Source organism: Mauremys reevesii, linkage group 2 (assembly GCF_016161935.1).
Source record: "Mauremys reevesii isolate NIE-2019 linkage group 2, ASM1616193v1, whole genome shotgun sequence".
Taxonomy (NCBI): Eukaryota; Metazoa; Chordata; order Testudines; family Geoemydidae; genus Mauremys; species Mauremys reevesii.
In genome coordinates this window covers 236,327,301-236,471,479 of record NC_052624.1, presented here as the reverse complement: position 1 = coordinate 236,471,479, position 144,179 = coordinate 236,327,301, and the positions used below count along the sequence as shown (strand labels likewise).

The 144,179-nt window shown below is 43.5% G+C and overlaps 2 protein-coding genes and 1 long non-coding RNA gene across 4 annotated transcripts; 2 read left to right on the top strand and 1 right to left on the bottom strand.

Annotated features, from left to right (window-relative positions):
• The first annotated feature begins 21,112 nt into the window (after positions 1-21,112).
• On the top strand, positions 21,113-25,491 carry HEY1 (hes related family bHLH transcription factor with YRPW motif 1). 2 transcript variants are annotated; one of them, XM_039528060.1, is made up of 5 exons: positions 21,113-21,425; positions 21,709-21,784; positions 21,890-21,973; positions 22,162-22,243; positions 23,126-25,491. In XM_039528060.1, the coding sequence occupies exons 1-5, from the start codon at positions 21,334-21,336 to the stop codon at positions 23,707-23,709; spliced, it is 918 nt and encodes a 305-aa protein (XP_039383994.1). In that variant the 5' UTR covers positions 21,113-21,333; the 3' UTR covers positions 23,710-25,491. The 2 variants fall into 2 exon arrangements, with proteins under 2 accessions (XP_039383994.1, XP_039383995.1); XM_039528061.1 differs by having other exon boundaries at positions 21,115-21,188.
• A 2,341-nt stretch (positions 25,492-27,832) lies between these two features.
• LOC120396569 lies at positions 27,833-75,086 on the top strand. The gene is made up of 3 exons (XR_005593232.1): positions 27,833-27,934; positions 73,899-74,021; positions 74,952-75,086. It is a non-coding gene; the product is annotated as an uncharacterized LOC120396569 (long non-coding RNA).
• On the bottom strand, positions 68,263-130,398 carry STMN2 (stathmin 2). The gene is made up of 5 exons (XM_039521539.1): positions 130,187-130,398; positions 93,902-93,997; positions 92,215-92,387; positions 74,787-74,978; positions 68,263-69,606 (listed from the first exon to the last, which is right to left on the bottom strand). Exons 1-5 carry the CDS (start codon positions 130,203-130,205, stop codon positions 69,547-69,549), a joined length of 540 nt encoding a protein of 179 aa, XP_039377473.1. The 5' UTR covers positions 130,206-130,398; the 3' UTR covers positions 68,263-69,546.
• Between the last annotated feature and the right edge of the window lie 13,781 nt (positions 130,399-144,179).

The window sequence follows — 144,179 nt, the reverse complement described above, 5'->3', positions numbered from 1 at the left end:
TCAGTACTTTGCAAACATGGTCCATGCCCTAGAAAGTTTACAATGTAATTCTAAACCGGACGCACCAAGTGGGTGTAACAAACAATAGGAGAGTGTTTTCCATCAGACAGCCAGAAGTCCTGTAATACAGCTTCATAGGATTCTAGTTGCCCTGACCTGGGGCAGGTACCTTTTTTCTTGCTGGGTGAGTAAAATATCATTTGTGTTTTCATCATCATCCTGCTTGTAGAGCACACAGTTAGATTTTGTGCTGGGGCTGTTATGTTTTTTATTACAACTTGGTCAGGCTGCTGTGATATACATGTGGGTTCAGCTAGTCTGAGACTGAATCCTTTAAAAATCACCCTCTCATACTATCACCCTCCCCTTTCCTATTTGCAAGAAAACCTTTGTATGAAACACATTGATTCATTCACCCTTAGCATGACTTAACTTTTTTTGTCTGAATTCTTGCAGGCCTTCAATGCAAATTGCTCATGTCACAGTTCACAGCTGAATGGGAGCAACTTCCACTGAAAAGTACTCGATTTAAATCCAGCTAAAGTGCTCAAGAAACACACAGCTCATAGCCAAACAGGACGAAATAGCACTTACAGGAAAGTATGACTAACCTAATTTCCACATTTACTTAGCAAACAGAACACTCCAGTACGTATAGCACTTCAGAGGTCACAGGGATGGGATAGCAGGGGGGAGGGTTCAGTTAATTTATGGCTGAGTGGTGCAAATCAGACGTGGAATTCAGCTCTTTGATGTGAGCAATGTTATTAGCACTGATTCTGTGTGTGTGTGTGTGTGTGTGAGAAAGAGAGAGAGAGAGATTATCTGCCATGTATTATAATGTTGCAAAGTAAGTCGCTTGTTTCCTTCGCAAGCAGAATAAGATACTCCTGAAATGGAGCCGTGTGTTTTGAGTTTAGTCAGTACGGCATGCAGAAGCTTGTGCGCTCTGTCCATCAGAGCTGGCAGGCTGATGACATCAGGAAGCTATGAGTGTCCCGCAGCTGCTTGGTCTGCTCCAGATCATATATCTGCATTAGAAAACCAGGCCCGGGGGTAGGGAGTTGAGGGGGAGGGGTGCAGGAGGAGGTTACACATGAAGCGACTTATCGGAATGGCAATCTTCTACAAATACAAGCTACATTAAACTGTTTGGCCTGTCTTGGTCTCACAAGTCCTTCTATAAACAGAAAGGCTGCAAATGTTGGGCGGGTTTTTTGCAGCTAAATATACTCTTGTCTGCATTCTGCATTACTAGCCACCTGTTCACTGCACTAGAGTGCTGTCCATTGCTTCGTTAGGCCAAACCACTCGAAGAGATGCCACGTGTGTTGGCCGTCTCTCTTGTCACAAACATGTATGTCTGCTGAACAAGAAAGTAGCAACAGCCAGGCTGTCTTGTTACTAACCGCAGATACAGATCACAGAGGAGGCAGTGATAGCTGGGTGATAAATTCAATTTATCAGGCACCTTTGACTGCCACACCTGCATGCTGCCCACTAATCCAGCTCTGCTGGGACTATTTCTGACATTCCAAACCTCTGAGCAACTTCAAACAACTGTTGCCTCTTTAAAAAAAAAAAAAACAACCTGAGAGAGAAATGTTTAATTCTTTCCCCCCCAAAGGCAAAGTTTTCCCTCTGAAATGACATAGACCTAAGGCACAGGATATGCAATATTCCTTCCTGCACGAGTGACAACTTAAATGCCCAGTATCTTGTGACACAAAGAGGGGCTTTATCACACTGGAAATTGGAGATTTCCCCTTTCCATTGGGACTTACAGCATTTATTTCTACATTTTGGAAGGATCTGAGCCTGTGGACCTTAAAATCATTACATTACTATGTACAGAAAACCTTCTTTAGATCACTTGGAGCAGTTTCTAAAATGTATTAGTTATAACTTTTCTCTCCCTCTGTGAGACCTAAATAGCAGGATTCTGGCTGTAAGGTCTATGGATCTCATCAGTCAACAGGAGTCTTTCTTCAATGGGCTTGGATCAGGGCTTGATCCTGCAAATTCTTATTCATATGAATAGTTCAGCCTCAAGTAAGCAGTCCCACTGAAATCAACACAAAGTGATTGTAGTAAGAATGAAGTTTAGCAGGAATTGGTGCAAGAGGATGGTTGTATAGGTGGATGGGTATGGAAAATATGAACAAATAAAATGCCTTAAATGCTCAAATATTTCCAAAGTAGTTTTCTGTAAAATATATGGTATGTACATTATATATGATGGCATGGGGTGGTATCTTTTTTCTAATTACCTTAATTTGTTGTGCCTGCAAAGTTCATTAGAGGCTTCCCTATCAGGGCTGCCTGGTGGGGGGAGGGGCAAGTGGGGCAATTTGCCCCAGGCCCCGGGCCCCACAGGGGCCCCCACGAGAATATAGTATTCTATAGTATTGCAACTTTTTTTTATGGAAGGAGCCCTCGAAATTGCTTTGCCCCAGGCCCCCTGAATCCTCTGGGCGGCCCTGTTCCCCATTCGTGAGTCATGCCACTTCCTCTACCTCATACCGAGTGCATCAAGTGCATATATCATCTCTCACGCTCTCTGATATATGTTATATATTGTGTAATGTCTGTGCTCATGTATAATGTTTCTTGTAAACTTGCTTCTATAGTTTTAAAAACTCTTTAAAAAGTGATTTACAGGGAAAACTTTAAACATTTTGAAATTTGCAGCAAGGAAACCTGATGAGAAAACAAAAATAAATGGAACTTTTTCAAACTTCCATAAAGGCAGAGTCAGGCAGGCTCTTTTTCAATCGGACTGTCTTCATGGATACCTAAAAGAAACAGGGTCAACCTTGTTAATTAGAATATGTGAAACCAAATAAAGCGGGAGAATGGCCCATTTCATACACAGCCGTGACATGGCATTTTGGCTAGTGGTTGAAGCATAGGAAGTATGGCGGAGTGGCGAAGGTATAAGACTGGCAGGAGATTTTTTGGGAAGGAGTTTTCGTCCTGGCTCTCCCTCAGACTTCCTGTGTGATTGTGACTGTGGGCAAGGCCTAGCAGTACAAACACTTGTTCGTGAATACAATGAGCAATACTGCGGTTAGTCCCAATGACTCCAGTGGGACTGTGCCCAGTAATGTTTGCGAAATCAGGCCCTTAATCTCTCACTGTTTAACCAGAGCCTTCTATGTCCAAGCCAGGGAGTAAGGTAGCACAAGGCTACCCCCATCACAGCGGGTGGGCGAGGCAATGGGAGAGCAGCCATGCCAGGGCCAGTACTCCCTGTCCTGCTCGGCTAGACAGAGAGTGAGCAGAGCATTGGCTCTCCCTCCCTCCCCCGAGACATGCTGGCCAGTGGAGCTGAGCTGGCATGAAGAGGGATGCACACTGAGTCAGCTAAAGGGCAGGTGCAGCTTAATTCCCCGAACAAGGGGTAAGCAGGGACCAAAATCCAGTCCCTAGTCTGCTCCTGCTGGCAGCGCAACAGCATGCTTCCTCTTACTCCGAGCTCCTGGTAACTCCACGTTTGTTAGTTTTTCCATCTGTACAATGGAGAGAATACCTGCCACAGAGGTGTCATGAGGCTGACTTCCTTGGAGTTTGTAAAGCTCTTGTGCTCCTCAGATGGACAGGAGCTATAGAAACACAACGTATCATTCTTTAATCAAAGGGGCTTCACTTTCCTGCTCTCCCCAGTTATAATGACTCTGTTCATTGTTTCTGTTTGACTGACATGATAATCAAGGAGGGCCTGGGAGGGAGGGAGGGATGGGTTTTAGCTACTGTATTAAAAACCCTGGCCCTACTATTTATACTCTTAGCACTTTAAAGGTGACCTCACTGGTCCCTCCCCCCAGTTCAGAAGGCTTCCATAACAAACAAAGCTCTGACTGCAGAGCAGATCTGCAGTGTGGATTATCTGCTTGTTTGAAGTGAAATTTAGCTGGTCTTAATCAGAAGTCTAACCGCATCAGGTTCACATTAGCCTGTACAGAGGTAGTAGTTTCACACAATGACATGGTAGCAATTAAGCCAGTTGCTACTGGTTCTTACCCTAGGGTACTACTTTGTTTTGTTCCTTATAGATTAGTAGAACTGCCCTAGTTTCCACATAGTTTTCCTTCCTGTAGACCCTGGTTATTTCATGATGAACCCTCGGGGACCACTTATTAGACCACACAAATTGTAATTATTTCCCAAACAGGCAGGACAAGTTCTGAATCTGCAGCATTGTCAGTAAGAAGAAGATTATGAATCTGAAACAGGGAAGGGATTTCACTAAAACCAAAAGAGGCTAAAAACTCCACAACCACGGGGAATAAAATAATTTCAAACATCCGGAATATGAGATAAGAACTCATTCCAAGAAACACTATCATTCTTTATCTGGGGTTGGGTGAAAGGAGGTTCCTTTGGGGTCCCTCTTCATGTCTTCCTTTACATTCCCCAGCAACTGCAAAATCACAGATTCCCCCCTATACTCCAACTGCAAGGGGACCCAATTATATCATAGTTGTCACTTGACGCAGTTCTGTTTTGCATTTTGGACAGGGTCTACACACTGTAGGCAGGGCTTTAAGACTTGTGATAAAGCCTTGACGTGTGGGAAAGGATTGGATCTACCCTACTTTAGAAAATAATACCAAATTGTATAAAATGAAGAAACTAAAAAAGTTATGCAAATTACAGCTGATCATGGGTAACATCAATTATCCAAGCTGAAACCAAGGTTGGTGGCATCTCAAAAGCAAACTTTTATTTATAGGAGGAACTACTTTTGATTGAGTTTTCTTTACATGACATTTTTCCAGTTTCAGGCACAGCTGTATTTGTGTGCCAACTATCTTTTCTTAAACCTATGCATTCTAGACACCGTAATGAAAAGGCTGCTGTCCATTACTTTCTAGAGTTCCCTCCTACAATATTCCGAGGCAGTCATGCAGTAGGGGATCTTATTCCAACCCCATTAAGTTTCTTTTGGTATTCGCATGAGCAGTAGTAAATTATTTTAATGGGAGTTGAGTGACTAAATCCCTGTCCACTTTGAAAATGGAGGAGGACAGGTCATTCTAGCAAAGTTCCATAGCAAAATTTTCCACCAAGTTAAACCGCGTAATGCAGAAAACTGTGACTCTCAAGTATAAAATAAAAGTTTACCCTTTGGATCAAAGTCCTTGTGTGGCAGTATCATGACATACTGATGTTACCTTGTCACATCATGACAACTCCCCATGTCACTCAGCAGACACCACCACGGTGGGATATAATATCATTATGTCATGACAGAGCTTCAAAATGTGGTGCTGTTGCATTGGTCCCCAAAATATTTTGAGTCACTTTCATGGCAAGGGACAAAAGCCCAGATCACCAAAGGTATTTAGGTGCCTGCCTCTCATTGATTTCATTGGGAATTAGGCACCTAAATACCTTTGAGGATCTGGGCCAAAGCATCAAGCTCAGGACTTCCTCTTGATGATCTCGACTGATGGCAACCCTAGCTCAGGCCTCAAGTTCTTTGAAAGCTATGCCAAAGACCTTGACTAACCATAGGCTAAATGATTCCAGCTAAGGGTTCTGGACCTAGAAAACACACCTGCTCAATGTGCAGTGAGCTGTGGAAAAGTTGAAAGAGTGGAAGGGGGTGGAAAGGACCCTATTATCCTTCCCTGCTCTCGGTGCCTAAATTCAGGATGGGAAGAACCACAAATAACAATACGTGACATGAAGACATCTGCGTTTCCAGTAAGGACAAGTTGACTAGTTCAGAGAAATTGCCACCACCAGCTGCGGAGCACATAGTGCTTTTTCAAAGTTAACAATATAAGGTGGAGAATGTGCTGATAATTATAAAATGCCAGATGCTCAAGCCCAGTTAAGATGCCTTTGTGCCACTCTGGTGGCACAAAGGGGCCATAATACAGATGCAAATTGCCAGCAGAGAATTCCCCTGGTGTAGGGAACTCTCTGGTGTACGGAACTCCCTGCTTGTGCATCTGGGCCTCCATTGAGTCTGGCACCTCTGCTACTCATCCCCTCCCAGTGTAGAGGGCATGCTGGGAACTGGGAGGAGGGTGGAACTCCATTCAGCTATCAAAATCCTGCACTGGGATAGGTTCCATTAAAGACTCTTCATCAATGGCATAACCTGCAGCTGCCTCACAGCAGATGTAAGCTGTGGCAGGGCCAAGGCTGGCCTTCAGATCTGATTGCCCCCTCCCAACCCTCTCCCATGTAGAGTTGCCAATTATGGTTGGACATATTCCTGGAGGCTTCATCACATGACATAATCTTTATTTAAAGATTAATGTTTAATTCCTGGAGACTCCAGGACAATCCTGGAGGGTTGGCACCTCTACCCTATGGTGAGCAGCGCTCTGGCGAGAATCTGCTCTACTAGCCACAGTGATGTGGAACACTTCCTTTCCCTTTTGCCCTCTGCAGGATCCTGCAGGCTACATGTCTGTTTCTTTTTGTAATTAACAGGAGTGGTTATTGTATGGTTGTCTTCTTAATTATAGTAGCCTGATTATGAAAGTGTTGTGCATTGCCCCAAAGAGGAGTGAGTATGTGTGTGTGTTGGGGTTTTTTTGTAACTAACATTGTGATTATGATTTTAATGCCCTCTTCCAGAGGTCCCCAACTAGGGTAACCAGAAGTCCCAATTTTATAGGAACAGTCCCAATATTCAGGACTTTTTCTTATATAGGCACCTATTACATCCCATCCCTGTCCTGATTTTTCATGCTGGCTATCTGGTCACCCTATCCCTAACAGAATGAAAAACAAGTAAGTAGATAGCAGTTTATAACTGTGCCTACCCCAGTTAGCTCCTTGAAATCCACATAGGCAATTCTTTTTCCTCCTGGGTCAAATTCAGACATTGGATTTTTTTTGCAGAGAAACAAATGACAAAAAAGGAACCAATCAAACAGAAAATAACTCTCTAAATTCCCATAACAAAGGAGGAACAATGTGCTCTGCAGAATTTACTCAGGTATTAAGACAATGTCCTCTAACCTGCTGATAATTAAAAGGAAAGAGGCACTGTAATGGTTAGGAACAGGAATTGTTGTTACATGCATTAAAACCATTCCTGATGGCTGATATATACAGGTTTCTGTTATTTGCCTTCCCAAAGGTCAATGACTGAAGTCTGCAAAGGTAGTTAACCTGAGGGAAGGCTGCAATATGCCAACTGTATTGTTCCTTTTAGAGGTTTCTGTCTCCTGACTGGTCGAGAATGATACCTTCTTCTATACTTAAGGGTGTTTTTTAAAGGTCCTCAGAAATACTCTATTTTAAATTATATACACGTCTATATTTCCCTTTAGAAAAGACTTTCTTTATAAAAGGTAATAATGATGAAGATATCAAATTCTGGTTTTGGTGAGCCACAAGAGTAATATTCCTCCAAGGGAAATATTGATGTTAGCTTTGCAAGAGTCAATATTTTCCTCTTGGGTAAATAAATCTTGCTGTCAACCAAACCCCCAATCTAATATCTGCTTACTGTAATACAGAAGGTACAAAATATTGATCAGGCACCAGACTTCACTTGCTAATGCATGAACGTTTCACTCAAAATAGTTTCAAATTAAAGATATGGTTTTCATCCCTATATTTGAAAATGAGAAATCAAAAAATCCTAACAATTTCCACAAAATTCCCACCTTACACCTAAAACACCATAAACCCCAAAACTTTTGCTTCCTATAGTGTAAAAGTCCCCTTACTCTCAGAAACAATCTGCAAGTCTCTCTGATTAACTCACTAATCTGTGAGTGACGGGTTCCCCCTGGGTTCCCAGGCTATAGATAGACCACTTCTGGTCCTATGCTCCCACCAGCATTCGCACAGGCAGGGACACACCCAGCTGCAGTTACATGCAGGCTGACCACCCACTGCATGAACCAACAATAGAGATGCTACAGCTAAGATATCACTAGATTCTCAGTCTAAGACCCCAGAGCTGTACTGCCCTTCCCTGGCCAAAACCCCAACCAGTATGAATATTACCCCCTTCATCCCTCCCTCAGTGTGGAGAGGAATATGCAACAAGCCTGTGTTAAACCAGGCTGAGATTTTTCCCCAAACTCTTCACTTAAAGACACACCATTTTAGATTAAAACAAGTTTATTAACTACAACAAGATAGATATTAAGTGATTATAAGTGATAGCAAACAGATCAAAGCAGATTACCTAGTAAATAAACAAAACTGCAAACTAAGCCTAAGATACTAGAAAGGTTGGCTATGAATTATCAATGTCTCACCCTGACTGATGAGACAAGCAGGCTTACAGATTCTCAAAGCACAAGCTGCACTTGGTTTGCAGCTTAGGCTCCCCACCCGCATTCAAAGTCCTTTTCTTTTGGAGCTTTTCTCAGGTATTGAGTTGTGGGGGAGTGAAGAACCACTGATGAGGTCACTCCCTGCCTTATATAGCTTTTCCATAGGGCGGGAACCCTTTGTTTCAAACTTGGTTCCCAGACCACATAGACTGAGAAGGATAATGGAGAGAGAGAGAGAGATTGTTATTATTTCTGCTCCTAAAGTCTTGGAAGGTGCTCAGACACTGCAGTGATGAGCCCCCAAGGCCATGTATATACTACAAAATTATGTCAACCTAACTTAAGTCAGCATACAGCCACTGCAGTTATTAAATCGCTTGTGTGTGCGCACACTGCACTCCATTTTTGTTTATGGACATTTGTGTGTGAGTGGATGGACTGCATTATGTATACGTGAATAAAGAACTTATTGAGGGAAAGGCAAAATGAATAAATTAGCTTTGCATTTAATTCTCAAATTGGTTGGGTCTGTTGTTGTTCTGATGTGCTGTGGGAATCAGAGTCATCGTCACAGTCTAGGTCCAGCTCCTGTGAAAGTACTGTTTCTTGAACTCACCAGCCTCCCCCTGTTGGTTGACAGTTGCACTGTTCTAGTAGAACACAGTTGTGGGAAATCATAGTCATGGAGGGACTGGAGTTCTCTCAGGTAGCTCATGGAGGGCTTTGAAAGAGGCCGTGACCTGGACTCTGTATTCATTGAGGAACCAGTGCAAAGAGCAGAGCAACAAAATGATGTGTTCACAGAGACCCACATTACTAAGCAGGTGGCTTCAGCTTTTTGTCCAAGCTGGAGCTTTTTCAAGGCATGTGGCTTCATTCTGAGTCCTATAAATAATGAGCTGCAATAATCAACAGCTATAAATTCATACCATTAGAGAAAGTCTTGATTAAATCTTGTGATTGTTATGGGCTTGGTAGCACAGTGAGTTGGTTTCCTAGCTTTATTTTCCCCTTCTGGTCTAGTTTACTTGTGCAAATATGTTGGTGGTCTCAATGAGTCCTTAATGGACATTGGAATGCATCACAACCACTGTTCCCTCTGGTACAACCTTGCCTGATAAGCACTGTCTCTGAGCAGCCAATGGCTGGAATAGTGGGGAGATCACAAATCATGACTGATGTCACTGGAAAACCAGCAGGGCAAAAAGTTGCAGATTATAGACTATTATTATTACTATTATTAAATTATAACTTTTGTATTTGGCTTCTTTTTTAGACATAGAGAAAACAGGTTTTCATTTCAATAACCTTTCTAGCCCTTTGTATTGAAGAGAAAAACCTTCCACTGAACTATTGCCCTGTAAGGGGAGCTTTGTTGCAAACTACTCTGGGAGTATTTTACCAATCAAGGCTGCCAAAGAAACAAACACTTAGCTGAGTCAAGGATCATTTAACAGTATTATTGATGTTGAACCCTCCTGTGCCAACACCCTCTGTATTTTTTCAGGATGACTTCTCCTTTTGTCCACCTGTTCCCCAAGCAGGACTTTCTGCTGCAGATCATGGGTTGGAAATAAAGTGACATTTTTCTTGCCCTTTCCCTTGTTGGTACTGTTCCACATTAGCAACGTGTCATCCTGCCTCTAAGCCAGAAGTTATCAAACTGTGGCCTATGGACTGCTGGAGGTCTGCAGAGAGCTGGCTGATCACATGGTGCTTGATTTTCTTCCTCGTTTCTAGCACCTAATTCCATTAAAAGGTAGCTTAATACATATTTACCTAGTATTACTTTCCCGTGTATGCAATTGTCATTGCTACAGGAATACAATGTGTTTTCAAATGGGAGGAGAGGTGGTCTGTGGGATCAAGAATGGGAAGAATATATGAAATAATATGAGTTTGAGAACCCCTCCTCTAGAGGGTTTTAACAGTTCTTATGGCCAGAACTCTGGGCTTCTTGGCCAGACTACATCTCCTAGTATGCCATGTGATCCCCTTTCTAACTGAACTACATGGTGCACCAGGGGAGAGGTAGTCTGGCCAGCAAGCCTGCCCACAGGAGAGAAGAGGGGCATGAAACAACACAGCTATAACTTCCATGAGTTTATGCAATTCCCATGAGTCAATGTGGCACCGTAAGAGATGCAGTTTAATGTTGAGCGGACTCAAAATGAAAAGTTTCACCATTTCCAAATTGAAATGTTTTGGAACTTTTGTTCCATAAAATTTTTTAATATTTCAACTTTTTGTCCCAATTCAGGACAAAAAAAAATTGAAATATTGGAATTTCCCATAGGATACAGATTCTGATTTTCACCTAGCTCTAATCCCTCAAATAATGGGAAAGATCCATATAGTCATTACTCCAGTTTTCCACTGACTTTCACTATGACTGATATGCATTAGAAGAGCGGCATAGGTAACCATATGCAGTGCCTACCGGCTCTGTGCCTGAATCTAACAGTTCTATGATTTCATTGGTTTTAAATGTTTAATGCAGGAGGAGGGGAATGGAACAACTTGCTTCTCCAAATAAATTACCTGCTGCAAGTAGTGTGAACCCTTTGCCATGGTAAAAAGTTTACAGGACAGTTTTGGTGTAAATGTATCAGATGTTAATACTGAATCTAAATAACTCCAGGACTGCTACATCACCTGCACAGTCACAGAACACTCCAGAACACTCATGGTTAAGAAAGCATGCTGTGTAGTCTGTAGAACTGTTTATTGCTATGGAACCAAGGCTCCTATCATATAAATTTAATTTGGTCTTAATACTCAGGATACTGCTATCACTTGGGATTAATTCTTGCTAGACTTTGCCCAAAAACATTCTACAATCTTTACTTCTCAGCCAAGGGCTCTCAACCTGCGGGTCATGAGCACCTGGCCTTTGCCATATTGCTAAATGGGAAGGGGGTCCTGGCTACATGGAAAGGGACACAGGATGGAAAATCTTAAAAACTAGTCCTATGCCATTTCAGGGCTGGTGAACTGCCTGCCCTAAATGGTGAAATAATTGATGGAAACTACAAGCAAACTATGGACTATGTTCTTTCCTCTGTCTTTGCACCAAACTGATGTCAAGAGGTGTACTTGCTGAAGGAAGGTAAAAGATGGCCCTACATCTTCTACCGTATTTGAGTAGATACTCAGTCTTCCCTATGATAGGCTTGGGGCCTGCCCAGCTCAGAAAATGCCTCTCTCCCCATGTGATTCCGACAAAGCTGTGATCAGAAGAGGCACTCAAGCTATTTTGCCCTCAGTTTAAGTGAGAGGGAACCTCTGATAAGTTGTTTTCCAGATGAGGTCATCAATGCTGGAATTCACTTCCCTCTTGGCTTGCCAGAACTCAGACCTTTATCTTTCAGAGCACACTGCAAAGCCCATCTTTTGTCCTGGACAGTGGAAGTAGGGTTGCCACTCGTCTGGGTTTTGCCGGTCAAAAAGAGGATCTTGCAACTCTAAATGGCACCCCAACCAAAAGTCTGGTTACTGCGGTGTCGGGGGAAGCTCCAGGTCATTAACCTGCCTCCTACCTCCAGGCAGGCTCCTTGAGACAATCCAGTGAGTGACAGAGGAGGGGGCAGAGGGGCGTGCAATGGGCACAGGGACTGGAGAAAGAGGTGGAGCAGGGGCAGGACCTTGGGAGGAAGAGGCTGAGCAGGGGTAGTGCCTTGGGGGTCCGGCCACCAGCAATTAGAAAGGTGGAAATCCTAATCGGAAGTGAGATAACAAAAGCAGTCATTATAGACCTATTCCTTTGGGCACAGACTGTTACATGCTGCATGGGCAGAGCCTCAGGTGCTATAAACTGGCAGAGCGCTACTGAGGGCACTGGAGCTACATTGCTGGTGTCAGTCTGGGAATCAATTCCCTGTCATGGCAGGGGCCTCAGGCATTGGTGGCACCTTAGTGTCTTGTTCTCTGCTTGTGGCACACAACAGCTTGGTTTCCTGAGGACTAAAATGCTGTAGTTTCACTGATGTAATTGGGCTCAGCTTAAGAGTGTTTGGTGAAATGTAATGGCAGGAAGTCAAGACTATATGATCTGTTGGTCCCTTCAGGCCTTAAACTGTATGAAACTATTAAATCAGTGGAGCTGTTCTGAGGTCAGTGGAGCTATTCTGAGGTCAGTGGAGCTATGTCAATTTACACTAGCTGAGGCTCTGGCCCCATGTTTTGGGCCGTCTGTGATATAGCATCTAACGACTATGATTTGACTCCATGCATCTGAAGAAGTGGGTTTTTTACCCACAAAAGCTTATGCCCAAATAAATCTGTTAGTCACCGGACTCCTTGTTGTTTTTGTGGATACAGACTAACCCAGCTACCCCTCTGATATATGATTTGTTGATCGTCTAATGTATATTTTAAATTTCCAAACGCGCCTACTTCTGTGGACGGGGGCTTCAATTCGAAATCCAAGAAAATAAATAAATAATAAACTTCTATTAAAAACATACGCCTAGACACAACGAGGTCATGTGAATAGGACTGGCTATCCAGTGCTAGGAGGAATAAGAGAAAGCCCTGACTCACATAATTTCCTTCTCTTTTCTGATTGCATGCTGGGGCATGAGCTTGCTTTCTCCTAGCTAAGAGAACAGAGTTATTTTCCTATGAACAGACTAAAAAACCCCATGTCCTTTTAAAAATATTCCTTTTAACCTATTTGGTCCACCAAAAGAGAATATTTTGAAAATTCAGTTTGCTAAACTAATCCCAGTATTTTTTAATATGTTGTTTTGTTTTATCTAGCAATAAAGTCTATGCTTCTTCTGTGCACTAGTGTTTGCTTGACAATCAACACTTCTTCTCTTTCCTGGGAGGGCAAAGCGGGGAGGGGGAGAAGGGAAGGGCTGAAAGTACAGCAAAGAATTGTTCAGATTGCCTAGATCCCTCCAGGAAGTGATCTTTCTGCTTTTACTCCAGACACACGCCTCCCAGCTAGCCAGCAGCTCTAACTAATTAGCACACGTGATGGGAATAGGAAACAAAGCCCCAAACAATAGTAGCGTGGGAACGCAGAGTAAACTGCAATTACATCCCCCCCCCCCCCAAATTAAATAAATATATAAAAGCCGGCGACAATAAAACCAATAGCATGGGAAGCAACACAAACCGCGCTGGGCAGAGGTGAAGATCAGTGTTTGCTGGCCGAGGAACAGCAGCTATTATTTTCATTCCATACTTCAAGTATATTGAGGCTGCTTCTTTCCCTTTTGTTCAGGGTTGGGGCACAACAGAAAAATGTGTTTGGGGAATTTCAGCACTTGCCAGGTCATGGGGGAGGTCAGGCCACTTTTGTTGGGAGAGAGGTGGAAGAAGAAAGAGGGCAATCAAATATCCTCCTGGAGACAGCTTACAAGCACATGTCCCATGCTGTCAGGATGATAGGCTCCAGTGTGACACTTGCAGCTTGTTGTCTTGGTGCCAAGCTGAATACATTTGGTATATGTTAAATATGTGAGAAGTGGCCACCACTTCCCCAGCAGATCACAGCTTTTAGACATATTATAAGGGAGCTATTGTGTGGGATTAAACACATTTGCTGTGGTTAAGCACTCCTAGTTTGTGCTTCCCCCCCTCCCCCGCTTCCTTTACAGCAATATTATTAATCATGACTATCTAGGTATTTATGCAGAGCCCATCACTGTGGCATCTGAGCACTTAGAATGTAATAGATCAATAGTCACATAATAATGACTTTGGTTTTGTAACAAGTAAACACACACGGACTGATTCTTGTTTTAGCTACACCACTGTAAATCAGGAGTCAGGCCTTGTCTACAGGAAGGAAACTGACTGGCATAGCTAGTCCAGAATAAACTCCTGCATATGGACACTCTTTTGGAATACAAGGAAATTTATTCCAGAATAATTACTCTGCTTCCAAAGCAGAGAACTTATTCAGGAATTAATTCACTTTTATTTCAGACCACAGTGTCCACATGTTATTCCAGAATAACGATGCTGGTCGATTTCCTCATATAGACAAGCCCTAATTTCACTGAAGTCAAAGTTACACTGGTTTAAAAATGGTATAAGAAAGGTTGGAATCAGGCCTTTTGGCAGGCCACATGCCTTAAATCTCAACATGCATAATTTTCAGTGTGCTGACTTCATTTTTGTGGTACCTTTAAAATAAAACTGCTTTTACACCCGCAAAATTGGACAAAAGAATTTTGTGCTGCCAATCTCAACACAGCTGCTTATACATCCTTAGATCATTCTAACAAACAAAAAGCTCCTTAAAAACACAGCAGTCATCAGGGATGAGGATCTGGCCCAGTTTTGGCAAAATCTGGCTGACATTTTGATTGCATTGTTTGTATTTATCATAGTGTTGTCCCATCTTAAAGATATAAGGGAAGGGCAAGAGATATTTGTTGATCGTAGGATTTGATTTTTGATGTTCTCACTGCAGAAGATGGCTTAGGTCTAGGTCCTGACTTTGAAATATTCAGACTCTGTGGAAACATTCATTCAAAGAGTCAAACCCAGCCATTAATTTTTCAAAAGTAGACAGAGATACTTTGCCAGTTCTCTAAGATAAACTCTTAACCAAGGTCCTGGCTGCTGTGTAAATTCCCATGGCAAGAGAAGGGATTAGCTCTGGTTTCATAGGCTGAGATTTCCCTCAGTACCCCATGTGCAGTGTGCTGTACATTTTCCTGGCTACTGCCATCCACCTCAGAGGTGGCTGTACTTCCGTGGGACTGAATGTATGTAGTTAATTAAATGTTTAAAGTTCTTTCAGCATGAAGGATGATGCAACATAAATGTGAGTTAACTTAAGGACAAACCTAAATACAAGTTACCCCACATGTGCGTGCATCTTACACCTGATCTGCAAAATGCCTAGTTCTTCCTGTACAGGGCCTCTCTGTGCAACAGTGATCACAGATTAGTATCTTCAAAATGGTAATAAAATATTACTATGATTTGCTTTGTCCCAAACTTTGTTTCCCAACAGCTAGAGTGTATGCTCGAGTTTCACTTTTATTCTTACCAAATGAATTTTTGTTGTAGGGAAGTTGCTCATAAAACCAGATATACTATTTCTGTTTATACGTTTGAACAAAGGTTGCCAAAAAGGCAGGTTTTCCCTATTAAATATCATAAATTTAAACAGTGGTTTGCATTAATGGCAGTAGGTGTGGGAGCTGCTTTCCATCCTAACCACTTAGTCAGAAATGACTAATACTTATTTTTGTCAACGCTGCATCTTAATAGCAAAGAAAACTCAAAAAAGATTTTATACTGTAAACTCTTTGGAGCAGGCACTGTCATCTTACATGCCTGTACACCACCTAACAAATTTTGGGCACTACTGTTACAAGTAATCATGCTGAAGAGCGCTGTAAAGATGATTAGATAAAACTTTCCTTGGTGAAGGAATCATAGGGGGCCTAACTTGAAGTCACAAGAACAAGAACGTTCCTGGTGAATAATTCTGCTCTGTCCCACTGTGTCAAAATATTGCAGGAGTCTGAAAAAGATCTCATCAAATAGACTTTTCAGGAAACAGACATCAAAGAAAAACTGCATAAATCTGTGAGAAATTATATAAAGAGCACAGATAGACTGCATCATGTTACATAGCAATCTGCCATACAATCAGCCTTGGACAATAATGCCAAATGAACAAAGGGATTAAAAAATATCTCTGAACATGGTGAAGCTGTATCCTGGGCAGATTGTACCTACCCTCTGACACATACCTCAGGGCGTGGTCTCCTTACATAGTTTGGCAACACTTCATTGAGCTGTCTTGCCAATGAAGTATTATTGAACTGAACTGAAATCATTATGGGATCTTGTAATATCAAGGTATATTTACAGACAAATAAATGATTTAAAAGTGTGTTACAGTTGCAAATCAAACACTGAAAAGTTAGGAAATTCCAGAATTAAGGTTGCAAATGCAACCTTAGTTCAGATCCCTGGTGCGTATATATGCGTTATGATACAGTCTTGAGACACATGATCACATACTGTATTTCCACAAAACCTCCACCTCATTCAGTGTGGATGTTTGTCTGGGGATGAATCAGGATTGTGTAATAAAAGAGGCTGTTGTCTGTAGGCCCCTGCCTCATTAGTGGTAGAAGTGGGAAGTTGTATGGTGGATATGAAAGGGAATTGCAGGAAGTGGAAGGATGGTCTGGTGGTTGAAGGTGTGAGTATGTGTAATTATGTAGCACAAACACCATGTTAAACTGTGCAGCTGCTATAATCATTTAAAGCAGAGCTTTTATGAAAGCAGTTATTGTACATCTGTACCGCTTTGCACCTCTTCCTCCTTCCTACCATTTAAAAATAGCCATATAAACAAAGATATTTCTCATTGTGATCTGTTCACATTCACAGTAAGCATATCTCTGAAAACTTGTGTAACGTTGAAATCAAAGTTTAAAAAAAAAAGAGAAAAAAATGCAGAAAAATGTCAGTCACGCCATCCCTTTAAAAACAGTTGAAACATTAGTGGCTAATCTGTAAACCCCTTCATTAATCACACTGGTGAACAAGTATTGAAATGAAATGGGACAATCTATTTGAGTAAGAATCTCATCTGTCTTAAGAATATACAGCTCTCATTCCCATTGTATCTGAAAACATATTTATCCTCAACACTCCCAGGAGGGAGCAAAGTATTCATACTAGTTCTACAGATGCATTGCACTGATGTAGTCCTGTTTGAAACAGGATTATGTTAACAGGCACTAGGCACTTTTAGTTCTTACCAGCAGGCTCTACACAGGGTGGTTAGAGAGCTACACAAATCACAGCCCTGTAGGCTGGACTCTGTAGTGTCATGTAGATAAGCCCTTCATCACACATGAAGTTTGTCACAGAGCAGGGAATTTCACCTTGGTCTTCCAGCTTTAAAGGCTAGTGGCTTAAATCAGAGAACCAGCTTTCCTTTGCAGCCTAGCTGCTCACCAATGTGAGTTCACAGTCTAGCCCAGATATGTTTTTGCAAATGAGTTGAATGTTTGGAGCATAGCATAAGACAAATCCAAAGACTCTGACATTTTTTAAATCCTCTAGAAAAAAAATAGTCTGGACTGCTGTCATAAGATGCCGATAACACTGTTCTTGCCTAACCGTGTTAAACAATCTTACCAACACAAGATTTAAAATCCAGTTAGTGGCACAGGCTTTATTTCACAGGATTTGTGCTTACAATGAGGACTTTAATGTGAAAGTTTATCCCAATCCTTGGCCAATTTGGAGATAATGTTGAATTTAAAAATGTCTTGGTGAATTGGACATTACTAAATACATTTTAATTTAGCACTTATACCTTAGTCTAGTATCAACTGTTCCAACCAATACATGGCCTGGCCCTAGACAGAAGGTACATGACAGACCTTGGGGTTCATCAAAATTAGCACATCCAAATTGAAATGCTAGATCCAAACTCTTGAACTTGGGACAAGTGTTGGTCACTGCTCAAGCTCATCTCTGTTAAAAATGACAAATTCACAGCACCGCTTAAAGTGCATGATAAATTCTGCCAACTCCTTTGTTAATGCTTCTCTTGATTTTCAACCAGTTATCTTGATTCCAGGAAAGCATATTTTAAACAGTGAGACTTGTACTGAAAATGAACATATTCAGGAATGAAATATGTAAAGAAACATGCAAGATTCAGAGCAGTAAACTCTGGAAAAGCTGGTGCTGTGGTTCAGTAATTTCTTGGTGGGAGGGTTAAGGTTTTCAACTCGCTGCAGCATGAGTGCCAGAACCACTAGTTGAATTGGGAAAAGTAACCATAGTAACAGTGAATTTCCGGGACTCGGTATGACAGGTTGATGGGATTACTCTTCAAAGCAGTTGCTCCCTTGGGAGAGAAGACTTAAAGGGAGGGGTTTGGAGTTAATTTAGTGCACACACTAGAACAAGGGTCAGCAGTGGCAGGTCTCTGCTGAAGGGAAGCCTACAGCAGCAATAAACAACTCCCTTTCAGTGTTATTTTGACTAGTATCGAAATAGCCTAAGGAAGCATAAAACAGAGAAGAATGATGGAAAAGTACACAGAAAATCACACAGACTCACTCAGAATGATAATTATGATGAAGAATTCTTAGACATGTCAGGCCAGATCTTTGGGCTTGCCATGGCAGCTTTGCAAGCACTCCTGCTTTACTGCCTCTAGTGTAATGGGTGATTCCAGAGAGAAACGGGGGGTGGATGGACCCCTTCTGTGCTCCAGTAGTCCCTGGCTCTCGGAACTGCCCCTTGGGGACAAGGGCAAATGTTAGGCCAAACCTGAGAACCAGTGTGACGGCAGCATCAGAGGGGCATAAAAGTGATTTTTGAAAGCTATTTTGCTCTGTGTTTCTCCTGAACCTGCGCTCAGTTGGACTGGATGATCTTTCTAGACCACCACATCTTTTAACATTTCTTATCTTATGATAGCAGCTGATAGTAATCTGCAATTACTCAGACACAGGCCCACCTACGTGCTGACTGTCTATTTCTGTACATCATTTTTGGGAAATCAGTAACTGGAAAAAATCTGAAGCCTCTTTGGAAGTTGTCTGGCCTCCTTAGTCAATGAGAGGAAGTACACATGAAGAGTAAGACTGTATGCTGAAAATCCTTATGGAAATCTCTGTAAGTGAAATAGATTACTTAACATAAATTCATTTCTAACACTCCTTTAAAAAGTGCAAAGGACACCATCTTTGTTAAGAAATAATCACCTGCAAATCTGTCTGAAAATCCTCATTCCCTAGCACAAGGCAGACGTGTAACCCTTGAGCCAAAACAGAGTGTATTATGTGCCTTATATTGCAGTTGCACTTTTAAAGCTTAAATGGCCAAACAAATTTCTCTCTTTGTTTAAAGCCCAATCTGCTTCTAAGCTCGTAAACGCCAAATGCATGGACAGAGAATGTTTATGATTTATAAATGCTTGAAAATTGATTTAATGGAAAAGCTGACCCAAACTTAACTCTAGCTTTGCAAAAGGGGCAGATTAATTTAAAAAACATTTCTTTGGAATAGATGGTTCCTGTCTTATTCAAACTGCAGGACCTTTCTATCGGCTAAACTGCAACTGTTGGCTGTGCCATCACTGGCTTTTATCTCTTTGGCTCCATTTCCTTTCACTCTGCCAGAAGCCCCTTCCAAAAATGTTATTGTTGCATTTACCAATAATATGGGCAACTCAATGAAATGTACACTGTGAACCTGTGGGAATAGCTAAGTTAAAACAAATGGGATGCTTAAAGCAACTAGGTTAGTAGATGGAGCACAGGAGCAGCCCTGGGAAAAGCTAGGTTTCCTGATGCTGCCTTACTGTGTGGTGGTGGGCATCCCTTAAGTTTTTTTTATGACTAAGTTCCCCATTTGTGAACCCAAAACTATCCACCTAGTAAAGGACCCTTATTTGAAAGGCCTTGTGTAAATTATTATTTGTATTACTGTAGCATTTAGGAGCCCCACTCATGGACCAAGACCCCATTGTGATTGGCCCATCAATGGTTATTAGCCAGGATGGGCAGGGATGGTGTCCCTAGCCTGTTTGCCAGAAGCTGGGAATGAGCAACAGGGGATGGACCCCTGGATAATTACCTGTTCTGTTCATTCCTTCTGGGGCACCTGTCACTGGCCAGAGTCAGAAGACAGGATACTGGGCTAGATGGACCTTTGGTCTGACTCAGTATGGCTGTGCTTATGTGTTGTACAAACAGAGCACATGGCTGATCTCTGCCCCCAGGAGCTTACAGTGGAAGGCAAGAGAGAATAGCTGGCGCTGGAGAGATAACAGGAGGACACAAGGAACCAGCGAGCCAGTACCCTTCAGCCTCAGAGGCTGTGGGCTTGGCACCCCAGCAGCCAGTCATCAAGATTTTTGTTTTAGGCACTAGGCCAAGGGCAGCTCGGCAGCGAGACAGGCAGGAGGCTAATGCGGTGCCTCGGCAGGTGTTTACCGGCAGGCCCTCAACATGTGAGGGCCAGCGCGGGCGCACGCATGGAGGCCCTTGTTGCCACTGCACCACAGCTACCAATGGAGGCTGGCCTGGCGGGCTCATGGCAGGGCGAGGGGGCATTTCCATAGCGAGCCAGAGCCCATCGCCGTGACGGGCCCAGGACACGAAAGGCGCCTTAGCTCACGGTATGAAACTACCTCACGGAGAAAGCAGCAAAGAGTCCTGTGGCACCTTATAGACTAACAGACATCTTGGAGCATGAGCTTTCGTGGGTGAATACCCACTTTGCATGCATCTGACGAAGTGGGTATTCATTCACCCACGAAAGCTCATGCTCCAATACGTCTGTTAGTCTATAAGGTGCCACAGGACTCTGCTGCTTTTACAGATCCAGATTAACACGCTACCCCTCAGATACCTCCCGGAGCGGCGCCGCCGGCGGGCGGGCGGGCGGGGGCGGCACAGAGGCAACCGAGACGCGGGCGGGCGGAGGCTGCCCCGCGGGGGTTGGCAGGGCCAGCCGGGCTCCCCACGCGGGGGGCGGCTCAGCCCTTAGCCCGAGCGCAGCCGCCGCGGGCCCTGTCTATGCCACGCCCGGCGGCCGGGGGAGGCTCACACGCGGCGGCCGCCGCTGCCGCACGCACCGCCCAGCGCCGCAGCCGGCCCCGATTGGCCACCAGCCGGCACCGAGCAACTTTCCCACGGCCGCTAGGCCACGCGTGCGGCTCCGCCAGCGCCCGACTGGCTTCCGGCCCAGCCAATGGCGGACCGACGGGGGCGGGCTCCGAACGCTCCGAGCAGCCCCACCCCCAAGCAGCGCCGGGGCAGGGGGAGGAGGCGTGTCGCTGGCCGGCCTCCCCGCCGGCGGCTATTGGCTGCGACCGGCGGCGCGTCCGCCAATCAGGAGAGCGGGGCCAGCGAGTGGCTACAATGTGATGTCTGTGGCCGGCGGCGCCTGGCGTCCCCCCTCCCGCGGGTAAGAGGCGAGGCGTGGGAACGGGATGGGGGAGACGGAGCTGGCGGAGCCAGAGGTCGAGCGGCAGCGGGGCGCGCGCTGAGCCAGCCAGCCAGGCAGCCCGGGCCCGGTCCTGCAGCCTCCCCTGCCCGGCGGCGGCGGCAGCATGAAGCGGGCGCACCCCGAGTACAGCTCCTCTGACAGCGAGGAGCTGGACGAGCCCGTCGAGGTGGAGAAGGAGAGCGCGGACGAGAATGGGTGAGGAGGGGAGCGGGGCGCTGTGCCCCAGGGGGCCGGGGGCCGGGGCAGGCGCCCGTTTGCGGCCATCCTCGGGGGAGCGGCGCCCGGGCAGTGCTCCGTGTCCGCCGCGGGCAGGTAGGGTCCCTGCCCTGGCGGCTCGCACCTTTGCCTCCCGGAGTCCCCGCGCGGAACCGCCTCAGCCCACGCGTTGTTATTATGGGAGCGGCTGGGTTGATCCTTCCTTACAGCCCCGTTTCTCTCGCTCCCGGCACCTGCGCTAACTGTTTGTGGTTCATTTCAGAAACTTGAGTTCAGCTCCAGGTTCAATGTCTCCATCCACCACCTCCCAGATCCTGGCCAGGAAAAGGCGCAGAGGGGTGAGTCCCCTTGCACGAACTACTGATACCCTCCCAGAGTCGAGCTGCTTTGCCCCAGCCTGCCTTTTGCAATACACGCTGAAAGCCTGTCTGTTTTACTCCTAGATCATCGAGAAACGTCGCCGGGATCGAATCAATAACAGCTTGTCGGAGCTGAGGAGACTGGTGCCAAGTGCTTTTGAAAAGCAGGTAATTCACATTGGGCTCTGAGTATAATTACCATAGGTGACTCAGTCACAAGGACTGCAGACTAGAAGTGGTGTTGCATTTTACCCCTTTATAGTTCACTTTGCACTATTTCTGCCAAACTCTTTTAGATCTTCTAAAAATTGACCTATTCTACACCCTCTCCTCTCCTGCTCTCTCTCTTTTTCAAGGGATCAGCCAAACTGGAAAAAGCTGAAATTCTGCAGATGACTGTGGATCATCTGAAAATGTTGCATACAGCAGGAGGCAAAGGTAATCTTTTATCTGAGAACAGATTCAATAGTCCTGAATAAACTGTGATTACAGCAACGAAGTTGTAGTAAGACCAAGCAGCATGCTGAGCTGTAACTGAATGTCCCACAGATTTGTCATCTGACATGCTGGAGAAATCAAATGGAAGTATGTATATACACTACTGGGTAATTCAGTATTTCCTCTTACATGGAACATTGTATAGTCTATTTACTGTTCTATGTTAAGTGCAGATTGCGCTGTTGTAGACTATAGATAGACGCTTTGTTGGGAAAAGTATTTGTCATCCAAGTTTCTGTAAGGTTATGGCAGCAGTGTGAAGTGAAGTAACTTTCAGCCACTGAAGAGAAACAGGAGCTTCCCTCCCCCACCGCCCACCTAAAACAAGTGGTCTATTTGGGATCTTTTTTGGCTGTTTAATGTTATAGGTTGAAATGGGTAGTGGAGGAGCTAACACAAATGACAATGTATAAATTGATTGAGAACCAACAGCTAGTCTGTGAAAGTGGCCTATGATAAGTTACATGTGTGGGACTAATGAATTTCACTGTTCAGTGGCTTCGTGTCCATTGATGTAGCTAGCATTGAAAAATACATCTCTTCTCCTCGTGCGTTCTTTGCTGGTACTGTGCAGTTTCAGCTTACACATGCCAATCTGCGACTGGTCCTGGGACTCGCAGCATGACAACACTGATACTATAAAAGAAAAATGTGTTAGACCATAGAAGAGTTTTTGGAAGCCATTCTGTGGTTCGGGAAAACTGCAACTATATAACCGTCACACTCAAATGAAATGTGCTTGCAGGGAGTATGGAGGATGCAGTGTAGCCAATGACTAAAAATGGTATTTTAAGACTCCACTCTTTTGTTCCTTTTTCTTAGGCTATTTTGATGCCCACGCTCTTGCTATGGACTATCGGAGTTTAGGATTTCGAGAGTGCCTGGCTGAAGTAGTCCGGTACCTTAGTATTATTGAGGGTCTGGACACTTCTGATCCTCTTCGAGTTCGACTGGTGTCTCACCTCAATAATTATGCCTCTCAACGGGAAGCAGCAAGTAGTGCCCACACGGGCATTGGACATATTCCTTGGGGCAGTGCCTTTGGACATCATCCTCACATCACTCACCCGTTGTTATTGCCTCAGAATGGCCACAGTAATACCAGTACCACAACGTCTTCCACAGAACCACATCACCAGAGCAGAATTGCTGCTCCACATGCTGAAACTTCTTCACTGAGACTGCCCCCTAATGGCAGCATTGGACCAGTGCTCCCTGTGGTCACCTCTACTTCCAAACTATCTCCTCCTCTGCTGTCCTCCATGGCATCTTTGTCTGCATTCCCCTTTTCATTTGGTTCGTTCCATTTGCTGTCTCCTAATGTACTCAGTCCATCTGCACCAGCACAGTCGGCAAACCTTGGCAAGCCCTATAGACCGTGGGGGACTGAGATTGGAGCCTTTTAAGAACTAATGGTTTAGCACAGAGTGAGAGAAGCTTAAAAACTCAGCTGAGCTGGTTTTATTGCCAACTTCAATTTTAAGTTCTTAAGTAACTGAGGCAAAGGTACAGTTCAAGCTTAACAAAGTTTGTCTAAAAGCTGAAGTGTTTTGAGTTTTTTACATTTTTGTATTAGCAGATTTAAAAAAAAACAAAATGAGTTGCTGAAGTTTGTCCAAAAATAAAATCACACTAGTGGATATTACCACTTGTGATAGGTTTATGCTGAATGTTTAACTCATTTTATAAACAATTTGTCTCAAATGATTCCATTTTGCCTGAAAATATTGGACCCTTTTTTAACATTTAGTGTATTTTTGTCTATTTACTGTTAGTGACAGCTTATTTTTAGTTTTAATTTTTCAGAACTGCTATTCTCAGCATTAACATAACTTGTGTTTTTGTTAATATTTTGACATTAAGATGTTCTATAAGGAAATATTCTTTTGTAAACTATATTCTGAGTTTTATATTTCTGAACAAAGCGTTGACAAATCAGATTGACCAGGTTTATGCCAGAAAAGGAATTCTGTGTCACAGGGGCTGGGTGGGTTTGGTGATCTTATCCTAGTGGACATTTATCACAACCAGAACCACTGCATTATTTCTTTTGGCATAAGGAGGGGCAGTTTTTTTGCTCAAGAGCAAACTACTACTAGAATAGCAAAGGTGCTACTGATCAAGTGTGAATTGCTTTGGTGTTGATTTAGGTGGGGTTATGGGGGAGGGAAACCAACACCGTACACCACTTTACTGGCCAGAGCCAATACTAAACATCCTTTCAATTGTGTGGGGTCAGAACCTGATCTTGGTTACAATGGAGTACCCTAAATTTATACTTGGGTAACTGATTTCACCCCAGGAGCTTCAAATTTGCACCTAAAATAAATTGTGGTGGTATTTAAATAGCCAAAGGAATGGTACAGTGGAAACCCGTTCCAGGCATAAGCTTGTTTGGTAACAAATGTATTCTCTTAACTGGTTAATTTTCTATTGTATTTTACTTTGAGATGCACCCAGAGGTGATTCCTCATATTTTACAAGGGCTCTGCTGCATTCTTGTATATATTCTGGTTGGGTTTCATGAAACTCTCATTTTGAACAGGTTTATTCTGTCAAGAGGTATTCTTTAGTGGGCTCCACTGAATTGGGTTTGGTCGCTTTTTGTATTTGTGGCAAAATAAAGGAGAGAGAACAAACTATTTGAATGACATTTTTGTCTGATGTGTCAATGGGGAATCCTGTAGCCACGAGTACCATCTGAGAGGTTGCAGAACTACTACTTGTTCTTTCTGTGACATATAGTTGCACAGTGATGTTAAGTATGTCTTTAAATGTTACTGTGTACTTTTCTACTACGATTCAGTACACAGAGTAGTGCTGTCTCAGGATAAAGCCACCTTTCAGAATCAGGCTTAAAAAATGAGTATTAAGATTATTTTTTTGCTTTTCCCATGCTTGCCAGTCCAAGGAGGTTAAGGTGAAAGACACCAACATCGGTCTAGAGAGGAGGGTGAAGTTGCACTGCACATGCTGGTAAAAGCCATTGAAATTACTTGAGATTTTTTTTTAAGTTAGCATTAGGAACTTGTTGATGCTGCCTCGCACATGAGAGTTTTGTTTTGCCCAAACGTCTATGTGAGTTCTGCAGATAAAATTCAAGTTCATTTTACATCCTATGTGGTTGTACAGCATTTAGCATGATGGGGCTCTGACACTGATTGGAGCCTGTGTGTGTTACTACAATATCAATAATACGGTGCAGCTGGCTCACACATACTGAACTTAACAGTATGATGTCATGTGTGTAAAATACTTCCCTAAAGCAGTATGAACAGAGACATGTCCTGGGGCACCTGGTTTTCTGTAGCATTCTGGAAGTCGGCACCTGTAGAACTTAAGGATTCCTCCTCCAGGTACCTTAATTCTTCTCTGTACATTTGATTTTATAGAGTAATTCTGTCTTTAAATGGCTTATCTTTGTTCTGACTTAACTCTGCCAGAATAGAGCCAGAGTGCCTGGCCCCTTGGGAGCAGCATACTTTGTTGTTTTTTAAAAGAATTCTCTGCCTAATATAGGAGTGGCATTGACTGGAGCCTGAGGGATGTCTCGGCTCCCATAGTTGAAAGAAGCATTGCCTTGAGGTTGGGAATACTTAATATGGGAGGGAAATCAGGTATATAACCTCGTTCTGTTCTCCTAGGCTGGAGAAAACTGTTGCCAGTCATGAAGGTAGGAAAAGCAAAACTGAACATTAGTGCTAGAAGTATGTCAACGTATCACAGTGAAGAAGTTATAGAATATAGTGTCTATAAACATATGAAATAAAAGGCTATAAAAGTCAGATTCCAGTTTCTCTTTCAGATGTATATTGTCACATATAATTATGTTCCTGTTCGTTTGGTACTAAACTAACACATCTCTACCTAAGGGATTGCCAGAGTGCACACATCTGCTCTTTCGTAAAGTTTAAAAGCTTTCTAAACCACAAAGCTGCTAAGCCTCAGTGATTATTTCCTTCACATCCAAATGTTTTTGCCGATCTTTAAATTGCTGGCTCTCCTGTGTACAGAGACCCATATAATTATTTCTATCCCACTGCCCTAATACTGAATAAACTCTGGGTTTGCAGAGTGCATTATAAGGTTCAAGACTGGTATTTGTATCTTAATCAGGCTGGTGTGTGTCCTTTCTATTGACAACAGCAAAAACGTTCATGAAAAAAACTTCTTATACTTGCTTTCTGAAGAAAATATATGGTATACTTTAGAGGTTCAGAATCTACCAATGGTGGTCTTAAAACAGAATGGAATTATGCCGATAGATACTACTCTGGTGGTGCCTAGAAATTCATGAAAGCCCAAATAAATAGCAGGAGAGGCAGCAGGGCCTAGTACAGTGGCTTTCAAACTTTTTTTTTCTCGAGCCCCCTCTTGAAGAAAATTATTGATGCCCATGACCCAACAGAGCTGGTGTGATGGGTTTGGGGTGCAGAAGGGGCTCAGGACTGGGGCAGAGGGTTGGGAATGAGGGGTTCAGGGTGTGGGAGGGGGTTGGGGTGCAGGAGGGAGTCAGGGCCTTGGGTTGGGGATGCAGCCTCGGGGGTAGGGCTGGGGATGCGGGGTTTGGGGTGCAGGACAGGGCTCCAAGTTTGGAAGGGCTCAGGGCTGGGTCAAGGGGTTGGGACACAGGCTTACTTCAGGCAGCTCCCAGTCAGCAGTGCAGCGGGGGTGCTAAGGCAGGCTTCCTGCCTGTCCTGGCATTGCAGAAGCGGCCAGCAGCAGGTCTGGCTCTTAGGCAGAGGCTCGCAAACGGCTCCACATGGCTCTCGCCTGCAGGCACTGCCCTCTCCAGCTCCCATTAGCTCCCATTAACGGCCAGCTTGGTGGTGATGACCAGAGCCACCGCGACCCTGTGCCTTACATTCCACGACCCATAGTTTGAAAACCACTGGCCTAGTAGATGGGACACTATTCCATACAGCAGGAGACCTGAGTTCAGTTCCTGACTTTGCCACTAACTTGCTGGGTAGTTTTGGGCAAGTTGTTGTTTTAACTTTGTGTCACAGTTTCCTGAGATGTAAAATGCAGAGAACAGTGTTTGTCCCCCTCCCCACTTTGTAAACATTTTTAAGATCTGCAGATGAAAATTGCTCATTATTTGTAAAAGTATAGTACAGGGAGAGCAGCGATACTCAGACCTCAGTGGTTCAGGAGCCAAATTAGCAATCAGCATTACCCAAAAGAGCCACGGTTGTGTGAATTTATTGTTTCATTTACTATTTGTACAATTTATATAATTCTCACACCAAAATGACTGACTAAGTATTCTTATTTTATCAACTATGATTGGTTAATAGAACAATAAAAGCAGCCTGATTGGCTAATAACTTAGATTGCAGCACATGATATTAAAACACCATGTGATTTAATTATTAGCCACAGAAGGCACATTTAAGAGCCACTTAGGGCTCGTGAACCTCAGTCTGAGTATCACTGGTATAGAGGTAATTAGGAACATAGGACTGGAAGGGATCTCCTGGGTCATTGACTCCAGTTTCCTGCTATTGCAGGCAACCCCTTGTAATAGCTCATACATAACCCAACTAGTTTTAAGATGGAGCTTGATAAGTTTGTTTGCCCTCCCTCCCTCCTCCTATCAGAAGGTTGTTTCAGAATCTCAGTACTCTGGTGAGTAGAAATTCTGATTTCCAGACAAAATACATTCATTACCAGTTTATACCAATGCAGTAGTTTTATTGTTCTATTTTTCCATTGCTGCTCGGTGGATACTCTAATACTACTCTTACTACAACAGGTAAGAAAAAGCAGAATAGGCTTTTACACGAGGCTATCCTTGAATTGCAATATACTGATACCTGATGGCCAATCAAGAGTGTCACTAAATGAGCTTTGTTCATCCCTGACAGCTGGAAGATAATTATAGGGACATGAGTTTAAATGGAAGGGGAAGAGAAGGGATATTTCTGTATGTCAAATCTGCATCCTGAACACAGGGCCCCAAATTATACCCCAAGTGCTACAACTTTTGTGATCCCCCCAGGCTGCACATGTGTGTTATGGGGCTTGAGCTCAGTGGGGGATGTAGGATGATGGAGAGACCTTGAACTACTGGGAGAAGCCTGAAAGCAAAGATGATTTTTTTTTCTTGGAGGGGGAGAAGAACAAGTTGAAATGTGGAACACATCTAGAAAGCTTGATCAATACTGTATAAAAATGGGTAATTCTAGAATTAGAATTCTGTGTCTGTGGTGGGGAATAGTTGACAGAAGTGACAGATTTAGCTTTTGTGGAGAGGAAATACCAGTTAGTTGAAGCCCAAGGCAACTCTGGTAGCATAACTTGGTTTCTTAGGATTATGTGGAAAAAAGAAATCCTGGCTATGGCTCTCTTCACCGGCAAAATGGCAAGCATGCCTAATGTTGACAGAAGACTTCTTAGAATATTTCATAGCAGTGGGAAGCCAGCCAGGTTTTCCCAAGAACCAGCCAAGTCAGTACAGATAAGTTGAAATCCTTCTTCCTGTTCTATATTGTGTGACTAGTCACAGGAACCTCTTGCCAGAAGCTCCAAATTTGGTCTCCAACATGCTCTCTCCACAAGGCTGGAAGGCCGTAGTGAATAATGGGTAGTCATGGGCTTGGGGTGGGACGGTAACAAAAACATTTTACAAAGCCCTTTTTAAGACCTTAAATGAAAGGGCTTCAGGGGTGAATTATGAAGTTTGCCAGGTGACTCAGTGCACTGATCCACTAATATAAGCATCTGATGTCCAAGCAGTAACCAATCAACCTGAACTTCTAAGAGTATGGTGCACCTGGGTCTTGATTGGATGCGTCTCTCTTCTCTTGGGGAGCTTCTAATTTGTATTTATAACTGGCCCTTTCTTTCGGAGCCAGGAGACGCAGGCACTGACATGCATTTAGAATAATAAAACTTGAAATGCCAGTGTTGAATGGGATTCAAAAATGTGGAAAAGGTGTGTGATGAGAGACAATGGACAATGGGAATCATTTTCTCCCTCCCTGGTTTTTATAGTTCCTCAGTGATAACTTGTTTTCTCCATACTCCTTTTGATCCTTTTCAAAGTGCTAACCCTATAACACGTTCTGTTAATTTTTCATACGCTGTTTATAAATAGCTAGCCAATGTGGTGCCAAATTATGGAGGAATAAGTTGCCTTCTCTACCCATTTGCATGGCTTGCATAAGGAATGCCCAGAGCAGTGGTCCATATGCATGGGAAGAGTTCTGGGGCTACTATCAAGTTGCTCCTTCCTGGAACAACTTGCTGCAAAGGAGGCAGAGAATAGGCAGAGCCATCTTCCTGTACCTCCTCTTTCCCACCTCAGTGCCAGTCAGCAGAGTCATACCTTTTGCTCTCCCCTTCCTGACCACAGATGGGGAGCTCCGGGGAGGTCCAGGGAGCCTTGAGCCTCTCAGAGCTAATGTGTAACATCTAAGGTTGTCTAATGCAGAGATTAATATAATGGAACCTATCTCTCTTCTACCTGCTGCGCGCATGTGTCGTTTCGTCCTGTATGCGCACCTGTGCCATGCAGCACAGTGTCACATCTACCTGTGGCTCTGGGTTCTTAGATCTTGGTTGGACTTTTTTCTCATTAGTTGCATTTCCCATGTTTTTGTGATGATCAGTGGACTTTAAAATAAATAAATAAACCAACCAAACAAAAAAACCCGGTAGTGGGATAAACACTTTCCCTATGAGCATTTAAATCTCTGGATTGTGCTGCTTCTCTTGCAGACAGAAGCTACAGGAATGGCAATAAAAAAAACAGAACACTATTTTAATTGGAATAGAATTCCAGAAAGAGCGAGAAGACTAAAACACAGGGCCCTCGGGAAATGGAAGTAAGGGAACGAATGAAAAATGAATGAATAGCTGCACTGGCTGTAGTAAAGATGCTTAAAAATTGTCAACAGGCAATAAGACATGGAGGCGTTTACGATATGTGAAGGATTCAAACGGAGGGGGAAAAGCAATAGTTCTCAATCTGAGCTTTGTTCAGTAAGCCAGAGTCAGGTGAGCCACAGGCTAAGATCCAACTATATAATTAAAGCAACAGGAAGGAGCTGGAATGGATTTCTGTGGATACGTTTTCACTTGATTTGATGGGCTGTCTGGCTGACGAAGGACAGAGAAAGCCTCGGGTTCATGTTTGCTGAATGTGGTTGAAAAATACATGACAGCATGACTTGTTGATCATGTTTCCTGTCAAATAATTACAAGGGGTTTATCTAAGTGTGGTCGGAGCACGAGAAGAGTCTTGTAGACTAATATATTGGGAGTTTCATATGGCATAAAAGCTGGTATGCTCAGAATGATCTACAGCAGTTCCATTGAACAACCAGCATTCTTCAACAGCTGCCCCTCTGGGTATTGGGTTACTAAAGTATTTCCTTGAATGTAGGTGTGGAGCTATTGGACAAAAATCTATTTAAGTGCCTTCTGCTGTACATTCCCTGTTTCTGCCCCATGGGAAATTGACTCTGTATTCCCAGGTTTGGCTAGGATCAAACTTTTACAGCCAGTTCATGCCTATTTTTAATTCATGATGGGAGGAACTCATGCCTGTGCAGAGATCTAGCATGTGGCCTAAGCAACAGTTACACCCTGACTTGTGCTCAAAATGTGTCTTTCTGATTTTGTTGAACGTTAGGCCCACTTAGGAGCTAAGTCCAGTCAATGAAGGCATTTAGCTTAAGTGCTTTTCAGTCATGACACTGGTCAGTTGATAGGAGAGAACTGATCTACTCTTCGTTGAGGTAGTAGGGTATTGAGGAAGTTGGTTGATTGTGGGATTAAATTTCAATATTTGAAGATGAAGTAAAAGTAAGTGTGACTTACTGTTAGGAAATGGTTGTGTATAAGCACTGGGCCTTGGAGAGTACATGATGTGACTCTCTGTATAGTATAAACAGAGAGTGAGGGGAATCCTAAATGTAGCAAGAACAGTTCTGCAGCACGTTAAACAGTGAGCAGAGCTATTTTTTATTTTGTAAGGAAAACATCAATTAGATTGAACAATGTTTGCTGTATAATGTAGATGCCTAATTGTCTGTAGATGGCCCCTTTGAATTTTCTTTGGGATTCGTTGCGCCTTGGGTTAGGAGGAAACTATCAACAACAAGGGGAAATCCTGTACTAGTACTGAATAGTCCTTATTCTAAAGGTACTTCCCTTCTTGTGGGAATTGTATATAATCAGATCAACACTCCATAAAACAGATGAATTATTTTAGAAGGGAGACGGCCAGCTTCTTATTTAAAAAAAGAGTCTGACGTTATTGTACATAAGAAATAGTCAATTGTTAGGCTGGATGACATTCTTCCACAAGTTGCCTGTTCTGCACAAAGGTGGGGCAAAGTTTAAGGCATTGGTTACAGGAAGTTTTTGCTCCTTAGAGACTTTCATGTTTTCTAGAGCACACAATGACAACTCAATGCTAAAATTACTTTTTTTGGATAGTGCACCCTCTGGAATAAATGATTAGACTTTACCCTGCTACAATCTGGATTTTCTGGGGACGTGAATGGTACATGTATCTGTAACCCAACAACTAACGTCTATGGTGGGTAACAAATCAACCTGCTGCAGAGAGCAGTCACAACTGCCACATAGAACGTGCACACAGAGGCAGAGACTAGAACCCTGGGGCTCAAATTCACAGCTTGTGTAAACCATCATAGCTCAGTTGAAGTCCATGGCGCTATGACAATATATACCAGCTAAGATCTGATCCTTGTACTTCAGCTCTAACTACACAGGTTTTTGCCAGCAGCTAAGCCAGGGGTCAGCAACCTTTCAGAAGTACTGGGCCGACTCTTCATTTATTCACTCTAATTTATGGTTTCGCGTGCCAGTAATACATTTTAACGTTTTTAGAAGATCTCTTTCTATAATAGATAACTAAACTATTGTTGTGTATAAAGTAAATAAGTTTTTTAAAATGTTTAAGAAGCTTCATTTAAAATTAAATTAAAATTAAATTAAAATGCAGAGCCCCAGGACCCAGGCAATGTGAGTGCCACTGAAAATCAGCTCGTGTGCCGCCTTCGGCACCCGTGCCATAGCTTGCCTATCCCTGAGCTAAACCATAACTAGTTAAGCTAGCGCTACTAGTAAGTCCCATAACCCCCAGTGCTCCAGCCACTAGAGGGAGCTACAATTTACTCCTACCCAAAGAGTCAGAGTAGAGTGTTGTGAGATTCTAGAATGAAATAGCTATTAAAGGAAGCTCACTATGAAATGAGGTCTCCTAGGTAACTTTAAAAATCTTTTTCACTTTCATTTGTCAGATTTCTGTCTTCCCATTTGCAGTTGGCCAGACTGCCTGCTTATTGGTGTTGCCTACAAAGGATAGCCTGGCTAGTATCTTGCACAATCCAGAAAGGGCCCCATCTTTGTGATTCTGCCAGTTACCAAACCTCAGTCTCACTTACTCGCTATGCAGCAGTTAAATGACATGCTTGCTGCAGTGGTAGAGCTGGTGGGCAACCAGAGGGACCTAATACTAGGGAATTATTAGACTGTGTTGGTCTTTACTCTGTCACCAGAGATAAAGCTGGCATACTGAGATGGAGTGTTGAGCCAAATTTCCACTTAAAGAAGTAAAGAACAGGGATTTTCTAATGTCTTTCTGTTGTGCCACTGTGGCCTGGTCTACACTACGCGTTTAAACCGGTTTTAGGAGCGTAAAACCGATTTAACGCCGCAACCGTCCACACTAAGAGGCCCTTTATATCGGTATAAAGGGCTCTTTAAACCGGTTTCTGTACTCCTCCCTAACGAGAGGAGTAGGGCTAATATCGGTATTACCAGATCGGATTGGGGTTAGTGTGGCCGCAGATCGACGGTATTGGCCTCCGGGCGGTATCCCACAGTGCACCACTGACCGCTCTGGACAGCAATCTGAACTCAGATGCAGTGGCCAGGTAGACAGGAAAAGCCCCACAAACTTTTGAATATTTCCTGTTTGCCCAGTGTGGAGCTCTGATCAGCACGGGTGGTGATGCAGTTAAAAATCAAAATAAAGAAAGAGCTCCCGCATGGACGATGCGGACGTGATCGCTGTAAGGGCAGGCAAATCTGTTCTATCAGCGCTCCGTTACAGAAGACGAAATTCAAAATCATTTTTTAAATATCTCCAGACAGACGCCATAGCAGGGACTCAGCGCACTGCTGCGTGACAAGCGTAATGGAAAGCCAAAGAATCAAATGGACGCTCATGGACTGGAGGACTCAAGCTATCCCACAGTTCCTGCAGTCTCTGAAAAGCATTTGCATTCTTGGCTGAGCTCCAAATGCTTCTAGGGTCAAAAACAGTGTCCGCGGTGGGTCAGGGCATAGCTCGGCAATTTACGCACCCCCCCACCCACCCCCAGAAGTGAAAGGGAAAACAATCTTCTCTTGACTCTTTTACATGTCACCCTATCTTTACTGAATGCTGCAGATAGACGCGATGGTGCAGCACTCAACACCAACATCCTTGCTCCCCCCACGCTATGGCTGGCTGATGGTACAATACGACTGGTACCCGTCCTCGTCATCAGCCTATTGGCACATGGGGCAGTGCAAAAGGACTGGTAACCATGATGACCAGCATCTGTTAGGTCAATCAAGGGCGCCTGGTCCTAATTTTTCCTGGTAGATGGTGCAGTATGGCTGATAACCATCGTCGTCATAACAACAGGGGGCTGAGCTCCATCAGCCCCCACCCTTCATGTGTAAAGAAAAGATTCAAGTGCCCCTGAACTAGCAGGGGGATGCTGGGCTCCTCTCCTACACACTCCTTACTGTCCTGTCTGGACTATCATAGCAGCTGGAGGCTGCCTTCCACTCATATCTCACTAACAAGTCACTGTGTCTTATTCCTGCATTCTTTATTACTTCATCACACAAGTGGGGGGACAATGCTACGGTAGCCCAGGAAAGCTGAGGGAAGAACGGAATCAACAGGTGGGGTTGTTGCAGGAGCACCCAATGTGAATAGAATACAGATCATAATTTCTGCAGGATCTGACACAGAGCAGCTGTGCTCTCTGGTTCTCTGATACAGTGGTTCTCTAGTACACTTGCCCATATTCTAGGCAGGACTGATTCTATTTTTAGATACCAAAAAGGAGGGAGTGACTCAGGAGTCATTCCCAATTTTAACTTTTTGCCCCTGGCTAAGAGCAGCCAGGGGCACTTATGACAGCAGCAAATGGAACAGTGCAAAAGGACTGGTAGCCACGATCATCTTATTACCAATTTATGGATTGGTAGATGGTACAGTATGGCTGATAACCATCTCTGCTGTCATGCAAAAGCAAAAGCATACTGCTGTGTAGCGCTGCTGAATCGCCTCTGTCAGCGGCATCTAGTACACATACGGTGACAGACACAAAAGGCAAAACAGGCTCCATGATTGCCATGCTATGGCATCTGCCAGGGCAATCCAGAGAAAAAAAGCACGAAATGCTTGTCTGCCGTTGCTTTCCCAGAGGAAGGAGTGACTGACGACATTTACCCAGAACCACCCGCGACAATGATTATTGCCCCATCAGGCACTGGGATCTCAACCCGGAAATTCCAAGGGGCGGGGGAGTCTGCGGGAACTATGGGATAGCTTCGGAATAGCTACCCACAGTGCAACGCTCCAAAAATCGACGCTAGCCTCGGACCGTGGACGCACACCACCGATTTAATGTGTTTAGTGTGGCCGCGCGCACTCGATTTTATACAATCTGTTTTACAAAACCGGTTTATGCAAATTCGGAATAGTCCCGTAGTGTAGACGTACCCTGAGTCAGTCTCATTTTATGCAGCCTTTAAGCAATAAGTTGTTTGTGATGAGACACTTCTTTAGCCTTCATTGGTGGCTAAATTGTAACCTTTTTAGTGCGGATAAGGTAAAACTTTTGTTTCTAGTTCATGTGCTATGTAAGGCAGTCATTTTCTTTCAGTGCCCTGCACAACAGACATGCCCAGGCTGCACTGAATAGCTACTGAAAGAGCTATGATTCATATTTCATATGATGATTTCCTTTAATAGTGTAGTCACCAGGCTGTGAAGCTACGCTACCGCTTTAGGTTAACTCTTATCTTTCATTCGGTCCATGGAAAGATTTTATTTGATTATATTTGACACCCACATGAACAAAACATAGTTCCATGGGCTTTAACAGCTGTATGTTTAATTGGCCCGCCCTAGAAGAGCTATGGAGAGAATGTGCTTGGTACCTCTGGAAAGGGGGTGATAATAGTGGGAGATAATATGATCACAAAAATACATTCAAACAACATTAGGAAGGTTGCAAAGTCAAGCACTGAAAAGTATCGAGATGCTGGAGTTGAAGGTACAATTTCAATTTGGCACCCCTGTGCATATATACATTATGTGCACATTCAGTGCACAAGGTGGACAGTGCTCTCAGAATGTGCAGTTATGTAATATTTGGTTTATCCTCATTGTTCCATGTGGGTTCCTGGGTGTTTTTTACTGCACTCTTTTTCAAATCCTATTCTGAATGCAGAATTATTAATTTCCTCATTGGCTTTCCTATGGTGCTCCTCACTACAGTATCTGATGCTTCACACAAATGAATTAATGTCTTCACAATAGTCCTGTGAGGTGTGGTGGTGGTGGTACTTCCGCTGTACAGATGGGGAATTGAGGCACAGATTAAGGTCAAAAGTATCCACTAATTTTAGGTGCTCAATTTGAGAGATCTAGGACCTGATTTTTCAGAGTACTTAGCATTATAAAACACTCTCATGTGCAAAGTTGGCTTTCATGGCATTCCTCTACAGTGGTGAGTGCTCAGCTCTTTTGCAAATCAGACACCAGAGTCTCAAGTCAAATAGACAGCTCCTTTGCAGAGCCGGTAGTCTGGCCTGGAGCATGATGCATGCCTTCTGCTGCTGCCCCCCAGGGCTCCGATACGACCAACAGCTCTTTTACCTTCACCCAAGAGGTCTCCTTTGAGACCTTTCTGAGTTGCTGGCCTTTACCAGGACCTCCTCAGGATCTGGAAGCTAGTCTCAGTGACCAGGTCTAAAGTGGCCACTGAAGGAGGAGGACCTCGTTGTAGAACCCCTGCTACACAACTCTCATCTATGTATGCACGTGGTGGAGTCTCTCTTTGTTTGCCAGAGATTGGTCCTGGCTAGTGTCACCAGACTGAGTCCTCCTGGATTACGATTGGAGGCACAAGGTGGACCACAGATGCTAGACCAGTGCATAGGGCTGTCCACCCTGTGTGTCCCCTGTTGTGTGCTCCAGGAGGTGTGGGCAGTCTTGCCTACCACTTCTCTTGCTTTTCTTGAGGGGTCCTGCAGGAGGGTGCTCCTTGCCTGCCCCTCATTCCAGTCTCTCTAGAATTTGTCATCAGGCCCCTGCCTCATAAGCCTCCCTGTCCACCCCCAACATGCAACCAAAGTTGGCTGAATGACATCCAGCCCCTCCATCTCTAAACCACACCCAGAAAACATCTCATAGACTCATAGACTTTAAGGTCAGAAGGGACCATTATGATCATCTAGTCTGACCTCCTGCACAACGTATGCGCTCATGCTTCATAACATCCACTTCCTCACCCTTGTGTCCTGCACTGTCACCAAGTGGCAGGACCTGCTGCCACCTTAGGAGGGCAAGGAACCCTCGTGGGCCAACCTTTACTCCAGTCTGGTTCCATGGCCCACAGGGAATATCAGCTGGTGGCTCCTCCATGGAGCTGTGAGAACAGGAATATACCTGGGACAGTACAAACTCCCCTGACACCTGTCCTTTCTGCAGTGAGAGGGATACACTGGCACACATCTATGTTGGGTGCATCAGACTGCAGCCCCTTTTCTGGCTCTTCCACAACCTCATACTGAGGTTCTGACTGTACTTCTCCCCACACTGCCTCATTTATGCATGCTCCATCTGTGGATCTACAAAGTTGCAAGACCTCCTTGCTGACCTCCTCTTGGTGCCAGCCAAGATGGCTAGCTATCACTCCAGGAGGGGAAGATGGATGTTGGGGAGAGAGCGCTCTTTGACTGTGGGGCCTACTTCTCATCCCTTGTGAAGTCATGCCCCCAAGCAAAGGTCCTCTGGGCAGTGTCTACTGTCTGACGCCTTAGATGTCTTTGAAGAGAAATGGGTGCTGTCGGGGGTTCTCTTCTCGGTGTCCCCTTCTGATTCCCTGATTTTTGCCCTATGACCTTAACTCTCATCCCTAATTTTCATTTGTTGCCCTTAGTATTCAGCAGTGACCTGGGTTCACTGGCCCCTCCCTGCCCCTGGCTAAGGTGGCAGGCTTAGGCCTGCCATGTTTCCGGAACTGCAATAGGTACACAACCCTGATTCATCCTTAGAGCAGGTCCATCATGTGCACTGAATGAGGCTGGGGCCTGTAGTTAAAAACCATATTATCATCATCATGCAGCTACACAAGAGGGCTGACTTAGGTTTGTACAGGCAACCTAAATTCTGGTATATTGTAACTTTTGAGTGCTTGATTTGACAGCCTTAGCATTCTTTTAACATTGTGTGTGTGTGTGTGTGTGTATGTGTGTGTGATTTCCTAGGTTTCTATAAAAGCAAACTTAAAAAAAGAGAAGTTCTGTCAGGTGGCCTCACGTAGGTCATTAGCAGGGTTGGGAACTTTAGATCCACCAAACTGACCTCTACCACTTGAGCTAATGGCGTAACTGATAGCAGCAGTGGTTGTCATCCTCTATGTATATCAGCACTAGAGGGGGATCAGAGATGTGCTGTGCCTGTGGTTTCACAGGTACTTGTAACAGAGCAATGGGGAGACTCAGGAATCTTGGGTTCCATTCCAGGCTCTGGAGAGGAGTGTTCTCTAATGGGCACAGACTCTTCTTCCTGGTTCTCTTCCTCCTTCCCCCACAGTTTGACCCCTTCTGCTCATCCCTTCCACTTGTCGCTGTCTCTTCCTCACTCCTGTCTCCTTCTCCTAGTCCTGTCCTCTCTATCTAGCTCCAGCCTCCACACTTCAGGCTTCTTGTCCCAGTCTCTTTTCTAGCAAGTCCTAGTTCCATCCTCTGCTGCTACTCCTTTTCCCCACTCTCCTTGCCCAGTCAGTCCCAGTTTCCTACTCCCAATCCCTTGCTGGATCTGTCTCTCCCCTCCCTATGCCCATTGACTCCCAGTTCTAGTCTCCAACTCAGGGTCTTCATCCCATCTCAGTGTCTCCTGTTTCCCCTGCCCCCCAATCTGGCTCCCAGTCCCAGCCTCCCCAATCAGTTCCAGACTCCCCCCCCAAAAAAACCATTCTCAGTTTCTAGTCCCAGCTTTTCTCACCAGACTCCTTTCCCAGTCTACTCCTTTCCCTTCCTGGATCCAACTTTTGTTCCCTTTGCATTTGTATTGTATGGCTTCCTTGCCCACACTCCCTGGGTGCCAGCAGCAGCGTGTGTCAGTGAGAGCATAGGAGAGACAGGCTGTCATTCTTCATTCTGATGCCTGGCCCCAGCACAAGCTTGTACATATATTACAGGGCAAGTCCAGCTTTGCCCCTGTAGCTGTGGGCTGGAGCATGCTCAGTCCCATCACATGTTGGAGCTGTGAGTGGATGGAGGACGTTCATTCAGCATGGAATTGTTGGAGATTTTAGTTGTTGAGCTTTGCGAACAGGGGTTGCTAACAGGGAGTTTCGCAAGGGAGTTCTTTAGGTGAAGGAGGAGCAAATACAGCACCCTTGGGGTAAGTGGCTGTCTGTAGTGTGTTTTTGTGTTTGGGGGTTACTTGCTGTGTGCTGAGCTTGTGTTTGTCTGTCTGTCTGGTTGTTTGTTTGAAGGACCGTGTGCTGTGGCTGGCAGTTGGAAGCTCTGAGTTTCAAAGGAAGGTTTGAAAGCTAGAAGCCTCTGTTAATTGGCTAAGCCTTAGTCAGTGGGCAGGGCTATCAAGAAGGCCAGGGCTTTATAAAGCAGTGCGCAAGCAACCAGGGAGCTTTGTGACCAGGGGCTGCTAACAGGGAGTTTCACAAGGGAGTTTGGAAGGGGAGTGGGAAGGGGGCAAGGTTCACTTGCTGTTTTTTAAAACCTGTAAACTAAACTACATTCAAAACTTCTTGATTTAAACAAAACCCTTTCATTAACTAGGTAGCTGCAGGAGACAATGCAGAGTGGGGGCTATCCAGTTTATTGTGCCGAGTGCAGCATGTATGATTACCTGCCCTGTGGGTGGGTGGTGTATGTGTGCATTCGGTGCAAGGAGCTCCTGGCCCTCAGAGACCGTGTACGGGCTTTGGAGGCCAGGGTGGCAGAACTGGAGAAGCTAAGGGATGCAGAGAGGTATGTTGATGAGGCTTTCCGGAACACTGTAGAATTGTCCCACCTCCGGTCAGACAGCCCCTGTGCTGTTGAGGAGGATGAAAGGCCCAGGGGAGCAGAGCAGTCAATGGCAGCAGAGGGAAACCTTCCCATAGTTGGGATCCTCCTTCCAGATGGTGCTGGGGTTGCCTCTCGCACTGAGGTTACCTCTCCAGGGGAGGGAACTTCAGTCACTAGGAAAAGGCAGGTGTTAGTAATGGGAGATTTGATCATTAGAAACATAGCTGGATTTGTGATGACTGGGGTAACCGTATGGTGACTTGCCTGCCTGGTGCGAAGGTTGCAGATCTCTCGAGGCATCTGGATAGACTTGTGTAGTGCTGGGGAGGAGCCAGTTGTCATGGTACATGTAGGTACCAATGAAATATAGGGTGACCAGATGTCCCGATTTTATAGGGACAGTCCCGATTTTGGGGTCTTTTTCTTATATAGGCTCCTATTATCCCCCACCCCCTGTTCCGATTTTTCACATTTTCTGTCTGGTCACCCTAATGACATAGGGAAGGGTAGGAGAGATGTCCTGGAGGCCAAATTTAGGCTGCTAGGGAAGAGACTGAAATCCAGGACCTCTAGGGTGGAATTCTTAGAAATGCTCCCAGTTCCACGCACAGGGTCAGGTAGGCAGGCGGAGCTTCAAAGTCTCAATGCGTGGATGAGATGATGGTGTAGAGAGGAGAGGTTTAGATTAATTAGGAATTGGGGAAACTTTTGGGATGTGGGGAGCCTATACAGGAGAGATGGGCTCCATCTAAACCAAAGTGGAACTAGACTGCTGGCACTAAACATTAAAAAGGTTGCAGAGCAGTTTTTAAACTAAGAGATGGGGGAAAGCTGACTGCTGCAGAGGAGCACGTGGATCGGACAGAGACTTCTCTTAGAGGAGAGTCTATTGATAGAGATTCTTTAGGTTATAGTCAGGAGCAGAGGATGGAAGACGATAATATAAGGGCCAGATCAGATGAGAAACATTCACATAAAGAATCGGACACATCAGAAAAGGGCAGACAAATAACCAGGGACAAGTTTTTAAAGTGCTTGTACACAAATGCTAGAAGTCTAAATAATAAGATTGGTGAACTAGAGTTCCTCGTGATAAAGGAGGATATTGATATAATAGGCATCACAGAAACCTGGTGGACTGAGGACAATCAATGGGACACAATCATTCCAGGGTACAAAATATATTGGAAGGACAGAACAGGTCGTGCAGGAGCAGGGGCGGCTCTACCTTTTTGGCCGCCCCAAGCAGTCATGCGCGGGAGGCGCCCCGGAGCCGCGGGAGCAGCGGACCTCCCGCGGGCATGACTGCAGAGGGACCGCTGGTCCCGCGTGGCTCGGCTGCACCTCCCGCGGCTGCGGACGGTTCGGGGGTTCCGCGGCTCCGCTTGAGCTGCCGCAGTCATGCCTGCGGGAGGTCCAGCCGAGCCGCGGGACGAGCGCCCCCTCCGCAGTCATGCCTGCGGCAGGTCCAGTCGTCCCGGGGCTCCGGTGGACCTCCCGCAGGCATGACTGCGGCAGGTCCGCCGGCCCAGCCTGCCGCCCCCCCGGCAGCAGGGAACGGGCCGCTCCTCGGCTCGCAGCGGCAGGATGAGCTGGGGCCCCAGCCTTTTGCCGCCCCCTAGATTTTGCCGCCCTAGGCACCAGCTTGTTTTGCTGGTGCCTAGAGCCGCCCCTGTGCAGGAGGGGGAGTGGCACTATATGTGAAAGAAAATGTAGAATCAAATGAAGTAAAAATGTTAAGTGAATCCACATGTTCCATAGAATCTCTATGGATAGTAATTTCATGCTCTAATAAGAATATAACATTAGGTATCTATTATCGACCACCTGACGAGGATAGTGATAGTGACGATGAGATGCTAAGGGAAATTAGAGAGGTTATCAAAATTAAGAACTCAAGAATAGTGGGGGATTTCAATTATCCCCATATTGACTGGGAACATGTCACCTCAGGACGAAATGCAGAGACAAAATTTCTCGATACTTTAAATGACTGCTTCTTGGAGCAGCTGGTACGGGAACCCACAAGGGGAGAGGCAACTCTTGATTTAGTCCTGAGTGGAGCGCAGGAGCTGGTCCAAGAGGTAACTATAACAGGACCGCTTGGAAATAGTGACCATGATATAATAACATTTAACATCCCTGTGGTGGGAAGAACATCTCAACAGCCCAACACTGTAGCATTTAATTTTGAAAAGGGGAACTATGCAAAAATGAGGGGGTTAATTAAACAGAAATTAAAAGGTACAGTGACTAAAGAGAAATTCCTGCAAGCTGCATGAATGCTTTTTAAAGACACCATAATAGAGGCCCAACTTAAATGTATACCCAAAATTAAGAAACACAGTAAAAGAACTAAGAAAGAGCCACCGTGGCTTAACAACCGTGTAAAAGAAGCAGTGAGAGATAAAAAGGCATCTTTTAAAAAGTGGAAGTCAAATCCTAGTGAGGTAAACAGAAAGGAGCATAAACACTGCCAAATTAAGTGTAAAAATGTAATAAGAAAAGCCAAAGAGGAGTTTGAAGAACAGCTAGCCAAAAACTCAAAAGGTAATAACAAAATGTTTTTAAGTACATCAGAAACCTGCTAAACAACCAGTGAGGCCCCTGGATGATCAAGATACAAAAGGAGTGCTTAAAGACGATAAAGTCATTGTGGAGAAACTAAATGGATTCTTTGCTTCAGTCTTCACAGCTGAGGATGTTAGGGAGATTCCCAAACCTGAGCCAGCTTTTGTAGGTGACAAATCTGAGGAACTGTCACAGATTGAAGTGTCACTAGAGGAAGTTTTGGAATTAATTGATAAGCTTAACATTAACAAGTCACCGGGACCCGATGGCATTCACCCAAGAGTTCTGAAAGAACTCAAATGTGAAGTTGCGGAACTATTAACTATGGTTTGTAACCTGTCCATTAAATTGGCTTCTGTACCCAATGACTGGAAGATAGCTAATGTAACGCCAATAGTTAAAAAGGGCTCTAGAGGTGATTCTCGCAATTACAGACCGGTAAGTCTAACGTCCGTACCGGGCAAATTAGTTGAAACAATAGTAAAGAATAAAATTGTCAGACACATAGAAGAACATACATTGTTGGGCAAAAGTCAACATGGTTTCTGTAAAGGGAAATCATGTCTTACTAATCTATTAGAGATCTTTGAAGGGGGTCAACAAACATGTGGACAAGGGGGATCCCGTGGACATAGTGTACTTAGATTTCCAGAAAGCCTTTGACAAGGTCCCTTACCAAAGACTCTTATGTAAATTAAGTTGTTATGGGATAAAAGGGAAGGTCCTTTCATGGATTGAGAACTGGTTAAAAGACCGTGAACAAAAGGTAGGAGTAAATGGTAAATTTTCAGAATGGAGAGGGGTAACTAGTGGTGTGCCCCAAGGGTCAGTCCTAGGACCAATCCTATTCATAAATGATCTGGAGAAAGGGGTAAAAAGTGAGGTGGCAAAGTTTGCAGATGGTACTAAACTGCTCAAGATAGTTAAGACCAAAGCAGACTGTGAAGAACTTCAAAAAGATCTCACAAAACTAAGTGATTGGGCAATAAAATGGAAAATGAAATTTAATATGGATAAAAATAAAGTAATGCACATTGGAAAAAATAACCCCAACTATACATACAATATGATCGGGGCTAATTTAGCTACAACGAATCAGGAAAAAGATCTTGGAGTCATCGTGGATAGTTCTCTGAAGACATCCACGCAGTGTGCAGAGGCGGTCAAAAAAGCAAACAGGATGTTAGGAATTATTAAAAAGGGGATAGAGAATAAGATGGAGAATATATTATTGCCCTTATATAAATCCATGGTACGCCCACATCTTGAGTACTGCGTACAGATGTGGTCTCCTCATCTCAAACAAGTTATACTGTTTATACTGTATACTAGAAAAGGTTTAGAGAAGGGCAACTAAAATGATTAGGGGTTTGGAACGAGTCCCATATGAGGAGAGATTAAAGAGGCTAGGACTTTTCAGTTTGGAAAAGAGGAGACTAAGGGGGGATATGATAGAGGTATATAAAATCATGAGTGATGTGGAGAAAATAGATAAGGAAAAGTTATTTACTTATTCCCATAATACAAGAACTAGAGGCCACCAAATTAAATTAATGGGCAGCAGGTTTAAAACAAATAAAAGGAAGTTCTTCTTCACACAGCGCACAGTCAACTTGTGGAACTCCTTGTCTGAGGAGGTTGTGAAGGCTAGGACTATAACAGCATTTAAAAGAGAACTGGATAAATTCATGGAGCTTAAGTCCATTAATGGCTATTAGCCAGGATGGGTAAGGAATGGTGTCCCTAGCCTCTGTCAGAGGGTGGAGATGGATGGCAGGAGAAAAATCACTTGATCATTACCTGTTAGGTTCACTCCCTCTGGGGCACCTGGCATTGGCTACTGTCGGTAGACAGGATACTGGGCTAGATGGACCTTTGGTCTGACCCAGTACGGCTGTTCTTATGTTCTTATGTAAAACAGGGGTGGGCAAACTATTGCCCACGTGCCACATCTGGCCCATCAGACCATTTAATTTGGCCCTCAGCTCCCGCCAGGGAGCGGGGTTGGACGTTTGCCTTGCTCCGGTGAGCGGGGAGCCGGGGATGGGGTCAGGGGCTTACCCCGCTCCACACGGTTCCCAGGAAGCTGTCGGCATGACCCTCCTCCAGCTCCCACATAGTACATGGAGGCATGGCCAGATGGCTCTGAGCACTGCCCCATCTGCAGGCACCACCCCCTGCAGCTCCCATAGGCAGCGGTTCCCAGCCTGGCCGCACTTCAGAGCTGGACAGGGGACAATATGCCGCTGCTTCTGGGAGCTGCTTGCGGTAAGCACTGCTCGGAGCCTGCACCCCTGAGCCTCTCCTGTGCCCCAAACCCCTGCCACAGTCCTGATTCCCCCTCCTGCTCTCTGAACCTCTCGATCCCAGCCCAGATCCCCCTCTTGTACCCAAGCCCCTCATCCCCAGCCCCACCCCAGAGCCTTCACCCCCAGCCAGAGCCCTCACCCCGCCATGCCCCAACAGCCTGCCCCATCCCTGATCCCCCTCCTGGCCTCTGAACCCATTGGTCCCAGTCTGGAGCACCCTCCTGCACCCAAATACCTTATCCCCAGCCTCACCTCAGAGCCCGCCCCAGCCGAGCCATCATACCCCAATCCCCTGCCCTAGCCCTGATCGCCCTCCTGCCCTCTGAACCCCTGGAACTGCCTCCTGCACCCCCCCAGCCCCACCCCAGAGCCCTCACTCCCCCCCCTGCACCCCAACATGGAGCCCTCTCCCACACCTTGAACTCCTCATTTCTGGCCCCACCCCAGAAACCTCACCCCCAGCCAGAGCCCTCACCTCCTCCTGCACCCCTACTCCCAATTTCGTGAGCATTCATGGCCCGCTATACAATTTCCATACCCCATGTGGCCCTCAGGCCAAAATGTTTGCTCACCCCTGTGCTAAAAACTAAGAAGTTGCTACTGAGCATTTGTGAACTGCAGTTTTTCAAAGACTTGTAACTTGGCCAAATTTGGGATGATTTTCATGGAAATAGCAAAAAGCACATCCCTGATACAAAGGCCACTGTCCTGCTAAATTTCCAGTCCCTGCTCCAAAGCATAGAGGGTGCTAGAGCTGTTCAAAGACTAGGTCACCAGAATTTCAATATGGGTTTTTTCCCCATCCTCATTCTTAGAATCTTATGAACCGTTTTGTCTAAAAATTTCCAAAAAGAGTCAGCCCGAGGCAGACCTCGGCTTGGAAAATTTCAGCCCAAATGATTAAAGTTTGGCAAAGAGATACACAACTGGAAATGTGGTCTTATAATAGGCAGAAGTTGCCCAACACATCCCATAAGACTGAAAGGAAAAGAAGCTTCAGTTATTTAAAAAAGCCAAACTTTGGCTACTGCTGCAAACTGTCAATCACCACATACATTTGGCATAAAATATGAGGAAAAATTAGGCTGAGCTGTAGTTTTCTTATTGCATGATCTTTTCTTGTTTTAAAAAAAATTGTGATTAGTTACCACAGCTACCAATTGTGGGCAGTATTTCACAGGGGCTTTAAGAAAATATTGCTTCCTGTCATTGAAAGGTTGGTAAATCATATTGCATGGAAGATTATCTTTTTTTCATTCTTTTGTAGAGTGTTGCTGAAATACCTTGTGTGTTAAGGTGAGATAGTCTTACTAAATTTTAACAGTTTATTTGTACTGGAGTCAAACTTCATAGTATACATCATCAGACCACGCTTTGCCTTTACCACAAAGTATAAATTTCCCCCTTCTTGGCAGGGAGAAATGACAGCAGAGACTGATGTTTGACACTTCATTCTGACATGAAAACCATTTCCGTTCAGAGACTTGGAAGGTCCTGACTTGAAGCCTCTTGCTTTAACACTACACTGCTCTGGCCTCCTCCTAAGTGACAAAACAGCTATTTCAAAAGGCCCAGAAGAGATGCTGAGTTGGTGTATTATGAACTCACTTGGTGTTTAGTTGACAGAACAGTGCCACTCAGAGAAGCCTCAACTCCCCCTGTTATTCTCTTTAAAATTTCCTGAATTTGAATAGATTCTAATAAACAAATATTAGTTTGACCCTCCCAGCCCCTTATTTGATCAAATTCCTGATACAGCAGCTTCTACTTATTTCTATCTGTGGTACATATAGGGCTCCCATTACCACAATATCTGAATGCTTCACAATTTAAGATAGATGTATTTGTCATCACAACACCCCTGGGAGGTAGTGAAGGGCTATTATCCCCATTTTACATACAGAGAAATAAGGCTTAAGAGATAGGGCTAGGCTGACCAGATAGCAAGTGTCAAAAATCAGGACAGGAGATAGGGGGTGATAGGTGCCTATGCGAGAAAAAGATTCCAAAATTGGGACTGTCCCTATAAAATCGGGACATCTGGTCACCATAGATAAGGCATAATTTGCCCAGGAAACTCTATAGTAGAGAAGGGAACTGAACCTAGGGGCTCCTGATTCCTAGCCTTGTACCCCAGCCACTAGATTATCCTTTCAGTCTGGTCTCAGTCTCTTAGCTCTATAGCTAATCATTTGATCAAAGGGTCTCTAACTGACCATGAGGAGCATATCGAAGTATTTAAAACACATATCAGTAAATTAAACTGTTACACATAGGTTATTTTTAAAACTCATTCACCAATCCCTCCAAAATGGGTGCCAATGGGAGCTGTGCAAAACATGGAGGTTTCACTCACAGGGGTATATATGAGTAGTTTCTTTGGTTTCTGTCCACGTGGGTTCCAACACACACCCTATCTGCTTGAGTTGTGGTTTAAATTTTGGGTTCAGACACATCAAACATTACAGGGTAATTCAATGTATATTAGAAAAGGGACCATGCTGCAATATTTTGATCTGTATTTCAAACAACCCCAAATGACAGGATTTTTCCCCCCAACATAGAGATAGAGGTGTGACATATGGGTTTGGATTCAGATTTGAATCCTACTTTCAAGATTCTTTGGATGCAGAGTTCTGGTTTGATCCCATCTATATATGTAAACATTGCTGAAGGAAAATGAAGTCAAAGAAATAAGTTTTATATATAGTTCTTAAAGGGGTGAAGGTGTGTTCTTTATATATAGCTCTTAAAGGGGTGAAGGTGTGTTCTTTATATATAGCTCTTAAAGGGGTATTCTCATCTCTTGTGAATTCCACAGTCTAGATCCAGTCCCTGTGAAAGTTCGATCTCCCATATTCAGTAATTTCCCCCTTTTTGCATTGTTCCACTGGAATATAGTTGTGGGAAGTCATGGCCCAAGAGGGAGTGAAGCTCTTTCAGGTAGCTAAAGGCAGTTCCTTGAAGGCCTTTGAATAACAGGATGAAGAGTTTGAACTGGACTCTGTATTCAGTGAGGAGCCAGTGCACAGAGCCATGCGCTGGGTTGTTTGTGGTGACCTCTGTTGCTGAGTAGATGGGCCTCTGCATTTTGTAGCATCTGGAGATTTTTCAGTGCATGTATGTTTGTTCCTAGATATAATGAGCTTCAGTTATGAAGCTTAGAGGTCATGAATACATGGAGTAGTGTGGCTAGATTAGTGTGTGGAACAATTTTCTGACCAGTCACAGATGGAAGAGGGTATGTATTGCTGCCATGGTTGTCCAGTAATGTGAAGAGACCAGTAGGACACCAAGGCTGTGGACCAATTCAACCACTTCAGGAAGATGGTCTTGTGATTGGAGGTTATTACAGAGAAAGTAAGCTCTCCAGTGTATTTTCTCGTACTACAAGCATCAACCCAGTCTAACCTGGTTTAGCTTCAGCCAGGTGCTGATTTTGCCAAACAGTGATTTAAATAACTGATTTGCATAGTGATTTAAATCAGCAAGCAGGAAACCTTGATTTAAACAATTGATTTTAATCTTGTTTTGCATTTATACTTTTTATTATCCTAAGAAAGGTTGTTTCTCATTGGTTGGTAACCATTAAAACAAGTTGTTGATTTGCAACCAAATATAACCTTTGCACTAAATTTGATGCTTCTTTTGCTATCCAGGAGGACATACTAAATCCATACACATTTAAGCAATTATGTAGCTTAATATATATATATATATATATATATATATACGTATTCAGATTCTTAATTTTTACATTTTTTTTGCTGTTAGAAAATGGGGAATGATACATTTGTATTTACTAGATGATGATTTAATTTTTTACTTTTGATTTTTGCCAAGCTCTATTTGAATAAATTAAAAATAAGCACAAAACTAGCATTTTAATTTTTTTAAAAATTGGTTAAATAAACTACCTTAAATGTGCTGGATACATAAGAAAGATACTTTAGTTTTAAATGCAAAATATGTTTTATAAATGAATTATTAAATAAAGGAAGTATTCTCTGTAATTAGTGGATCAAACTGATTGCTTCTGATCACCATGTCCTTCAAGATTTTAGAAGTAGTAGATCTCATCCTCTCACATCAAGTTTTTATTCATAGATTGGAAGAGGAAAACAAGCTTCCAGGTGCTTAGCCAGTGACTTCCACCAGTTCAGTGCTTTGACTTTCTTTAAAGTTTGGCAGCACCCAAGTACTGCTTAATATTATTTAAAATTAATATAAATTATTTTAGTATAATAAATTTTAGGCTTTAACATAGATTTTAATAATTTCAAATTCAATTTTAATTTTTTTAACTAAACCTGTATTTAATTTAAATAAAAAATTCAGTTTAAATATCAACAATGGGTTTAAAAAAGCCATTAATTTTTATCCACTCTGATGCTGGAACTTCAGCCCATATTGTTTCACTACATCAGCTCTCCCAACGGCTTTCTATAAATCATTAACAACATTCAGGAGAATAGTGAGCTTTGTGAGAGTCTGCAGATGAGGGCTTTGGAGGTGGAGGAACAGGTGTCCTTAATAGTTCTCTGAGTCCGGCCTGAGTGGAAGGCCTTCAGTCATTTTTTCCAGAGTATTTTTGTCAACAATGTATCACTGTAGAGGTGATACAAGAGTATTTGTTGATTGTACAAGATGTTTCCTTCTAAAGCTGTGAGTACCACTCTGCTCTGTACCAGTTGCTGGCTGAAAACATGTCAGTATCCTGAATCCTTCTCAGTCAATTGGAGAATGTTGTTTGCTGTACCTTGTCCATTAGCCAGGTTAAAGAAAGGAGGTTAGATGCTAGAGAGAACATGGTGCATTATGGGAGATGTAGTCTGACTGGGTAACCCAGCCTATAGTGGACAATGGGATTATGAGGTACCTGGACTACAACTCCCTTGAGACACCATGGCAGCATTTCTAAATAAAACTATTTTAGTTTTCAGCCAATATATTTTGGTTTGTGATTCCTCCCCCCACCCCCAAAAGTAAGTTTTTTTTCAAGGTACCCTCCCTTTCCATTTTCCAACTAGCTCTAATCTGAGTGCTTACTCTTGAAGAATCATGTGTCCGAGTGTCTAGCTTGACGGTAGCAGTGTGGGCTGTGACCCTCCATAGCACTTTGCCAGCTAGCCCTTATTAAAAGAGCTTCCATGGCTTTTTTCTTCCTTAATATTATCTATGCAAACTTTTGGCTCCTCTCATACTGGCAGCCCTTTGCTTCCCTTCTCCGGTATTATTGTTTCCTTGCTTGAATGTGCAAGCGGAGACAAGAAAGAGGGCTGTTGTTATAATGCACATGACCAATTGTCGATTCTCAATGAATGGTTGTAATAATTCCCGAATGCCTGATTGGCAGCAAAATACTTTTTGTTATTGGGGAGATTGTGAAGTGGGCTACACCATTTTAAGGGAACATTCAGATCAAATCTATTTTTTTAAAGGACCCTAACTTCCTTTCTAGTGCCCCCAGCTATGCAGCTTCTTTTAGTATTAGCAGCTGAAAGTGACCAAAATACTTCCATTTGACTGGAACCAACTATCCACCTCCTCAAGTACAAGAAATTGAACAATCTCACTTAGGACCTGGTCCAGAACATAATAAAGTCAATGGACAAACTCAATGAATGCAGCTGGAGACAAACCTGCGAATTAAATCATCATAGCCCTGTGCATTGGCCCTTGATTTTTTATGTTGCCATATTTTGCTTGAAGGATATAGTTAGTTTTCAGTTTTGATTGTGTTTTTTAAAAAACATAATCAAGACACTGTCTAAGCTTTAAATAGTAAGTGGAAGATATTGTATCTGTTGGCTTGTGTTTATCTCATGGCTCCTATACCATGGTAATTATATTCATTTACAATATTCTAAATCACTATAATATTTCAAAATTGAAAAAAATTGAATTTCCTGTTTGAATGATCAAAACAAAAGTTCTAAGACTGTATAAATCACCTCCTTTCAATGTGTCCATGATCGCCAAAAACCAGTCAGAAAATGCCATTTGTGTGCAGAATGCCCCAGCCATTTCACAGTGATCCCTATATTGCTGTAACTATCCATTACATGATCCAAGTTGGAAAACCAGGTGTTATGTAATCAAGACTTGTGCAGCTCTAGATGAACCCCCCCATCCTCAAACCCTAAGTAATTCTACAGCTCTTCATCTGGTCTATGTGTAATGCAGTTTATTTTTCAAAAAGTGGCACATAAAACACTTAAATCAATTTACCAACAAAGAACTGGCTTCTGTACAATTTCTTGTGTGTGACTTAAACAAGTTTTCACAGGGTAAGTACAGTGCTGTTCCAAGGGGTATCACATGAAATAATGCCATCCAATTACTTAAAATGAAGTGTTACCTTGTTATTTATGTTGCTTTATCCCCTAGTGGAATTCCCAAAGGAAGAACTGCTTCTGTCAAGAACTAGTCCTACCAGTGCTCTAAAGCATTACCATATTGCATGACTCTACAGACAAAATACAGGGGTAAAAAAATACACACTCTGGAAACTGCCAACCTTTTCCTTTCTTTATTATCTCTGTGTTTTGGCCCCTAAAACTCTCTTCTCCCAGATGATCTTAACTGATTTGTTATAAAGGAAATCCTTTCTGAAAGGCTGATCAGCAACACTTCAAGACTATGTAAATTAATACACTTCATTGCTGCTCTACAAAATAAGGGATCCATGCCACAAACACACATAGAGATAGTCTTTCTTACTCCCATGAGTGTCAGTGGACTCTGCAGAATGGGTCTCACGTTTTAAAAGATGGTGCTCTGTGCAATGGCAACTACTGCAATGGGTGTGTTCGGAACTGGTTGGCCCAGTGTTTCATTCTGCACTACTATGAAAAGCACCCAGCCAGGAAGGATAGTCTTGTGGGTGAAGCACAGCAGGGAGGTCAGGAGGACTACATTCTACTCAGAGTTCTGTCACAGGCTTCCTGTGTGGTTTTGGTCATATCACTTACTGTCTCTGGGCCTCAGGGTTTCTCCTTTGTAACATGAGAATATTAAACCTTGCCTCACAGCTAGGCTGAGAAACGAACTTGATGCATGTTTGTAAAGTGCACTGAGATCCTTGGGTAGGAGGTGTTATAAAAGTGAAAAGTGTAAGTTGCCAGATGCCTAGGTTTGATTTCTGGTCTTTTTCTCTGACCAGGATATTCACTCTGTGAACAGGCATGGGGGTAAACAGCAAAAGCTTGGAGTGGGCTGTAGCTTCTCCACAAATTTTTAGGGATAGCATTAATGAAGGATACACTGAGTTTGAAACAGTTTATCTCACTTTATTAAAAGTGGACAAATTTAGTCATGAAACAAAATTGCTCAAGACAGCATTACTTTTTAAAACTCGAGTGAAAAGAACAGCTTTCAGATCTGTAAGACTTCCAAACAGTGATCTTCACCCTGGGTTTCTTGAAATGAATTCTTCAGCAACATCTGCAAGCTCTAAGTCATCAGGTAGGTCCTTGTGAACATGTAAAATCAAACACCAATTGAGTCATGATTGTCCCATTGTGGATCAAAGTCATGTTTGAATCTGATGTAGGACACTGAAACTATGTTCACAGCACTGGTTACCACCACAATAAATTTTATCAGCATCACCACTTCGGAAAACAGCCGACCAGCAAATGACTGCCATGATCTTTCTGTAAGCTGACAGTTGGCTTGCAAGGAATGAAGCTGGGAAATCAGTCGATCATGGTTTAAATTGAAGCCATACACTTGAAGCATGTCTTGAACTTGTATTTCTGTTACATTTGGAGTTATGAATTTTTCAAGCTTTTGAATAATTTGGAACAGACAGGTTACAAATTTTAAATGAATACTGGACACTAAAATCAAATATTTCAAAGTAGATATACTTATAAAATTCCTTGGCTGAATTTTGATAGCTGGGTTCACCTATATGTAGTTGCATTTTCTTGACAACTTTTCTCTGTCTTGGACGCTTATGGATTCTGTTTCCATTCAACTTTCCTGGTGCATTTGCTCCCAGAATAAGTTTTAACTTTCATCTGATCGGATGGACTGAAATTAATTAGGTGGTATTTTCATAAGAGAGTGGCCTATTACTGAAATGTCTGACCCTGGCAGAGTTTTGGACAGATTGTCTAGGATTGTTTAGGACTTTCCGACCAAGTTCAATCCCAGAGAGGAAATTAAACATTTCCATTTGAGCTGTGAGGCCACCAATTGGAGCTCTCATTTCAGGATCTTTACATTCTTTGCAACCTTCCAAGTTGCACACAGCGCAAAGTAATTCTCAGAAATTGAAGCCAATGCTTTTTCACAGAAAGTCCATCTTACTGGACACAGACAGGATGTCTGGTGAGGTCCTTAACCGTTCATATTTAATGTCCTGAAATATAGCATCTCATTTGGTGAATTTTAATTTTTTTTGATTTTTGTAAACAGTTTCAAGAGTATCTCTTAGGATAGTATTATTTTTAATAGCGTCCTGGCATGTCCAGTTCACAGCATGCTCATAACAATGAGTATATGTAGCCCATGGTTCCTCCTGTTGCCATACTAAGCCTGCCATACTAGGGACACCATCATAGCAAGAGTTGTTGAGTCTCAGATTTTTGATGCAATAGTATATCTTTAAATACTGATACAATTATCTCTGTTGATGTACAGGGTCCATTGTACAATCCAATGGACTCTCCAAAATCATTCATGTTATCACCCACAGATTTCAGGCATAAAAACCCTTGTTCTGTGTTGAAGTCTGTTTAATCTCCTTTTGTAGTATACCACATTCCAGAACCTTTCTCAGAAATATCCCTCACAATTTTAAGAGCCATGATTTCTATTATCTCATTTTGAACAACTGGACTTGTGAATTTGTCTTGACTCTGTTTCAGCCACTTTGATCCTATTCTTCCTGCAAACAAAGCATCTGAATAAAATTGCAGTCAACCTTTCCACTTAAGGGCATATTTTCAGCTTGGTTAGTATAATGGCCTGTGGCAAGGCACCTTCTCAGTCTCCCCAGCCTCTGCTGCTTTTTGCCCTGGTGAGACAGGCTTGGGTAATATGATCTCCCTTGGGACACTGGGGAAGTCTGCTTCGCGTATCTCCACCAGTCCTGTTTAGAGTCTTTTTACTCCCTTGTGGGAGAGAGTACTGCCTCTCCTCCTGGTGAGGCTCGCTGTCTTACTGCTCCAACACTCCTGGCAGCAGGGCTCCTTCTCTCTCTGCTCTGCCCCCTCCTTCCTCCCAGGGAAGGGTTTAAAAAGGTCTCAGGCAGCTCTAAGTTGGAATCAGCTGATCCTAATTAACCTCAGGTAGCTCCCCCTCAGCTGATTCTAAGTGCTACCTTGGTAACCCTTTCTCAGCTGAACCTGATTGACCTGTAGTTGCCTCCCAGTTGATAAGGAGGAGGGCCTTTTAACCCTCTGGGACTGATTCCTACCCCTCCCTTGCAGCTGTCTGTCCTGAGTTTATCACAGGCCTCACAGTGCAAATTCTTGTTGGGGACGATAACATATACTACTTACCATTTTCATTAGGATCTTCCTGTTTTCTTCTGAGAGTACTGAAAACTTAGCCTGTTACCACCATTCTTTGTGGTCTTTTGAAGAATATAAGCTGCTTTGTGGTGACATGAAGAACCTTGGCGCCTCCTAAATTTGTCTCAAGCCTTTTTCCAATTAGATAATCCAGGCTGTGAAAGCTTCATCTGTGTATTTAGTCAAAAGTAGCGTGTGCCCAAAAGCTGTACAACAGTAGAAACAAGTACACACTCACTAGCTTCAGAATAAGGAAACCAATGAAACCATCAAACCGGATAAGCAGAAATAACAATTATTTTCCACAGTTATGTGCAAGGAAAGACTTAAGTCATAGTTGATGAGGTGTCTCAGAAATGCTATTGGTATCAGGCAACTGGCATTTGGTTCCTGTTGCAGGCAATGGTGGAGACAAATCAGTACTGCAACCAGCAGTACTTGATACACTTGTTGGGGGAAGCGTCGCTTCCTCCTTTTGAAAAAATCAGCCATATTTTAAGTGATTTCATTTTAGCCCTTTGAAAATATACCCATTATATTGGTACTTCTCTCAGTCACTGCTCAGTAAGAGTGGTGTGGGATTGCAGGATTAAAAAGCACGCACAATATTCTCTGGCAAACTGAAACATTGAGGTGGCCTCTTGCTTTCAAATAGTCACTGTGTACGTTGGAGAACAGTAGAGAATGTGGCAGAATGAAGAAAGGGGACTGTCTATACCTGATTTGTTGATTACACTGGAAAATAATTGTTTTTATATTTATGCTTATGTAATTCACTGGATTCCTCTCACCCAGGATCTCTGACAAGAAAAAGATGGTAGCTAGAGACCCTTTGAAACCAGGCATTATGGGATTGCAAACAGTCAGTCAAAGCATCGTAGAGCTCAAGGCCAGATGGGACTGCTAGATCAGTGGTTTTCAAACTTTTTTCTGGTGACCAAGTTAAAGAAAATTGTTGATGCTCTTGACCCAACAGAGCTGGGGATGAGGGGTTTGGGGTGTGGGAGGATCTCAGGGTTGGGGCTCTGGGCTGGGAGTGCAGGCTCTGGGGTGGGGCTGAGGATGAAAGGTTAAGGATGCAGGGAAGGGGTTCTGGGTTGGGGGGCTCAGGGGCAGGGGATTACCTCTGGTGGCTCCCAGTTAGCAGTGTAGCAGGGGTGCTAAAGCAGGCTTCCTGCCTGTCCTGGCACCGCAGACAGCGCTGCGGCCTGGAAGCAGCCAGCAGCAGGTCTGGATCCTAGGTGGAGGTGTGCAAGTGGCTCTGTGTGGCTCTCGCCTGCAGGCACTGCCTCTGCAGCTCCCGTTGGCCGGGAACTTGACAATGGGAGTGCTTAGCCAGTGCTCAGGGTAGGGGCAGTGCACAGAACCTCGTGCCCCCTACCCCCCCTTCCAGAAGCCGGACCTGCTGCTGGCCGATTCTGGGGTGCAGCGTGGTGTCACAAGTAGGGACTAGGCTGCCTTAGCCGGGCAGCACCGCTAATGGGACTTTTAACAGCCCAGTTGGCAGTGCTGACCAGAGACACCATGACCAAGTGCCTTTCATTCCATGACCCAGTACTGGGTTGCCACCTGCAGTTTGAAAACCACTGCACTAAATCATCTGGTGTGACCTCTAGTATATCACAGGCCACCAACACCAACCAGCACTCGCACACTAAACCCAACAACTGAACAGAGACTAAAGTATTACAGTCCGCAGGAGACTAGACTATTATGTGCCACAGGCAGAGAAGAGGTGGGACTGAGGTGCACCTGTGCTTGAGGCCCCTGCATGATTAAATGAGATACCTTCCAGGATTATCTGGGTATGACCTGCATCCACATGCTGCAGAGGAAGGTGAAATACCCCCAATCAAGATCACTGCCAGTCTGACCTGGAGAAAAATTCCTGTCCAACTCCATACATGAACATCAGTTAGCCCTTGTGCATATGAGCAAGAACAAGTCAGCTCAAGCACCCGAGAGAGAGAGTGCTCTGTGCCACCTCAGAGCCCTGTCCAGTGTCCCATCTCCAACAGGGCTATCCCTGATGCTTCAGAGGAAGGAGCTAACACCCCCGCCACGCCCCAAATACATTGGGGGTGGAAATTCCTTCCTGACCCCTGCTGGTGGCTGACTGAAACCATGAAGCATTAGCTTTAGGAACATATGTCTTAAACTGGAAATGAGCCCCGGGGCTGCTAAGCACTGCCTCCCACCATCACGAGCAACCATGTCACACATTTGCACTACATAAATTTGTCCAGCTGTCACTTAAAACTAATTAAGTTGTTTGCCCCACAGCTCCTATTGGGAGGCTGTCCCAGAACCTCGCCCCTCTGGTGGTTAGAAACCTTTTAATTTCCAGCCTCAGTTTGTTCATGGCCAGTTTTATATTAATTTGTTCTAGTGCCAACACTGGGCTTTAGCTTAAATAGCTTGCCACCCTCCCTGGTATCTACCTCCCTAATGTATTTAGAGAGAGCAATTATACCTTCTCAGTCTTCTTTTTGCTAAGCTAAATGAGGCAAGGTCTTCCAGTCTCCTGTCATAAGATAGGCCCTCCACTACCCTGATCATCCTAGTAGCATTTCTCTGCACCTGTTCCAGTTGGAATTCAGCTTTCTTGAGCATGAGTGGCAAGAACTGTACACAGTATTCCAAATGAGGTCTTACTAGGGTATAGTATAATGGCATTAATACTCCCCTATCTCTTCTGAAAATGCCTTCCCTAATACATCCTAGGATCACATTTGCCTTTTTTACAGCTGCATCACATTGGTGGCTCATAGTTATCCTATGATTGACTCATACACCCAGGTGTCTCTCCTCTTCTGTTACTGCCAGCTGATAAGCCCCGAGCTTGTAGTAGAAATTCTTATTAGTAGACCCTAAGTGCATGACCTTGCACTTTGTACTGTTGTACTCCAGTCTTCAAAGTCATCCAGATCTATCTTCCTATATAATACTCCGATCCTCCTCTGTACTGACGATGTCTCCCAACTTTGTATCATCAGCAAATTTCATTAGCACATTCCTACTTTTTTTGCCAAGGTCATTAGTAAAAAATATTGAATACAATTAGTCCCATGGGCTCCTTGATGTCTGGCCTCCCATCTTCCTTAGTCAAAAGAGCACATGAAACTTTGAAATTGTGAGGGGGAGGAAGGAGAAGGGAAGAATCAATCAAAAGGCTTTGGGAGTCAGCCACAGAGGAGTGGCAGCTGATAGGGCCTATCCCAGGTTTCCCTAGAGAGAGGGGATCAGAAGTCTTTGTGGACAGAGAGTGAGAAAGAGAACAGGTAGCCTTCATGAGAGAAGGAGGGAAACAGCTAGTCTGGTTGCAGAAAGGGTGGGAGAAGCACAGACCAGTAAGTCTCATCCAGGCACATAGAATTCCTCTTCACAAGACGAGGATACTCTGTTTACTAAGCTATTTTCCAGCCAAGGAAGAAAGGATCCAGAGAGTCTCTGCTGTAGGAGAGACTTTCAACCTCGCCTTGACTATCAAGAGCCAGCACATACCCTGGGAGAAAGAGAGGGACTTTAAGCTGCTGAAACTATCAGAGACTGTCCCCCTGCTGGGTTGAACAGAACAGATTGTGAGTTATCCAGGGTCCCTTCTTCAATAATCATGTAGTGTAAAAAAAGATATTCAACAGCAACCTCTCTCTTCTTCTTTTTTATTTTTTTTAAACTCTAGTCTCCCTCCCCCAGATAAAAATGTTGCTACATCCTTGATAGGGAGGGACCGAATACAAATAATAACTGTAAACTAGCTATGGGGATAGAATCTGTATAATAAGGAAATGGAATAGCATCTCTATGGCCTAATGCTATGAGCTGAGGTGATAACCTTCAGTAATAGGCTGGAGTTTCTTTCTTACCTATCTACCTACACTTATGGAGAAGTCCTTTTGAAAACTAAGAGAAAATATTATCCTATAGAATTTTATAGATAATTCTATCCATGCCATAGAATTTCTTTAGGATGATTTAAAAAAATGCACAGCAGGAGATCTTTCTTATGTTCTGTAGGTTTTTAGAGTATTTTATACAGAGCCGTATGAAATCTCCACTGTGTTCACCCTTAAGTTCTATAGGACTTTGCTATAAAGGAATCCAGCCAAAGCAGTGGGGTTTCCCCACTCAAAGGGTAACACATTTTATGAGTCAAACTAAAATCCAGATCTCAGGACAAGTAACAGGATGTCAAACTTCACAATACTCCATATCAGGGCAGGGGTGCTGGAACAATTTGTATAGTGGGGTGCTGAGTGCCAATGAACCAACTGTAAACCCTGTATGTGATGGAAACCACTTCAAGCCAGGTAGCACCCCCAGTAACCGTAGTTCCAGCACCTATGTTCCAGGGCCTTAGTGTAGTGCACTGATTACCACATTTGAAATGTAAAGTGAGCTTAGTCACATGTTTAATAATAATATATTGCCCCCTGCTGGTCATGCATGATTTTACAACGTTTATTAAAATCTTGTGTGAAAACAAGTAGAACATATAAAAATCATTTTTAACATTATGGCTGTACAAATTTGATATTTTAATAATTTAGGGGTTATATTCCTAAAGTACATTTTAATATAATAAAATAAATAGAATATAATATATAATATAAACTGAATGTCTGTTTAAAATATTACTGTGTTTCCATAATACAATGAAGTACTGTACATTCCTGTCTGAAAAGCTGTGGCATGGCTCTTTCCTTAGTCAACACCTCCCTCTCTTGTTCTGTATCTTGGCTTTAAGGCTGCTTTCAGGTTGTCTTCTGTCTCCAGTGAGCTATGTGTGCACCCAGAACTATTGTCATGGACATAGAAACAAATTTTAGATTATTTTTCAATACCATACAATGGTGCGGGGAGTTCTAATACTAGATGTAGATGATAGTTTTTACCTTTTCAGGTAAGTTGTGGGCTGGATTTTTATGTCTACTTGTAATGTGTTCTGTTTATCCCCCATTCTAAGCCTTCTGTGGCTACGCACCTTTGTAGAAGGGTGAATTCAAGGCTAAGCAGTCTCTTTCATCTGCTGTGATGCTAGGCCTATGTTTTAAGTGCAAGAGTTATTTCTTTGTTTGTCTAGCCCACACGATCTGTTACTGAGCATCCATGCTAGCATCATTCTCTGTTCCCTATCTTTCTGCAATTGCTCCTATCTATTCCTTGGTTTTTCTTCTGCGCTGCCTGCTGTGTATCATTAGCTGCCTCCTAGGACTCTGACAGTGCTAGGCTTGTCTAAAGTCACATTATCCTAGTTGTTCTTTTAGTTATGGAGGAGTCTGGGCAGCATAGCTGTCCCCGTCCTGCTCTGTAGTTAGAATACTTTGTTGCCATGTATAAAATCATCACTGATAAAATGTGCAGGTGGCCCGAAAACTGGGGCAGTGGTAAATAATGAAGACAACAGGTTACTGATACAGAATTATCCGGATCACTTGATAAGATGGGATCAAGCAAACAAGATACATTTTAATATGACCAAATGTAAATACATATGCCTAGGAACAAGGAGTATAGGCCAGACTTACAGGATGGGGGAAATCTATCCTGGGAAGCAGACTCTGAAAAAGATTTGGGGATTGTGGTGGATAATCAGCTGAACATGAGCTTCCCGTGTGACTCTGTGGCCAAAAGGGCTAATGCAATGCTTGGATGCATAAACAAGAATCTTGAGTAGTAGTAGAGAGATTATTCTAGCTCTGTAGTTGACACTGAAGTTGTGATGGGTTGGATCACAGAAACCCCTTTGGGGCTGCCAACTGATGTGCCAAGACTACTTCTGCCCCTGCTTTCCCTGCCAGCCTGGGACCCCAGGACCTTGTCTTGCTGAGCCAGACACGCCCGTCTGCCCCAACACAGACTCAGGGTCTGAACCACATGCCCCAAAGCTGCAGACTTAACTGAAAGCAACTTGAGAAGTGTTCTTGTCTTTAACACTCAGATGCCTAACTCCCGATGGGGTCCAAACTGCAAATAAATCCGTTTTACCCTGTATAAAGCTTATACAGGGTAAACTCATAAATTGTTAACACTGATAGAGGTGCACAGCTGTTTCCCCCCCACACAGTATTAATACATTATCTGGGTTAATTAATAAGTAAAAAAGTGATTTTATTAAATACAGAAAGTAGGATTTAAGTGGTTCCAAGTAGTAACGACAGAACAAAATGAATTACCAAGCAAAATAAAATAGAACACATAACTCTATGTCTAATACAGTAAGCAAACTGAATACAGATAAAACCTCACCCTCAGAGGTGTTCCAGTAAGCTTCCTTTTACAGACTAGTCTCCTTCTAGTCTGGGTCCAGCAATCACTCACGCCCCCTGTAGTTACTATCCTTTGTTCCAGTTTCTCTCAGGTATCCTTGGGGGTGGAGAGGCTATCTTTTGAGCCAGCTGAAGACAAAATGGAGGGGTCACCCAGGGGTTTAACTAGACTTTCTCTTGTGGGTGGAGACCCCCTCCTCTCTCCTATGCAAAGTCCAGCTCCAAGATGGAGTTTTGGAGTCACATGGCCAAGTGACAAGTCACATGTCCATGCATGATTCAGTTTTTACAGGAAGCAGCCATTGTTTACATGCTACCCTGAACATCCTCAGGTAGACATCTTATGTGGATTGGAGCTTTCCAAGATTCATTGTCCTTTAAATGTTTTTTGATTGGGCACTTAATTTGCACATTCCTTTCTCAAGAAGCTGACCAAATGCTTTATTAAGGCTACTTAGAAATCAAGCAAGTACACAGCCAATATTCATAACTTCAAATACAACAAGGACACATGCATACAAATAGGATGAATAGATTCAGTAGATCATAACCTTTACAGAGATATGTTACATGGCATATGTAGCATAAAACATATTCCAGTTATGTGATATATATATACATTCATAAGCATATTTCCATGAAGCCTTATGGGGTGCACCATCACAGAAGTGACCTGGTATACTGTGTCCAGTTCTGGTGTCCACAGTTCATGAAGGATGTTGATAAATTGGAGAGGGTTCAGTGAAGAGCCTCGAGAATTATTAAAGGATTAGAAAACATCTTATAATGATAGACTCAGGGAGCTCTATCTATTTAGCTTAACAAAGAGAAGGTTTGGGGGTGATTTGATTACAGTCTGTAAGTACCCACATGGGGAACAAATATTTAATAATGGGCTCTTCAATTTAGCAGAAAAAGGTATAACATGATCCAATGGCTGGAAGTTGAAGCTAGACAAATTTGGACAGGAAATAAGGCAAATTTCTAACAGTGACAGTAGTTAACCATTAGAACAATATACCAAGGGTGGTGGTGGATACTCCATCACTGACAATTTTTAAATAAAGAATTGGATGTTTTTCTAAAGGCTATGCACTAGGAATTATTTTGGGGGAAGTTCTGTGGCCTGTGTTATAGAGGACATCAGACTAGATCACAATGGTCCCTTCTGACCTTGGAAACTTTGAATCTATGAATAAACTGACTGCTTCTAGGTCTGCAGTTGGATGAGATTTCATGTCAGTCACAGTGCAGTGCAGTGAAACAGTCATAATCTAAAGTGGCTGGAAGGGCTGGCTCTAGGTTATTTGCCACCCCAAGCACAAAAACCAAACCAAACAAACCAAAAAAACCCCACCCCTCTGAGATCACCTCTGCAGAAGGGAAAACAAACAAAAAAAAGGTGGCTGGAATGCTGCCCCTGAAATTGTGCCACCCCAAGCACGTTCTTGGTTTCCTGGTGCCTAGAACCGGTCCTGGTGATTGGACTCCCAAAGTTATCAAATGTATTAGTGAAAACATAATGCCGATTCAATGAAAACCCTTTGAAAGAAGAGCTTGACACTACATGCTCTAGACTAGAGGTTCTCCCTGGTGGAGGCCAACAAAATAAAAATTGTCCACTGCATGGCGCCACTGCACCAGTATTTCTGAGACAGTAAGGCAAACGTATAAGATTTTCAGGATTTCTATCTTTCTTGGCTATATCCCTAATGGGTGAATTGCTACTTCTAAACAAAATAGATGTTTCCCACTGCTCCCTCGTTGCTGAAATACACTTAGAATGAGCGATACACTTTAAAATGTAAGCAAACATTGCCTCTCCATTGTAAGACATGGTCCGTTTTTTGTTGTATACAGTAGTCTGAGAGCTATCCAGTAGCAAAGGGCCCACAGAGACAAACTTCACTGCACTTTCTTGAAGAAGGATAGAATCGCTATTTCCTTCCTCCCAAAAGCTTGAGAAAAAGGGGTTTGATTGCACAGGGAGTGTCTCCCTGTCCTCCTCCCGAAAGCCTGAGGAGGTGGAAATCTTTATTCCACTACAAGGGCAGTTTAGTGGTAAGATCTGCCCAGTCATTCCCCCTCTTCTAGTCATCCAGCCTTTAGGAGAGGAAAGAACTTCTGCAGGTCACTTCAGGTGAAGGGAGTAACCCCCCCTTTTCAGGCTGTCACCTCTTCAGATATTCAGGAGACAGCTGATCCCAGTGGCTTTGCCTCTAAAAGGATCAGTATGAAGTAGGTCAGTGGGGTTAACTTTTTGGACGTACCATACCAACTGTTTGGACATACCATACCATAATAACCCCACACAGCCATTGCTGTGCGTTCATAAGAACATAAGAACATAAGAAAGGCCGTACCGTGTCAGACCAAGGTCCATCTAGCCCAGTATCTGTCTACCGACAGTGGCCAATGCCAGGTGCCCCTGAGGGAGTGAACCTAACAGGCAATGATCAAGTGATCTCTCTCCTGCCATCCATCTCCATCCTCTGACGAACAGAGGCTAGGGACACCATTCTTACCCATCCTGGCTAATAGCCATTTATGGACTTAGCCACCATGAATTTATCCAGTCCCCTTTTAAACATTGTTATAGTCCTAGCCTTCACAACCTCCTCAGGTAAGGAGTTCCACAAGTTGACTGTGCGCTGCGTGAAGAAGAACTTCCTTTTATTTGTTTTAAACCTGCTGCCTATTAATTTCATTTGGTGACCCCTAGTTCTTGTATTATGGGAATAAGTAAATAACTTTTCCTTATCCACTTTCTCAACATCACTCATGATTTTATATACCTCTATCATGTCCCCCCTTAGTCTCCTCTTTTCCAAACTGAAGAGTCCTAGCCTCTTTAATCTTTCCTCATATGGGACCCTCTCTAAACCCCTAATCATTTTAGTTGCTCTTTTCTGAACCTTTTCTAGTGCTAGAATATCTTTTTTGAGGTGAGGAGACCACATCTGTACACAGTATTCGAGATGTGGGCGTACCATGGATTTATATAAGGGCAATAATATATTCTCAGTCTTATTCTCTATCCCCTTTTTAATGATTCCTAACATCCTGTTTGCTTTTTTGACCGCCTCTGCACACTGCGTGGATGTCTTCAGAGAACTATCCACGATGACTCCAAGATCTTTTTCCTGATTCGTTGTAGCTAAATTAGCCCCCATCATGTTGTATGTATAGTTGGGGTTATTTTTTCCAATGTGCATTACTTTACATTTATCCACATTAAATTTCATTTGCCATTTTGTTGCCCAATCACTTAGTTTTGTGAGATCTTTTTGAAGTTCTTCACAATCTGCTTTGGTCTTAACTATCTTGAGTAGTTTAGTATCATCTGCAAACTTAGCCACCTCACTGTTTACCCCTTGCTCCAGATCATTTATGAATAAATTGAATAGGATTGGTCCCAGGACTGACTCTTGGGGAACACCACTAGTTACCCTCTCCATTCTGAGAATTTACCATTAATTCCTACCCTTTGTTCCCTGTCCTTTAACCAGTTCTCAATCCATGAAAGGACCTTTCCTTTTATCCCATGACAGCTTAATTTACGTAAGAGCCTTTGGTGAGGGACCTTGTCAAAGGCTTTCTGGAAATCTAAGTACACTATGTCCACCGGATCCCCTTTGTCCACATGTTTGTTGACCCCTTCAAAGAACTCTAATAGATTAGTAAGACACGATTTCCCTTTACAGAAACCATGTTGACTATTGCTCAAGAGTTTATGTTTTTCTATGTGTCTGACAATTTTATTCTTTACTATTGTTTCAACTAATTTGCCCGGTACCGACGTTAGACTTACCGGTCTGTAATTGCCAGGATCACCCCTAGAGCCCTTTTTAAATATTGGCGTTACATTAGCTATCTTCCAGTCATTGGGTACAGAAGCCGATTTAAAGGACAGGTTACAAACCTTGGTTAATAGTTCCGCAACTTCACATTTGAGTTCTTTCAGAACTCTTGGGTGAATGCCATCTGGTCCCGGTGACTTGTTAATGTTGAGTTTATCAATTAATTCCAAAACCTCCTCTAGTGACACTTCAATCTGTGACAGTTCCTCAGATTTGTCACCTACAAAAGCCAGCTCAGGTTTGGGAATCTCCCTAACATCCTCAGCCGTGAAGACTGAAGCAAAGAATCCATTTAGTTTCTCCGCAATGACTTTATCATCTTTAAGCGCTCCTTTTGTATTTTCATCGTCAAGGGGCCCCACTGGTTGTTTAGCAGGCTTCCTGCTTCTGATGTACTTAAAAAACATTTTGTTATTACCTTTGGAGTTTTTGGCTAGCCGTTCTTCAAACTCCTCTTTGGCTTTTCTTATTACACTCTTGCACTTAAGTTGGCAGTGTTTGTGCTCCTTTCTATTTGCCTCACTGGGATTTGACTTCCACTTTTTAAAGGAAGTCTTTTTATCTCTAACTGCTTCTTTTACATGGTTGTTAAGCCACGGTGGCTTGTTTTTAGTTCTTTTACTGTATTTCTTAATTTGGGGTATATATTTAAGTTGGAACTCTATTATGGTGTCTTTAAAAGGGCCCACGCAACTTGCAGGGATTTCACTTTAGTCACTGTACCTTTTAACTTTTGTCTAACTAACCCCTCATTTTTGTATAGTTCCCCTTTTGAAATTAAAGGCCACAGTGTTGGGCAGTTGAGATGTTCTTCCCACCACAGGGATGTTGAATGCTATTGTATTATGGTCACTATTTCCAAGCGGTCCTGCTATAGTTACCTCTTGGACCAGCTCCTGCGCTCCACTCAGGATTAAATCTAGAGTCGCCTCTCCTTGTGGGTTCCGTACCAGCTGCTCCATGAAGCAGTCATTTAAAGTATCGAGAAATTTTATCTCTGCATTTCGTCCTGAAGTGAAATGTTCCCAGTCAATATGGGGATAATTGAAATCCCCCACTATTATTGGGTTCTTAATTTTGATAGCCTCTCTAATTTCCCTTAGCATTTCATCATCACTATTACTGTCCTGGTCAGGTGGTCGATAATAGATCCCTACTGTTATATTTTTACTAGAGCATGAAATTTCTATCCATAGAGACTCTATGGAACCTGTGGATTCGCTTAAGATTTTTACTTCATTTGAGTCTACACTTTCTTTAACATATAGTGCCACTCCTCCCCCCGCACGGCCTGTTCTGTCCTTCCGATATATTTTGTACCCCAGAATGATTGTGTCCCATTGATTGCTCTCAGTCCACCAGGTTTCTGTGATGCCTATTATATCTATATCCTCCTTTATCACAAGGCACTCTAGTTCACCCATCTTATTATTTAGACTTCTGGCATTTGTGTACAAGCACTTTAAAAACTTGTCCCTGTTTATTAGCCTGCCTTTTTCTGATGTGCCAGATTCTTTTTTATGTGACTGTTTATCATCTGATCCGGCCCTTACATTATACTTCTCATTCCTCTGCTCCTGACTATAACCTGGAGATTCTCTATCATCAGACTCTCCCCTAAGAGAAGTCTGTGTCCGATCCACACGCTCCTCTGCAGCAGTCGGCTTTCCCCCATCTCCTAGTTTAAAAACTGCTCTACAACCTTCTTAATGTTTAGTGCCAGCAGTCTGGTTCCACTTTGGTTTAGGTGGAGCCCATCTCTCCTGTATAGGCTCCTCCCATCCCAGAAGTTTCCCCAGTTCCTAATGAACGTGAACCCCTCCTCTCTACACCATTGTCTCATCCACGCATTGAGACTCTGAAGCTCTGCCTGCCTACCTGGCCCTGCGCGTGGAACTGGGAGCATTTCTGAAAATGCCACCATAGAGGTCCTGGATTTCAGTCTCTTCCCTAGCAGCCTAAATTTGGCTTCCAGGACATCTCTCCTACCCTTCCCTATGTTCATTGGTTTGTAAAGTGCTTTGTGACTCTTGATTGAAGGAAGGGATACAAGTTGCTATGGAAGTTAAGTATTGTTACAGTTTTGTTTAATTTATTTTTTAAAAACCCTTTAAATGTGATAACAAAGGGGAAAAAGTTTTAAGATATGGACAGAGATGAACCCAGACCCTGGATCTCCAAACAGCACTGAAGGTTGGCAGGGTTCAAGTTTGGGTTGGAACACAAATGTTATTTCTGGTTGCTCAAGCATTGTCCTTCTAATAGCCTTGACCTAATTAATTGATAAACGAACTTAAAACACAGCAACATCTCAAGGGGCATGTGTGCACCTGCAAACTGGGGTTAACTGTGAGCATGCAAAGAAAACAGTGCCTCTTATGGGGTCTTGGCACAACTGCAGAGCAGAGATATGCCATTATAACTCTCACTGAGATGGCCAAGCATTTGCCCTGGTGTTACAGTATCCCCTGTATGCACTGCACTGTTTAAGGATCTACCAGCAATTTCAGTTAGTTCAGTTTCAGTGCTTAGGCTAAAAATGTTCACATCTATCTGGAGATATAGTTAGGCACCCAAATCTATGGTTAGTCACCTAAGGAAGTGGCCTAAATGTTGAAGGTGCTGCACACACACACACAATTTCAAAAAGCTCAAATATTTAAAATGGCTGGGATAGAAAGGCTTTTAAATGGGTGTTCTGAGTATTCTGACCTTTCAGGAAGATCTTTAATCTGCAACCCCATTTTATAGATCCATTTCACCAAATGTATAAATGGGGATCAGCTAGAAAGTATACAGTAATGGCATAATAGGAACGGTGCTAAAATGGTGCCAAATCTTATTACCATTTGACATGGCAGTAATGTGGTTCTGAAGGATCCTCAGGTGCCAGTATATTATCTTTGCTTGAGAAATGCTCACACCAAACCTGTCGATCTGAACCCCTCTGAACTTAGGTGAGCTCCTGGATGGTTTTCCAAAAGCTCTGTTCTAGGAATTATATGGGGGAAGTTCTATGGCCTGTGCTATGCAGGAGGTCAGACTAGATGATCGCAATGGTCCCTTCTGGCCTTGGAATCTATGAATATACCTTTATAATGGGTGCAACCAAAATGCCAAATCCAAACACCTGCCAACTTTGGGAGTATGAAATCCAGATCCAAAGTTTGCTATTTGAACCAATTCCTAGTGTTTTCCATTTCCTCTTTTGTTATTGCTGCCATAAAACCAAAGGAATTTAAACAACAAAACCAAGTTTTTGTGAAGGGCTTTATCCCTCCTATTGTTATGTGTTGCAAAATCTGATATTTTGCTCATGCCCTTGTGCCTGTGTGGGCATTTGCTGATTGTCTGAGAAATGAGCCAAAAGCCCTGCACGGACTGAGTTTGGTTTTGGAAAAACTTGTTGGGTGGATTCTCCTTTTGCTGGGTTGGTTCAGATTTGGGGGCCTGGAACCCCCCAAATTCATCATAAATATTTCTTGTCTTGGCCCATCTTTCTTCAGGAACCGTCTCTCAGTAGCTTTGCTTTCCTGGATTTAAATCAGAAACTATTTGAAAATAATTATTCATGATTTGGTTCTGGACCAAACCTGTGACTCTACATGGTGTGAGTCCAGATCTGGTTCTACAGCCAAACCTGCTGCTCAGCACCATCTCTAGCTATTTTGCCGTGTTCATTTAAGCCTGGAAGTGAGTTTCCTTAGGCTCTAATATCAATGTGTTAACGGACAGCAAGTGTTGGGCCAGGATACGTGCTTGTTGTGGGACATGACAGTGGTAATCCTGCATCCCCACATGACTTTTTACTGGTGGTTTCTTTTTTTATTACATTCTATGCTCTGTAAAGTCACCCTTCAGGATCGCATTGTATCTCAGCCTCTGAGACACGTAATAATAAGCACTATGTCTCAACAATAAAAATATATAGTGTAGGGATTAATCCTATACTGGCAGGGGAATGGGCTCCCTGACCTACTCATAGGCCTTTCCGTTTCTAACGTCCATGATGCTATGAAGTCAGTGGACTTTAACTTCACCGTGGCATGTGTCAGAGAAGTGATGGAGCGAGAGAACAGACAAGCCCTTTTTCAGTTCACAGAACCCCAATTCTTTATTAATCACAGCTTGCTCACAATGACATACAGGAAAATAGCACTAATGAAGAGTAGAATATGCAGGCAGCAACCTCCAGGGGGTAGGGACAACTTCAAAACGGCAGCTATTTTAGGGGTTATGTTAGGTTTGGTGATACTGTACTTGGCACAAGCACCCTGTCTAATTATTCCTGCCACATCAGCCCTCTTTTTTTCCTAGATGTCTTTAAAGTAGGTCAGGTTGACTAACACTGAAGAGGACAGGTCATGTTGAGTGGAAATCGGCAGTGTTAAAAAAAACAAAACAAAAAAAACCGCAACAACCAGCTCACAGGTCCCTGGTGGAAATATTCAGTAGCCTCTTGTACTTTTACACATGTAACACAGTAGCTTCAAATGAATATCATAGATCATGGCATCTACAGACAAAGCCACTTGATGTTGATTAATTGCTCCATCAATAAATCTTCAACTTGTGAATTAAGCTTGTGAGACAATTAGCATTTTTTATGGCTGTTGTGTACCATTTAGGATTTTTCATAGCTAGCTGTTTATAATACTCAGCTTCTTAACTTTGGCTCAGATTGATGTCCCTTGCCTTCTTATCAATAGCTCTTATTAAAAAAGCAATATTTGTTGCTTCTGATCTGATGAAGGCAGACAAAATAAACATTGCAAATAACAATTTAATCTCCAGTTCATTTTAATGCTACAAAGGGTAGATGTAAATAAATTATGAACACACAATGTTTTAAGAGCTTTTTATCTGGACAGCTTCATGTGGAGTCACAATACCTGTGATCTAGTTATTGTTTTAACAGAGCTTATTGATTACAAAGCCTTCTGGGTTATTAGGCGATGACTGGTCTCTAGCACCATAGACCTACTATTGACCTCATTGCATGGTTAGAATTAAAATGGCAGGAAATGGAATTAGACATGGGCTGCTTCAAATGAACAGACCTAGCAAATTCAACTGAGTGGAAACAGACAACATCAAAAGCCTGTTACAGGACATGTAAGATTATGAAATAACTTGCATAATGCAATACTTGTATTTTTTAACAAAAATGTAAGTATTTACAAAATAAGATCCAAGTTTTTTTTAAACATCAAGCAAATCATTCTGCAGAGAGACCATATTGTTTTTATTTTTGTTTTTGTTTTGTTTTTTATTGAGTTCTTGATTTTTTTTTTAACCATGTCATACATTTCCCATACTGATATCGCATGATCCATAATAATATAGGCAGGGGAGTTTACTAATGGTGGGGAGGTGTCTCATCCACCGTTGCTTTTTTCAGCCAGACAGTTCCACCTGGAGCTCCTTGTTTCTACGGACCTCTGCAGCATGCCTCTCCTGGAAAACACCAAGAAGGGAAAGATCAAACCTCTTCTTTGCTGCACCTGCCCAGGAAGATTCTTAATGGAAACCCCTTGCTCTCTGTGTAGAGTTCTCCTGTGCATAGGTTGCCTCAGTAGAACAACAATCTTTTGGAGGTGCTGCTCAGGCCAGCACAAGGCTTATTCACTACTTAAGTTTGACTTAAGTCCTGTTTTGAGGTCTTAAGTAGGATTTAAGAGTGACATAGCCTCTATGGCATGCTCTCTGCACAGGAGGGAATTTCACCCTAAGTGTCCAATTCTTCTAGGTGCTGAATACGCACAACTCCCATTGCTTTCCAAAATGTCGCTCAAAAATTTAATCTCAGCCGAGGTGAACTGGCTCTAGGTAATTACCTTCTTGCTAGCACGTTACCATATCTTTATGTGTGAGCGGTGGTTATTATTACTGTTCATTTTACAGTAGTATGTAGGAGCTGCAGTTAAGAATCATGGCTCCATCAAGGTAGCCGGAGAGCTCACAATCTAGATGACAGGACACAACAGGAGGAAAACTAGACACATATGATGGGGAAGAGTGCGGGAATGAGTAACAAAATGAGCAGAGTTGAGCAGAAAAGCAGAAATTGCAGATCATCATTTACCTCAACCAGTGCCAGCAGGAGAAATTTATAGGCATCATTTCAGAGGTAGCTTTTAAGGATATGTTGACAGTTTTATTTATACTTATGTGGAAATGTTCCAATGCACAGGGATGGCATGTGAGGAAGCATGGAGGTGATTGAGGGAGAAGTGAACAAGCAAGCAATTAAGGTTGTCATCACTGGCAAAGTAAATGCCAGGATCAACAGCCTGACAAGGTACCATCCAGACACTGAACTCATGGAAGACTTGTAATAAAAAGGGAACAATTCTAATTTAGGGCTAAATTCTATGCAGACGCAGTCTGAGGAAAAGGACTCAAGAATCCTTCCACTAAGGCATCAAGTCATGGTGACAATGCCGGTCAGTAAGGGTTGCACAGCCACACTGGAAAAGAATCAGAACAACCCTCAATGGACATGAATCAGACCTGCAGTAGTGAGCTTCTGAGAACCCTGGGCATCCTTGTCAAAAACAAGACACCAGTCATAAATGCACTCCATGACTAGCTTGCAACTTTCACAGTCAAAAGGCAAGGAGAGACCTAACTATATTCTCAAAGGTCACAACTCATTGTGGTCTCATCCGAAGGAGCTGCTGACAGACTGAAGCAGTCTTCTGGATGAATCAGACTCCACATTAGCCAAAACGTTTCAACAGGCGAGTTTCTGGCAGAGAATGGTTATCTGTCCTATGGCTAGGGACAATAACATACCTTCTACATGCCTAGAATAAGTCTTTGTACCAATCTAGATGCTGTTGCAGGGGACAGCCAGCCAGCCACCACCTCTGCAGTCTGTGTTTTAGTTTCTATAACTTTCAGAGATCACCATTATGCCTGGACAGTATCCAGGTATGAAACTCCTCAGGGTTCAGCAGGGACATGGGAGTTCAGAGCCCCCACTTGCAACTGATACTAATCGTTAGTGAGTTAATGTCCACCCTGTTTGAAAGAGCTGGGGATTCAGATAGGCCTCATCACTATGAAGGAGACCACAAAGAACACTATCTCAAGGACAAGCTGACATAAGCATGGGATAGCTCCTATATTGAAATCAGTGAGATCACCCAGAAGGGGCAATCTGAGTATTCCAAAGATGAGGTTCAACCAGTGGTGAATTTAGAGTTAGTGGGGCCCTGTGCTCAGCTTCATTTTTGGGGCCCGTCCTTGGGACCCAGCCAAGAAAAAGAACATTCTCTCTTATCTCCCCCGCCTCTATTTTTCATTCTTTTTTCCCCTTCATCCTCCTCCTATAAGTAATAGAAAGTAAATGAAAATAAACTGAGGTACCTTGATTGTTTTTGTACTCTAACTTATTTTTCCACAGACCACTTGAAAATCACTGAGGATCTCGGCAGACCACTTAATGATCTTTCCAAATATTGTTTGTACCATTAGCTAGTTATTGGATAAAAGCGCTTTATAAAAATAATGTAAAAAAACACTGGGGTGCGGGATCTGGCCAGTGCAGGAGGGGGCGCCAGGCTGGGAGTGCAGAATCAGAGAGAGGAAGTTAGGGTGCAGGAGCAGGCTGGATCTGGCCAGGATTTGGGGTGTGGGAGGGGCTCAGGGCTCAGGGCTGGGGCAGGGGATTGGGGTGTGGCGCTCCTGTCTGGTGTGAGGGGTGCAGGTGGGGATTGGGAGGGAGGATGCAGGAGCTCCCATTTGGTGCTCAGGGTGGGGGTAGGGATGTGGGGGGATGCAGGAGTCAGGAAGGACAGGGGGCTGTGTGTGTGTGAGAGAGGTGAAGGAGTCAGGGCTGGGTGTGGGCTGCGGTTGTGGGGGTGCTCCCAGCCCCCTGCCTGAGCGGCTCATGGCAGGGGGCTAAGGGGGGTATGTGTAGGGGGACTGTGGGGGCCCCGCCTTTGCTCCACCCTGCCCCAATTCCACCCCCTTCCTCAAAGCCCTGCCCCTGCCTCTTCTCCGCCTCCTCCCCTGAGCGCGTTGTGGCCCTGCTCCTCCCCCTCCCTCCTGGAGTGACCGGAGCACCGGCAAACAGCTGTTTGGTGGCAGCGGAAGCACTAGGAGGGAGAGGGAGGCAGAGGGGTGGGAACACAGCATGCCTCAGGGAAAAGGCGGGGAAGGAGGGAGCTTGGCTGCTGGTGGGGGTGGAGCATGACATAGGCATGGGATAGCTCTTATTTTGAAATCAGTGAGATCACTCAGAAGGGGCAATCTGAGTATTCCAAAGATGAGGTTCAGCCAGTGGATGATTTAGAGTTAGTGGGGCCCGGCAGGACCAAACTTCTGCCCCCGCAGCTGCCGAGCGCTGGGGCCCCCTGTTGTTGGGGGGACCCCGTGCCACGGCACCCTGTGTTTCACTGTAAATCTGCTTCTGGGTTGAGCGGATGGCCAGCCCTGCAGATTCTCCTAGAACTTCTAGGTAAAATGGCAGCTGTCTTCAAGGTTCAGCTTTAGGCCTTTCTGTTCATTGCTGGCCAATTTGTCTTCTCTTGGTCATTTCTGATTAGAATAATAACCATTAATGGCTGTAATACAAAGCTCCGCCGTAGTTAATTTTAGATTAATTGGAGCCACTGTAAATTCAGATACTCATGTTACCATGGGCCTGTACTCAGAAACAACAGCTGTGGAATGAATTTGGGAAGCTTCCATCCAGAGTCTTTACAAAGCTGTATTTTTTCTGGCTGTTTGGCACATTTCTGGGGATTTTTTTCCTTGCTGTCCTTTCATATAAACTAATGATCAGATTTCGATCTCATTCATGTATTTAGCTCTGAGAATATAATCTGAAAACTCAATGACAAACACAAAGTGACAACAGCAACAAAGACCCATGGCCAACTGACTGCAAGTGAGGGTGCCTCCAGTGAGCATCCTATGTGAGATTTATACGTCGTCACGTTCCTCTATGGGGACTGATCCAAAGCCCACTGCAGTCAATGTGAGTCTGTCCATTGGCTTCACTGACCTTTGGAACAGGCCCATGGCAAACTTGTTGTGTTGATCTCATTTGTAATTTGAAGGTCAAATTTTCATAGGTGGCCTCTAATTTTGTGTGGCAAATGTTAGCTGGCTAGGGCAGGACTGATTTCCAGAGGCTGATCCTTTGCCGTTTCCACTGACTTCGGCATCCACAAGTGGCATCTGATGGCGGGAGCCTTTGAGCACCCCAAAATTGCGGCATTTACAATTAGAAGCCAGTTCTGAAGATTTTGGCCTCACTGTTTTATTTTTGCTCCCTCTTACATAGTCATAGTCGGCATTTTGGGTGCTTGTGGGTTTGTTATTTAAATCCCAAAGTTCTTAATTTTTGGTCTATCCACATTTCCCACCTGGACTTCACCTCCAGTGGGGAGAGGGCAGCCTCTTCTCAGAAGCATTCCCTTGACTTCATGTATCTGTCATCTACTTGCTCATCTGGATGGACTGTGACAAAAAGGGACTTCCTTCTGACATCAGTCTAGAGCATGCAGCTGCTCCTTTTACCCTCCCTATTTCCTTTCATTACCCCAAGGACAACTAACAGTCTTTTTCCTTTGAGTTGCTGGACTTTGGGATATGTGCATGCAAGCTTATTTAAAACAACACTGTCAAGGAGGTTAGGCACAATCCTGGGGCTCCCAGAGACTTGCTTGAAACAGCCTGTTACATCCTCCTTTAGGGTATAACACAGAATGCTGCCCTCTTTTTTTTTTGTCCAGCTCTGCTTCCTCATTTGACATCTCCGATGCCCATTATCTACAGTTAACAAGGTGAGATGGTGTAAGATGGAGAAAAACATAGATCTAAAATGGACATCCCTCTTCATCAAGGACAACTGAGAGGTATATACACTTGTCTGCTGACATATTAGATGCTTCAAAATAGCAGCTCGTATTGCATCCCAACAGAGAGAAATTATCATTCTCTGCAGAACAAGTTAAAAGGACTTTATCACATCTGGTTCCTTTTCCTGTGCTTTTTGCTTTCCAGGCTGGAAGGGTTGCATTAGGAATGGTAGGTACACTCAGCCTCTGGGGATGAATATTGAAGGGGTCCAAAAGATAGATCTAATCTCCCTCAATTAGGAGAGTGATTGCAACACAGTCCGTTATGGATGAATGTGGTTAAACATGAGACAAATGATTTATTCCACATTGTTCATAAATCCCGCTTAGAAGCCAGAAATTAAACCTAAACAACCTTTCTTTGGTGTATTTTCTGTTTTTGAACTTGGGGCCTTTGATTTAAAAAACACAGACCCTTTTCCCATAAGGGTAAAGGTGCAGTTCTCAGTCAGAAAAGGGAACAGACAAACAGGCCTGGGAGCATATCAGAATTGGGTATAGTAGAGAACTAGCTGGTACAGGCTGAGAAGGAGGCCAAGATTTATCAAAATATTAGTGATTTTTTGAGTTCTCGGCTTGTCACCTTAATGGGACATGGTTTTCAGAAAGCCCTGAGCACTCATCCTCAGAAGATCAGCCCCCTTAAAGGTGCTTCAAGTTAAGGGATCTAAAAATGGAGTCACCCAAAATCACCAGTTACTTTTGAAAAAATTGGCCAAATTTCCTGCTGCAAGCTGTGGTGTGGAGTCACGACCTGATTACCTTTTCTTGAAGACGTTCAATAAGAGCAGCTAAATTAGCTTCACGATTTTCTTTGATCTGTTCCATTTTCAGTATCAGCTTTTCCTCTGCCATTTTGCTGAAGTTATTGTTCTCCTCCAAAGCCTTCTGAAGGACTTCTCGCTCATGTTCTCTCTTTTCTGCCAGATGTTTCAGCACCTGGGCCTCCTGGGACTGGGAAAAAAGATACAGCCTGCTGAGGCAATCGTCTAGAGAATGTCAGAAGACAGTGCATAAGGCAGTCTGAGTAAATAAAAAACACTAATAAGCAAGTCTTTGATTCGAAAGGGCCAAGTGCACTAAGTCTGGATTTTTGTGGGATCTGATGTTTTGTTTTTTTCTTGAAATGCTTGGAAAAACTAAATTAATTAAATATATAGTAGAGTAATAAATAAATAAATGTATTTATAGTGGCAATAGATCTGAGGGGCATTCTGGGAAAACTCTGTTTTCCCCCACATCCGTTATAAGCAAAGCCCATTTCAATAACTGAGGTATGAAGACACTGAACATATGTGAGGAATTCAAATAAGGAAACATCTGAAAGAGTATTTGAGAATTCTGGATTAGTAAGGCTACCATGTGACATTGTCTGTACCTGCCTTAAATATTTCAGTGGTAAGAGATGCAGTCATTTATGCATGAACATTTTATTTCAAAATCATATGGGATTTCAGTCTAAAAATATGTACTCTTTTATAATTGGGCTTCAGAAACAAGAGCTATGAATTTTTTGTTTTCCTCAAACTATCTTTATATCAAAATGTTCACAGATAGGCTTTCAAGTTAACATTCCCTTAAGATGAATGTAGGAAGTTCAGATCTGATCTGGCTCCATTTTGTTTCTGTAAACAGGAAGAAGGTTATTTTTCCAAACAAAAGGCCTAAATATATATTAATTGAAAGCTTAAATTCTGCAAAGACCATGAAATCTACAGAGGATCTTAAATGCATGCAATCTGTACCCTGTATCATATTACCCTAATTTGTGAACACAGTTGCTAGAAACATGAGCTTTGCTGTTAGTTTAGAATTACGTTTAGGACACTGAAGTTCACTTAAAACAAAATGAAACCACTGATCTTCTGATGCAAGCCAACAAGGTTGCAATGTTAAGACTGTTCCAGGAGCAACTTAAGTCCAAAGTAAATATATTTAAGGGGAATATTTGGAAATGAGCAACACTGTGGACTGTTCTATAAAATGAACCTGAGGGAGGAAAACGAAAGAATGGAGGAAAGGAATGAAATGTGGTAGGAGCCTGATATGTGCAGATTTACACACACTGTTTTGTGTGTAAACACATCAGAATCATAAAGTTTAAGGCCAGAAGAGACCATCAGATCATCTAGTCTGGCCTCCAGTATATCACAGGTCACCAACACCACCCAGCACTTGCACACTAAACCCAACAATAAAATTAGACCACCATATATAGCCCACATTGTAGGGGCTAAATTGAGTTTTCACCAATAATTACAAATTGCAGTAATGAATGCGATTTCCTGTAAACCTTCTTGTAGTCACTGAAGTGAAGTGAAAGCACTGAAATTCTCTCACATGAGATAAAGGGTGCTGTAATAAGATTAAAAAGAAAATTCTGACAACAGCAATGAGCTACACACAAAACAAAGATTGCCAACCAGAGAAATGGAGCAGATTCCAAAAAATGCAGCAGAACTCATACTAGTGGCTCTTCACAAACTGTAGCGAGGCACTGAGGTAAGAAATGTTCAGCTTTGGAAAAGAACAAATGGCCTGTTTCAGGTTAAAGAGGAAACCTACACTGATGAACTTCTGCCATGTGTGGTCTGTATGCTTTCATCTCTGGCATGGTTTCATGGACGTGCCTAAAGCGAAGGTGTTCAAACCATGGTCTTCAGAGCACTCGCTGGTGGTGCATGGTGAGTTGGCTGGGTACATAGCCAATACTCCTCCTTGTTTCCCCCTGCTAAATCAGGTGCTGAGAGCTAACATCGTATTAAATCTTTTCCAAATATTAACTTCCATGTAAGAAACCATTGTAGAGGCCAGAATTTCAGATGAAACAGAAAGTGGTGTGGGCAATCACAAACAGAGGGGGAAGTGATCCACATAGCCATGACCAGGAGTAAAGGTACTTTGTGTGACCGTGTCTCCCTTAAAGTGTGGTCCACACGCTGAAGAATTTTGAGCAGCCCCTACCTTAAAGGACCAGTACCTCCTTTTGGTATAAGAAGTGATTTCTGATGACTATTCCCGTAGAAAAAATACTATAGTATTAAACAATAATCTCCCCTAACACTACAGATGGTGTAGATTTAATAATTTGAGAGATAAGTTTCATGAGGATTAAAAACATGCAAGTGCGGATAACCAAATGTACCCCATTATCTATCAATTCAATCAAACAGTTCCCCTTAAATAAAACAGCAATAGTCTGAGATATCCAGGGCTATTTAGAAGATATATTTGAAAATCAGCTTTTGCACTGTCGTTCTGGGTAAAGTTTTCAAAATAAATCCCATTGGCTTTCAATGGTACTTAGGCGTCTCAGCCACTTTAGTTACTTTTGAAAATGTTGCCCATTTCTCAAGCTGTGTTTGTCATGCATTCAAATCCCTTACAGTTTAAAACATAATTTTTATTGGCATAAGTTGAATTTTATAGTAAAGTATACAGAGTTCTAGGAGGTGAGATACCACGTTGGCACCAATAGGAATTTACCTGACTAAAAATTGAACAGGGCCTCGTATTGTTACAATTGAACAGGGCCTTGTTGGTCTGGGTATTTTCATAATGTACAATATACGGCGGAGTTCTGATCTCTCAATATAAACGGCCTGGGTATGTATATAAACTCTTCCATAAATACCCCAGGATTTAGCAACCTGGAATGGGACAGGAATTTGAATGGACGATTTCCATTGTAAGATGAACACTAGTCTAGCTACAAGAAGTGGCTGGTGCAAAATAAATGGAAAAGAACAGGGGTAGAGCCTCAGCTAATGTAAATTTTTCCACTGACTTCAGTTTTACAGCAGTTCTGAATCTGGCCTTCAATGGTTGGATCACCACCATAGCCTAATAAAGCAAGACTTGGAGTGAAGCCAAATTGATTTTTGCACTGTAATGGTGGAATGGTATCTGCCTCAAAAACATGTGGCAAAAGAACATTTCCTCCATGTCTGATCAAAGTCTGCAGCACATGTTGAAGGAGCTAAGGCAGTGGTGGGCAGGGACGTGCTGGCCGCCACTTCCCACAGCTCCCATTGGCTTGAACGGTGAACTGCAACCACTGAGAGCTGCGGGCAGCCGTGCCAGCAGACAGTCAATGTAAACAAACTGTTTCACGGCCCGCCAGCAGATTACCCTGATGGGCCGCATGCCACAGGTTGCCCACCACTGAGCTAAAGAATGATTACTAACATGACTGTGATTAGCAAACTAGCTCCTTAGTTACTTCTGTTGGAATTCAGATTCTGTGCTGGGGCTCCAAAGGTAACCTGTGCACAATTCCAACAGAAACAGAAAGTCTATAGTTTACATCATTTGTCTCTTCCTATGTATATCACTGTACACATTTTTGGCTATTATTCATTTATGTCTGGGATTATTATTAATTCCCAGACATAACATTTTACACTAGAGCACAAACAAGTTTCTCGCACACGTATAAATGTCATAAAATGACCATGCTGGGTCAGACTAATGGTCCATCTAGCCCAGTATCCTGTCTTCCGACAGTGGCTGGTGCCAGATGTTTCAGAGAGAGTGAACAGGGCAATAATCAAGTTAGTCCCCCAGTCATTCAGTCCCAGTTTCTGGCAGTCAGAGGTTTAGAGACACCCAGAGCATGGGGATGCATCCCTGATCATCTTGGCTACTAGCCATTAACGGACTTATCATCCATGAACTTGTATAATTCTCTTCTGAATCCAGTTATACTTTTGGCCTTCACAACATCCCCAGGCAATGTGTTTAATCTCTGGTGCCTATTAATTAGGGGTCACCCAATGAAATTCTTGCACTACGTGAAGGGATAAATAACACATCCTTATTTATTGTCTCCACACCATTCCTGATTTCATAGACCTTGATCTGGAAGCTGTTCCAAGCCCCTCATCATTTGTGTTGTCCTTCTCTGTACTTTTTCCAGTCCTGACATATCTTTTTTGAGATAGGGCAACCAGAACTGCACTCAGTATTCAAGGTGTGGGCATACCAGAGATTGATATAGTGGCATTACGATATTTTCTGTCTTTATTATCTATCTCTTTCCTAATGGTTGCTAACATTGTTAGCTTTTTTGACTTACAACATTATTTTGCCTTACAACATCTGCTTACAAATGTTGTAAAGCACTCTAGACACAGATCCTTCAACTCAAGCTGATATTCAAGTATGCCGAAAAAGAGGCCAATGCAGCAAAGTTATTTATGACCTTTTTTTTAATTTTTATTTTTAGTGGATGTTGTAAAAAGCAACTATGATCCCAGTTTTTAAGGGGTGCTTTTATAGGAGCTCCAAATCCCACATTTGGATGCTTACATAGACATATAGTCAACTGGATGCCCATTTTAAATGTCAAAGTGCCTGTAGAGTAGAACTTGCAAATGCAGACTATGGAGGTGTGTCATTTTAAGACATTCAAGTTGAAAATTGGGTTCAGCTGTATGTATATACAAGGATTTTCTATTTTCCCAGATTTACCTACTTTTCCTGTGACAAGTATATCCAAAATTATATTAAATCAGTTCTGTAGAGAGAAAAAGAAAGGATTACTCAAATAGCAAGAAGTGAACTAGCAGAACAATTCCTTTTAAAGTTGAAATTTGCACTTGAATGCATACCCTGATTGTATTAGTTTTAAGGATATATAGGGGCACGTTCCAATTATGAAAGGTTCATTTTGATGCTGCAAAATTAATCCAGTTGCTGGATTTTTTTAATTAACACATTCAGTGGGAATTGCATTAACTTTGTATCTCAGAGTATTGTATATTGAAGAGATAATGTTAATGGAATAGAATGTTAAGCCAGGATAAAGGTCTCCTCCTGCAGTGTAAATGCCAAAGTAAAGACCAAGCATTTATAGAAAAACAACATTGAGATCAAGGAATGACATTTTCAGGGGAAATGAATTTAGTTGTTTTCTTGCTGTTGCGCATCAAAGCAAGGGAATGGGGTAGAACTAGACACCATGCTGGCTTGCACAGCACTGGCTTCTTCATAGATCGTTGCCATTACATCTCATTCCTCACATGGGACACAGTATGAATTATTATGTGTATTGCAATAGTGTCTAGATGCCCCAGGTGCGATAGACACCCCACAGTGCTAGGCACTGTACAAACACACAGTGAGAGGCAGCCCTGTCCTGAAGAAATTATATTCTATGTAGACAAAATGGACAAAAAGTGGGAGGGGAACAAATGCAGTGTAGTGAAGTGACTTGGTCACACAAGAGATCAGTGGAAGAGCTAGGAGTGGAATCTGTGGATGAAATACTTCCTCTGTTGAAGTCAAAGGCAAAATTCCCAATGACTTAAGTGGCCCACTTTTTATCTTTGGTTTCCTGAGGCCTTGTCCAGTGCCCATCTCACTAGTGAACGTCCTTTCTGGCATCTCCGTTTTCCAGTCTGTTTCCTCATTGATCCAGCAGTGCTAAACTGTGTCTTGGTTTTGCAATGTGGAGAAATGTTCAGAGGTGTCTTGTTGAGACTATCATTTGCTCTCATGCAGCTTTACGAACAGTTTTTGCATATAATTTATGTGTGAAAGACATTTGCAAGGACCTTATGCATGTTCCTGGGCTTTGTGCATGTAAGGTCTATAATTAGCTCACATACATTAAGTGAATATATGCGTTTGGTTGTGTTCCCAAGGCTGCAGTCACAAAGAGAGGCCATGTGTTGAAAATCTGGCTCTGTAGATTGTGAACATCTGTATTTGGCAGACTAAGAATGAGGCTTGTTTCTTCTTTAGCTATTTTAAACAACAATAATAATAATAAAAGTCCTGCTATTTTCCCCTCTAGATTTGTACTAGTGAATGAGTATTTGTGAAAAGAGCTGGATTTACCACCCAGAAGCCAGGAGTTCTCTGTTCAAAAACAGTCGCACACCATTGGTAATGGCAATGCAAAGTTCTCCGATCCCACCAACACACCTAAACCTAATCCTGGAGTGATCATTTCTAGCACTGAGAGCATGGGTCAGTCTCCAGGCCCATTCAATCCTTTCCTCTCTAGCAAAAGACAGTGGTGGGGGCAGAAAAATTAGCACTGACAGCAAGTTGTTTTTACAATGGAGAGAGCTATTTTTGGGGAACTGTTTTGAGGCCACCAACACATTTCATAGAGGCCATGAACCAGTTGTCTGACGTTAACAACATTTAATCATTGATTGAACCAACCACATAGATATCAAAAGTTCCATAGCTCATTTACTAAGGGTACGTCCATACTACCCGCCCGGGTCGGCGGGTAGCGATCGACTTCTCGGAGTTCGATATATCGCGTCTCATCTAGACGCGATATATCGAACTCCGAACACGTTCCCGTCGACTCCGGAACTCCACCACCGCGAACGGCGGTGGCGGAGTCGACGGGGGAGCCGCGGACTTCGATCCCGCGCCGTGAGGATGGGTAAGTACTTCGAACTAAGGTACTTCGAGTTCAGCTACGCTATTCGCCCCCCCCAGTGTAGACCAGGCCTCAGTTCTTGAGCCATAGTATTCTATTTTCAGTATATAATGCATCTTTCTAAATAAGTCTGTTTCTAATTACTCCAATTTTGATTTATGCTGATAATTAAATGCCATTCATCTAGCCCACTGATTGGCTGGCTCCGATTACAATTGGTATAATAAAGTGTCTGAATCTGGTCCGAAATGTTTCTTTTTAAAGCAAACTTGATGTCAGTGGTATATTAATGTAAAATGTGGGTTAGCAGTTTGACGACTGTGTTGCTTCCATGAAGCATCTCAGGGACAAGACAAAATGTATAGATCTTCCATTAACATTAATGAGTATAATGTAGCTGTGTGGGGATGAGAATAGACTTGCTAGTATACATGAGTTCTGAAATTGCAATTGCAATTTTTTGTGTGAGTTTTCTACTGGCTTCTGTGTAACTGACTATTTGACTATGTGGTATTTGATTTAATTGTTTTCTAGACTGGCACAGATAATATACCACTAACCATGAGCTCTACTACATCTGAGTCCCTTACATTTCATTTTTGATTGCCCCTATTTTAGAACACAGTAGGGAATAAGTTTGGACTTAACTGGATCCAGATATCTACTTTTTCATTAAATATGCTTTAAGGGAAAAATATCTTGCCATGATATATTGATTTAACCTACTTCTTCTTCTAATACCACATTACTGAAGAAAATTATGGATATTCCCTGGTACCTAAGTAAATGGTAAATAGCTCTTACCATTAATTTTAAGCCAAAAGAGAAATGTCACATTTGGAGAAGAGAATTCAACATATTTTGAGGCTGAGATTTTCAAAGCTAAGGGATTTAGATGTCCAGTTTTCACTAGAAATGTATAGGAACTGGCTGTATAGTTCCCACCCTTACTGTACACAGATTTTTCATCTGTAATTAAATATTTGTTATTTTGTAAAGCTTAAATACCAATATAAACTTTATAGCAGTCAATGGGACTTTGTAGTGCATAGGGGGTCATCCACATGCATCCCATTGCAGGGTGAAGGCCTAGAGTAGTTACTGCAGTCAGTGACAACTCTTTTCTTAGCAGAATGGCATTGCCTAAGGCAGGGGTCAGCAACCTTTGGCATGTGGCCCAAGAGGGTAATCTGCTGGTGGACTGTGAGACATTTTGTTTACGTTGACTGTCCACAGGCATGGCCCCCCACAGCTCCTAGTGGCCACAGTTTGCCATTCCCAGCCAATGAGAGCTGCAGGAAGCAAAGTGGGCTGCAGGGATGTGCTGGCCACTGCTTTCCGCAGCTCCAATTGGCCAGGAACGGTGAACTGCGGCCACTGGGAGTTGCGGGGGACCATGCCTGCAGATGGCCAATGTAAACAAAATATCTCGCGGCCCGCCAGCGGATTACCCTGATGGGCGACATGTCGAAGGTTGCTGTGCCCCAGCCTAAGCCCTTTGGGTGGGGCAAATATAATATGAAAAGAAATGTCATAAGGAGCCATGGAGTTTGATACATTCAAATGCTATAAGACACATAAAATAAAAGCTTCAAAAGTTGGAAGGAATGTGGCATCTAACAAGACAAGTTTTGGGGAGAATGCAAAGCTTGGAATGTGGCTTGACTGGAACAACTGGACCTAAAAGGATGCTGATAAGATAGGAGGAAAAGTCCTTGAAAAAAGGCTCTAAATTATAGAAGATTATCACAATTTGGTTAAAAGTTCTGTGGTGAACTGGTAGTAAACTTTGACATACCAATGTTTATATTGGAGAACGGGGCCCAGTCCCACACTGCCCAAAACTGGTTCTGAGCTACAGTTAGCGATTGGAAGTGATATCATTTGTTTGTTAGAGTATCACAACATGAACTTGTAAAGGTTCAATACTAATACCTGCCTGGTCAGTTGGAGCCAGCCAACATGAATTTAAGCACCCCTCTGTCTAGCCCATTTGTGAGTACTCTGATCAAATGCTTATGAATGTTTGTTACTGCACGGGTGTAAGAAGTGCTTATTATTTAAACTTTTTAGGCATGTTTAGAGTAATTGTATAAATATCATTTGGCTTTTGGATTGAATAAAGGAATTTGTGGTTGAATTAGTGCCTGGCAATATCCTGTATTAATAAATAAATAATTCCAACCATATCCTACCTCTGAAGACTTGAAGTAACAGAGAATCCACCAACCCCTAGGTAAGTTATTCCAACTATTAATTACCCTTATTGTTAAAAATTGCCCTTTATTTCTAGTCTCAGTTTGTCTAGAGTCAGCTTCCAGCCATTGGATTTTGTTTAGTATCGCTGTTTGTCTTTGAGTTACTGTTTGTGAAAGGTAGCTTCTGGCATTGATCTCCCATGCCATTGCATGCAAAAGCATTTGGAAGGGGCCAAACCAATGCAACATGTATGTAGCTTCAGAGCTGCAAAAAATTAGAGAGATTCATTGGCCCCTCAGGGTGGGGGGTGAATAACTGTGTGGAAGGGCAGGGGCATGACCTCTTAGACATGAGGAATAATGCAAGAATCCACGCAGAATCCTGGTCTCTGTCATATTCCCCACATCCTCGCTGTCTAGCGTTTCCTCCACAGTGCTTCCTAGTCTCATTCCCCCATGACAGCATTGCTGACTGTGTGGACCTAGTCAGAGGTAAAAGTAAGCCGGTCCGGTCCGGTACAGCGTACAGGCAAGAGCCAGTATGCCGTGCCGGACCGCATCGGCTTCCGTGGCAGGAATTTAAAGGGCTCTGGGCTCCCTGCAGCGGCGGGCAGCCCAGAACCCTTTGAATCCCGCCCACGGCTCAGTGGCCAGGCTGGGGCCAGGATTTAAAGGGCTCGGGGCTCCCCGCAGCGGTGGGAGCTCTGGGCCCTTTAAATCCACGCCTGAGCTCGGCTGCTGGGCTGGGGCCGGGATTTAAAGGGCCTGGAGCTCCACAGCGGCCAAGCCCATGGCTCTTTAATTTGCCCCTGAGCCCCAGGGACTCCCAGCCACCTCTGCAGCCGGGAGCCCCCAGTTGTTTTAAAGGCCCTGGGGCTCCCAGCCACAGCCAGTGCCCCAGGGCCTTTAAATCTTGAGAGGCCCCGTCTCTTCCGGTTGAGGCCACACCTCTTCCAGATGAGGCCAAACCCCCTCAGGACTCTGGCAGCACCGGTAAGTCCTGTAAGTTACTTTCACGCCTGGCCCTAGTGCTAATAAGCCTTACTCAGTTGGGTGAAACCAACCTCTGCAGCTCCTCCTAAGAGAGTAGAAGCCATGGTTTGAAAATTAAGGCTGCTACAAGAAGAACAAAATAATTCCTAAGGGGAAACTCACAATAAAATCTCCAGGTTTGGCAAGGAAACATGTTGCACAGAGTGGACTGCTACTTGGCTTCACTTCCTACTTCAAGTATCAGAGGGGTAGCCGTGTTAGTCTGGATCTGTAAAAGCAGCAAAAAATCCTGTGGCACCTTATAGACTAACAGACGTATTGGAACATGAGCTATCGTGGGTGAATACCCACTTCGTCGGATGCAAGTAGTGGAAATTTCCAGGGGCAGGTATATATATGCAAGCAAGAAGCAAGCTAGAGATAACGAGGTTAGTTCAATCAGGGAGGATGAGGCCCTGTTCTAGCAGTTGAGGTGTGAAAACCAAGGGAGGAGAAACTGGTTCTGTAGTTGGCAAGCCATTCACAGTCTTTGTTTAATCCTGAGCTGATGGTGTCAAATTTGCAGATGAACTGAAGCTCAACAGTTTCTCTTTAAAGTCTGGTCCTGAAGTTTTTTTGCTGCAGGATGGCCACCTTAAGATCTGCTATTGTGTGGCCAGGGAGGTTGAAGTGTTCTCCTACAGGTTTTTGTATATTGCCATTCCTAATATCTGATTTGTGTCCATTTATCTTTTTCCGTAGAGACTGTCCAGTTTGGCTGATGTACATAGCAGACGGGCATTGCTGGCATATGATGGCGTATATTACATTGATGGACGTGCAGGTGAATGAACCGGTGATGGTGTGGCTGATCTGGTTAGGTCCTGTGATGGTGTCGCTGGTGTAGATATGTAGGCAGAGTTGGCATCGAGGTTTGTTGCATGGATTGGTTCCTGAGCTAGAGTTATTATGGTGTGGTGTGCAGTTACTGGTGAGAATATGCTTCAGGTTGGCAGGTTGTCTGTGGGTGAGGACTGGCCTGCCACCCAAGGCCTGTGAAAGTGTGGGATCATTGTCCAGGATGGGTTGTAGATCCCTGATGATGTGTTGGAGGGGTTTTAGCTGGGGACTGTATGTGATGGCCAGTGGAGTCCTGTTGGTTTCTTTCTTGGGTTTGTCTTGCAGTAGGAGGCTTCTGGGTACATGTCTGGCTCTGTTGATCTGTTTCCTTATTTCCTCGTGTGGGTACTGTAGTTTTGAGAATGCTTGGTGGAGATTTTGTAGGTGTTGGTCTCTGTCTGAGGGGTTAGAGCAGATGCGGTTGTACCTCAGTGCTTGGCTGTAGACAATGGATCTTGTGGTGTGCCCGGGATGGAAGCTGGAGACATGAAGGTAGGCATAGCAGTCAGTAGGTTTTCGGTATAGGGTGGTGTTAATGTGACTATCACTTATTTGCACCGTGGTGTCTAGGAAGTGGACCTCTCGTGTAGATTGGTCCAGGCTGAGGTTGATGGTGGGGTGGAAGCTGTTGAAATCATGGTGGAATTTTTCCAGAGTCTCCTTCCCATGGGTCCAGATGATGAAGATGTCATCAATGTAGCGTAGGTAGAGAAGGGGCGTGAGTGGATGGGAGCTGAGGAAGCGTTGTTCCAGGTCGGCCATAAAAATATTGGCATATTGTGGGGCCAGCTCATGCTCCAAAACGTCTGTTAGTCTATAAGGTGCCACAGGATTCTTTGCTGCTTCCTACTTCAACTGGCCAATCACCCTGAATTCCCCAAACTACTCATGTGAGAGGTGGTGGGGCGGGGGTGGGGGGCTTCCATTGGCCTAGCACAGAAGGAGAGCAATATTCTCCAGGTTCTATTTGCCTCCTCCCTTGAGGTTTGTGCCCTTGGCAACATGCCCAATGAGGCTTGGCTCGTCTTTGTGGCATACAGTGGAGTGGAAAACAGGTGCCTTTGTCTCTAGTGATACTGCCAGAGAAGAGGAGGATCAAATGCCTTTTGCCAATGAATGAAGCAGCATGAAAGATGGCCTCAAAGGAGGCAATGTGTTCCGCTCCCACAGCCAGATGGTGAGTACTGCAATGATGTTAGCAGACAGAGAGGCAAATCTAGGAAAACTGGCCACTCCACACAACAGGGGTAGACACTACCCATGCTGTGATGCCTGGGTGGGAGCTTATCCTTCAACATTAATAAATAATGATGGTATTAAAAAAATGCATTGGCTTTACTGTATAATTGACAGCATGAATGTTAGAAACTATGACCATTATTCTGCATCCACTCTGGTGTTCTGCATTAGGGACTAGTGCAATTAATTTCCATCCAAATACAAAGCCATTAAGACGATTTAATTACATACGAGTTCTCTACTCTAATCCTAAAACTAGTAGAAATCCCTTTAGAGTCTAATTTTCATGCTGATTAATGGTGATCACAATGTATAATTCAACCTAGGGCTTTTCAAGCATAGAAATCTGGTGTGGTAGCTAAATATTCCAAGGCCAATGGGTATAAATTGTTGCATCATGTTAGAGATCTGGTTGAGTTTTCCATACTGTTAAGAAATAAACTTCTGCTTCTTAGGCCTGACTAAGTCCAGATCTGTTCCCTGACAGCCAGGATCTCTTCATCAGAAACATTTATTTTTTAAGAAACAGGATATATATAAAAAATAGAAATACTATATAAAATTTTTTAATATGAAACTATACAAACAGCAGGTCTCTACATATATGGAAATGGAGCAATAGTCCTCTGGGGATAAAAAAAAAAGCTCTCAGCAGCAGCTGGAAAAAGCCTCAGGTTTCGCCTCAGGGTGATGTCGTTGTGGAAGTGCTGCATAATTAGTGGAATTAGTGTACTGTTACTATTGTGCATGGTAGACTTTTTTTTTTTTTGCATATGTTGCACATTGCCTCCAGCAGGAGAGCACAGCTAGCACTAACTGATAAGCACTCTGTACTGTAAGGCTTACACAGGACTTTGCAAGAGGGATGATGCATCTTTATTCAAATCTCGGACTAGTTCTGAGATCTCCTGAGACTTGGTTCCTCTTTTGGTTTGTTCACTGAAACTGAAGACTGTGTTACTGTTGTTGGCACAACATGTGTGTGTCAGGAAATCACCTACTTTTTTTCACACAGCAAAGACAAGGGACGACATGTTCCAGAAACTGATGCCAGCTCTCAGAGCGGGAGGCGGCAGAGAGCAGACACAGGAGGGAGAGCCCTGTGCAGCACACCACACACCTGGAGAGGGAGGAGGTGATGTTCTTCAAGACCGCAGTCAGGAGGAGAGAGCCTGCAGTGCATCTGCAACCGCCCGCCAAACAAGAAGTCCTGTCCCCCCCCCCCCAAAGTGACAAACTGTCCCTGCACCGCAGCACACGATATGTTTAGAGACAACTGTGTGTCGCTGTAAATTTGTAGCTCTTTCTTTTTTTACATCATCAACCACTCCCAACCCAAACCCCCCACCCCCACTTTATTACATTAAAGCGGTTTTGGTGTTACTGACTGTTTCCGTCACGTTTCTGGTGTCAGAAGACTTTTCTGTCTGGCCCACAGTGCCATGCTACAGACTTGGCTGCAGGGTCAACTGCAGGGCACACACAGACTGCAGTCACTAGGCACCAGGAGACAGTGTGTGTGGTATGCTGCCCGGGTCTTTTCTTTGAGTGGTGCTGTGTTGTGGTCCTGGTGCCTGACATCCCGAATGTAATGGCAGGGGCTTCTTTCCTTCACATGCATTTGGACCGTAGTCACGATCCCCCCGGCCCCCGAGCCCCAAAAATAGACCTCATCCAGGGCAGATACTCACCCCACCCCCACCCCTCACACCCCTTCCAACCCCCAAACCATGGTAAAAACCCACCCATCAGTGCACACCTTAACCAGCACAGAATGCTTCCATGTTTCAACGAATAAAAACAAAAATGCAAAGTCAACGAAATTTTTTATTATTAAACATGTCCTTAGTTTAGTTTTAAAACGTCAGGGGGGGAAGGGGAAAAAACTTTATGATCAGGCTCTCTCTCTTAAAATCACAGTCACAGGTTACCCTGCTCTGCTCTCTGCGGCTTTTCAAAGCCTCCCTGCATATCGCTGCATATCGCCCTTCAGATATATTCTCAGCACGGGTGTCTGGCTGATCGTCAGCCAGGGCAGCCAGGCGATTTCCTCAACTCCTGGGCGGCCAAAAAGGTCGCCTTCTTGCTACAGAGATGCAGGCAAGCACAGCAAGCAGCAATAACTACGGGGATATTCTTTTTCGCTGATGTCCCGACGAGTCCATCTCCCCCCCATCTCCCCTTGAGACGTCACCACCATCACCCACCATTCTGCACTTGCTCAGCCGCTGTTGAAGAGTTTGTTTCAGTGTTCCAGGCGCCTGTATAGGGCTTCTTGCATGAGCCAGGCAGCCAGGGTAGGCCGGGTCCCCGAGGATCATCTGGGCATCTGCACATCCCCAACCGTTATTTTGTGTCCGGGAAGAAGAAAGGCTGAACTGAGGCGTGCAGCCAAGTAAACAGAGACAGGAACACCACCCACCACCCCGAACCTTGCCCGCCCCCCCACCCGTGGTGAACGTCCAACAAACCCATATGCACCACCAAAGCTTCAGCAAAATTTGAAAAGGTGGGCGTCGGTTAATGTACTGGCCTGCGGGCTGGGGCCACCAGAGGTCTGTGAGTCCCATCTATAGCCCCACCCCACCATCGGAGGATGCCTCACGCGGCGCCATCACATCGATGCACTGCCTGCTTTGAGTCAGCAACTTTGAGTTGCTTTGCTGGCTACTTGCTGACATTCTCAGCATCTGACTGTGGAAGAGGTGGGCGATAATGTGCGGAGTTTGACAATGGCCATAAAGTACGCGATGATGCCGGGCTCCTCCATGCTGCATGCTGCTGTGTCGCGCTGTAACCGTAAAGAGAAGAAGGGCGCGAACAGATTTCCGCGCGCGCTTTCAGGAGGAAGGGAGGCGGGATTGTGGTTCAATGGCATCATTTTTCCCCAGCCCCCAGCATGCATTGGAAATGATTCAAATGGGCAGCGGGGGAGCGGGGGAACTGTGGGATCCTGTGCACCACGCTTCCAAGTGCAGCCTGGCCTGGTGGGACTGGAATTTATGGTTGTTGTTATTTAGTATGGATACACAAATTTAATTATACACAAATCTTATCCACTCGAATCCACGAATAAATTCGAAATAGTCCTGTAGTGTAGACAAGCCCTTACAGTGATAATGAGCTCTCATTTCTTAATTGGAAAGGATGATGAGATCTTTCTGATTACCTACTTAGGGAGGAAAACACAGCACACCCCCACCCCCATTAAAATAATGGGATAATAATGGAATGCAGTAAGGAGGAGCCTGTACATGGAATGGAGAACTCTATTGCTATCCAAAGTGCATCTCACTTTGAGATGCAGTATTTTAAAGAAATTCCTCAAACAGCAATACACATTAATTATAAATTGTATTCTGGTAGGGCTCACAGGAGAGGAGGAAAAGGGGGAGAAGAAAGGAAGGAAAATGATAAAGGGATGAGTATACAGTGATAAAAAGAGTGATAATCAAAAAGCTAGGGAACCTAGAGCACGTATAAGGAGTCATTGAAATATATGCATCACTGCAGGCTTTTTCACATGAATCTGACAGTTTATTAATGAACACTAATCAAATTAACACAGTCCACTCTAACTCCAAAATAGTGTGAAATCAATTAATTACTTTTGTTAAAGGCAATCAATTAGTTGTACTTGATTTTATTTAAAACTGTGCCCAAAAGACATGATCTAGAATGATTATGCCTGACAACTGTAGTGTGTGGGTAGAAAAGGATGATGTAAGTTACGGTAACCCAGCTAGAGAAGGAAATGTGGAGATCATCATTCAAAATGAACATATTGGTAGGGGAAAAGAAGGCATCAGTGCTGGCAACTCTTAAGCCAATTTCCAGTCTAATTACATTATTAGGTTTTATATTGGAAGAAATACACACTCTGATCAGTAAAATAACTTGGCCACGAAGTTTTAGATTTCACAGTAAAATATGCACAAATTATCAAGTTTCTTAACTGCTGCCATTTCATCCCCATTTCTGTCTCTTTATGTCAGCAGTATTCTAAATGGATTGAAATAAGGGTCAGATCCTCAGCTGGTGTAAATCAGCCTAGTCCCATTGAGTTTAATGGGTCTAATTCTCCTCACACTCCATTGACTTGGATGGGAGTTACTCCTGATTTAGACTAGTCAGTAACTCAGTGGAGATGGGGTGGGGATGGGGGCTTTTATTTCATTCTTCTGAAAGGAAACAGTCTAGAAGCTGCTGCATGTGGTTCCAGGTTGCAGCATGAGCCGCTTAATTTCTTTGCTTATTTTCTTCCACCTTTTGACAAAATTCTACAGACTGTGCTCTTAATTTATAACAAATGATAAGATTCAAGAGACAGACTAAAGGCTCAGTGACAGCTGAGCTTGTTAACTTTCAGGCACCTTAGGCCAGATTCTCTGAGGTGTAGCCACTTTACATCAACTCACAGTGAAATGTGAGTCTAATGCCAGCTTAACTGGCCCAGGCAAGATCACCCCAAGATAACATAGATCATTTGGTGGCAAAGAGGTTAGAAGCTCTTACTGCACTCTCCTTCTGTGGCAGGGAAAAGATGGCCTGGCAGGAGGAAAGGGGGAGTGGCCAGTACTGTCTCCAATCTTCCACTGCATTTTTAGCCTCCTGTGGTCATTGCAGCTTGGCATACTTTAGAGCAGCCCTGAGAATGCTCTAACATAGCAGAAGTCTTGTCTTTGCATGCCTGTGGCACTTAGGCCTGCTCTGTGGAGACTGACAAGCTTTAAATCACTTTGTACCCCATTCCCTGACTTATGCACATTGACCAGTGCTGAGAATCTGGCCATTTATTCTGTTTTAACATGGCCTAAAATATACGTAACAAATATAGTCTGACCTAAGCTTAAATGTATAGAGTAGCTAAATCTGTCCCTGAAAATGTTTGACAAGGGAAGACTTCTTTGGCCCATCAATCAGGGTGGAAGCCGGAGAGCTGAGGTATAGTTCTGTCTGCTTGCTCTAAGTACTCTGCATTTGTCTTTTTCTTTTTAATTGCCAGAAGGTCTGATATCTTTGTAGAATGTACATGAAGAACACACATGGAAGTCTGAAATGCTGATTAAGTTCATAAAGGGGAACATCTTTATTCCACATAGTTCTAGCACTATATACATGGAGCAAAGACTGTGAATTTAAAGCTCCATAAGGCTTCCTGTCCACAGATACCTTCATTATATAACCCATACTTCCTGGCCATTAGAGCTGGTTGAATGTGGGGAGTGGGGGAAGGGTTGGCTAAAAAGTAGAAAGAATAAAACAGTTTGTTTCATTCAACATTTTTTTTTAACCTTTCTGATGAAAAATCGTCTTGCAATGAGTGTACCATCAGCCATAAATGTCAGTGGAAATAATGTCAGTATTATTATAATGCTCACAATGTATCCTCACTGCAAGATGATTTTTCATCAGAAATGATAGGAAACTTTGTTGCAATTGCATATGGCAAGACACAGCTAAAAAGCAAGGATACCTTTCTCCTTTCCTCAGCAGCTTCCAGCTTTTTCTGGATCTCCTCACGGGACAGTTCTTTCTTCTTTGGAGAGGCTAAAGTCCGTGGTGCTTCTGAGACAGGAGATGGCGGCTTTAAGATCAGTTCAAAGGCCTGGCCAGAGGCACGTTTGTTGATTTGTTTCACTTCCATATCTAGGAAATAAAATTAAAAAGGTTAAACCCAACATTGGAGGAGAGAAATAGCACACTTTGGCAATGAAAGGGAAACGGCTGAGTATGTGTTGAAAACAGCTTTCGTGAGAGGTACATTCCCATTTGTTAGTAACAGTGTAAGTATAAATTAATCCTATAAAGATAAATATGTATGTCATTTTGGAAGGCTATAAAAGCATGTGTATATGTATATGTGTGTATGTGGGGATTTATATGGTAGTAAAGAAAGCTTAATATGGACAAATAAATGTGTAAATCTGGTGTGAAAAATTCTTTTACTAGACCTTGCCATGTTTGGTAGTTGCTTCATGAAAATGAACTACTGTAAATTTACTCTTTGGTAATTCTCAGGGTTAGAAGAAGTTTATCAATGATTTTAGAGGGAAATACATATATAGGAAGTCATGGAGGAGTAATGGTAAAAATGTTCAAAACTATTGACACTTAATAGTAACAAACCTACCCAATCTGGTTTTCCAAAGTTAAATTAAAAAGCAGTTTGACCAAAAATAATCTGCATATGCTTGATGGTCATGTGAAATTAATTGGTGATTGCAGTCCAGTGGTGATCAAGTGTCCATACTTGAGACTATTCACCATCACATCTGATAACACTTGGCACCATATTGCTCCTCTCAGCAACCAAGCCAAGTATTGAATTGGAATGGAGACTGAACTAGAGTTTTTCATGCGTCTGAGGCTGAGATGTCATTATCAGATCACCTGGTGAAGCTTGCATAGACTGATTCCTGCTGTACCTATCCTATGGATAAATAAATAATTTCTGTTTCCAAGACTATCAATCCAGCATCTTTGACTAGTGCTTAAATTAGATTTTAAAATGTTTACCCAAAATTGTCTCCTTTTATGCTGGTGAGAGGCAGAAATAGCTCCTGACCCCTTTGGGAATTACAGCTATGCTGTACTGCTTTTGTTTGCTGAAGCAGCTGCTGAGACCCTGCTGTCTCTTAGCCTCCTATGCAGCCCAGAGATGCAACTCCTCAAACAGTTTGTTCAATTCATAACACCCATCTACTTGCTCACAATGAAAAGTCCCCAGACGTAATTAATTTAAAAGCATGGCATCTCACGCCTGGGTGAGAAAAATCCAAGTTTACTAATTAAGAATTACCTCATTGGTGCTTGCTAGGGAAAGCATATTTTCTTGATTTTCCTGAGAATTACATCAGCTGTGAATATCTGCAATTCCTGGATGGGTAGCATTTCTTGAGGTATTAAGTACAGTATAGCTAATTATAAAATAGCCAGCCATGGGCTTTTTAAAATGAGATTTTAATATGTTGTTATTAGGGCCAAAAAATCACCACAATGAGCAATAGGCAATTGGTAAGAACTAGCCAGAAATAGCAAGTGAATTGTTAAATCAGCAAAGCATTGACTAAATATTAGAAACTGTGAAAGTGAAATGAGTCATATCCCAGCACTGCCAAATTATTTAACAAGCAGGATGATTTCCAGTGAAGGTTACTCACCGTCATATGTATAGATATTCATGTTGCGAGGTTCAGGGTAAAAACAAGAGCAGATCAGAGACAGCATGGACAGCTCCTTCATCTTTTCCTTATAGGCTGAAATAAGAGATTGTTTGTTAGTTTACATCAGTTTCCCAGATTTCTTACCATGAGTTTTTAATTTAGATCATAATTACAATAGTTAGCTATATGCCTGATAGAACATCTGAATCCCAGCCGGAAAGATTTCTCCAAAATGTTTGCCTTTGACCATTCCTTCTGAATATGGGAATCTTTAATAGTCTATGAATGTCAGTCACCCTGTACTGCCCAGACTGCTTCTGACCCCCATGTCTCCTACAACATGGTCTTAACTTCAGATCCAATGCCCTCTGGGTCTCTCTGACTTACATTGCTGGTCAGCCATCCTCAGCTCATATATTTTAATATTGGAATAGTGCCATAATCCTCTCTCTCTCTGTCTTTCACTCTCTGCAGCCAGAGAAAAGTGACACTCGCACAAACTTTACAGTTCCTCTAAATCCTCCAAATCTCATCAAGATCTCTGAAGTTCTGGTTCATGGATTGCCACTGGCAGCTACTAAAGGCATTGTCTGATACAAATGCAAATGTCATCCAAATAATTATTAAAAAAACAGAAATATGGATAATTCATAACAAGATTCTCAGCAAAGCTCTTTAGAAATAATACTCTTAATATGCCAAACCAAAAAGGTTTTAACCTCCTGTCCTATTGAATTGATTTGTTAGCTCCCACATCCAGTTCCAGTGTAAACCAATCTATATACAAAATGCACATTAATTATCATTATTTATAATTTGTATTACAGTAGGGCTTACAGGCCCCGGTCAAGGATTGGAGCCCACTTGGGCTAATAATAATAATAATATAGAGATGTTATATAGCGTTTTTCATCCATACATCTTAAAACAATTTAGGAAGGAGGTAAGTATCATTATCCACAATTTATGAATGATGAAATAGACACAGAGAGGGTTAAGTGGCTTGCTCAAGGTTACCCAGCAGGCCCGTAGCAAAGCCAGGACTAGAACCCACATTTTCTGAATAGTAGTCCAGTACCACAGCCACTGGTCCATACTGTACAAAGGTATCCAGTAAGAGTAGATGGGAGGCAAATGCTGAGCATCCAGGGTTTGAAAATTTGCCTCCCATCTACTCTTACAGGATACAAAAAGTGCATGCACACATGTGCCTTCAAAAAGTGCATGCATGCATGTGTCTCTTCAAAACCCACATTTGCACAGAGAAGTGCCTCTTAGAATGAGAAATTATCTAATTGCACACACAGAGGCAGAGACAAGTTAGCCTCTGGAATATGAAAACGTGCCCTAAAATATAACCATTACTGATGTTGTTATAATTGACAGACGCACAGATTCAATCTGGATGTCACTGCATCAAATCAATGAAGCTATACCAGTGATGGATTTGACATATTAAGTTTAAAATAATTAATAGAAATCATGGGTGGCTCTAGGCATTTTGCCGCCCCAAGCACGGCAGTCAGGCTGCCTTCGGCGGTTTGCCTGCGTGACGTCCCCGGTCCCGCGAATTCGGTGGCAGCGCCCCCCGCTTGGCGTGCTGGTGCCTAGAGCCACCCCTGATAGAAATCAATAGATATATAAAACTTCCATTCAGTCCTTCATATGCATGTTGCTTGCTCTTTCTGACATTTTGTGCTCAAGGAGTTTGGGCATTTGCTCCGAGGGGCTGAGGGCCCTCAGCTCTCATGAAAGGCAATGGCAATTAGGGATGCACAAGTTTTCAGGGCCAGGTCTCAAATCAGCATTCAGTAGACTACTGCTTAGGGGCAACTTATAGATCTTGATCATGGGACACCAATCAATCCACCCAGAGCACACATGACCTACTGTATTCTTCATATTAACCCATACTGATCGCCAAATACGCAGCACAAAGTTGCACCAAGAGATCTCTAACTGTCTGCATATTGAAGTTGACAAGTCCTTTGTGGTTCTGTTTACAGATGGTGAAAGAATTCAGTTACATACAAAAAACTGTAAAGACAAGAATCCCAATCAATATTTAAATCAAACAATATTATGGAAAAGATTATCAAAGGCACAAAAAAGGACCCCAGAAACATTTTTGGCACTGCTGCTGTTAAAGTAACTGTCTTGCACTGGGAGGAAACTTTGGAATTAAAGCAGTTATTGGGAACATTCCATCGTTATGACAGTCACATCTGAAAAAGAATTTTTTATGTCCAAATGACATTTACACTAGAATCACTTGTTAGCATATGGAATCCTGCAAATGATTCCCTGCATTTAAAATGGTGACATGTTTTAACATTGCAGGATAACACCTATTCGGTTAGGCCCCAATCCAGCAAAGTACCTAAGCATATGCTTAACTTTAAGAAAATGAAGAGTCTCATTGATGATTCACATGCTTAAAGTTAAGCACTCTGAAGTGGTTTGCTGGCTCAAGGCTACAAAATATTGTAAATGTATGTATGAATTGGGTATCCTAGCAATCCTGACTCTTGTTTTTAACTTTGCCAGGTATTTGATATTTGCATTTTCTAAAAGCATTTAAAACAATCAGAAAAAGTCTTTGTCCTGCCAGCTTAACATCTACAGCACATGGTTTAAGAGATAAGAACGCCGTGCTCTGCTCTCATTCCTCTTAGTACTATAGCTGCACTAAAAGCACCTTGGGGGTGGTTCTCCTTTTTACATCCTGGGCAGTGACAGAATTCAGATGATTTACTGGGCTATACAAGTACCATGCTCTGTTTTGTATTGATTTAGTCACTCTTTGCCCTAGAAAGACCTTCAGCCAGAGTTGTAAATTGGCTTGAATAATCCTGCCAGATCCTAGAGGCCACTACAGCACCATCAGCCAAACATACAGATAATATAGCATATTACAGGAAAAGTCTTTCTGTTTTAGGTACTTCGATGGTCAGCATTACTGTAGTATCTGAGCTTCTCACAACCTCTTAAATGTATCTACCCTCAGAACAAACCTGTGAGGTAGGAAAGTGCTATTAGACTATTATACAGATAGGGAACTGAGGCTAAGGGCTAGTCTACACTAGAATCGCTACAGCAGCGCAGCTGTACTGATGTAGCTGTGTCACTATAGCACTGCTAGTGCAGACACTCTATGCCAGTAGGAGAGAGCTCTCCCATCGTTACTCCACAAGTGGCAGTAGCTATGTCAGAGGGAGAACTTCTCCTGCGACATAGCGCTGTCCACACTGGTGCTTAGGTTGGTGTAACTTACGCTGCTCAGTGGGTGGCTTTTTTAGCTCCCTAAATGAGTTAAGTTATACTGAAGTAGGTGTGAGTATGTACAGACCCTCAGGCTATGTCTACACTATGAACTAAGGATGTAATTCCCCCGCTTGTGTATACATACTTGTGCAAGCTCTCATTGGGCTAGTGGAAGTATAAATAGCAGTAGGCACAGTAGCATGGGTAGAGGCAACGCAAGCACAGTTAAGCTGGACTGAATACATACCCACCAGAAACCAGTGGATATGTATTCGGCACAGCTCAGCCATGCCTCCATTGCCACCACTTGCACTAGTTTGATGAGAGCTAGTGTGCATACGTGTATGCGAGCAGGGGAATCACACCCCTAGCTCATAGTATAGATGTAACCTAAGTGACTTGCTCAAGTCACATGGGATGTTTGTGGCAGAACAGAGAATTGTACCTGAGTCTCCTGACCTAAGTCTTAGGTTAGCTGCCTCACCACTGAACCATCCTTCGTGGAAAAGCAGGTTTTTTATTCAAAGAGCATTTTGGTAAAACCATATATTTGGAGACACGTTTATGACTGTGTAAGGAACAATAACTCACTTTATTTTTCAGGTGAAATGCCATATAGCAAACACTTTTTGATCCTCTCACCATTACATTCAAATCAGGTACCTATTTAACATGTATTTGCCAAAACCCTGTGGGTTTTTTTTTAAACTACTTTACCAGTCCACACCGGATATAGAATTTAAGAACCATCCTTTAATTTAGTGAAGGGGAAGGAAGAGGTTCAATAACAGTAGTGATTCAGTTTGGTGGAAAACCCTGCAAAATGCTTTAAGTGGTAGATGATACCGAACATTACAATTTATGAGAATTAGAGTAAAGATAATGAGCATACTTTAGCAATGGGGCAGGTGCAAACTCAAAAGTTGGGGGTGGGTTTTTTTAAAATTTAATTTTATTTGTTCTGAATTTTGAAATTGAAGGAGATAGGAAGAAAGATGGGCATGATTTAAAGTCCACAGGACTTTTTTCATTGACTTTGGATAAGGTTCAGACAACTGGATAACTAAGCTTTTCTGTGCCTAATGTCTCATCAGTTTCACAGAATAGATAAGAATATAAATTGATGTAATGCTTCACAATGCAAAATGCCCTTTATGGAAAAGAGGAGGGGTGGGGGAAGGAGTGCTGAAAAAGTGTTAGTACTATCTTAATAATATTGTACTTTCAGCTTTTATATGAATTTTTTTTATGAGCTATCATAATTGAGAGGGACCATTATGTTTAGCCTCTTCTTTAACTACAGCTAAGAAATTGCTGCCTGAGCAACATTTGGGTGGTGACAGCTAATTTCATATAATTGCTCTCCCAATAAGATGATTTTTCTGTCTGCATTCAAAGTCTGTGAATGAATCCTCCCTTCCTACAACCATATTCTAAATTCAGATCACAGAAGAATATGATACTGCAAGTGACATCCACTCATTCACATGCTGTATCCATGTATGAATGCCAATTATCTTCCTCCATTTGTCATAATGACTGTGATTAGCTATCAACATTTGGTTAAGATTTTCAACTATATCATTTTATCATTTAAAATCATGTGTTAACTGAAATATATATACACAAAAGTGATGGATCTTTTTGTTGATTCTTTTAAAACTTGTAAAGAAAATGATGATTATAACAAGGTGTATTTTCCAGGGTGAGTTTTACAACTGGCTTTGCTAATTGTGCGGATCCTCATTCAGTCACATGTTGTGCACATAACTGTTAACTACTTCTGTAGTAAATGATGTTAATCTTGGGATTACAGTAAGCTTTGATAAGGAAATGACTAGTAAAAAATGATATTGACCAACGAGGGCAATAGAACCTTCTCAGACTTATAGTTTCAATTACATATAAAGCCTTTAATTGTCTAGATCTAGTATTAAAGTTGGGGGGGAGCAGGGGCACACTGCTGCCACCCGTTGACTAAAAGCAGAGGGGAGCTCAGCCTTGCCAACTCTTGCAATTTGACTGGGAGTCTTGTGTATTTCTTAATACCTTGGCTCCTGGAATCATGTGAATATATCAGAATCCCAGCTTTCAATTTTTTTTAACGTAAGTTTCTCATTCTCATGGTTGTAGAGAAAACATGACCTGTGTGCAACCTGAAGGCTCAGAAAGCAACTAAAATGTATTGCCAAATTTATTATTTAAAAAAATAATTTAAAGTCAATTTCATGATTTTGGGGGCTTGACTCAATTTTGAGTACTTGGGGTTGGCAATACTGGAAGCGTCCCCTCCTCTCCCTGGCTCAGGTAGACAACTTCCTGGACTGATCCCCCTTCTCCTGGACTGGTGCAGTGAGAACTTCCCGTCCTGTTTCAGTTTACTTTAACCACTCTTTGAGTCTGAGTTACTTGGTGTAGTGAGTCAGCGTGGCTCCCCTCCTGCCCAGCAGAGGGAGCACCCTCACAGACACCCAAGTGGGCGGAGCCACCACCACCTGTCCCCGCCCCCCGGAAGTCAAGGGGCGGGACAGGAAGTAGAAAAGCCGGCCTCCAGAGCTCAGTCAGAGCCTAGCCGCTGCCAGGAGCAGACGTGCCGGCGAGAGCTCCTGACTGGGAACCTTCCAGGACCCGAGACAGCTGTCCTGATTGGCCGGAGCTTCCCCGCACCCGCTACAAAGAGGAGCCTCCGGAGCTTCCCCGTGACCAGTACTGGGAGGAGCTGCTGGAACTTCCCCGGGCCCACTACAAAGAGGAGCCGCCGGAGCTTCCCTGTCCCTGCTGTTACCCGGAGGAGCTGCCCGAGCACGCCTGGCCGGACTTCCTCGAGGAGCTGCCGGACCTGCCACCAAGCCCTGGTCCTGAGGAGCCTATGCTAATTGACTGGCCTGGAGCTGGTGCCCCAGACGAGGTAGGCCCTGAGGGGGAAAATGGAAGTAGCCCGGGGGTAGCTGACCCCTGTCAGGCTGCAGACGCAGAGGTCCCGATGTCAGTATTTTGTGGTCAGGACCCCACTGACCAGCGGCAGTGATAGCCGCTGATAGGGCCCCAGGCTGGGACACAGTGGAGTGGGTGGGCCTGTGTCCCCCCTGCCACCCCACTCACGGGTGGCAGTTTTCCCCCTCACTCAGCCCCTGCTCCAAAGGGCCTGAGCCTTCTGTACTGTTTGCTGCTCAGCCCCCTGCAACAAAGGGCCTGAGCTTCCTGACTGTTTGTTTGCTGCTCAGCCCCTGCCACAAAGGGCCTGAGCTTCCTGACTGTACTGTTTGTTGCTCAGCTTCTGCAACACAGGGCCTGAGCTCATTGTACTGTTTGCTGCTCCACCCTGCACCAAAGGGCCTGAGCTCCGCGTACTGTATTGCCGCTCAGCCCTGCCTCAGAGGGCCTGAGCTTCCTAACCCTGCTTACTGTTGTTCAGCCGGTTCCACAGAAGACAGGGAGTGAGTCGGCGTGGTTCCCCTCCTGCCCTCCGGAGGGTCGAGCCCCGGCGCGATCGATTACACTTGGGTACTCATCTCACTCTGTTTCCCTCTCAGGCATGTCAGGCAACTGACATGAAACAGATTGTTCTTGAATTCCAAGGCTGTAGCTCAACTGGACCATCAGCAAAATTACCTTGGATCAGCGATCCTATCTATGGAATTCCCTCAGTAAAGAATCCCTCTGATGCTGCCCTCAAGCTGCTTCTATTTAGGTTGCTATATCTCTGCCCATTCTGGCCTCTCCTTTCCCACCAGCTCTTCCTCTTTGGATTATTCCCTTTTGTCTAGTTTGTTTAGGAAAATGTCTAGTATCTCTAGGCTGAGTTACAATTTAATTTTACTTTTAATATTTTTGAGCTTTCTGGACACTCTGCCCAGAAAGAGGTGCTTCAGAAATCAGTCAATGTATTGGGGGGAGGGAAGTGTTTCCAGCTCTTCTGATTTACTTGGGAGTTGCATGATATTTGGTGCTTTTTCTTTAGTCCCCAGGGCTGGGAGTCATGAAATTACACGAGACTCTCACTCAGCTTTCATTTTACACAATAGTAATTTCTAGCCCTCAGGGTTGTGGAGAAAAGCTTGTAAACATGAACCCAAGTGTACACTCAAGGGAGAGAAATCAGACAATTAATTATATTTTTAAAAAAATCTCATTTTTAAGGTAATTTCATGATTTCTGGGGGCTTGACTCATGGTTTTTGAATGTTTGTCATTGGCAATGCTGAAAATAGGTTAACATGAATAGGATCGTCAACTTTGCTGTTGAAAGGTATTTCCTAATGAAGCAATATTGAAGGGCTGGAAAATCACTTGGATAATGATACAATGCAAAACAAATGTTATAAAATAGCAAATTTTGATGTACTTTACTAAGACAGCATGAGGGCTCATGAGCCTTGAACCTAGGCCTGTGAATTTCCAGGCTATGCATAGACTGTTGCTACCCAGCAGCACAATCAAATTCTTCAAGAATGGGGCTAGTGAAGCACTAGCTAACAAAGGGCCTTGCCCATGAAGTTCCTGATTAGCGAAGATGTCCAGCTCTCTCCCGCTCCCATCAATTGGCTGGGACGCTCTAATTAAGCCAGAAAGAGGGTCAGGAAATTGAACAACTTAACCAGGGATTAGCAACCTATGGCACACATGCCAAAGACAGCATGCAAGCTGATTTTTAATGGCACGCTGCTGCCTGGCCTGGCCCACTTTTCTTAGCCCTCTGCCTCCTTACCCCCCCATGGGGGAAGAAGCATAGGCATGTGCATGGGGTGTGCCCAGGCATCCCCTGATGCAGGGGTGGGCAAATGGCCCCACTCTCTCGGTGTGGCAAGCCGGGCCGGAGCACTCGGCCAAGTGCAGCAAGCTGCCAGCCCCTCCCCCACCTTCCTCCCTCCCCTGGGTCCATGCCGCTGTGCACGCAGTGCTCTGGGGGCTGGGGCTCTCCCGTGGGACAGTGTTTTCGGCTCCGCGGGGAGGCAGACACGCTCCCCCATCCCCTGGAGCCATGGCGCCACGCACGCAGCACTCTGAGGGGCGGGGCTGCCTGCTCCCATGGGGCAGTGTGTCTGGCTCTGTGTGGAGCAGAACATGCTGCTAGGAGCCTCATGGTAAGGCATCCGGGACCAGGAGGGTTGGATAAGGGGGCGGGCAGTCAGGGGACAGGGAGCAGGGTAGGTTAGATAGGGGGTGGGATCCCGGGCAGGGGTGGTGGAATAGGGGTATATCTCCCCCCAACTCCCCGCCTGACCCCCCCCTCACACACACCCAGCCCTCTGCCCTGAGCCACACAGCGCCGAACCCACCCTCCAGGCCTATGCCCTGAGCCCTGTGCCCCACACACCCCCTAAGCCCCTGCCCTAAGCCCTGTACCCCCTCATACACACCCAGCTCTCCACTTGACTCCTTCACCCCCCCAAACCCCATGCACCCCCCACATCCTGACTCTTGCACCCCCCACATCCTCACCCCCACCAGGAGCACCAAACGGGAGCTCTTGCACCCCCGCCATTCCCGCCTGTGCCCCTTGCACCAAATGGGAGCTGCCCAGGTAAGTGCCCCAGACCCAAACCTCCTGCCCCAACCCTGAACCCCCTCCCTCATTCTAGCTCCTGGCCAGACCCTTCACCCCCAGCCCTGTGCTCAGTGCACTCCCACCCTCAGCTTAGTGCAGAGAGAGGAAGAGAATGGGCCAGAACCAGGGAGAAGGTAGGTACCCACTGTATGTGGGCAGGGCCGGGACCCCAGACCGGCAGCGGGCTCCTTGCTGGCAGGAGCCGGTGAATGGAACCCCTGAGCGGCAGTGGGCTGAGCCACAGAGCCTGCTGCTGGTCTGGGGTTCTGGCTGCCAGACCCTTGCCAGCCGGGGTCCCGGCCGCAGGCCCCGCTCAGCCCGCTGCTGGCCTAGGTGAACAGAAGCCCAGACCAGCAGCGGGCTAAGCAGGCCGGCGGCGTAAGATCAACATTTTAATTTAATTTTAAATGAAGCTTCTTAAACATTTTGAAAACCTTGTTTATTTTACAATACAACACTAGTTTTGTTATATAATATATAGACTTATAGAGAGAGACCTTCTAAAAAAATTATAATGTATTACCGGCACGCAAAACCTTAAATTAAAGTGAATAAATGAAGACTCAGCACACCGCTTCTGAAAGGTTGCCGATCCCTGAACTAGACGAATCACTGGAGGGCTACTATGGACCCTGCCTGACTGCAGAGCCCTGCCTTCCAGCCTGTTCCTGTCCTCCCTATCTCAGATCCCTGTCTGTTCCCAGTTTCCTGCTTTCTCTCCAGGTCCCTGCTCTTACACCTGATGCTGACTTTGGCTTGGCATCCGACTCTGTCTCTGGTTCCTGATTCTAACTCTTAGGCATGACTGTCCTTTTCACTACAGACATATATCTAATGGAGTGCAGTTTCTTTGGACCATTGGGTTAGGTTAATCAAAGGGATAAATATGAAGATTAAAAATATGCTGGGAATTTCAAAGGAACCTAAGGGACTTAGTTGCCTAAATCCCATGGAAACTCAGTGGAAATGGTGTGCCTAACTCCCATAGACTCCTTCAAAAATCCTAGACTTAGTGATTAAATGGCGTCTGTTTATCAGCGTTTGAAATGTTCTGAATATAATCTAGTGCCCACTGTCTATTTTCTCAAAGTGGGCTGTTACTCGCGTGTATGCTGACTTTCTATTAATACAGAACTCTTGACCTGCGTGCTTGTGTGAAGAAGGTTGAAAAGTCCCTTGCATTGCAGATCACCATGTGGGCCTCCATGGGGGCCTTCTGTTCTGTGTAAGTGGTAATGGTGGGATTTGTGAAGAGGGGAGGAATGGCTCTGCCACCCCTCTCCCCACAGCACACCAGCCAGTTCCATGAACTGACGTGGAGGAATAAATAATTGGCTACTAGTATAAACCAGCAACTAATTACTGCCTGTCTGGAGAAAGCAGAGAAACCAGGGAACAAATTAGGACAAAGTCACAATTCATTTCGTGCTCATTGCCCTATAGTCGGGAAGACTGTTATGTCACAACATAGCCCACAGAAAGTTTCCTATTAATCATTTGGGCTATTTGTTTACAATTGAAAGCAGACTAATAAGGAATATAAATGCTATTTATTCACTGATATATGAGAAATGAAGATATATTTAAAAAAAAAAATTTTTTTTAAAATATCTATTCATTGTCCCTTTGCGGAATCTGGTCCATAAATAATAACCCATCAGGACCCTTCACGGAGTTCTTCCATCACACCCTAGTCAATCAGTGCTCTGTGGTACTGACATCTCAAAGGGCCAAAGACCAGTGCACTACCACTGTGCTATTTCTTAGTGGTCACAAAGCACAACTCACAACACAGTCCATTTCCTTCCCCACATCTCAGCTCTCCGGCTTGTTGTCAAATCGTCAGCCTTCCGGGATGAATTCAAGTTATTGAACCTGAATCCAATTTTATTGTCTGCTTTGGAAAAGACTGCTAGGCAGAAAGGTAAGAGAGAAGATTAGATGAAGCATGAAATGCAAGATACACAAGGTTCATATCACTGTGGTATACTATAACCACATTTATATTGACTTCTCAGGGATTTCATTGACAAAAACTGTTACTTTCTGAAGGTTAACTTTGTTTATACTGACTTTGATGTGCTGGGCCCTTTTGCTTTGTAATAGAAATACTGTCAGTGTGAGGGCTGTGTTATTCCTTTGAATGTTAAACTCAGAGCCATCTTTTAGCTGATAATTCTTTTTGTAATCCACAAAAATGTGCTGCATCCTTATTGTCAAATGAAACAGGGACTTTATGATCATAATTGTAATTGATTTCTGATGGATTTAAACATAGCAGAAGCACATGGAAAGGTTAATATCTGTATTTGGCTCACATTTTGTGCTTTCTCATTCTTTTCGGACAATATTATAGGCAACTCACAATATTGTTTATATAAATCACCAGTGATTTTTAAAGGACTATTTCCTTAGCAGCATTATTCATCTTTTTATAGCATCTGAAAGTGTGCTTGGTGCTGGAAAGAGTGCACAAGAAACTGGCTTCTGTCCTGCAGATCTCCCTATGTAAATAATGGACTTGACAGAGAAATGAAATCATAACATCCACCAGGAATGAAGAGGGAGGAAGAAGGATATGGGTGTAATGGTATCCAGGGTGGGGTGGCATCTCACCACCACCTTCCCCTTAGCATGATGCATTCTTGTCTGTCCCTGCTGTGGCTCAGCTCCCTGAACCACCACCATCTGGCAACATAAGCACTATCTTCCTGATCCTGCAGGCCTTGCTCTGTCTGTACAGGTAGCAACAGGCCCACACCAGTCCCTGAATACTTTGAGCTATCCCTGTAGTGTTCAGCCCCTTACCCACAGTACACACCAGCTTGTAAGAATCAACTCAGGACCAGCACTCTGCTTAGCACCACAGCACTTAGATACACTTATAGTGGGGGCGGGAGGGAAAGTTTTATCAAAGAATAGAGATGCAGGTGATATGAGTAAGAATATTGGAAACAAATGGTTATATATCAAATTAAAGCATAGCTAAGTTTAGTCTCTGTAGAAAGCATGCTAACAGGTTAACCTGCTGTTGAAAGAAGCCCATCTCATCCAAAGTTCTCTCCAGCATTTTCAACCAAGCCTAGCTGAGATCCCATGTTCATGAAGCAAATCCGCTGTCCTTTTACTTCCTAGGTGAGAGATGCCTGGGTGTCTGCTCTGCCCTCCAAACATAGCCAAAAAAGCCTTTGAAGGGCACCTCAAGATCAGGTTCTCCCCTCCCACTATTTTCTTTTCCAGTTAGTTTCTTTCTGAAGGTCTTGCAAGTCTTTATTTGCATTCAGTTCAGACTGGTGATAGAAGACCCATTGTGAATGAGACAACGCTCAATTTACATGTAAACAACTAGATGGATAGACATCTCTTTTCAGACAGAAAACCTGTTTTTCACCTTTGCTGGTGACCAGCCCCCGAGATACAGACTTTGAGAAAAAATATTTTCAGTATATATGCATGATTCCTTACACAACACCTGTACATACACTGGGCAATGATATTGATGACCAGTGACACACCAGCTTTTATTTGAGACATCACTTGCACTCCCTTGCCAGTTGGCATTAAGAGGTTCTTGGGGCACAACGGGTAGCAGAAATACGGCTACGTGGGCTCTCTGCATCTGCCTTGGTGGCTGAAAGATTTTGGCTTTGGGTTTTTTATGTGTAAATGTACAAATGTTTTTTGTAGATGATGCTGCAGAAGTGAGTTTTTAGGGATGAATTAAATTGAGGGCCCTGATCATGCAAACACCTGATTGCTGTCATCAGTAACCCCATTGATTTCAACTCATGGAAATAAAGTTAAGCATATGCATAAACATTTTCAGGATTGGGGCCTAGATGAACAAATACTTGTGGGGATGCAGCAGTGGAGACAGGGCTGGACAATGAATTGAAGCCCATAGATTGCATCCAGTGTATCCTCCTCTAACTGTAATGAGAATGGGCGCTGTTTGTAGTGTGTTCACTCTGGTGACAAGTATTGACAGAGGACTGAAGTAATATGTACTCTCTGCAGTCTTGTAACTATTAAAGCAAAACAAAACAAAATCAATTTGGCCAACTCCTGAAATCCCTACTCAGCTTTTACTCAGACTATGCTCACTCTCACTTCAGGGTTTGGCTTGTTGACTTTTATACTGGACTCTCTGTGAGTTCTATGTGTGGGGAAAATCAGTCGGAATGAGAATGAATTCATTTTCTACCAGCTTTGTTTAACTTGGGGATTAGACACTAAAATCTAATATCCAATGCCCAGGGCTCGGCAACAACCAGTACTCACTGTATGCCATACAACACTGCTCTGAAACCACTACTTTGTTCTCCAGAATCTCAGCTTTTTAAAAAACCTTTACAGCTTTTTTCATTTTAAAAAGAGTAAACTTCTACCTGTTATAGTTGAAAAGGAAAACCTCATAAATATGAACCAAGTGTAACTAAGGACTTGTCTATGCAGGGAAGTGATTGTGAAATAAGCTAGGCTGTGGATTTAAAGTGCAATGGCGATTCTGCACTAGTTCTCTGTGAGGACACTTATTCTGCACTTAATCCAAAATGGATTAAACTAAACCACACAAAGGCAGTCGTAGTGTTTACATGAGGAGCTAGTATAGAATAGCTATTCCATAATAATTAAAATTAATAATTACACACAAGTATTTTAAATCATACTTAATAATAATTCCACACTTAGCAGTTACAGGTTATGTAGATAAGCCCTGATGCAGAGAAGTGTGCTTGAGTCTGCAGCGAGCCTGGAACATTAGCTCTGACTGAGAAGTGTGACTTGCCCAATTAATTAACTCAGCTGCCCAGCCATGTAATTGAAATGTCAACAGTTAACTATTTCATTCCTCGTGCAAGAAATTAGAGGGAGGCTCACAGAGCTGCATGGTGTACTGTGAGTGACAGCTCACTTGGATGCCCCAAGTGGATGGCATTTGGGAAATACTACTAATTTTTCCCCCAATCAAGAAGAAGCCAAGCTAGAGAGCTTAGGAAAGGTCACAGGCTTACTGAAGTCCCAGTGAGGGGGAGCACACACTATTATGTCTGAGACATCTATAGTTACCAGCATCCAGTTTTGGTGACTCACATTGCAGACCTTATTTTGTGGGTGGAGCTTGGAAGAATGCCATCACCTTTCTCTCTCTGCAATCTTACCCTTGGTTGTGACTGAATGTGTAGCACAACTCAGGATGGGGTGTTGTGCACACAAAGGTCCCTTTAAGCCACTTTTGTACTACCACACTCCTGGGCTATCTGTGTACTGGACTGGTTTCTCCATTGTAAATTAGATCAACCTAAAGTCTGCTCTAAATTATGCTCACTGCCAGTGGCCTGAAGGTTCTGGTATGGTACACAGAGATTAGCAGTATGCAGGAAAGCACTGGCTATGCCCCCTTTTACTGCTAGGAATGTCCCCTCTTCTGGCTGGTGGGAGAGATGGCATAGGAGCCACACTGTGGCCAACTCTGTTGGATTTACAGTGCAGTGAGGCATTGTACAAAGTAGCTCAGTGCACGTGAGAATCTCTCCTTGTTTTCTGAATGAATTTTTGTAGAACACTGGAGAAGCATCTTTAATTGCATAATTTTATTGACACTCGGGCAGCGTCCTCAGTTGCTTTTGAAGAAACCAGAATGCTATCAACGGTGCAATTTATAAGCAGGCTCAGAAAGCAAGGCAATAAGATGCATTTTTTAAAGACTCCATCACACATTGGTGTATAGGTGTGCAAGGTAACTGATGACCTGCCAAAATTGGAAGATCAGAAACTCAGGTTGGAATGACAACAGTAGAGGATATTGATGCCATATCAAGGGAAATATTAGCTGAAATAAATGGTAAAAAGACAAATCTTCTGATTCATATCACCAGCATCTCAGAAAATAACATCCGTTATTGTGAGATAGCGTACGGGGCACACTGCAGGAATTAAAAGCAGCAGAGGTGGGACCAAGATATATCCACTCTGAAAGATGTGTTGGGAGCAGGTTTTACCACCCACCCATGCTTTTGAGTGCAATATTGTGCTCCTGTAGTCTTGTAACAATTAAAAAAAACCAAAACTATTTGACCGACTCCTGAAATCCCTACTCAGTTTTCACACAGACTGTACACAGACCCAACTCTCTCTCACTTCAAGATGTGGCTCACTGATTTTTATCTTGGACTCTCTGTGGGTCCTGTATTTGGGAAAATCGGTCATAATGCAAATGAATTCATTTTCTATCAGCTTTGTTTGACTTGGACGTTAGACACCAGAATTCCAATATCTAATGACTAGGGCTTGGAAGCAACTGGTATGCACCAGATACTATACAAGCACCTCTCTGAAACCACTACTTTGTTCTCCAGAATCTCAGCTTTCATTTAAAAAGAGTAAATTTCTAGCTGTTTATAGTTGGAAAGAAAACCTCAGAAATATGAACCACGTGTAATTAAGGGCTTGTCTACCCAGGGAAGCTATTGTTAAATAAAGAATGGGAAGGTTTTTGGATTGGACACCATGGATCAAGCCCTTACAAAGGACCCTGTATGAATTGCCAAATTCATTCGCGAACTTCAGGGTCTGATTATTGCATGACAAAATGATGATGACAACCACCTTTGGCTTTACTGTGTAATAAACCAAAAGAGGGAAAAATAAGAAAAGCAATCCAGAAAAACTGCTCATTGTGTTTAGAAAATATGTGAAGCATTACAATTCTGATTGTCTTTTTTTGGACAATAATTCTAATAAGAATGCGGAAATGCATAGCAGAGGTCCATACCAGTGAGAAAAAAGTAAATGGTACAAATCTAATCTGTTCTCATGGCAATTAAAGTTTTTGATTTAATATTTGTTTGCAATTTTGTAGCTCCTTTTGGAGGCTATGCTGAGATCATATGTTATAACATAACATAAGTTATGTAGGCATGAGCAGAAGTATTTGTGATATTTTCTGTCTCCAAAGTGAGTTCTTTTTTAAAACTCATTTTAATGGAATCAAGCATTAATGCCAAATGTTCTTCATAAGTTAACCTAGAATGGTAGTGTAATCAATGAGTATCATGGAATAGAATAATAGAGTTGGAAGGGACCTTTGGAGGTCATCTAGTCCAACCCCCTGCTCAAAGCAGAACCAATCCCCAGACAGATTTTTGCCCTAGATGGCCCCCTTAAGGATTAAACTCTCAACCCTGGGTTTAGCAGGTCAATGCTCAAACCACTGAACTATCTTTCCCCCCTAATATGTTCCCAAATCAGTGGAAACTATTACATTTAATGTTCAGGACCAGGTTTTAGCCCTCAGCCTCCACCTGTGCATGTGCAAAATGGCATCTGCACATAACTATGCCCTTTAACTGTAAGCCCAGTTTCTCCCCATGAATTGGGTATCTTTGCAGTATGCTCACAGCGTACAGCAGTTCCAAAGCCAGCATAGCATATGGACCCCAAAAACCTATTTGAAGCCCTGTACAAACAGATGTTAGATGTTACACTATTTAAAGGGTGCACACAAATGTCTTGTTGTTGTTTTTTTTTGCATCTGCAATATGTAGACACAAATATGTGCATAATTAATTTTGAGCATGTAGATATAAAGGGTGGCTAGAGACTTGAATGAAAATTTACCCATAATGTTCAAATTAATCGGTGATCATTTCAATGGGTATTCTCACCAAATTAATTACTTTATATGGCAATGGTATGATTTGTATTTAAGGTGCATAGTAGGATTCAAATATTCCTGTTCATTTTATTTTCTGATGCCACGAGGTTAATGCTCTGGAAGTCGTTAACTTACCATTTTACATTATTTTTATTTACATAATTCTGCTTGGTGAAGCTATGAAAAACCAATTTATAGAATCCTGATTGTTATGGTCACTTGCGACATGAGTTAATGGAGTTATTTTGTTGAGCTAATGTAACATATTTTTTAAATGATATTTTAATGGTGTTTTCTTGTCCCAGAAGAAAAAAAATCTTATAGTGGTTCACAGTGCATTTGAGAACAGAAATGCATATGCTGCCCAGGCTTTATATCAAAGCAGTTATAGAAAACCACTGGGAGTTGGGATGTTGCTAACTGTGGGCCTCTAGGAAAGTGAATGTTACTAATGCCATCCCGTAGAAGACTGAGGGGGATGTTCATTTTTAGGATATCCATCTCACTTCCAGGAGGTCACCCCCATCATCTTTAATGGACAAACATGGTGCAAGGTGGTTTTGTGTTTTAATTCTGCATCAGTGGTTCACAGCCCAGAAAATAGCCCCAAAAAACCCCTGCAACCCACTATACCACTCACTCCCTTATGTGACAAAGGATCATGGGATTTGGGTCATGGGATGATTTTTTTTCAGCTATTTGGTGAGTGACAGATCCAAAAGGGATTTGGGGGCGTGTGCTGCTGGGGTGAGGTAGGCTGGTGCTCTTGGGGTTTCTGGCCACCTGTAAAACGCACTGCCCTGAGGGTTGGTGCTGAATACTGTGCAGGGGGGAGGGGACAAAGGAGCTACTTTTGAGTAGGTGCTGGGCAGGAAGAGGTGGAGCGTGGGCAGAGGCTGCGGCAGGAGGAAAGAGTGAGCTTCCTTCCTCTACTGCCAACCTCCTCTCCAGGTCCTGGAGACCCAGAGATTTTACAGCTCTCAGCTGAGGGGCACAAAGCACTGAGTACCCCATTGCAACCCACTTTTGGGTCACACCCCGTTCAATCTGAATTGCAGTGTAGCTTGGAAATTAGCAGAGTATCTTCTGCTCACATTCTCAACTGCTACAGTCTCCTTCAGGCCAGCCCCTGTTTTTATGTGAGAAAGCCAGATACTTTTCTTCTTTTATGCTTTAGAAAATAAAAACAGAGCCCACAATTTAAAAGCTCTACTCAGTGTAGTTCTAATGCAATGACACTCATTCCTAGATTGCTTTTGCTGCCTGAGATTTTAGCTAAATTGGGCTTTTATTATATTATGGCACTCTGAGAAGAAACAGAGCCCTGTTACTGTGGCAGTCTTTGCGTCCGTTCTGCCATGACTGTATTTTTATATTGTTGTGCAAACCTGCAAGCGCTCAACTTGGAAAATAAGGATTGCAGGATCAGGTCTTAATAGATGGGTTGGATTTTTTTAATAGATGGATTTGCAGCCCTCCCAGAATATTATTGTTTTTAAGGTGTATCCTTCATATTGTTTAGTTAAATTGTTTTTGTACATTCAAATTCTTTCACCTGCACACATGGGTTAGAATCTGCCACCTCTGTGACAGGTGTTACTGCTGAAATAGTGTGCTTGCAAAGTTGTGGGTACAGAAATAGGAGCTGGTTGAAGTCCCAACAAAAATGAGACTCAGCATCTTATACAAATCGCACACAGCAGCCAAAATATTGGTCTCCCAAAAGCATAAGGTAATATGTGAACTACAGAATAACACTTGACACTGCAGTATTTGGTATACTAGTTCCCCATGTGTGATGTACCCTAAATGTGACTTGGTAAATAAAAGTCAAATCAAGAAATAATTAGCTCAGGCTTTAAAAGCTTGTTGAAACTATCGGTAATCTAATGCAATATGTACAGACGGCTTACTAGGAATTTGCTTAAAGCCAAACAGTTGACTCCAGCATTTCCAGTGTCAGAATGTATTTACTAATGTGGCTTTGAAGATAATCAGCATGCAACCAGAATCTTAATCTCTACACAGCATGTAAAGTATTTTAAAGTAATTTTAAAGTTCAAATGTGAAAGCAAATGGATTATCAACAAGTTGTCACAGCACACTTACCTCAACCCTGTTGTACCTAGGCACTGTACTATGTGTTATCCTGTGTCAAAGATCTCGAATTCTGGCCCAAGTTGCCTACGTAGTGTGGAATCTTCAGGACTGCCATAGCTGCACAGGCAAACTCTCATCCTGAGGTTTCTATCTTGTCCCTAGCAGTGGCTGTATAATGTCTATAAACCACCTAAGCTTCACTTGCTTCTCCATTGTGTTGCCTTTTGTGCAGTGATTTACATCTGTGCAAAATTAGGTCAAAAGGGGTGTAAAATGCTGCCACTGGTGAACAGAGTGGAGAATTCTGATGGGCTAGCATTTTGCAATCACTTTGCTCCAGTGTTAATGACAAAGCAAAGTGCAAGGCAATAAAGAGTCAGGCCCATGGAGTCCCTGTGCCAAAAATGTTTACAGTCTAAGCAGAAGAGGCAGACAAAGGGTGGGAGGGAAAACAGAGAGGCAGAGAGGTGAAGTGACTTGCCCGGATCACAAAGCACATGAGTGGCAAAACTGGATGTAGAACGCAGGTCTCCTGACTCCCAGTTCAATGACCACACTGCCTCGCTTATAATATAGTGGGATGTTATGCATTCTGGTTGGCCAAATACCGTTCAACATGATGCTCCTACAGATTAAAGTTAACTAAAGTATAATTGTTATTACCTATCTAATGAACCCCTTTTTGATTAAAATAATGTCTTCGCTGTGGGATAAATCATTGTTCTGAGGCCTGGATGATTGTATGCAATGTCTTAGCACAACAGGACTATGTTGATGGCATAGGGCATTGTGTAACATTTAACTCAGAATTTCTTTGCTTTTCTAGACTTATAGCTCAGTCTCAGCATCATGTATTTTGAAAAGGTAGTATTATGGTAATTTTATTTCTGATAATTACATTGTCTTCCATTGGGGATCACACTGATATCTTAATGTGGTCTGGACAGACTTTCTCTGACGATTCATCACTTGATCTTATGTGGACCATTGGCAAACTGATGTCATTTTATTTCATGTTGACAAAGCAATGCCGTGACTAGACTGTAGTGATGTAATCCTGACATACTGGTTGTCTTGCCATTATAATCTGGATTCCAAAGACTCACACTGTTGTTTGATTTCATCTTGGCATCATAGCATCTTTATTTTTTATTTCAATTGATATCTCTGTTTACATTCTCACCAAGACTTGCATTGACATTACTATCAAATCACTGAAATCACTCTGTGGCCTTTCTCAAGAGGGCATGAAATTAACTGTATTAACAAAATATTGTGAAATATGACCAGCTTTTTGTTCTGTGTTTGGACAGTGCCTAGCGCAATGAGCTCCTGGTCCATGAGGAGGGCTCCTAGGTGCTATTGCAGTACAAATAAATACTACTACTAAATAATAATAATAATAATAATAATACTGTTCTTGCTCAATTGTTTTTCTCAAACTGTAGGGCCACATCCTTAAGTGGTGTAAACTGGCATAGTTCAATCAAATTGTCATAACTCCATTGATGAAGCCAGGCCATTTTACGGCAGCTGAGGATCTGGGTGAGACACCAGATGTAAACAGTTGCTTTTAGTTGATCTGTAACTGGAACACAGGTATAGAAAATGAGTTTCTTATAACGAGAATGGATGTCATATGATGAATAGTTGTATCCAAATTTCTTATTAATACACATCATATTCCACTTTTAAGAATATATTTTAAAATATCTTAGACCGCTTTTTAGTACTTTTAAAATTGTGCTTTGAAGGCACCAATGCAAGAGTTCAACTTCATCATAACACCAGGCACTGAAAATGAGCTCCTAAATTAAATTACATGGTGTATTTCTCTGTTTGCTTTAGACAAATTTAGCCCTGAGTGCAATCAGCTAAATAGAAATTTCTATTAATATGTAGAATTAATGACATTATAAATTGCAATACAGGCAGGCTCTTGATTTTTATTTTTGCATAATTAGAGATGTTCAGTGCTTGCTGAACCATTACAATGAGGGCCAAACGTATTGCTATTACTCTCACATTCTAATTACCTTGAGAATCCATTTTAGAGATAACATATTGCTGTAAGAGCTGTGAAAGCAATGCCTCAGGTTAACCTAGATATGTCAGCTAAAGAAACTCCTATTTTAGGCTATCTAAAAGAAGGACTGTTATCACCAGGATCTTCTTATTTTCAGAAAATGATTTCTGTTATCTGACATAATTTTGATTAGTATAACTTTCAGTATTCTGCATGAAACATACTTAATCCAAAAGCCAAATATGTGTAACCGTTTCCTCTTTTGTACGCCACAATTAAGATTGTGTTTTGCCTCCACTGCTGACTAAATATCAGAATGCAATAGATAACACAGGCTGAGGTTTTAAAAATCCCATTTTGTATGGAAACTTGGATTCAGGATATTCTGTGGGATATTTTAAACAAAAGATTTCCCATCAGTTTGGAAAAAAAAAAAAAAGAGGTTAGTTTGGATGCTAGTGTACACTTCCAACTGTCATATGTAAGTGATGTACTTAAGTGATAAAAGATATGCATTATAGTATGTTAATTAATAATTGTATTTTAAATGTGTATGACACAACAAAACACTAAATGACACATTATAGCAGACTATGGCAGCTAGTGAAGGCCTCAGTTGAGTCTTTACTTAGATTTGGTCTACCCACAGTTTTTGTACTGATAGAACTATGTTGGTTAGGGGTGTGATTTTTATTATTATTACAACCTCTGGTATGGATGCAGTTATATTGGTATAAAGGAGCATTATTACAAGCATAGTTTATTCTCCTTCCTGTACAGGAATAGCTATACTGCTGTAAATACTTTTATACTGATGTTTCTGCATCCCCACTTGGTGGGGTGGGGTTACACTGCTTAACAGTAAGGCATAGTTAAAGCAGTACAACTTTTGGGGGTAGACAAGTTGAGGCCCTGATTCAGGAAAGCATCTTAACTAAGGAAAACACTTAAGCACATGCTTATATTTAACAATAAGGGAAACTACTTTTGGTGCAAAACTCTTGCTGATTTGAATAACTTTGAAAGCACAGCACAAAGTATGCAAAGATGTATATGTAGTCAAGTCCCACCACATATGTGCAGAGCAGATTCTGTACTCAGGGAAACACAGGTCCTTCTAAGCAAAACATGAGAATAACCAGACAGCAAAACCATCAAAATTGTAACTTTTGGTTCTTTTGAAGATTGAAAACTAAGCATCCACCTGGAACTTCAGTGTTAGTCGTTAGTTTAAGAACATGCATCTTCTCTATTCACTGTAAGGCATATTTGGAATATAGTAAGGCAGGCACACTTTCAAGACTGACTAGAGATGTCCAAACATCTGAGTGCCCTTGCTAATGAAGCCAGCTATATTGCTTGAAGAGCGGAGAGGAGAAGGAGGAGATAGAGGAAAATATTTACAAGGGTAGTAAAGAGAATAATTGTAACAGTCTTTGTAAGTATTGGCCCAGTAACATACTTAGTGGAAGTAAACTGGAAGTGTGTGAACACTCTAGTGGATCAGATGCCTTCAGGTTAGCTGGAAGAATCTGCTTGGGAAGAGTCACAAGTAAAACACAGGGCCTATTCCTCAGCTGAGGTAGCTCAATGGATCCTGCTATTGAACAAAAACATGAGATAGTACTGGAAGCAGGGCATGCAGATTTTAGAGCAAATGTGTGAACCAGAGCTTAGTATATTTGGAAATGTCTACAAGGACAAAACTTGAAAACAAATCCAAACGAAAATCTGTGTGACTTTATTTGCATGTTGAAGTTATTTTTCTTTGTTTAGTAAAGCTGGCAATTTCAGAGTACTGGGAGTAACGATAGTCACTGTCATGGATAGGTGCTTACCCCTGACATTTGATTGGTCTAACTTGCAGTAACCTTGACCCATGTCAGGTGACTGGACCAGAAAATAAAGGCTTGTCTCCTACTACCACTCCTGTGTGTCACACCTTTATTATGCTGTTTGAGAAGGAAACTAGATCTGGAGCAAATGGAGCCGCTGGAATCCTTCAGTATCAAACGGAATCTGGCATAGAAATGGGGATGGTTGTTTTAAGGATTTTCCTGGAAGTGAGTGATACCGATGAAAAGGGTTAAATCCGATGCATCTGTTACACTGGGGAGGATAGCAGTGTATATAAGGTGTAGTAATGCAATTCAGCTAAAGTATATGATGAGAGTGTCAGGAAAAGCAGCTTCCATCAGGATGTGGGCCACAGATAACAAGTCCACCTACCTGATGTGGCCCATGTGCTGCAGCATTCTACTATCACACATTCATCCTCATTCCTATTAAAGCAGGTCCGAATTTTGATAACTCCTAAAACTGAGTTGTTATATTTAATTGGCAATCAAGTTATTAAGGGATGAAATCCTGGCCCCACTGATGTCAATTGCAAAACTCCCATTGACTTTGAGTTCTGGATTTCACCCAATATTTAATCAATGGACTGGAAAGCATAGTAGGAGGCAATGTTAATAATGTAACATTTGTGACCTATTTCTAATGTTAATGTCATTCTGTGGCTTCCACTTCTTTCTGTAGGATTTAAAACCAAAATAATGCTTTATTAATAATAATTACTTGATTTATGTTTCAACTAGTGCATTCTCCCAGTTCTTTATAAATACATGAAAGTATTTTGATGCCACTGTTAAGAAACTAATTCAATAGTATATTGCTAGAATGTATCATTAATAAGAACCAGGATTAGAAACATTATTGAATTATTTAACCAGAAAATATGAAAAATGTGAGGGTAACAAGATTGATTTTCCCCTATGACAAGATTTTGTTTGAATCCTGAATAGCTGGGTGACCAGATGTCCCGTTTTTAAAAGGACAGTCCTGTTTTTTAGGACTTTTTCTTATGTATTAGAACCTATTACCTCCCACTCCCGTCCTGTTTTTTCATAGTTGCTATCTGGTTACCCTAACTGGTGGAGCAAACAAATTTATTTAATTGACTAGAAGACAAGTGACTGCTGGAGAGATACCTTCAACTGTAACATTACTGTAATAAAACTAGAATAAGGGCAACTGTCTTGAAGAAGCTTCCTGCATTACAAGTAGCTTTGGTCAGATTTGCATAATAGAACTGCAATGATTTTCTGCAGATCTAAAATCAATGCATAAATGTATGAGCTGTAACAATTCATGCATACTGTACTTTTTAAACTTGGTTTTAATTCTTAACCATGGCTTTCATGGTATCTTTCTGCCTTCCCTCACAGACTATATGTCATATCTATACATCATTTCCTGATCTTTAAGACTGCATTGAGAAATAGATTTCTGATTATTTAAAATTAGTGACCATCCCTAAGGCTCCAATCCTGGAAAAAACTTATGCATGAGTTCTGTCAAGTTCAGTGAGGCTACCCAGGTATGTAAAGGTACCCATATGAAAATGACTCTGCATGGATGGATCCCTGCACCCAGGCCCTTGGGCTCAGTTGACTTGAATGGGGCTCCACACTGGCACAGGGGTCTGCCTGTGTGGAGTTGCTGAGGGTGTTGTCCACAAAGGGACATAGGCATTGAAAGGCTGAATGTCAGACTGCCTACATTTTAGGAACCGAAGAAATCACAGGAATGCTGTGATCCACAAAGCTGAGGAGGAGGTGGTAGTAATGGTTCTGTCTGTATAGCTTTTATAGCCCTCACCGAAGACATGGAAGACCCAGATTCAAATTCTCCATCTCTGCCAAAGAGGAAGAAAGGATTTGAATACTCTCAGGTAAGTGCTCCAACTACTGAGTTATAGTGTATTCTCATGTTGGGGTCCCTCTGTCTCTTCTTGTGAAGCAGTTCCTGTGTAGCTAAATAAAGAAAGTGATTGGAACAAGACTCTGGGTCACTCATTTGCTTGGTGGGTGGCCTAACCACTAGACTACAGGGTCATAGAAGCATAGATTATTAGGGTTGGAAGGGACCTCAAGAGATCATCTAGTCCAAGCCCCTGCTCAAAGCAGGACCAATCCCCAAATGGCCCCCTCAAGGATTGAACTCAGAACCTTTGGTTTAGCAGGCCAATGCTCAAACAACTGAGCTATTGCTCCCCCCTTTTTTTTTGAATTTTTAAACATCTCAGCTTGCACATAGAATGTCAGGGTTGGCAGGGACCTGAGGAGGTCATCTCTTTCTCTGGCCCAATGATTATTTTAGTATCTAATAATTAATGTGGCCAAACCTCAGCTGGTATAACCCATTTAAGCCAATTTATACCATCTGAACATCTTGCCAAAGTATTTATTTCTTAATACATTTCAGATATTAAAACGTGTACCCGGTATAAATGTATCGCACTAAAACAATTTACATTTTTCAAAGACTAACACTATTTTTTTTCCTCTGCCACCACATCAGAAAATATGGAGTCTTGCAGGTTGCCCAACATTTTTCATTTTTAAAGCTGTTTTTCATTGCTTACAACATTGCCAAACTTCAACCATTTGGGCTGTAATTTTCTATGCCAGGTGTCTGCCTGGGGCTGAACTTTCTGGGAAAGTTTCAGCAAAAATAGTTCTGCCATTTCTGAGAATGGGAAACATATGTTGTTTTTCTAGGGAAACATATGTTGTTTTGCCCATTTTAAAATTCTTACAACCGTTTAGCTGAGAAGGTATAGCACCTCTATGCTTTGGAACCGGGGCTTGACAGTCCGCAGGGAGGTGGCTGTTGTGTGAAAAATGTGCCTTTGGCTTCTCCTGTGAAAATCCACGCAAATTTGGCCAAGTTATAAACCTTTGAAAAATCTCATCTCAGTCTCCACACATGCTGGGTAGAAATGTGTTCGCATTTGGCTAAATTCTCTGACAATTCCATGTACTGAGCATTCTCCATCCCAGGGCTGCAGGGACCAAGCAAGACTTTTCTGCACAGCTCCTCCCAGCTGCTGTTGGACTCTGTAGTGTCAAGCTCAGGAACTGAGTGCAGAGAGGCGATCTTGTGTTCTCATCTCCCCTTGCTGGCAACCAGCCAGCATGAAGGGGGTGGAAGCAGCCTTCCTAAAATGAAAATGGAACAATAGCTGGACCTAAGTGGCAGCAGACAGAGCAGATTTGGACAAGGAGCATCCTGGTGAGGAGAGCGAAGAAAGGAGATGGGGACTGGGAGCTAGTAATAGGGAGAATGACTGGGAACTGGTGAGGGAAAACGAGGGCAGTGGGAGTCAGCTGAGGAGTGTGGAAAGAGTGAGATGGGACGATGGCTGTGGCTGAGACACATTGGCTGGACAAGCAGATTGGGGCAAAGAGACTAGGATGGGAAGTCTGAGATACAGACTATGACTGGGGGCTGAGGTAAGAGAGGGACTGGGACTCAGATGGGGAGCTTTGTGGCGAAGTCTGGAACTGGTTGGGCAAAGAGACTGGGATGAAGAATCAGGAGAGGACTAGAATAGGGATAAATTGAAGAGGATGAAAAGAAGGGGTCATGCTTCGGGGTACAAGGACAGAAGCATCTGTGACCATGAATGCGCACTTCTTTCTAGAACCTGGATGGAGCTGTTTTTTCAGTGTTATTTTTTTTTAAAACCCTAGGTAATGACATCCGAAAACAACATTGAAAGTAGGTTTGATTTTTTTATTGTTGTTTTCTAATATACTACTATATTAAAACATTTTCTTGCAGACTTACTTTAACTGTTTTGTGCATTGTCTTGTGTTCAGTGGCTGGGCATTTTTTTTAGGTTGTTGTTCAAACATCACTCACATCTTGACAGTATATTCTTTGTGTAAGAGATGCCCAGGGCTTTGTTGTTTAAAATTCTGGTGCACCATTGACAAGATGTATAGGTAATACATTTGTACAGCACTCACAGTATCTTCACTGCATGTGACTCTCACTAGTATATTTACTATTCAGGCCTCCTGCCACTAGAGGGTAAAGCCATTTATGCTAGGAGTTTACTGCACATTAAAGTTCACCAAATAAGCTCCTGGCCTTCGTGAAATTTTACTAGTGAATAAACTGAATCCCACTTCATTAGGGAGTAGCTTGAATCCCTAATTACATTCAGATTTAAAATGAATATCTTACTATTAATGTTTTCCAAGAATTAATTATTAATATTGCATTTATTAATTTTTTAAATGTAGCATCTTGCTTTCCTGGCAAAAAGTCATTCTCCTTGGAAACATTTAGGTCTTCAATAAATGCAGAAGAATCACTTTATAAACCACAGTGACTGTGGGTTGTAATTACCTACATATACCTAGAGACTATGATACTGCAAACTATCAGACTGCAATCTTGACAGCAAATAAAAAAATATCTAAAGGTATCTATTAAATTAGAAATGCAATCTTTTGTGTTGCACCTTTTCAATGTAATCTTTGGAGTGTCACGTGCAGACTGCGTAGTGTCTTATTCCAATGTGAGTACCTAGAGAGAAACTGTTTTTCCAGTGACTATGAAAATGCTGAATGGTGTCAATTCATCTTTCTGCTCATATGAAAGATTTGAGGAAAACAAATACACACAAAATAGCTGCTTGTGATCTTTAATGAGGACTAATAAAAATGGGTTGCAAATGTCACTGCCACAAAATCTCTTTGAGAATTAATAGGGAACGGGTGGCCAAACTTACTGGCCCTCCGAGCCGCATCTCTCGGTCTTCAGAAGTTTGAGAGCCGATGCACACGTGCCAGGAGCCACAGGTCGGGGCTTCAGCCCCACTGCGGCTGAAGCCCTGAGCCCCAGCAGGTGCGTCCCGCAGGGCTGAAGCCCTTATACCCCCCTCTCCAATGGACAGAGGCTCCTACCCCACCACCCCACTGCAAGGCAGAGGTCCTGAGCTCCACCCTCCCCAGTCTGGTAGGCGGAGAAGGGGAGGGGCGGAGAAGGGGGATTGTGAGCTGCACTTTAATGGTAAAAGAGCCACATGTGGCTCGTGAGCCAGAGTTTGGCCACCCCTATAATAGGATCAGATTCATGTATTACATTTTAATTTTAAATATTTCCTTGGGGGATACACAGATTTCGTGCTTTCATGCATGCATGTTGGGTACTGCAATGCCAAGTCCTTATCAGGCAGAGTGTCATTTACTGGAGCTCTGACCTGGCTGGGGTCTGTCGGTGTTTCTGTAATTTAAATGTAAGTAATAACTCCCAATAATAACATTAGATCCTTATGGGAGTTTTGTTAGAGTAAGAACTGCAGGAATGGGTCCGGTGTACATAGGAAGAGGAATAGAATAAGTGTACATTGAGAAATCTTAGGCCAAAAGGACATTTTATTTTTTAAAGAAATTTAGAAAGGGTGGAAAATCGAGTTGAGGTGAAAAACGATAGCCATGGGGTCACCGCTGGAAATGTATATAGAAGTACTAAATTTATATATTAACACGAACGAGTCTTTTAGTATATACATAGAGAGAGGTATAATTTTTCAAGTACAAGCTATCCTAAAGATTTTAAAGACCCCTTAGGAAATATAACACTAATATAGCTTCAGGAAGGAAGTTGCCATATTCCTTGATCTGATCACTGGGGTTATTTTTGTTTTGTTTTTTAAACTTGTATAACATCAGAGGATCTCAAAGCTCTTCCATGCCTTACGAAATTGAATTTCACATCACATCTCAGAGGTAAATGAATAGCGCTATCCCCATCTTTTTGATGAGGAAATGGAGACACAAAGCAATTAAGCAACTTGCCCAAATTAAACAAGATGTCTGTGGCAGAACTGAGAACTAAACCCAGGCCCTGTGACTCACAGTTATGTGGCTTAACCACAAGGCCACCCTTTCTCTACAAAGTAAGTTTATTGTAATTACAGATTCTTCACATTCGAATAATTATTTATTATATATATATACATGCCAGAGATTAGAGTGATAACAATGAAAAAAATTGTTCATTAAAGCCTAATACTTGATGTTAATTCTATGTACCAGTTTAATTGCACAGGCCTGTAAGGGTAGCTTAAATTTACTTTCACTCATTAATTAATATTATTATCAGATTGCAGACAGGAAAGGGAAAGCATACAGATATGCATGCTGGATACTGCTCAGACACACAACATTTTGAAGTACATTCTGTTTCAACAGATCACCATTTTCTAAGATGGGTTCCTATAGTTAGGCTCCTAGATCCATATACAGGCATCTAAATAAAATTGTCCTGAGATTCAAAGATGCTGAGTAATTATAACTCCCATTAACTCCAGGGTGAGTTGTGGGTGCTCAGTATCTCTTAAAATCAGGCCACTATTTTGTAGGTTCTTAAATATGGATTTGGGGACATGACAGTAGACACGGAAATGTGAAAATGTTGGCACCTGTCTATCGAGAGGGATACTTGCTCTAGGATTAGCATTGCTTATAAATCAAAGAAAGAACAACAGCTTAGGCAGTATCAAAGGAATACGGAGCCTTAGGGCTCAGTCCTACCCTCAGATATGTGTGTATGAATTGCAGCAGATCCTGTGAAAGCAACTACCTGGTGTCAGTGGCCCCATGCACCTGAGGGCAAGACTCAATCCTGCTCATGCTGAGTTCAGTAGCAGAGCACCAACTGACTCCCATGGGTGCAGGGTCTGGTCCTTAGTTTGGAGAGTCCACATCCCCCAGGCTGAATCCTCAGCCATCCATTTCATTCATACAGTAGTAGAATACATGTTCTTTATATTAGAATCATAGGACTGGAAGGGACCTTGAAAGGTCATCTAATCCAGTTCACTGCACTCATGGCAGGACTAAGTATTATCTATACAATCCCTGACAGGTGTTTGTCTAACTTGCTCTTAAAAATCTCCAATGATGGAGATTCCACAACTCCCTAGGCAATGTGTTCCAGGGCTTAACTACCCCGATAGGAAGTTTTTCCTAATGTCCAACCTAAACCTCCCTTGCTGCAATTTAAGCCCACTTCTTCTTGTCCTGTCCTCAGAAATTAACAAGAATAATTTTTCATCCTCCTCCTTGTAACATTTTATGTACTTGAAAACTGGTATCATGTCCCCCCTCAGTCTTCTCTTCTACAGACTAAATAAACCCAATATTTTCAATCTTTCTTCATAGATCATATTTTCCAGACCTTTAATCATTTTTGTTGCTCTTCTCTGGATTTTCTCCAATTTGTCCATATCTTTCCTGAAATGTGGCACCCAGAACTGGACACAATACTGCAGCTGAGATCTTATCATCACAGAGTAGAGAGGAAGAATTACTTCTCGTGTCTTGCTTATAACACTCCCACTAATCCATCCCAGAATGATGTTTGCTCTTTTTGCTACAGTGTTACACTATTGAGTCATATTTAACTTGTGATCCATTATAAACCCCAGATTCCTTTCTGCAGTACTCCTTCCTAGGCAATCATTTCGCATATTGTATGTGTGCAATTCATTGTTCCTTTCTAAGTGGAGTACTTTACATTTGTCGGTATTGAATTTCATCCTGTTTATTTCAGACCATTTCTCCAGTTTGTCCAGGTAATTTTGAATTGTAATCCTATCCTCCAAAGCACTTGCAACATCTCCCAATTTGGTATCATCTGCAAACTTTATACATTATCTAAATAATGTATTAAGGTATTGAACAGAACCAGACTCAGGACCAATCCGTACAGCACTCTACTTGATATGCTTGACTGTGAACCACTGATGATTACTCTTTGGGAATGGTTTTCCAACCAGTTATGCACTCACTTTATAGTAGCTCCATCTAGGTTGTATTTCCCTAGCTTGTTTATGAGAAGGTCATGAGAGACAGTATCAAAAGCCTTACTAAAATCAAGACATACCACATCTACCACTTCCCCTGTGTCCACAAGGCTTGTTACCCTCTCAAAGAAAGCTATTAAGTTGGTTTGACATGATTTATTCTTGACAAATCCATGTTGACTGTTACTTATCACCTTAGTATCTTCCAGGTGTTTGGAAATTGATTGGTTGATTATTTGCTCCACTATTTTTCTGGGTATTGAAGTTAAGCTGACTGGCCTATAATTCCCAGAGTTGTCCTTATTCCCCTTTTTATAGATTGCCACTATAATTGCCCTCTTCAAGTCCTCTGGAATCTCTCCCACCTTTCATGAGTTTTTGAAGATACTCGCTAAGGGGTGAGATAGCTCCTCAGTCAGTCTTTTACATATATAACATTGGATAATAGCAGGAGAACAGTTTTTCTTTTTAGTATTATTTGTATGAGCAGTTGGCTTTAGTTTTTATGGAGACAGATATCACAGAAATAGCCAGTAACACTGACTGATGATGTGATGTTTGCTCTTTCAGGAAGCATTGCTTTTGGAGGCAGAGCTTCTGGGAATGTCAGTATTCAAAATACTGAAGACTGATAATTTAGGTAAGGAGGCAAAATGCTCATAATTCAAGGGGCTTTGGGGGGTACCTCTGTGTGAAAAGATAATCCTATCTGGGCTCTTTGATTCAAGAGGTTAATTGCCTAGTGGTCAGATCTCAGTTCTCCTGGGTTCTAACTGTGGATCTACCACTAATGTGCTGTTTGGTCTTTGGCAGGTCACTTAGGAAAAATATTTTCTAGTGTGTTTACTAAATTTGGATTACTCAATTTCTGGGTGTCAATTTTAAGGCACCTAGAGGCTGATTACTATAGGAAAATAATTATATTCTAGCAGCTTCGCACTATAGCTATCGATGCAGTCATTATTTAATAATAAAGAATATCTATGTAAAACAAAATCTAGTGAAATGTACCATTAAATTGCAAACACAAGGAAGTGAGCAAAAAATGAAATCCTAAATTAGTTGTTGATGGAAAAAGATGCTAATTGCCATAATTGATACAAGTGAATTATATATAAATGAATGAAAAGCCTTTGGTATGAATGAATATATAAATGAATGAAAAGCTGGGGAATGGATGGACATCTTAGAAGTTTTCACTCTTTTGTATTTTGTGTTTATTTGCTCAGAAAATTATGTGATGTCATGCATAAGATGATATAATATATGAGGTCACACTCATGCCAGGAAGCATCAGGTGGCAGGTGAAGAAGTGCTGTCAGGTAGTATGAAACCCAGTAATTTCTTGACTATATGAGCTGTTGTTTTTTTTAATTGGCAACTGAATTTTCATGAACAGTAAGACTCTCCTTCTTTTTAAAAACAGGAAGTGAATATAAATAATATGAAGACTTCATTTCTCTAATGACTAGTGTTTGGCAGCAGATTTTTGGTGACCAAAAAATCTCCACTAATTTGATTCTGATAATAATAAAACCTGAAAGTATTACTAATGCTGGACTTCAACAAAAGTTTAGAATCATATGATCTGTTCCTGCCCAATTCAGGCAAAACTCTTATTAACTTCACTGTACCCTAGGCTCTCTTATTTTTATTACCATTTAAAGGTAATTTCCCATTGACTTGGTCTGATACTTTGAATATTAAATTTTAATTTTCTGACATTAAAGGTTATTAAAAAGTTGGATTCACTTTTATAAGAAGGAAAAACCTGAAGGTTTAGTAGGTTTGTACAATCTGAAGATGCATAATAATGGACAGGAACATATTTTTGGCTCTAGTCCAGCATGGTACTTAAACACATATTTAAGTTTAAACACATAAATAGTTCCATTGACATCAATAGGACTACTCATGCTTAGAGTTAAGCACCCACTTAAGTGATTTGCTGGCTGAGGGCCACAGTGCTCAACACTTTGTAGGATCAAACCCTTAGTTATTAAAATGTTATAAACAGTTACATTAAATAACAATATGCAGATTAATAGCTTCACATCTATATTTATTTACTGGGTATAACAATAATGCTATATGCTGGTATTTGGGGAACACGTATTTAACAGTTATTATATATTCTTCAGGATGTCTATCCAACTCTGAGTCCATAGCTAATTAGAGGTTTTTTTAATAGAAGAAAAACTCTGAACCACTTTTATAGCATTTTAATCAATAGTACTGAAATATACAAATTAGCTAAAGTATGATTGGTTGAGCGTCATAATCCTGCCCACCCTTCCTGTCACCCTTCATTACAATTTTGAAATCAAACTGAACAATACTTTAAAGTATTATTTACAATTTGTCAGTGTATTTCTCTTAGACAGAATCTTATTAAAATTAAGCAGATAGGAGGACCAGGATAGAAGGATAGTTTTGTGTAAGATTTTTGTTTGAACATGTTTTCATGTTAAAATAGCCTTTAAATGTACAAGACATAACATAGGGAAACTAGATTAAGCTTTTCAGACTCATTTCTCAGTTCTAATGACATTACACACCACCTGAGCTTCAACCTCCCATTACCAGGATGCCAGAAGAACTGTGGGATATGGATAGCCCATTATTTCTCTGGTGTCTCCTCCACTCTGGTCATTCAGATGTATATAATGAATTGTGGGTATACGAATAAACACATCGAATATATTCAGATTTTATTTGGAACAAAATGTCAAAAGTTATGTATCATTTAGAGTAAAGGGAGGCATGGATCAGCGTTCACATTGCACTGCCCATCAGTACCCGGCTCAAGCCAGGGAAGATAGTGATCCAACCAGCGGACCAAATACGGAGATGAATCCTGGTCACGTGCCACCTGAGGCACATACTGTACAGACACTCAGAAGATTTAGGGTAAAATTAAAAGAAATGGCAATTCTATGTGCAGTCAGGTTATATGAAATCTAGTGAATAACGCACACACATACAGAACAAAAACAACTGAAACCTAATTGGCCAATAATAAAAGCATATTGAGGCCTTGGTTTTTCATTCTGATGAAATTCCTGTTGAAGTCTAAAGGAAATTTTCCTTGAGTAAGGAGTTCAGAGTTAGGCCCTGTGTTACTTTAGCATTGCAGAATATTAAGCAAATGCCTATCTGTAAGAGCACGTTTAGTTCCATTGAAGTCAATAGGACTATTCACATGCTTAAAATTAGGCATGTGATTAAGTACCTTGCTGGACTGGGGCCATAAGCATTATGGGGAGCCTGATCCTGCACAACTGAAGTTGATGAGAGTTTTGCTATTGACTCCGGTGCTGACATGATCTAGCCCTTTAGTGCTGTGTAATAATACAGTGTACAGTAGGAAATTAATTAAACCACTGTGATTCCCCTCAATGGACAAGTGAGTAAAAGCTTCATGTGCTGGTCCAGAAGCAATGTGGCTTATTTAACAGCAACTGGAGAGTTGCAAGATTGTAAATAACCCTTTTTTTCTGGTAAAACTAAAGCTTATTTTCTGAAGAAAACACATTCCTTTTTCATTACTTTTCTGTAGAGTCAAGCCCTTGGAATAGACAAAAAGGTCCTGTTATATTTTAGGACTTGAAGTGCTTACTAAAGTCAAATCTCTGTAAAAGTAAAGACTAGAGAAGTAGACAATGGAGCCATTACTCCTTTGGGGAGTTTATAGAAAGAAACTATTTAATCCTTAATCAAATAGTTAAAAAAACAACTCTTCAATGCAATTAATATTTTAAATAAGTTTTAAAAAATATGTAGCTGTATATCTTTGGGAGAGCAAAGAGGCTTGCTAATCAGGACCTAATTAATAGGCAGGCTAGGAAGATTTAGTCAGTCAGTCTCTGGGTAAATCTAATGATTTCAACCACCTCCCAGCTGCAGAAACCTTTATATTTGAAGAAAGCCCAGATCATTAATCAAAGACTGAAGAGCCCTTTCTTCTATGGCGACAGAATTCCTAACAGGGGCCTTCTGCAGTGATCAGTCTCCAACTGACTACAAATTATCAATACTGATTACCAGCTTGCTGCAATGGGGAGGGGATGGCTTGCTCAGCACTGCAGGGCTGGCCAGACTCCCACAGCTCCTGTCTCAGTCTGTTTGCATCTACAGCTGTCCCATGCCTTTTCCCTACAGGTGACAATGCCAGGTTAGAATGGTTTCCACCCCCAGGGATTATTTCTCAGATCAAAGAAAAAGAATCCCAGTGTTGTTTTAAAATGTAGAACTAATGTCTGGAGGATTCATGTTAACTTTGGACAAATGATCAAGAATGAAACAGGATTATTATTGCCACAGTGATTCAGTAGTGAGTACATGGGCTTGGTTTTTTTTTTTCTGAGGGCCAGTTAAAGGTGTTTAAACCTTGCTTTCCTTATTCTGGGTGGCGGTTGTGAACATGGGGTAGAGGGTGTTTGATAGGGAAGTATTTTGAAACTCTTTGATTTCTAAGGTATCATCCACATTTTCCCCCTTTCCAAAGGAAGCAGAAAGGAATTTGATGATCTGGAGATCCTTTAAAAGACTGGTCTGCTGGCTAATGCATTTCGCTCCTTTCCACACCCTCCACTGCAACCTCTATTTCCACCCATTTGCACCACAAAGCAGTTAACCGCAGTCAGTGAAACAAAAGGAGTCGGGGGAGGATGTCTTGCGTGTGCCTCTTAATTTTAACCCTAGACAGGGGCGATTCCCCAGAAGGTTAAATAAAACCGCCACCATGGCTCCGAGCCTCGGCAATCATTGGACATCTCGCCTTTTTTGCTTCTCAGATACCAAAGGGAATGAGAGATTAGGCAAAGCCACGCACATTAACTACACCCAGACCCAGAATGAGTGAGTGGGGATGGATGGGGCGGGGCTGCTGAGTCCACACATACAGTTTGCGTTCGCTCCAGTGGGACAAAGTAAAAAAGACAAGCCTGTCACTCCCGACAAAACAGGACGTGGGGTGGGGAGAGAAGCTGCTGCGTTATCTAGAAAAAATATCCTGGTAGGAGGATACCTTTATTAGCCAATGACCTACTTTTATGTGTGCAGTCAGACTGCAGGGGTACAAGAGTCCAGGCTGCAGGGCAAGAACGAGGTGGCTCTTTCAAAAGCCGTTTGGGTTTGTTCTCCTGGTGCTGTGCACACAGCCTTTGCGTTGCTAGCCCTCCCTCCTCCCCACTGCTTAATGTCTAAGGGGACCGGGGAGGTTACTGGGCGCGGGCTCCCTGGGCGTGCCTGGGAGGAGACAGCTGCAGCAGCCGTATGGGTGGGGTCTGTCTGCCTGCATTGTGCTGGGCTGCTGGAGCCTGTGGCGCTAAGCGCTGCAGGTGCCCTCTCCCCAGGAACAGCGGTGCACAGCGTTACACAAAGAAACCCAATGTCACCCCCAGCCCCACCCCACCCCCTCCCTCCTTAAAACAAAGGGCGGACCTGTTCTCTGCAAGGCGATCGGGTTATGTATCGAATTAGCGAAAGAGAAAAGTCTCTCTCTAAAGCCCGTCGCTGGGGGAGATGAAGGTGTCTTTCCTTTTCAGCCACGAAACTGATCAGTTTCACTGTGCAAGTGTTTTGCTTTCAACACATCATCTCCAAGAAATAGCTGAAATGAAGAGCGAGCAATATCTTGAGACCTGGCGATAAGGGGCTTTATAAAACCACACACATACCACATTTCAGAATAGATAAGGGCACTTTTTTTTGGTGCCACTCACAAAAAACTCTCTTTAAAACCAAATAAATCTCCTTGAAATGAGTGTGCAACTTATTTGCCTCAATCACCCAAGAGCAATCTGCCATCAGATCTCAGGCTAAGACTTCCAAAGAGCCCCGGGCTCCCAACCCTCCTCCCTGCTTTTTTATTTAAAAAAAAATTAAACAAAAATATTTAACATTGTCTCGGCTTTTTCTAAACATTAAGGCCTCTTAAGGGAGTACCCAGGACAGCCGGTGGTCCTAGGATATAGTGGCTGTTGCATTGGCTGAAGAAAAAGAGATGCGATTTCTTACCCATTGCTGTTTTAGCCATGGTGGGATGGATGTGCAGATTCTCAGAGGCTGTGAAGGCAAAGGGGTCCAGCTACAGCAGTGGAGAGGGAGAGAGAAGACTGAATAAGGCACTGAGTCAGCAGCGTGGGGCTGTGCAAGAGAAGGAGCAAGAGGCAGGAGCCCATGAATAATTATCACTCCTCTACCCAAGCAGATTGGCTCTAGAGGTCCCCTGACATGACTCCTGCGGAGCTAGAATCCCCAAGCATTAAATATTGATCCACCAATGGTGCTGGAGTACAAAGTGCTAGAATGGAGTTTGAAATGGAAATCCGTCCTTGAGTGTCTCTCCCCCCCTCTTTTTAGTTTTAATAGTACAGTCCATGTCAAATGTTTTATGTCTTACATGAAAAGCCTATTGGGGTTGAAAGCTCTCCTGTTGCTACCTGGAAAATATGCACACATGCATTTTTAACACAATTTAACACCGATATGACAAAGGGGGAAATAATTCAGGGGTTTTCTGAGCCGTTTCAGCAATAACAGTAGTTTACAGTATTTTACCTCTGTACATTGCATTACTGTATATTGGCTGTTGCAACACACACACGCTTATACTGCAAGTTCTTGCTTTTCAGTATTTCTTTTATGTTTCCCAGACTCGTCCATCAATTATGCATTCAGTGGTAAAACCTACAGGATGGCAGGGATACTAATTAATGTTTGCAAAGTGCTCTAGAAAATGCAAAGCTGTCTCCATATTATTTCATTATCGCACTAGCCACCTCTTTGGTGTACCATCAAAACAACAATGGAAATCTCCTTGGTAAAAGAATGTGGAATATGAGTGAATGCTCAAAAACATCACCTGAAAGAGGATTGCCCGGGGCTTGAGAAATTATAAGGTATTTATCAGTTTTGGAGCATGATGAAGAAAAACCTGTTTTGTGGGCAAGGGAGAGGGAGAAAAATAAGTAATCGAGGGGGGGAAACGTTTTCCTTCATTGTATTCAGGGGAAAGCCAGTGATGTGTCTGGAAACAATTTAAGAGAAGTCTGGGTAGTGATCTGAAGCTATGGATAGAAATACGGTGTAACCCGAAAATATGTTCTAGTTGGGAGAAAGTCACTGTCCAGGTGTAGGCAGTGTATAAAGCATGGTATGGGGTTAAGTGGCGGATGGTTGTCCCATCATCCTTTACTGCATTTATGTATCCTCAGCAATACCCAGCATAACAGTGGTAAGTATTACAGCACTGGCACACATAGATGTAGGCATCTGGAAAATTTCTAGTTGGGGTAACGAATTTGGGGGTGGAAGGACCATGGGGCCATTCCAAGATCTCTCTCTCTCTCTCCATTGCGATGATAGGCTTCCAGAACGTGCTTGGGCCAACAGTCCTCTTCTCCTCCCTCCAGATGTACGGTTCACTATCACATTTGCCACAGCTTAGTGGTGTTCTTGTGCTGGACAATAGACCGGTGTCATTTATCCAGTGCGGTTGATTATGCTAAGAAATGCAGCATCCGGGAGCGAGGCCCAGAGGGTGAGGTGAGGCTGTGGCCACTTTTCCCCCGGTCCTTGTGTTTGTCAGTTTCGATCTGCAGGGTGGTTGTTTTTTTGTTAATGAGAGCAGAAGACTGGAAGTAGGTTGGGGAAGAAGAACCCTCCTACAAGCGGAGAAATACAGGCTGAAGGGTGTGGGTTGTATATAAACTCCTCAGCTTGGACATATTGCAGCGTCAGGGCTGTTTGAGGTGAGCTGTCAAGACAGCTTTAGTCTATTAGCCTACTGACGTTGGGAAGATTAGGTAGCTTGCTGGGATGTGGAGACGAGCTTAGTACCCAGAGTGCCCGACCCAGGACTACTCCACCACACACGGTAGGAAAGTGGCTCCCACGGCCAACCATCCTTTGTGAGTGCAAAGGTTGGGTCAGAGGGCCATCTTTTCCGTGATGAGGTGGGTTGAGGAATTTAAAAGGCAGGGTGGCGGGTTTGGGAGGTGGGAAGAATTGGTAGGGGCGGGTCGTGAGTGAAATTAGGGGTGCTGCTGGGGTGAGGAGGAGCAGGGATGGGTTTGCCCGCGGTTGCTGCTCCTGAGCCTGGAGTAGGGAAAGGTGCTGGAACTTCAGGGAGGGACCTAGCCGGAAAGCCAGAGACTCCCACTTTAACTTCCCCCAGGGCAGGTCTCTCTCCGCGCCCCCCGCAGTACTAATGCAGCTGTGTCTAGTTCTAGTCTACAGGGGCTTATTTTGTATTCTTCGAGGCCTTCATCTGGGCCACCAACGAGCTGTTTCCTATATAAACCCCTCTCCCAGGAAGGAGGCTGGAGCTCTCCTGGGTGCTGAAACTTCCCTAGGCCTCGAAAGGATTGTGCAATAGCCTCTCGTAGTCCCCCTCCCGTTACAGACACAACTAGAACCAGCGCAGTTCCGACCCGCTGCATCAAAGGGGGTGGGGGGAAAAGGCAGGACGCTCTGCAGATCCATACACTGGTTAGTTGCTCCTGCCCCAAAAGGGCAGGTGTCACCACAGCGCAGACAGCACCAGAGCAGCCGATGCTGAATACGGGGCCCGGATAAATCTGGATTTGCTTCTTCCTATTGTCATTGTTATAATAATAATTAATAATTAATAAGTAATAGCTAGGCACCCCCTAGGTCACATGCCTGCTGGGATAAGCGTGCAACCGCCTCCCGCCCCCCAGCCAGGGCATCCAGCCGCTCTCAGCTCTCTGGCCGCAGCAGGGAGCCCGGGGGGTTGTCTCCAATGCTCAGCTGGGGTGCAAGGGCTGGGGGCTGCATTTCCCTGCTGCACCCTGACTCTCATGAACTGCCCATGGCATGCAGCACCTAGCACCCCCTGGGATCTCTGCACAGCGTCGGAAAACAAGCCCCGCTTCCGTTTTGCAATAGCCTTGCCCACCTCCAGAAGAGGTGTTTTGTTTTTAAAGCAGAGCAGCTGGGTCACCCAGCAGAGCAGGAGGGAGGGGAGTTCTCGTTTGTAAGGGGAGAACGGAAGGTTAATGGCTTCTAAGAGGAACTGCCAGTGTCTGGGGTTCGGGCGGAGGCTTTTTCTTACAGTTCTCCTGCCAAGGACAGCAGCGAGCTTCCGACTGCCGCTGGCTTGTTACCGTGCGGTTTGGAAGCTGCTTCTCCTTCCAGGCAGCCCCCTCCCACCGCCGCGTAGTGGCTCCAGGCTGCAATTGACACACCCGGGGGACCCTGTCTGCTGCCCCTTGTCCACCCCACCCCAAAGCTTCCCCCCGCGCCACTCCCAGAAGAGAGCGACCCCCGCCGGGATTTGCAAAGGAGTCTCTGAATCGTGCAGCTGATGATTAGCAGTACAGGCTGTCTGAACCGGCGGAATCGCTGACACTCCTGCATCTGTCCGAGGGTGGGGCTGCTCGTGTCTTTTCTTCTCCGGCCACCATCAGGGGAGAGAGAGAGCTCAGAGCCAGCCCCTGCCGGCCCGCTCTCCGCCCCGCACCTGGCAGGGATAGATGAGGAGACGTGAGCCAAATCGGGGAAGGTTTTCTCACCTCGGCTGCCTTTCAGGCAGCTCCCCCCTTTCTATTTCTGAGCCAATACATGTTGCAGAATAGCAGGTCCCCTTATTGTGCTGTCAGGCATGTGAAGAAAAGCTGGATCTCCCCAGAGGACAGGGGGAGGGGCACTGGGCCTTAGAGAGATTTCTTTGCGGAGAAACTGGCCCAAGAAATTACTTGACAATCAATGTCACCTCCAGCACTTGACAAGACAATTATTGCTGGGGAGTAAGTGATCAGACATGCCATATATCATTTGGTGAGTGCAACATGAATTTTAGAGGAAAATGGGATTTTCCTAGCAAAGCCAAGCTTGTCCTTCTCTGTCATGGGAAGTTTCTCTCATATGTAGGCCAAAGGATGTGGATTTCTAAAGCTCTTGTTTGATGTTGCAGTATATGTGTGTGCTGTTTGAAACTATGCCTGCATCTTGATTTCTGAATGCACATTGTAATTATTTAATATAAAGCTCTCAGATAGAGAACATATCAGATATTAAACTGATAAGAACAGATTTAAAATTTTATTAGAAAATGTTTAAAAATAAATGATACAGAGTATTGAAAATTCAGTTAATAGTCATCGGGGGTACCATACAGAGTATAGGGGGATGTTAGTATTTTGACATAGCGCATAACACATACAGTCTGCAGTATCCCCAATGGGGGGGGGAGGGTTAAGGTGGATGAATCAAGGTACAGTCAGCAAGTAGTGAGGCTACATCACTCATACAGGAATTACAGGTAATCATAAATAAGTGGGCCAAGTAATGAGGATAGGATGACCCTCATATGGTGGAGTTCAGTTCCGTTTGGTGGGTTCAGGGGATAAGGTCCGACAGAGGAAGTCTTCAGGTCTCTTCCTCATTGTGGGTGCGCGAAGTCACGCCGGCTCACTCTCGGTATTGGCGGTGGCCGGTGATGTGCTCTGTATAAATGTCCCGGGACCACCGGATAGTGTCCGAGACCATTAGACGTTGCATGAGCCACGCATAGCGATGGCCTACCCCGCAGGTCCTCAGTACATGTTCGTTACAGGGATCTCAGGCGCCCAGGGCCCTGACAATCAGAGTGTCAGTGTATACCTCATAGCCCTTTGTCCGCAGGGTGTCGGCCAGGGGAGCGTACTTTTCGAGTTTGTGGGCTCGGGCTTCGCGGAATGCCAGGATCCTATTCTCGAACGGGATTGTCACGTCGACGAGGATGATCTTTTTCCGATCCTCGTCCATGACGACAATGTCCGGGCACAGCGGGCTGTTGGTGCCAGGGACGGTGCGGTTGACGGCGATCTCTCCCATGCCCGGGTCGATGGCCTTCGCTAGGTGGTCCTGGATGGCGTTGTGGCGGAGCTGCCAGCACGGGCGTGGGGCTTGCAGCTGCACAGGATGTGGAACAGGGTCTCGGCGATGTACCCGCATCTCCTGCAGCGCTTGTCCCGGTTCCTGTGGTGGATGGCTCCATTGAGAGGGATGCAATTCAGCTGGGCGCGGTGTATGAACCGCCAGTCGGTGAATCGGGTGAAGCTGCCCGCGGGGAGAAAGTGGTTGTTGGAGTCCCACTTGCTGGTCACCTCGAAGGCCTTACCCTGGTCCGGCTTTTTCCGCAGGGTGTCCACATAGAGCGCGTGGATGGCAGCCTTCAGGGACCTCTCCAGCACGCCTCTGGCTCCGGGGGTGACGATGGTGTTGCTGTCCGTCCCAATCTGTGGCACCAGAACTCCCAGCTCCTGCCGTTCCTCACTCCACTCCCAGCGGCAGCCCAGTCGCTTCCCTAGTCAGCGCGTGGCGTTGCAGGTGCGGGACCACAGCGAGGGGAAAATTTGCCATCCAGGGAGCCGCTCAGGAAGGTGGCTACCTCTCAGTTGGAGGGAGCTCTGCTGATTCACTTCATGGTGGCGGTGCGCAGGGCAGTTGTCGCGACGTTCTTCACTTTGGCGTCCGGGCACATCAGGAGGCGGAAGGCATGTGTGATGACCCAGATGTCACACAGGTCTCCCATGCGGGGGACGTTGGCGCCACCATGTCTGTGCGCGATGTACACGAGCTCGTTGCTGGCTCTCTGGGGTAGGGACAGCCATTTCTTGACCAGCCGCCGGAAGGTGTTGTCCGCCTTATTGAAGGGCACTTTTGCCATGGCAGATCCTCTCAGGATGAAGGCGATGTGGGGGATCAGGAAGGTGTTGAGGGCATTGATTTTCTGCCATGGCACCAGCAGGGATGCGTCGATCTTGGCGGCGTCCTGCAGGATCTCCTGGATGGTGTCCTCGGGGGTCTGCCAGACGCGGAAGCCCATCGGCGTGCCGAGGTGCTGGTACGCCTGCCCCTCCGCCAGGGGAATGATGGACTCGCCCTGGATAAGGAACTCCATTGTCAACACTGAGTCCCTCTTGCTCCTGTCGATGTGGAGGGACACGCACTTCTTGGCATTAAAGTGGAGTCCCGTCCAGTCCGCGGCTCTCACGATGGTGTCAAGCATGCTCTGGAGCCTCTCGGGGTCGTCCGTGATCAGGACCAGGTTGTCCGCATAGGCCAAGACGCTCACCCTCTTGCCGTGCAGGTTGAAGCCGTCAGTGCCGTTGGAGATCGCCCGCAGGAGCAGCTCCATGGCGAGGTTAAATACGATCGGGCTGAGGGGGGCAGCCCTGCTTCACGCCACTGTGGATCGGTATCTCGGTGGTCTCCCCTTCCACCAAGCGGATGGTGGTGCTGCAGCCCTCATAGAGCTCCCGAATCAGGCGAAGGAAGGTCTTCGGTATCCCGAACTCCCGGAGTGTGTTGAAGATGTGGTGGTGGGGGATGGACCCGAAGGCATTGGCCAGGTCGAGCCACGCAACCATGCACTGCTTCCGCGCCCTCCTGGTCGTCTGGATAACGGTCTGGAGCAGGAAGTTGTGCTCGTAGCACCCCTCCGATGGCATGAAGCCCTTCTGAGCCGGGCTGATGGCTCCCCCAGTCATCACCCATTCCGTAATCCTGGTTGCCAGGCAGCTGGCGTACAGTTTGTACATTGTAGAGCAGAGGGAGATGGGTCTCCAGTTACTGGGGTCATCTAATTCGCCCTTCTTGTGGATCAGGACATTCAAGGCCTTCTTCCAGGAGGTGGGAGACCGGCCAAATCGTCTGCACAAGTTAAAGATGCTGGAGAGCACGAGGCTGCCGGGGTCACGTTTCTTGAGGAGGCTGTAGGGGATGCCGTCTTTTCCAGGTGCGGTGTTCTTGGTTCTGGAGAGTCTGGCCGTCACCTCTTTAGGCATGAAGTCGGCCTCCAGGTCGTCTACATTGGTAACGTGGGGTAGGGGGCGGAGGCACTCCGGGCGCTGCGCGTCGTTTCTGGGCACGCCGCTAAACACTCCGTGGAAGTAGTTGTAGAGGCGCTTGGGCGGAATCATGCAGTAGGACAGCGGCCCGTCAAGGACTTCTCTTACGGCCTTGAGGCGATTAGTTCGGTACAGCTTCTGGATCCTTGAGGCCGCTGCCGGGTCGTAGTGGCGGCTGGCGTTCCTCCTTCCAGCTTCTCTGGTGTTGGCATTGCGGATCAGGATGGGCCGTCTGAGGGCGGGTCGGGTGGTCTCCTGGTTCTGTGTCCCCCTGGAGGCAATCTCCGCAGACAGCTCGTGGGTGAGCCTGTCTATGAGCGGGTCGAATTCCTCAAAGGAGGCTGCCACTTGGAGCTCCTTGATCCAGGCGGCCTGCCAAGACGTGGCTGGTCTAACTGTCAGCTGCTGGTCCTCAGGTTCTTTGGTCAGTGTGGGCAGTGAGTTTGTCGCGTGGTCCATGTGTTGTCCCTCTTGCGGCTCAGGGGTCCTTTCAGTTGGTTCCCGAGGCATAGTCTCCAGTGGGATGGCATCGTTGCTGGTTGTTGGTGGGACCTGGTTCAGGTTGGTGGGTGCGGGGGTGTCACCCGGATTTCTGTGTGCGGCTGTCATCTGGGGGGTTGCTGTATGAGCGCATGACCTTCTGGCGGCAAGGTCAGGTCCGGTGTATTTTGGGGCCGTGCCGGTCCATCTGACGATGGGGGTCTGGTGCTGTGGTCTGGTCGTGGCAGTGGCTCCTCTGACGGTAAGGGTTTGTGGAGCTGTCTGGGGGGTGGTCCTCGCTCCCCCGGCAGGTGGGGTTCGCAGTGTGGGCTGAGGGGTCATGTTGGCTCTTCTTGCGATTGGTGCTCGCAGAGTGGTCTGAGGGATGGCATCAGTTCCGCTGGAGGCAGGATCTCGGGTGGCCATGCGCGGTGGGGCACTGGTCCTTCTTGGGACGGAGTCACGCTGGTCGGGCGTCGAGAAGGCACTGAGACGTCTCAGCTCGGAGAGCTTCCGGGCGACCTGGGAAGATGTGACAGGTCTCCTGCTGGCAGGGGGTCGGTTGACGTTTCCTGCTGCGGTAGGTGCCGTCCCGACAACGGGGCCCTGGTCCACTGGCCCGGGGACTGGAGTGGGCTTCTGGGCAGCGGCTGGCGGGGTCGCCCTGTTTCCTCGCGACGCAGGAGCAGCAGGCCGGGGCACTGATCTTATCCCCTTAATTACCTCCAAATGGTTGGCAAGGCATGGGCTGAAGGAGGAGCGCTGGTCCTTCTGTGATCTTGGCCAAGTCTTTGAACCTTTTTCTTCAGTTTCCCCAGCTGCAATAATAATAATCGTGCCTCTGGGTAGTGTTGAGAGGATAAATATTTACACAGAACTTTGAAGAATATTGGTGCTAGAGAAGTGCTAAGAAATGGAAAAGATTTCTATTAGGGCATCCTATCCATTGTTCTGCCAGTGCTGGGTGATTCCGTATGGTATATGCTTCAGAGTTTTGCCTCACCTAGTTTAAATAACTCCAAATCCGGGACTCCCACTACTTACTTTTGGAAGACTTTTATACAGTCTAATAGGCATCACTAGTAGAAAATGTGTTAGGCCTCATTTAGAACATCTTACATTTATCTTTGGACACTTCCATGCTCTTTGACAACCCCAACCAATAATTCGCTCTTCATGGTTTTTATGTCTACCTGATCTCAGAAAATCATTATTAATTCATTATCACAGGTTTGTGTCCTTGACCAAGGCTGCTTCTCAGTTCTCTTTTCTCTCACCAGCAAGGCTGTGTTCTTGCTCTAGCATTTTTTAGCATCATGTTGCAGCTGTTCTAATCGATGCATTCAGAGACATTGACTGTGGCAGTCGTATGCAGCATTGTATGGATGAAGGTGTCTTGAGGCTGCATCATCAGCATGTGATGACAAGAGTTATGAAGGCAATTATTAGCAAATTGCTGATGATTGTGCTTTATTGGCCCATAACCTCAGGGACATTCACTGACTGGTTTGACTGTGCAGCAAAACATTTTGGCTTAATGAGCAGACTAAAGAAGACAGGTAAAGACTAAAGCAGACTAAAGAAGAAGTACTGCAACTACTCCACTTGTGTCCATTGATAATAAACCACTCAAGATTGTTGGCAAGGTTTGCTACCTAGACAGTCATTTTTCAAGATGCAATGATTGACAATGACAATATGAAGCGCATTGGTACAGCCAGCGATGCCTTTGGAAAACCTCAGTGTTGTCTCTGGAACAAGCAGGGTTTCAAATTGCAAACAAAAATTGATGTTTACCATGCTGTTGTCATCACCACACTGCTCTATGGCTGCAATAAATGATCTACTTATTGATGCCACATAAAACTGTGGACCAATTCCGTCTGTGACAGATAATGGGAACTAAATGGCAATATTTGGTTCCAAAAATGAGGTCCTTGAGTGCTGCAACATCAAAGGCATTGAAACTTTTATATTGAGAGTGCAGCTGAGATGTTGTCATCATGTGGTCCATATGCCTGACAGTAGAACATTGAAGGCCATCTTTTAGAGAAAAATGCAGACTAGACCTCAGGGGTATAAGAATATAAGAATGGGTCAGACCAATGGTCCATCTAGCCCAGTATCCTGTCTTCTGACAGTGGCTAGTGCCAAATGCTTCAGAGGGAATGAACAGGGCAGGGCAATTATTGGGTGATCCATTCCTTGTCATGAAGTCCCAACTTTGGGCAGTCAGAGATTTAGGGGCCCCAAGAGGTGGGGTTGCAAATAGCCATTGATGAACTTATCCTTCATGAATTTATCTAATCCTTTTTTGAACTCAGCTGTACTTTTGGCCTTGTGTGAAGAAATAATGTCATTGGGTGACCCTGGTTCTTGTGTTATATGAAGGGGTAAATAACACTTCTACTCCAGTATCAGGGGGGTAGCCATGTTAGTCTGGATCTGTAAAAGCAGCAAAGAGTCCTGTGGCACCTTATAGACTAACAGACGTATTGGAGCATTGATATATTGTCATCAAATTTGAAATAGTTGTGTATGAGGATAAAGGCACGGAGCTCAGCAACCAGTTGTGCTGTGCCATCATCAGGGATACTGTTCCTGACAGCTTGTATTCCATCTGTGTGGGGAATGTTTGTGTAGAGAGCCTCTACATCCATGGTGGCTAGGATGGTGTTTTCTGGAAGGTCACCAATGCATTGTAGTTTTCTCAGGAAATCAATGGTGTCCTGGAGATAGCTTGGAGTGCTGGTGGCATGGTGGCTGGTCTGAGTAGAGAGTCCACATTTTACTCCACATTATTCATGATTTTATAGACCTCTATCATAGCCCCCTTTAGTTGTCTCTTTTCTAAGCTGAACAGTCTCAGTCTTTTGAATCTCTCCTCACATGGAACCTGTTCCATACCCCTAATCATTTTTGATGCCCTTCTACATGCCTTTTCCAATTCTAAAATACCTTTTCTGAAATGGGGTGACCAGAAATGCATGCAATATTCTAGGCTTGGGTGTACCATGCATTTATATAGTGGCATTATGATGTTTTCCTGTCTTATTATCTATCCCAGGGGTAGGCAACCTATGGCACGTGTGGCAAAGGCGGCACGCGAGCTGATTTTCAGTGGCACTCACATTGCCCAGGTCCTGGCCACCGGTCTGGGGGGCTCTGCATTTTAATTTAATTTTAAATGAAGCTTCTTAAACATTTTAAAAACCTTTTTTACTTTACATACAACAATAGTTTAGTTATATATTACAGACTTATAGAAAGAGACCTTCTAAAAACATTAAAACGTATTACTGGCACGTGAAACCCTAAATTAGAGTGAATAAATGAAGACTAGGCACACCATGTCTGAAAGGTTGCCGACCCCTGATCTATCCATTTCCTAATGTCTCCTAACATTCTGTTAGCTCTTTTGACAGCCACTGCACATTGAGCTGATGTTTTCAGAGAACTATCCATGATGACTGCAAGATCTTGTCAATCACCCAGTTTTGTTTATAACATACATGTATAGATATTTTTCATTAGTCAGAAGGGTCTCTTCCCTGGACACTTGGACTATATTAATAAAGTCAGAGTAAAAAGCAGGGTTAAAAGGTTACACACAGTCCATTACTGATTTCAATTTTCCTTCACCCATTAGGTTCAATTGAAGTACAATTAACATTTTAGTTTGCATAAATACAGGGCACTAAATATACCTATACCCAATGTAAAAAGAATTTTGGTTAGCACATAAAAGACTTATGAGAGTTTAAAATTTGCTTCACTGTGTTATCACCCTTTTGACAGGCATCTGACCAAAACTCTTTTTCTGGTTTTGTTTTCTGTCATAAACTTGTGATAGAAGCGATGATGCCACTGAAACCTCCCACAAATTTGCCATAGTAGTTAGCCAAACCTATGAAGTTGGTCATGTTTTGTAGTTTTAGGAACAGGCCCATTCAAAATAGCTTCCACTTTCAGGGGATCTGGGTGGACTTGACCCTACTTTGACTGGGAGGCCTGCCTCCCTGAGGCTTTTCAGTCTCTTCCCCATATGTGGTTCATATTCCTCCCATGTGTCGCTAAATACAGCAATATCATCTGTGTAGCTGAGAGCAAAGGTCCTGGGATCCATGTAATACCTGATTAGCAAGCCTCTGGAACATGGCTCCTGCATTAATTAATCAGAGGGGTAGTACTTAAATTCAAAGAGTCCAAAATCAGTAATGAATGCAGACTTTATCTGTGATTCAGTATCCAAGGGAATTTGCCAGTACCCCTTGGTTAAATCTAAGGTAGTGTGAGAGACCCAGAGCAGGGGGGTACAGGAGTCTGGTAGAGGGCAAATATACTGGTCACTGGATGAGTAGTTTTCTGTCCCCTGAGTGACCAGAGCAGGGGCTGCACTAGAGTAATCAGGAACCTGGTAGAACCAATTAAGGCAGACAGGCTGATTAGAACACCTGCAGCCAATCAAGGCAGGCTAATCAAGGCACCTGGGTTTAAAAAGGAGCTCACTTCAGTTTGTGGTGTGCATGTGAGTTGGGAGCAAGAGGTGTAAGGAGCTGCTGGAGGACTAAGGAATACAAGTATTATCAGACACCAGAGGAAGGTCCTGTGGTGAGGATAAAGAAGGTGTTTGGAGGAGGCCATGGGGAAGTAGCCCAGGGAGTTGTAGCTGTCATGCAGTTGTTACAGGAGGCACTGTAGACAGCTGCAATCCACAGGGCCCTGGGCTGGAACCTGGAGTAGAGGGTGGTCCTGGGTTCCCCCCAAACCTCCCAACTCCTGATCAGACTCAAGAGGCGTTGACTTAGGCTGTGGGTTCCACCAGAGGGGAAGATCACTAAGGTAAAGAAATCTGCCAATAAGTGCAGAATGCACCAAGGTAGAGGAGGAACTTTGTTACAGTAGTTAGATATACATATCCTCCACACAAGGCAGAGGGTAAGCATCTGGTACTGTAACTACACTACATTTTCTATAATCCACACAATGCCTTATTGTACAGTCTTTCTTTGGGACTAGGACAACTGGGGAAGGCCAGGGGCTGTGTGAGACTGCTATGATTCCCATGTCTAGCATACTTTGCATCTCCCCAGTGATCTGTTTCTTCATGGTCCCTGTTGTCCTGTAAGCTCTACTAGTTACTGGGTGTGCCTTAATGTAATGTTTTCACTCTTGAGTTAGACCATATTTGCTAAACAACACCCTTTTTATTAGCTTTGTAACACAGCCACAATTTCTTTCTTTTCTCATGGGATTAGTCCTTCATATAAATTACTGCTTTCTAAAGGGGTCTCATCCTGACTCTCAGGGATTCCAATCCAACATCTGGCTTGTTATGACATTCAATTCTTTCCTGCATGTGTGTCCTAGCCATCTCCATTTTCATTCCAAAATTTCCTGTCCTATGTGTTTCTGTTTCATCCTCTGCCAAGCTTTTCATTAGTAATTTTTTTTTCTGGCCACCTGATGCTGAGGATTTGTTGAAAGCAGCTGTTTATTTAAAAAGTAAAATGGAGTTTGGATTATAAGGTCTTTGTAAATCTCCAAGTTTCAGTACCATATAGTAAGACTAAGACCTGGTCTACACTAGGACTTTAATTCGAATTTAGCAGCATTAATTCGAATTAACCGTGCACCTGTCCACACCAGGAAGCCATTTAATTCGACAAAGAGGGCTCTTTAGTTCGAATTCTGTACTCCTCCCCGACGAGGGGAGTAGCGCTAAATTCGACATGGCTATGTCGAATTAGGCTAGGTGTGGATGCAAATCGAACTTAGTAGCTCCGGGAGCTATCCCACAGTGCACCACTCTGACGCTCTGGACAGCAGTCCGAGCTTCGATGTTCTGACCAGCCACACAGGAAAAGCCCCGGGAAAATTTGAATTCCTTTTCCTGTCTGGACAGTTTGAATCTCATTTCGTGGTTGGACATCGGGGCGAGCTCAGCAGCACCGGCAGCAATGCAGAGCTCTCCAGCAGAGGAGTTCATGTAATCTCTGAATAGAAAGAGGGACCCAGCATAGACTGACCGGGAAGTCTTGGATCTGATCGGTGTGTGGGGCGAGGAGTCTGTGCTTTCGGAGCTGCGCTCCAAAAAACGGAATGCAAAGACCTATGAGAAGGTCTCCAAAGCCATGAGAGATAGAGGATACAGGCAGGATGCAACGCAGCGCCGCGTGAAAATCAAGGACCCCAGACAAGGCTACCAAAAAATCAAAGTGGCAAACGGACGCTACGGAGCCTGCCACCACTGCCCCACCAGTGACCATGGACTCTGATGATGGGACAGTGTCGACGGACAGTTCCTCGGCGATGATCACGGACGGGGAAGATGAGGAAGGGTTTGTGGAGGACGAGGCAGGCGACAGCGCTTACAACGCTGGTTTCCCCGACAGCCAGGATCTCTTCATCACCGTCACAGAGATCCCCTACCAACCCTCCCTGGCTGTTAACCCGGACCCTGAATCAGGGGAAGGAGCAGTCGGTAAGTGCTTTAAACATGTAAACTTTTATTCTTAATATAACAGGAATCTGAAGTATGTGAAAAAGAGGTCTCTATATATATGGGGATAGAACAGAAATCCTCCTGGGAGATCTTCACGAAGCTCTCCTGGAGGTAATCGAAAAGCCTCCACAGGAGGTTCCTGGTGAGAGCTGCCTTACTGGGTGCT

Excerpts from the sequence above, each read along its gene's own strand:
- HEY1 (XM_039528060.1), top strand. The coding sequence starts at position 21,334 with ATGAAGCGGGCGCACCCCGAGTACAGCTCCTCTGACAGCGAGGAGCTG. Across the intron at positions 21,785-21,889 it reads CCAGGAAAAGGCGCAGAGGG|ATCATCGAGAAACGTCGCCG; the intron begins GTGAGTCCCCTT and ends TTTTACTCCTAG. Across the intron at positions 21,974-22,161 it reads CAAGTGCTTTTGAAAAGCAG|GGATCAGCCAAACTGGAAAA; the intron begins GTAATTCACATT and ends CTCTTTTTCAAG.
- STMN2 (XM_039521539.1), bottom strand. Across the intron at positions 92,388-93,901 it reads GAATATCTATACATATGACG|ATATGGAAGTGAAACAAATC; the intron begins GTGAGTAACCTT and ends TTTATTTCCTAG. Across the intron at positions 69,607-74,786 it reads TTGAACGTCTTCAAGAAAAG|GAGAGGCATGCTGCAGAGGT; the intron begins GTAATCAGGTCG and ends GGTGTTTTCCAG.